This window comes from Aquarana catesbeiana, linkage group LG06, assembly GCF_042186555.1.
Source record: "Aquarana catesbeiana isolate 2022-GZ linkage group LG06, ASM4218655v1, whole genome shotgun sequence".
NCBI lineage: Eukaryota > Metazoa > Chordata > Amphibia > Anura > Ranidae > Aquarana > Aquarana catesbeiana.
This window is the reverse complement of record NC_133329.1, coordinates 86,611,152-86,733,047: the sequence shown is the minus strand read 5'-3', so window position 1 is coordinate 86,733,047 and position 121,896 is coordinate 86,611,152. Positions and strand designations below refer to the sequence as shown.

The 121,896-nt window shown below is 45.1% G+C and overlaps 1 protein-coding gene across 3 annotated transcripts; it reads right to left on the bottom strand.

The window, feature by feature from the left end:
* Positions 1-1,182: 1,182 nt before the first annotated feature.
* PRPSAP2 (phosphoribosyl pyrophosphate synthetase associated protein 2) lies at positions 1,183-115,235 on the bottom strand. 3 transcript variants are annotated; one of them, XM_073636390.1, is made up of 12 exons: positions 104,641-104,776; positions 104,492-104,541; positions 68,576-68,709; positions 64,385-64,437; positions 56,263-56,329; positions 49,205-49,377; positions 45,276-45,391; positions 33,700-33,755; positions 29,335-29,483; positions 4,095-4,165; positions 3,661-3,807; positions 1,183-1,584 (listed from the first exon to the last, which is right to left on the bottom strand). In XM_073636390.1, the coding sequence occupies exons 3-12, from the start codon at positions 68,656-68,658 to the stop codon at positions 1,426-1,428; spliced, it is 1,074 nt and encodes a 357-aa protein (XP_073492491.1). In that variant the 5' UTR covers positions 68,659-68,709; positions 104,492-104,541; positions 104,641-104,776; the 3' UTR covers positions 1,183-1,425. The 3 variants fall into 3 exon arrangements, with proteins under 3 accessions (XP_073492491.1, XP_073492490.1, XP_073492492.1); XM_073636389.1 differs by lacking the exons at positions 104,492-104,541; positions 104,641-104,776 and adding an exon at positions 115,102-115,235; XM_073636391.1 differs by lacking the exon at positions 104,492-104,541 and having other exon boundaries at positions 104,641-104,778.
* Between the last annotated feature and the right edge of the window lie 6,661 nt (positions 115,236-121,896).

Below are 121,896 nucleotides of genomic sequence, written 5' to 3'. Positions count from 1 at the left end.
GAGGTGGTGGCATCCTGCTCTGCACCTTGTCCAATCATAGAAGGCTTTGCATTCATTCAGAAAACACAAAAGCATTCTCTGAATGGTGCCCGTGCCAAGTGGCTGACCTCTTGTGTTCAGTAGGGCAGAAGGTTAGCTGCTCGGCGTGGGATCCTGGAAGCAAGTGGAGATCACTAAAGCAGCGGTGTCTACTACAGAGATTTCCAGCTTCCAGGGGCATTGGCCGGGTATGGTATATACTAGGGCTGGGGAAAAAAAATCGATTTAAATCTTGAATCGAGTTGAGAGGTCAAATCGATTCAAAATTTAAGCAAATCGATTTTTTTTTTCACTGCGCTGGTCCTGAGGAGCTGCGGGCAGGAGTTTTTAGGTGAGGCCGCGGCTTCGGCCTAGTCGGCAAGGCCGGACGCCGCGGACTAGGCCGAAGCCTCGACTAAAAACTCCTGCATGCAGCTCCTCAGGACTGGCGCGGTGTCCAAAAAAAAAAAAAAATACTTGATTCGAATCGTGAATCGCGTTTTTTTTTTAAGAAAATCGCTGATTTTTTTTTTTAGAAATTCGCCCAGCCCTAGTATATACATAGTTATATTGGTCAAAGCTGGACCAACATGTCAGTGTATAAAATACCCATGCCTGGAATTGTTCTTCAACTCCCATCCTGTCTGTCTGTGTTCATTTCACTTCCTTTCCCAGGTGGCAGCATAATAGGAAGTTAGGGGATATCTCCCAAATATGGACACAGAAAGCAATAAAGCCTACAGAGGTGCTAACCCCTGATCCCTCCATCTAGTGATTATAAAAGGTTTTGGTAGGCTTTTACCTTATTAGCAGCTACTTTTCTTGGTTATCCAGGAGACACTGACAGCTACACAGAGAAGGAAACCTGCACTGAGATGGCTTCTACTGTGCAATGGCACAGCTTTACCCATCCATCAGTGCTTAGGTCTCTGGTCCTCCATCATGACAGGAGTCATTGTAGACACTGTGATGCTCCCTATAGTTCAAGCAGAGATTTTTAACTGAATGGACATAGGCAGGCCGTACAAGGCAGTATCACAAATCCATCCTAACACAAGTCTACTCTGTGCTACACATCCGAACCAGCTCTCCCAACTAGTAACGCTGCTTCTGACACCTCTGATGCATAGAACAAATGTACTTTGAGTGTGACATTTTGTTCACAAAAAAAAAAAAAAAAAGGAGTAGCAAAAAATAAGACAAGCCAAAAAAACAAACAAAATAAAAAATCTCGATTGACTGGTGAATCTACAGGTAGACAGGTCAGCCTGAAAAACGCGGCTTGGTTGAAATATTAAGGTAAGCTCTTGTAACGGCACAGGTACACTGTACACTTCCAGTTTTGGCCCTTGGTATATTCCTAAAAAATAGATCTATATTTATATAGACAAAGAGGAGGGGAGAGGGTTAATCATCCACTCCTATATTTCTGAAAAGGTACGACATGGATTCTCCGTTGTGGATCCGTCGGATGGCTTCAGCGAGGATCATGCTGATGTCCACCGTCTTGATCTTGGGGCACTGCAGTTTCTGGACCTCGTGGGGGATCGTGTTGCTGACGATGACCTGGGAGAAGAGAAGAAGAAGTCACACCATGATGAAGAGAAGGGCTAAAGAAGCCTGTAAGCCCCAGAAACCAATAGATCTTACCAATGGCTGAACCATGAATTCTGATTGGTTGCCTTGAGTTATGAATGAAAATGTAACACTGACTTTTTATAGATTACCGACTTTGTATTATTCTTTCAGTATACCTACAAGTCATATCTGAAGTGATTTTATGTTTTTATTTTTCTTCTTCTCTTTGAATAGAATATTTTGACGTGTATATAGAATTTTTAATATTATGTAAATGTTATATATGGACACGTCTTTGTCCTTAGTTGACTGTTAAGCTGAATTCTAATAAATAAAAATTTAATTATAAACGAAAAAAATAAAAATAAAGTAGTTTTCACATTTTAAACACCCACTATCATTGTCTCATTCATAAATTTCAAATACAGACAGGTAGGACTCCCATCTAAAGGACACTTGTATGTCACACATCATTCCATAACCTTGCTAATAACGGATCTGAGAGAGTGTTTTATTTTATCTATTTATTACAAGTATTTATATAGTGCTGGTTTATACACTCACCGGCCACTTTATTAGGTACACCTGTTCAATTGCTTGGTAACACATATTGCTAATCAGCCAATCACATGGCAGCAACTCAATGCATTCTGGCATCTAGATGAGGTGAAGAAGACTTGCTGAAGTTCAAACCGAGAATCAGAATGGAGAAGAAAGGGGATTTAGGTGACTTTGAATGTGGCTTGGTTGTTGGTGCCAGACGGGCTGGTCTGAGTATTTAAAGTGGTTGTATAGGTTCGTTTTTTTTTTTTTTTTCAAAATAACAAACATGTCATACTTACCTCCACTGTGCAGTTTGTTTTGGAGGATTGGAAAGAGGTTGCCTCGTCTGAGGAGTCTCGATTTCAGCTGCGACATTCAGATGGTGGGGTCAGAATTTGGCGTAAACATGAAATCATGGATCCATCCTGCCTTGTATCACAGGTTCAGGCTGGTGGTGGTGTAATGGTGTGGGGGGATATTTTCTTGGCACACTTTGGGCCCCTTAGTACCAACTGAGCATCGTTTAAACCACCTGAGTATTGTTGCTGACCATGTCCATCCCTTTATGACCACAGTGTACCCATCTTCTGATGGCTCCTTCCAGCAGGATAATGCTCCATGTCACAAAGCTCCAATCATCTCACCACTGGTTTCTTGAACATGACAATGAGGTCCCTGTACTACAATGACCTCCAGTCACCAGATCTCATCCAATAGAGAACCTTTGGGATGTGGTGGAATGGGAGATTCGCATCATGGATGTGCAGCCAACAAATCTGCAGCAACTTTGTGATGCCATCACGTCACTATGGACCAAAATCTCTGAGGAATGTTTCCAACATCTTGTTGAATCTATGCCAGGAAGAATGAAGGCAGTTCTGAAGGGGGTCCAACCTGGTACTAGCAAGGTGTACCTAATAAAGTGGCCGGTGATCGTATATCTATCTAGTAAGAGCACTGCCCAAAGACCTGCATGGAGAGACAGGAGTATCTTTAAAAAGGAAAGAGGCAAGCACAAGTGGGAAAGGGGGGTTGATTTACTTAAACTGGAGAGTGCAAAATCTGGTGCACTGTGCGTAGAAACCAATCAGCTTCCAGGATTTTTTTTGTCAATGCCTAATTGAACAAGCTGAAGCTGATTGGCTGCCATGCACAGATCCACCAGATTTTGCACTCTCCAGTTTTAGTAAATCAACTCCACAGTGTACAAAGCCATTTAGATTTTTTTTTTCTTCTCTCTCTCTATATGTAGATCTATATATAGATCTCTCTCTCTATATATATGTAGATCTATATATAGATCTCTCTCTCTCTCTCTATATATATATATATATCTAACTAGATAGATTATATATATATATATATATATATATATATATATATATATATATATTTATTTATTTATTTATATATATATTTATAGTATGTTTTTGTTACAAGGCCTTATATCTGTAGAAATAATATATGTTTGATCAATTTTTTAGGATGTGATGTTGGAAAAGTGTAGAAATATGTCCTCACCTCGTCTATAGCAGATTCTTCTATTAACCGTGGAGCATCGGAGGACAGGAGACCATGTGTGGCCATGACAAAGATTTTGTAGGCCCCTCGTTCTTTAAGTGTTTCGGCAGCAGCGACAAAACTGTCTACATCATCTATGATGTCATCCTGCGGGAACAACAAGAAACACGCGTCACAAAAAGAAAAACCCCAGCCAAGAGATGGGACATTTTGTTGTGAAAAAAGTCACCAATGTGAGGTGGATCATAGTTGGTAGGAGGAGCCAGCAGAGTGCTGTACATAGCTTCCTGAAAACATCACAGGCCCCGGGGGCCTCAGTACTCCTCTCAAGAGCCCTCAGCACCGACGCAAACAGTGAGTTGGCTTTTGGAAGGAGTTATGCAATGGCAATTTTCTGCACACCCTCCCCATGGTAATTTACCTTCTGTACTCACCACAATAATAGCTATCCTTCCACCGACATCACCGACAACTGTTATAGGGGGCTTTTCTTTAGGGAACATCACTAAGAAAAAAAAAAAAAAACACAAACTGTTAAATTTAACTCCGATCCCCGAGATCATCTAACTATAGACTGCTGGGGTCCATGAGCCCCACAACACTTACCAACGGGCCACATATGGCACACAGGCCACAGGTTGGGCCACAGTGTACAGGTGTGACCCCATCGGAGAGATTCCCTCACTTCCCCTTCCAAAAATCTCTAGCTCTGATCTAGCCTACCTTTTTGTTGTAGGCGTTACCTTTAAATTTTCTCTCCTGTTGAATTCTCAGGAATCTTGTATATATATAAAATTAATAACCCAACAGGTTGACTTGGGCTCCCTCCTGCCAATCCCACCTGGGAACTAAACCCCTGAGATCTCCCTACCAGTGAGACGCATACAAACATTTGGTGGTTTAATCCTACCAAAAAAAAAAAAACCACGAAATCCAACGCTTTTATTCTTACAAGCGGATTGGTCCTTATGGCATATCTTTTATTCTTCTCTTCGCTTTTTCTCTAGCCCTCCAAGTCTTGCTCGGGTCGGCAAGATGGCGGGTCGGGAAAGCCCAGATCACGGGTTCCCGACCCGCCATCTCCGAGCATTAGTGCGAAGAACGGAGCCGCCGCTAGAGGAAGCAGAGCTGATGCTTCCTGTATAGCACCGGCTTCTTCACAGGCGGAGTGATTTCAAATGTACTCCGCCTGTGACAGGAAGCATCGGCTCTGCTCTCTACTGCAGCTGTATGCTTCTGTCACAATTATAATCGGGGATGGCGGGTCGGGACACAGGAACCCGCGATCTGGGACAGCAGCCACCAGTATCAGTACCAGCCACCAGTATAAGTACCAGCCACCAGTGTCAGTACCAACCAGCAGTACCAGTACCAACCAGCAGTACCAGTCAGCAGTACCAGTACCCGCCAGCAATACCAGTACCCGCCAGCAGTACCAGTACCCGCCAGTAGTACCCGTACCCACCATCCGTACCAATCATCAGTACCAGCCAGCAGTATAAACCAGTAGTACCAGTACCAGCCAGCAGTACCTGTACCCGCCAGCAGTACTAGCCAGCAGTACCAGTCAGCAGTACCAGTAAACAGTACCTGCCAGCAGTACCAGTAAACAGTACCCACCAGCAGTACCCATGGGCAGTACCAGCCAGCTGCAGGAATCCTGAGGAAGAAGTGAAGATTGAGGTCAGTTGAGGATCAGGTAAACCGCTGTGCATCAGTGTGAAAGCAGCTTTAGACCCCTTTCACATGATCGGTCCGATCGGGTCCGCCTGTCTGTTTTTCAAACGGACTCACCATTTACACATTTACACCCGCCTATCTGCAATCCAATCTCCTTAAAAAGAAAACAAAAAAACAGATGGGGATCTGTCCCCTTCTGTCTGGGCGGATCGGAGGGCCCTTAGGGTAGAGCGGGTTGCACCCGTGTCTGCTCTACATATGCAGAGTGGACACAGACCTGCCACCTTTACGCTCATTGTGGCCCGTGACCGGTTACCAAGTCGATAAAGTGGCCCTCGCTCCTCAGAAGGTTGGGCACCCCTGCTCTAGATCATACAAAATTCACTCTGGGATGTTTCCGAAATGATTATGAACAGACATAAAATGTGTTAATGGTTCAAGTGTACAAATGTCAAGAACAGACAGCCCAATGTTCCAGACCTTCCCGTTAAATGAGTGATATTATTCCAGGGCTGCACCCTGCTGTGTAAATATTAGGCTTTGGTCTGCGGAGCATTTACGGATGTGAGAGGTGTCATGGCAGGCTGCAGAATGTTACCGAGCATTACACATATCTCAGGAAAGAGACAATATGCTGTCAGTGGAGACACGCCAACATAGATGATATATTATACAGAACATGAAGAGCTCCGGCATGCAGTGCTGGCAGGACAGACTGCGGAATGCTTAAAGAGCACCCATCTTTATATCACCAACCCTGCATGTCTATTGTTGGGGCTCCTAAGTGTTTGGAGGACACACACATCTGTGCTGATAAACATTCAAATACACTATATTACCAAAAGTATTGGGACGCCTGCCTTTACACACATATGAACTTTAATGGCATCCCAGTCTTAGTCTGTAGGGTTTAAGAATGAGTTGGCCCACCCTTTGCAGCTATAACAGCTTCAACTCTTCTGGGAAGGCTGTCCACAAGGTTTAGGAGTGTGTTGTCTATGGGAATGTTTGACCATTCTTCCGGAAGCGCATTTGTGAGGTCAGGCACTGATGTTGGACGAGAAGGGCTGGCTCGCAGTCTATGCTCTAATTCATCCCAAAGGTGTTCTATCGGGTTGAGGTCAGGACTCTGTACAGGCCAGTCAAGTTCCTCCACCCCAAACTCGCTCATCCATGTCTTTATGGACCTTGCTTTGTGCACTGGTGGGCAGTCATGTTGGAACAGGAAGGCTGTCTAATGTCTTGTCTTGTTATGCTGACACCTTAAGAGTTCCCTTCACTGGAACTAAGGGGTCAAGCCCAACCCCTGAAAAACAACCCTACACCATAATCCATTACTATAATATAAGATTAATCATGTTAATTTAATTTAAAAGGGAAGTGCGGGATTTAAACAAAACAAACATATGGGCTGTTCTCTGAACGCCATAAAATCGCGTTCAAAGTGCCATTTTTCTGACCACAAAAAATGCCAAACGCCGATAAACGCTCATAAACGCGTGTTAAATATCGTTCTATTTTTCAATGCATTGTGGGAGTTTGGAATGCATTGTGGGATTTTTGGAGTGTGCTCTGTTTATTTTTATTAAAAACGCCCATAAACGCTAAAAAAAACGCTCAAACGCTAGTACAAAACGCTGTTAAAATCGTGTTTTTCAACCAGCGTTTTCTGCCAGCAATCTGGCGTCCAGAAAAAGCTTTTTTGAGCTCCAGTGCGCATGGAGCCTTATATTCACCTAGGTGGATGCAGTATCGGTCCGGGGTTGTATCTGTCCCCCGCCACCCTCTAGACTGAGAACTGATCGCTCAGTTCTCTGTCTTCACTGAGCAGAGAGCCGCTGACAGTCAGCGGCTCTCTGCTCTGCCCCTCCAGCACTCACTGGAGCGCTGGGCTGTGGAGGCGGCAAGAGCAGCTTGTTCAGGCTCTCAGGCTGCTGATCCAGGCACCTGGGTGGATCCTGACAGTAAAGTTGGGATCTCTATAGAGCTCGGACTGGATGAGTGATATCAGCCAACAGTGGACTTTAGCCTGCTGCCAGCTGAATACGGGTCACAGGGATGCAGAAAGAAGTGCATTCCTGTGACACACAGGAGAAGTAGGGCCAAAAGAGTTTTCTTCTTTAATAAAGTCTTCAACCTGTTTAAATCTGCAGAATATATATATATATATATATATATATATATATATATATATATATATATATATATATAATGCCTGGTGATCCTGCTATCAAGTTCCTTGTTCAGACACTTACTGCTATAAGGTTGGCCATACTCTGTTCCTGTCTCCCAAAATATGCTCCTATATTGTCCCCCTGGATTTTGACATCTTCCAGTTGTGCTCATACATTGTCACCCTGGCTTCCAGTAAGGACTACAAGTGGCTGTTTCAAAACACTTTATGTAGACATGGTCCACTGCTACAATCAGAAAACCCATCCTGAGATATGTCATGTAACCATAGCTAGAGTGCATGAAGACAGGAAGTCTCTACAAAGAGGTTTCAGGAGATCAGGAACACTGCGATTGTAATGAAGATGAAAGAAAGGTAACAAAAAAAAAAAAAAAAAGAGGCTACACTAGCCTTGTGCATTAACATAAAACAATATAGGAGGGAACTAATTGGGACCTTAAAGGCGCTTGAAGAAGACAATAATAAACTTCATTCATAAAAGTTCACAATTTATTGGATTGCATTATTCAAAACATTCCATATTCATATGGTCCTGTTGTCCTTACTTCCGCAGCAGTACAAAGGTAAACTCTCGCAACATGTTTTGCCCTGTGGGGGCTTCTTCAGGGGAAAAAACTAACTGCTAGTATTCTGAAAACCCCTGGTTTAACATTTGTCAGTAGAGAGAATACAGAAAAAGTCTCAGAGTAGTGTCAGGTGTCCGGTTTCAGCGTGACCAAAAGGAGGCACAAGAGGACCAAAAGTGTGTAATACTGAGTAGAACCACAACGGGGCACCTAGTCAGCAAAAGTTGGCAGCCAGCTTTAAATGAGCCTGGACATGGTCTGCATACAGGCTGCCCACAAGGCTTCCAATTCCAAAAATTCCAATATACTCATAAGAGTAAATGAATACAGGCACATCAATAGAACCAGTGAACACAATCCAAGACCAATTGCTCCAGTGATGCCCACCGGCAGGAGGCACAGCTTACGCATTTCAAGGGCAAAGCCCACTTAATCAGAGCTACAGTATGGCATTTATGGTAATGCACAAGGCTGGTCAAGTTTCTCCACCCCAAAGGCGCTCATTCATGTCTTTATGGACCTTGCTTTGTGCACTGGTCCAAACCATTTGGCGGAGGAGGGGATTATGACATGAGGTTGTTTTTCAGGGGTTGGGCTTGGCCCCTTAGTTTCAGTTAAAAGAACTCTTAAGGCGTCAGCATACCAAGACATTTTGGACAATTTCATGCTCCCAGCTTTGTGGGAACAGTCTGGGGATGGCCCCTTCCTGTTCAAACATTACTGCGCACGATAGCACAAAGCAAGGTTCATAAAGACATGGATGAGCACGTTTGGGATGGAGGAACTTGACTGGCCTGCACAGAATACTGACCTCAACCTGATAGAACACCTTTTTTCAATGAATTAGAGCGGAGACTGCGAGCCAGGCCGTCTTGTCAGTGCTTGACCTCACAAATGCGCTTCTGGAAGAATGGTCAAACATTATCATAGACACACTCCTAAACCTTGTGGACTGCCTTCCCAGAAGAGTTGAAGCTTTTATAGCTGCAAAGGGTGGGCCAACTCAATATTGAACCCTACAGACTAAGACTGGGATGCCATTAAAGTTTGACAATATAGTGTATATGAACACCCCTCCAAATTATGGAGTTCAGGTAATTCCAGTGAGGAGTACTGTTAATGTTACAGCATACAAAGACATTTTGGACAATTGTGCTCTTCCAACCTTATGCTAACCCTTTTCTGTTCCAGCAGGACTGTACTCCTGTGTACAAAGCCAGCTCCATAAAGACATGGTTTGAGGAGTTTGGTGTGGAGGAACTTTGTGCCCTGACCTCAGCCCTACTGAATACCTCTGTGATGAACCAAAAATCTGAATACGAGCCAAGTCTTCTCATCCAACATCAGTACCTGACCTCACAAATGCGCTTTTTGAACGATTGGTCACAAATTTCCCACAGACGCACTGCAAAATTTCATGGAAAAACCTTCCCAGAGGAGTGGGGGGCTGTTAAAGCCAACTCCATATTAATGACCACGTTTGGATCTCAGAACACTTTTTTTTTTAAATACTTTTTATTGAGTTTTCGTGGGTTACATAATACAGCCTCTGGGCATACCCCGGCTGAGATAATAAACATTATAACAATCCTATAGAATTAAAACTTTTCTATATAAACCACTATAAATTAAACTGCTAGTGTCGTCAAAATAGAGAGGTAAGGGGAAGGAGAATGGAACCTGTCCTTCAGGTGACTCCTACAGGAATAGATGCTGAGGTTGAGGATAACTCAACTAGGAGAACCTTCAGATAAAAGCAAAATTAGGTCTTCACCGCTACAAGACTGTTAGCTGAAGTAAACATTCGAGGGGATCCAGAACCTATTGCGTTGCGTTTGCGCTGTCCGATTCTAACCAAACGTGCCGGATTTTGTCAAACTTAGCCGGGCAGCATCTGGTGAGATATGCTGCTCTGTATAGTTGGATCTCGGAAAACTTTTGGCCATACAGTGTACTTTGTGTTTTCTTGGAATGCAGACCAAAGACTGCATCGTTCCATGTAGAAAATCCCAGAACTCTGGATAAAACAAAATCGGGCATAGAGAATTGCGATACAGTAATATGGGCGGGGGGTGAGTGGGGGGCACGTCTATGAAATTACTTTCAGGGGGCCAATATGGCTATCTCAGGTACCTTTGGCTGTGCGATGGAAGAGCTTGTCAGGAAAAACAGATGACGTGTTCGGGCAATCTGTGAAAGCGTTCGATGATTACCATTTGCTATGCTCAATTCAGTTACAGCATAACCCCCATTGTGTTGAGTAATAAAATAATGATAGTTAGGACAACATATGCCCTGCAGCTTAGTGGATGCCGCGTCCCGCCGGCACAAGTCAGCTATAAAGCAAATGAACATATAAAACAATTATGCGCTTCAAAAACGGTCCTTCAAGTGCTTCGGTATTCAGACTTGGGTCTCCATTACACCTAATTGCATTTTCACTCCGGTAAGCGTTCTCCCCTGAGAAAATTGCAGCGACCGCAAAGCAATCGCTGCACGAGAGTTAAGTCACAATGTAATCCATCTCTACAAAAGGTATGTCCGCCCCGACAAACCCCCCTCCCAAACATGAGGCCTCGCCATTTAATATAAGCAGAGAAGAAGAAGGAAAGCCAAGTAACATGCAGACATTAATCCTCATTTGGAGCCAAATCTTTCCAATCTGTTATGAGTATTATAGGCTTAATCAGTCAGATTTGTGCCAACAAGTGCCATTCTGGTTAGGTTACTGCTTCTGGCTGGCTAATGCAATGATTACCATATTTATCGGCATATAACACGCACATTCATTTTAAGAGGGAGATTTCAGGAAAAAAAAACTTAAATTTTAAATAAGGAACTTTGAAGCAAAATAAGGGTCAGTGCCATCTGCAGCCTCACCATTGCCATAAAGGCAGCCTCACCATTAATGCAGCCTCATCAGTCCACATCAATGCAACCTCACCATTGCCATCAATGCAGCAGCCTCACCATTGCCATCAATGCAGCAGCCTCACCATTGCCATCAGTGCAGCAGCCTCACCATTGCCATCAGTGCAGCAGCCTCACCATTGCCATCAATGCAGCAGCCTCACCATTACCATCAGTGCAGCAGCCTCACCACTGCCATCAGTGCAGCAGCCTCACCACTGCCATCAGTGCAGCAGCCTCACCACTGCCATCAATGCAGCAGCCTCATCATTGCCATCAGTGCAGCAGCCTCACCATTGCCATCAGTGCAGCCTGATCAATGCCCATCTGCAGCCTAGAGGGGACAGGGATCTGACGGCGCTCATCCCGCTCCCTTTCCTGTCCCCTCCGAGGTAGCTAAAATTTAAGACGCTATTTGCACCCGATTTTCACGGTTAATGAGTGAGCGTTATACGCCAATAAATACAGCCAATTTTATTGCCACAGACAAACGATCCGTTGGGCTCCGGGATACCACTGCATTGGGAGACCAGATCAGAAAACCATGTCAAGGGCTCCATATGTGGTCTAGTTTTCCCAAATCAGCCAAAAAGCTTCAATTCTACATTGCTTAGTAAATATGTGTTACAAGGAAAAAATGTGAGGAATAGTGACAATGCCATGTGTGGTTTGGAGAATTCCCTAGAAACCAGGCTGATCAGAAGGAAATCCTAATCTTTTTACAAGTTTTACATATTAAGGAATATACTAAAGAATACAGCCAAAGCTCGTTTGGCATGACTTCTCCTATGGATCACAGGAGTGCAGTTCGTTCTGCATTCCTGTGACTGGTTTTCAGCTGACAGCTGGCTGAACCTGGCTGTCAGCTGATGTCACACAGCCGGTCCAGCCTGCGGACAGATCACGACAATATGGTCAGGATACACCCAGGAGCCTGGACTGGCACCTGCGTCAGCCTCTTAGCAAAACACTGAGAGCCTGAGCCAGCCACTCCCGCCTCCTCTACAGCCCAACGCTCCAGTGAGCGAGGGGAGGGACAGAGCAGAGAGCCGGAGATTGACCGTCATCAGTTCTCTCCTCACAGAGCACTGAGAACCAGGGTGGATTTGATTTAAATCAAATCGATTTAAATGACGATTTAAATCACTAGTTATAAGGCTTGATTTAAATCAACTCGATTTAAATCATCATTTTTAAAGAGCAACTGTCATCTCTGTCCCGCAGCAGCTCCTCCTCTGACCCGCTGCTGACTCACCGACAGTCCCATTCACTTTAATGCTGGTGATGCGGCAGTGACAAAACAAGGTGAGGGACGTGGCAGCAGCAGGTGAGTGGATGCCCACTAACAGGCGCTGCCATGATGGATCTGGAATTACAGGTGCTCTTTAAATGTAAAGACTTGTTCTTGCTGGTAGTTAGAATCTTTATTATTTGCAAACAAAATGAAGGATTCCTATTTTAGAATAATAAGCTGTGAGGTTAGCAGCGATATCAGAACCGATCAATGCAGTGCATGTTATCTCAGCTTGCAGAGCTTGGATTCATTGAATGAGTTTACCAAAAATGTACATTTTGCAGAATATACAGCCTCATGCTACATAACTAAGCTCCATTTCATGCTGAATAAACTAAATTATTAATGTATCTTAAATAGAAAAACTATCTTTAGATAGATTTTTACTCCAAAAGCATTTTATTAAAATAAATGTCATAAAAAAAAAAAAAAAAAAAATCAGATTTAAATAATAATAAAAAAAAAAAAAAAAAAAAAAAAAAAAAAAAAAAAAGCTGATTTTTTAATATTAAAAAAAAAAAAAGAAAGAAAATCATCGATTTTTATCCACCCTGCTGAGAACTGAGAGATCAGCGGTGTTCAATCGCTCGGTTCTCAGTCTTAAAGCCAGCGGGGGTCCAGATGCTGTATCTACCTAGATAAAGTATGCCTTCCATAAAATAAAAAAAAAAAATCCTAAACTTCTCTTTTAATGATCACCCGAAAGCCCCATTTTTTTTTTTTTTTTAATGTTCTCTTAGATTTTTTTTTTTAAGCTGTCCTACTTGGTTTACTTCTGATCTTTGTATCATTTGCCTTGTATGGGCCTGTGGTTGTTACAGTATGCTTTCTGTCCTCAATAAAATTAAAGATGTAAAGTCTCTAGGTTTTTCACCTTAATGCATTCTATGCATTAGGGTGAAAAACCTTCTGTGCTGCAGCCCCCCAGAGCCCCCTTTTTTTCTTACCTAAACCCGATCGTTCCAACATCGAAGATGAGCTCAGCAGCTCCAGCCGCTGTATTGGGTCTTCATTGGATAGATTGATAGCAGCAGGAGCCATTGGCTCCCGTTGCTGTCAATCAAATCCAGTGATACGGGAGCCGAGGCTGAGTCCTGCTGTCTGTGTCAAAGGACGCAGCAGCAGAACTCAGAAGCGCGCGCGCTCGCACGAGTGCCCCCATGGGGCACCCAAAGAAGAGGAGGAGCGTCGCCAGGACCCCCCCCCAAAAAAAAGAGGATTGAGGCTGCTCTGTGCAAAACCCTTGCATAGAGCAGGTAAGTATGACATGTTTGTTATTTAAAAAAACAAAACATTAAGGTGAAAGAACTTCTGTCACTGACCAACCACCTTGTCTTACTCACCTGAGCCCCGTAATTTCGACGCCGGAGACGCGCTCACCCTCTCTGCCCGCTGTCTCGGCTCTTGATTGGATAGATTGATAGCAGCGCAGCCATTGGCTACCGCTGCTGTCAATCGAATCCAATGATGCGGGCACCGGGGGGCGTGGCCAAGTCCGGCATTCTGTGTCTATGGACGCGAATGCTGGACTCGGGAGCGCGCCCGCACGGGAACCCCAAAGGAGAGCGCTTCTCCTAGGTGGTTTACCGGTGCGGGGAGGAGTCGTGAGCGCCAGTGGGGGACCCCGGAAGACGAGGATGGGGGCCACTCTGTGCAAAACTAACTGCACAGTGGAGGTAGGTATGATATATATTTCTTTTTTTTTTTAAATAACAGAGGGTTTAGTAACCCTTTAAGTTTACCATTTAAAAAGCTGTCCCCTGCAGTACCACTACCTTGCCACAAGATGTCCTAAGATTTCTAGCCTAAATGACATCCAGAGTACTGTCCGTGATAATTTTTTTATTTGCACTAACATACAACTTTTCAGGATAAGCTTCGGGGGTATGTCCCTTTCTTCAAGGTCCCAAGCGCACAAATACGGCTATAATCAGCTCAACTCATAAGAGGAAAGACTGTTGTGCTCCCCACCCTCATCCCATCCCCAGGCATGACACCCTGTCCTCACAATCTATTGGTGCAGCGAGCGCCCCTGTTTCCATCAAGAAGAAAAGGACCCTGCACATTATGTCATGTCAGAAAAAGAGAAGAATAAAAATGGCATAACATACTACCACCTAAGGCCCCAAGGAGGGAGAGGAGAATATAGCGCCAAGTTGGGCCCTAAAGCAGTATTAATCCAAAAAGCAAACGTTTATTTAATTAGAGCTTACCAATTCTTAGATGTGATGGCTGCGTTTGTTTCTTTTTTTTTTTAGGCTTTCTTTCTTCTATTTTCATCTGGGGATCTAGCCAGTAAGCCCGTTTTTCAAAAGAACAAGCTCTATTGCAGATGTATAAACTTACAGGGATGATATAAACCATTTACCACTGGCCCCCTGCTTACAATAATAGTCAGCTTTTATTTAGGCAAAAACTTTATCCAAAAAGAGCAAAAAAGTGTTTGCTGTAAATGATTATAAAGTATTAGCTGGGGTTTGGATTTAAATTGTTAATATATCTAAATCTGCTAATATATTTAAACACTCCCTTCCCCCCATGCTGACATGTCTGCTGTCTAAGTGTGCCTTCTGTGCTCCTTTATCCAGAGTGGGGGCAACTCTAATACAGGAGGTGTGTCACTGGCCAGATCACTAGCTGAGGATATGGGGGGGGGGGGCTCCCTTCTCTGCAAGGGTAAATGCTCATTAACTTTAGCAGAAGAGAAATAAGATGTAACACTTTATTTCTCGCTCCTACAGGGTTCCCAAAGCCTCTTCACGAAGTCGCTCCAGTCTGGCAGTCGCACACTGACATCATTAAGTACAATGCATGTCCAACTGTCCTCTACTGTACATAAGGATGGCAAGGCACTGCCCACAGTTTTCAGAGAGCAGAACAGGCGGGTGCTGAAACTATCTGGAGCGAGGAATAAGATATTACATCTTATCCTTCACCCCTTGACGTAAAGCGGTGGTTCCACCCACAAAATTAACTTTATATTGATTAACTGGAAAAAACATCAGAAAAAAACATTCAAACATTTTTTTTTTTTTTTTTACATACTTGTTCAGGGCTGTTGCTATGTGTCTTGTAATCTGCCCCCTTCCTCTCCACGGCGCCTGACGTCACTTCCCTCGGCGCCTGTGTTCTCTAGTGCTCCTGGGAGATGTGCGTTAATCATTTCCCAGGAGTCACTGGGCAGCGCAGAGGGCTAGAATCCCAGTATTTGATGGGCTTAATATCATTGCCATCACAACGGGGCTGGCACTTCCGCCACCGCCGCCCGTTGTGATGGCAACCTGAGAAGTTTCCTGCGCTGCTAAATGAGTGGGCGGTGCATGCTGGTTATTCAGCAGCACAGAAACCTGGAAGTTTATGCTTGTGGGCTTCGTATGCCCATAAGCAAGATGGAACCGCGCAAGACAGGTAAATAAGTTTAAAAAAAATAATAACAAATATAGCGGCGCTATTAGTAAGAATAGTATTGCAGCAGTGCATTAAGATCATCTTAACAGATGCCTTTAGAATTTTTTTTAATATGTCGGTGGAACTCCGCTTTGATTAAACTTTAAAGCCCAACTCCAATTTAAAAAAATATTTGCGCTCGCAGTGGGTGCAACCCCCCCTCCCCCACCCCCCATGCAAGAGTTAAATGAGTGTTAGGGGTGCATGAATAAGGTGTAAGTACTTCTCTTATTCCTGCGACTGGCTCTGATCACATATCAGCCCCATTGGCGTACAATACAGTATAAACGTCTCTGTTTTGCATGTGATGATGCGGAGGGACCATGCACAGACTGGAACTTCAAGCACTGAAGCTGAGGTGTCGGGCTTTAACCCTTGCAGGGGCCAACTGCAGAGGGTAGTTTTTGTGTAATTGTCGGAGTTCAGCTTTAATGGTATAAACTTTGGCTTCTATGATTAGTTTGCAGTTATTTATGTACAAAAGGCATTTACATATCTCAATCCATCACAGATTCCCCAAGTAAGAGGATTATTGCACATTTGAGGACAGTGGGTGGGGAGCCAAGAGTTCTGGATATAAGTTGGTCCCAGGGACATATAGGAATTATCTGCATGGCTCCACCCACTATTCTAAAAACAAAGAGCTGGAAAACTTTGTGCATTTCATCAGCCCATCCAATCACACATTTGAAATTGAGCAACGCACAGCGATTAGGAAAATCCTGATAGGTCAGTAAGTTTCTGGATAAAACCCATTTTTTATGGTGTATGCTGGGAGCGTGGGCTGCGTTCCGTGCGCGGCTGTCAGAAGGAAGAAAGGACTCAGTCAGAAGGAGGAAAAAAGTAAGCAACCTCCAGAAATATAACTAATGTTTCTTTAATAAAACCACAACGTCGGTTCCCAGTCTTACAAACTGACCCCAAGTGACGGGGTTAATCCACTGGAGACAGATGCCAGCAGCGTGAGTAAACCGCGTAGGTCGCTGCCAGCGAGACGATCCAGCTACATCTCTGCCAGGAAATATACCAAGCTGAAAGCTTTCCAGAGGGCAAAACGAAGGCGAGTCAGCACTGGATGGGTCCACAGACACCGAAGGAGATTTACAAAGACTACCACTGAGTGAAAACGAGTGTTGATCCACAGGAAATCTAGACTGGAGTTCTTTATAATTTGCAGCCCCAGAACCTGTATAGAAACGCAACACGGACCTTTTTGCATTTAAAGTGGTTCTAAAGCTTTATTTTTTTAATAAAATAACAAACATGTTATACTTACCTGCTCTGTGCACTGCTTTTGCACAGAGCAGCCTCGAGGAATGGGCAGCTTTACCATCTGAGAAGACAAAGAGCCTCATCCACAAATACCACAAAAGACTGTCATTGATGTTAAAGGGGGCAATACATGGTATTAAGAACTGGGTTATGTAAACTTTAGATCAGGGTCGTTTCTGTTGCCATTATGATTTAAAGAGAGTAAACACAGTTGACTGATAATAAATGATTTCAGCCAAACACTAACCATGAGTGAAAGAAAAGTTTTTGTGTTATCGTTCATATTCCCTGAAAAATGGCCAAGAAATCATAAATTCTGCCAGGGTATGTAAACTTATGAGCACAACTGTATATAGTAAAAGTGTATTTTTCCATTACTTCTAAAAAAGAAAAAAAAAAAAAAATTCACTTTCTTGTAGCATCACAACCGTTCCCACAACCATCCAGCTGACAGTTCAGCGTGAGAATCTCTCCGCCGCAGAAACAGCTTTCCCTTCTACAGATAACACTGAATTCTGCCAACTGTTTGTTTTCTTTAATTATTATCCCCAAAGGAGGTGTCAGTGCCAGACTTTGGCGGATTACAGTGTGAAACACCAGATTATAGCAGGTCAGGGCGCCGGTACTCGTAGATAAGGAGAGCCCTGTAGCTTGCGCTCACCACCTACCCCGCTTCCTGATTGGAGGGGCAGTTGGGCACACAATGCAAAGGTGTCCACACAAAGACTGGACCGATGAGAAAGGAAATCAGCACATCGGAACAGCAAACAAGTACTACATCATGGCAGAACGAAGCCAAACATCGACTTCTAGCAAAATGTGACTCTGTAGAACTTGGGTGAGCGCTGAAAGCAAGAAGCTTCTAGCGGAGCTTAAAATAAATCCCATCAAACAAATGTGATGCCATGAAAGATATTTTTTTGTTGACATTAAAGTATAGCTATCCCTAAGAGCAAAAATTACACTTCATAGGCGACGCTTTAAAAGCTTTTACAGCTCATCACTTTAGGCTTCATGCACACGAGACGCCGGTGCAAACTCTGCTGAACACATGTTTTTAAAAGCTGAAACCGGCGTTTAAAAAAGCCCGTTTTGCCACATTTGCATGCCGCGTTTGCGTCTAGAATCGTCTGCAGAGCAGAGAATGACATTTTGCGACCCAACTTTGGGGCCCAATATCTCAGGGTCTCTTGGAGCTAGGAACCCAAAATTTGGCATGCAAACAGAGTCGAACTAGCACTACAACATACTGTATATACTTGAGTATAAGTCGAGTTTTTCAGCACATTTTTTTGTGCTGAAAGTACCCCCCTCGACTTATACTCGAGTCAAGCACTTTTCTGCAGCAAAAAATTTCATTTTCCGAACCGATTTTGGGGCCCCGTATTTCAGGGCCACTTGGTGCTAGGAACCCCAAGTTTGGTGTGCAAACCCAGGGGAACTGGTACCACAACATATCCAAAGCTGGGGTTCCTAGCACCAAGTGGCCCCAAGATACGGGGCCCAAAAATCAGTTCGGAAAATGTCATTCTCTGCTGCAGAAAAGTGCTTGACATTTTCTGAACCGACTTTGGGGCCCCGTATCTCAGGGCCACTTGGTGTTAGGAGCCCCAAATTTGGTGTGCAAACACAGTGGTCCTGGTACCATAACATATTCAAAGCTGGGGTTCCTAGTACCAAGTGGCCCCAAAATCGGTTCGGAAAATGTCATTCTCTGCTGCAGAAAACTGCTTGACATTTTCTGAACCGATTTTTGGGGCCCTGTATCTCGGGGCCACTTGGTGCTAGAAATCCCAGCTTTAGATATTTTATGGTGATAGTTCCACTGGGTATGCACACCAAATTTGGGGTTCCTAGCACTAAGTGGCCCCGAGATACATGGCCCCAAAGTCGGTCAACTGTGTCCATCTGCAGCAATGTCATTTCAGGACACTTTGGGTTCAGAGACCCCAAATTTTGGCTGCAGCTAGGGGGCATCTAGGAACACTTAACTACCGAGTTTGAAGTTCAGGGGACCTATGGCTGCAAATGGGCACAGTGAGGCATGCAAATGGGCACAGTGAGGCATGCAAATGGGCATTGTTGACCCTCTTTTCCACTTACAGTAGCTGTGCATTTCTCACCCTCGTCTTATACTCGGGTCAATAAGTTTTTCCCATTTTTTTGTGGTAAATTAGGGCCTCGACTTATACTCGGAACGACTTATACTCGAGTATATACGGTATATAACATATTTGGGGTTCTTAGCACCAAGTGGCCCTGAGATACGGGGCCCCAAATTTGGGTCGCAAAATGTTATTCTCTGCTGCAGAAAAGTGCTTGACATTTTGCGACCCAAATTTGGGGCCCCATATCTCGGGGTCACTTGGTGCTAGGAGCCCCACATTTGGATATGTTGTAGGGCTAGTTCCACTGTATTTGCATACTAAATTTGGGGTTCCTAGCACTAAGTGGCCCCGAGATATTTCTGTGTTTTCTGGTCCAAAAAATAGGGTTCCTTTAAAAACGCTTATAAACGCAAACGCAGCTAAACGCGGTACCGGCGTTTAGCTTCTGAAACGTGGAAAACTTTTGCGTCTGAACCCATTTTTTTGCTTCTGGAAAAACGAGGTTAAACACAACTGCCTAAAAACGCCAAAAAACGAGACTGTGTACATGGACACATAGGATAACATTGAATGAGTTCAGGGGCGCTTGCGTTTATGTTTTGCATGTGTCGTGTGTGAGACAACGTGGGTTACAGCAACCTTTTTTTTTCTTCAAAAAAATTAAATTTTTTCAAAATACATTTTATTGTAATTGTATTTTATTTTTTAAAATTACTATTACAAGGGCTTAATAAAACCCTATGTCAGGGGGTCTCCAAACTCTCTAAACAAAGGACCAGTTTATTGTCCTTCAGACATTCAGGGGGGCCGAACTGTGGCTAGTGTGAGTAGAAAATGCCCCAGTGATGGCATTAGGGAAAAGAATAGTGACCTGTCATTGGTGTGTCAGTGGCAAGAATTATGCCCCACTGTCGGTCTGAGGAATACTGCCTTGTATCAGCGGGAGGAATATTGCCCCAAGGGCCAGATAAAGGCATGCAAAGGGCCGCAGTTTGGGGATCACTGCTCTATGCCAGTGATGGCGAACCTTGGCACCCCAGATATCTTGGAACTACATTTTCCATGATGCTCAATTACATTGCAAAGTGCATGAGCATCATGGGAAACGTAGTTCCAAAACATCTGGGGTGCCAAGGTTCACCATCACTGCTCTATGTGATGGCATCGGACAGGTGAAGGGTACTCTTTTTTTGGAACCATTAGAGGTCTAATAGATCCGAATGTCTCCCCAGCCCTCAACAGCATCTAACCGAGCACAGATCTGCTTGGTTAGATGTGTCTCCTACTGGCCAGGAAATGGTGACTCTGAAACCAGAAGTGATGAAATTATCATCACTTGCGGTTTCATTGTTTACATGTGAAAGCGAGGCATGGATATACCTCGCTGTCATGTGTCTCTCCCTCCAGAAGCCGTGGTTGTGGTCCTGGGCTACCGGTAAGTGCAGTAGAGCTCGGTAACCACAGGGGGGCCTGGCTAGTGGAGGAACCCGCTGTGTGAAGGTCACCAGCGGCTAGGGAGCCACCGCATCACTTTCTCTTTCAAGCCCATATCATGCTGTACAAATGAATCAAAAGCTGATGGCTCAGCTTGTAAATAACATTTCTCTCTTTGGACTGGCTGAGAGGGCAAGTCCATGAAATCGCTATATTTAACAAGTTGTTACTGGCCTGCTTTCCTGTCAATAGGAGAAAAGCCAGTATAGATAACCTTATAACCCATGGGTGATTCCACCTGGCATCCGGCCATTTTAATAATACCGCTGAGGCCTCATGCACACGTTTTTTCAGCTGCTCTTAGGGGCGTCAGGCATATTTTTTTTTTTTTGCCTCTAAATGCCCCTGCATGTTATGTCCATGTACAGTGCCATGAAAAAGTATTCATACCCCTTGAAATTTTCCACATTTTGTCATGTTACAACCAAAAACGTAAATGTATTTCATTGAGATTTTATGTGATAGACCAATGCAAAGTGGCCCATAATTGTGAAGTGGAAGGAAAATGATTAATGGTTTTAAAAATTGTTTATAAATAAATATGTGAAAAGTATGGCGTGCATTTGTATTCAGCCCCCCTGAGTCAATACTTTGTAGAACAGGGGTCTCAAACTGGTGGCCCTCCAGCTTTTGCAAAACTACAAGTTCTTATTGCGCCTCTGCCTGTGGGTGTCATGCTTGTAACTGTCAGCCTTGTAATGCCTCATGGAACTTGTAGTTTCGCAACAGCTGGAGGGCCAGTTTGAAACCTCTGTTGTAGAACCACCTTTCACTGCAATTACAGCTGCAAGTCTTTTTGGGGATGTCTCTACCAGCTTTGCACATCTAGAGAGTGACATTTTTGCCCATTCTTATTTGCAAAATAACTAAAGCTCTGTCAGATTGGATGGAGAACGTCTGTGAACAGCAATTTCCAAGTCTTGCCACAGATTCTCAGTTGGATTTAGGTCTGGACTTTGACTGGGCCATTCTAACACATTCTTATTCTTTGATCTAAACCATTCCATTGTAGATCTGGCTGTATGTGTAGGGTCATTGTCCTGCTGGAAGGTGAACCTTTGCCCCAGTCTTAAATCTTTTGCAGACTCTAACAGGTTTTCTTCTAAGATTGTCCTGTATTCAGCTCCATCCATCTTCCCATCAACTTTGACCAGCTTCCCTGTCCCTGCTGAAAAAAAGCATCCCCACAACACAATGCTGCTACCACCATGTTTCCCAGTGGGGATGGTGTGTTCAGGGTGATGTGCAGTGTTAGTTTTCCCCCACACATAGCGTTTTGCTTTTAGACCAAAAAGTTAAATTTTGGTCTCATCTGACCAGAGCACCTTCTTCCACATGTTTGCTGTGTCCCCCACATGGCTTCTCACAAACAGGAAAACGGGACTTCTTATGACTTTCTTTCAACAATGGATTTCTTCTTGCCACTCTTCTATAAAGGCCAGATTTGTGGAGGACACAACTAATAGTTGTCCTGTGGACAGATTCTCCCTACTCAGCTGTGGATCTCTGCAGCTCCTCCAGAGTTACCATGGGCGGCTGCTTCCCTGATTAATGCTCTCCTTGCCCGGCCTGTCAGTTTAGGTGGACGGCCATGTCTTAGGTTTGCAGTTGTGTCATACTCTTTCCATTTTTTGATGATGGATTGAACAGAGCTCCGTGAGATGTTCAAAGCTTGGGATTTTTTTTTTTTATAACCTAACCCTGCTTTAAACTTCTCCACAACTTAATCCTTGACCTGTCTGGTGTGTTCCTTGAAAGAAGGGGATATTTGCGCTAACCAATCAATATATACAAAAATATATATGTGCACAAGTGATATAACTAAATAGAGCGTGATTAAATGCTGCACCTCTATAGGTCAAATACCAAAACCTAAAACCAATATTAAGAAAAAAAAAAGATACGCAAAGAAACCGCTACAAATAATGATAAATGTTGCTGTGAACAGATTCTCTAAAACATGATAATATGAAAGATTGAGTGGTGTATCAAAAACAAATAGTCCATGTGATATAAAAAATAAATGAATAAAACCAAAGGTGAATTTATCAAAAACAGAATATCCCAAAATGGTCCTTCAAAATTTAGGAGATGTAAAAGTCCTTCACTTAATCTCGAAAAGCAGGGCACAAATTCATTTAGAATCATCTGGAATATGAAGCATAAAATGCAAATACAAACTGCTTACCAGATCCGTTGGATCTCAAATGATAGAGATCAGAAGCGCTTGTGCATTAGCCTTCCAGGAGGTGAACTCACGAAGGTATTTATTTGCTGGAACATACTGCACCATGAAGCCCTCTTGTACTCCTCCCTAGTTTTGTCCTTGCTGATTCCTGGATAAACAGGTGGATTCCTCTCTGCTTTCAATCACTGGGAGTTCACCTGCCGGCAGGCTAATGCACAAGCGCTTCTGATCTCTATCATTTGAGATCCAACGGATCTGGTAAACAGTTTGTATTTGCATTTTATGCTTCGTATTCCAGATGATTCGAATGAATATGTGCCCTGCTTTTCGAGATTAAGTGAAGGACTTTTACATCTCCTAAATTTTGAAGGACCATTTTGGGATATTCTGTTTTTGATAAATTCACCTTTGGTTTTATTCATTTATTTTTATATCACATGGACTATTTGTTTTTGGTGTGTTCCTTGGCCTTCATGATGCTGATTTTTCACTAAGGTTCTCTAACAAACCTCCGAGGGCTTCCCAGAACAGCTGTATTTATACTGAGATTAAATTACATACAGGTGGACTCGATTTACTAATTAGGTGACTTCTGAAGGCAATTGGTTCCGCTAGATTTTAGTTAGGGGGGTATCAGAGTAAAGGGGGTCAAATACAAATGCACCCTACACTTTTCAGATATTTGAAAACATTTTTGAAAATCATTTATCATTTTCCTTCCACTTCACAATTATGTGCCACGTTTTGGTCTATCATATAAAATACCAACAAAATACATTTACGTTTTTGGTTGTAACATGACAAAATGTGGAAAATGTCAAGGCACTGTAGGCGTTTAGTTTAACACTGCCAGTGCATCCAGGAGCAGTTCTGACAGAAAAAAAAAAGCTATACGCATGTAAATGCCTACGTGTGTTTAGTGCATTTATTTCAATGGCCAGAATAAATTATTATTCTGGCCAATTAAACGAATTATCGGTCAAGCACTTGACGCACCTAAATGTGTTACACGCGTTTACAAGCGTCAGGTGGTTTTTTTCTGCCAATAAGCTGCTACCAGGAGGAAAGGGGTCTAGGAAAGTCGGCAAAACGTGCTGTGTGCATGTGGCCTGACAGCAGTGCCATGTGAGTGTATGGTGACATATAAGCAACCCGTGTCACAGGACACATGGAAATTAAGACATGCTGGTAGGTTGATTGGCTTCTGTCTAAATTGGCCGTAGTATATGATTGTGAGTTTAGGGACCTTAGAGTGTAAGCTCCTTGAGGGTAGAGACCGATGTGAATGTACAATGTACATGTGAAGTCCTGCGTAAATTGACGGCGCTATACAAGTACCAATAATAATAATAATAATAATAATAATAATAACACATTTCATGTACACTCACCGGCTACTTTATTAGGTACACCTTGCTAGTACCGGGTTGGACCCCCTTTTGCCTTCAGAACTGCCTTCATTCTTGGTGGCATAGATTCAACAAGGTGTTGGAAACATTCCTCAGAGATTTATGTCCATAGTGACATGATAGCATCACACAGTTGCTGCAGATTTGTCGGCTGCACATCCATGATGCGAATCTTCCCTTCCACCACATCCCAAAGGTGCTCTATTGGATGAGATCTGGTGACTGTGGAGGCCATTGGAGTACAGGACCTCATTGTCCAGTGGTGAGATGATTGGAGCTTTGTGACATGGAGCATTATCCTGCTGGAAGGAGCCATCAGAAGATGGGGACACTGTAGTCATAAAGGGATGGACATGGTCAGCAACAATACTCAGGTAGGCCGTGGTGTTTAATCGATGGTCAATCGGTACTAAGGGGCCCAAAGTGTGCCAAGAAAATATCCTCCACTCCATTACACCACCACCAGCCTGAACCTGTGACAAGGCAGGATGGATTCATGCTTTCATGTTGTTTACACCAAATTCTGACCCCACCATCTAAATGTCGCAGATGAAATTGAGACTCATCAGACCAGGCAACGTTTTTTCCAATCTTCTATTGTTCAAATTCGGTGAGTCTGTGCGAATTGTAGCCTCAGTTTCCTGTTCTTAGCTAACAGGAGTGGTAACCGATCTGCTTCGAGGTTGGATGTGTTGTGTGTTCAGAGATGGTATTCTGCATACCTTGGGTGTAACGAGTGGTTATTTGAGTTACTGTCGCCTTTCTATCATCTGTAACCAGTCTGCCCATTCTCCTCTGACATCAACAAGACATTTTCCTCCACACAACTGGCGCTCACTGGATATTTTCTCTTTTTGGGACCATTCTCTGTAAAACCCTAGAGATGGTTGTGTGTGAAAATCCCAGTAGATCAGACGTTTTTGAAATACTCAGACCAGCCCGTCAACAACCATGCCACGTTTCCAAGTCACTTAAATCCCCTTTCTTCCCCAATCTGATGTTCGGTTGAAACTTCAGCAAGTTGTCTTCACCACGTCTAGATGCCTAAATGCATTGAGGTGCAGCCGTGTGATTGGCTGATTAGGAGTTTGTGTTACCAAGCAATTGAACAGGTGTACCTAATAAAGGGTCCAGTAAGTGTCTATCCAACATATATATAACTAGATTAGTTTACACATTGAATGAGATGATCAGATGAAGAGTGGGTTGTGTATGTCTGTGTATGGGTGACAAAAAAGCATTTCTGACCACCAAAGTAACTTTTATAATTGCGCCCAGAGAATTTTCTACTTGGAATTTCCCTGCCAGAAGGAGCGGCATTAGTTACATCAGTGTAACACAAACCTACCTGTATCTAGATACAAAGATCCAGCAACACGTCTGAGAAAGGGCAAGAATCTCACCGTTTTCTCAATGGGAACATGGCCAGCCTATGATCTGCATACTTATTATTATACTGGATTGGAGCTGGAGTGCCACACAAAGGACACAGTCTTCAAACTAATCGAATATACCTCTCTAGGGAGTCACATTCTACTCCATATATCAGGAATTATCAAGTATTTTGCATTTAGCAGCTGAACAGAAAGGGTGGAAAAGTTTAGTGCTGAGAAGAGGGAATTAAAGGGAACCTGCTAATTTGCCCTACTTGGGCGAACAACGGGTCTGCTTTAAAGTGTTTGTTAACCCAAAAAAAAAATCCTGTTCCCTTAAAGCGGAGTTCCACCAAAAAATGGAACTTCCGCTTTAAGGGAAGGTGACCCCCTGACATGCCACATTTAGCATGTCATTTTTTTTTTGGGGGGGGGGTGGAAACCCTCTTTTTAGAGGGTTCCAGCTCCTACTTCCTCCCGGGGCTCCGCAGCATCCCACGGCGCCGGAAGGGAGATCACCTCTCCCCCCTCGCTCTCAGCAATCATCTGAGACACGTCACAGGTCCCAGATGATTGCCCGGCCAGTCACAGCGCACAGCATGGGCCACAGCCGGGCGCCCACAGTGACAGTGCCAGTGCCAGTGCCGCAGAGAGGAGGGGGAGACGAGCGGGGCTTTGTTCCTCCGCATCGCTGGACCCTGGGACAGGTAAGTGCCCGATTATTAAAAGTCAGCAGCTGCAGTATTTGTAGCTGCTGACTTTTAATTTTTTTTTTTTAATTTAAAGCATGCTTATACAGCACAGTGCTTGTGCTGTGCCATTTGGCCCCTTGTAACACCTGAAATACCTGTCTGATCCTGCCAGTTTCTACCCCCCCTCCCCTCTCTGCGCTGACTCCGATATATCAGGGCTGCTGGGCTCTGACACCAGAGTCAACCGTACGTGCCTCCGTCATCCGCAGCCCGCTCTCCTGTGTCTCCCTCTGTCCTCTCCCCCCTCTGCCTTTCAGCTCCCCTCCTGCTCTAAAAAAACAGTAGATTTTTCTATAGTTCCCTCTAATATAGAACATTAGGCTCCGCAGTGCATCTCATTTATAAAAATATATGGTATAATAGCTTACTTAAGAGCGCTGTTTGGCACTCACGTGACTGCCGCCGGTCTCCTCCCCTCCTCTCGGCTGGCGTCAGCGGGGGGTTTCCCAGCACATCCCCCTGCAGCTATCGCATTGGGAGAGGAGACCAGCGAACGCCGCTTTTAAGTAAGCTATTACACCGCATATTTTTATAAATGACATGCGCTGTGGAGCTTAATGTTATATATCACAGGGAACTGTAGAAAATATTTTTTACCTTAACAAACACTTTAAGCAAAACAATGTAAGTTCAATTAATTTAAAGAACACCTGTCACAAAAACAAAAAAATCAAAAAAACAAAGGTTGCCATTACAGACCTTTAAAAATGCTAGCTCTGCCTGGTCTTTTGCTTTAAAGTGGTATTAAACCCAAAACCAGAAATGTTATATATTGCAGCTTACCAATCCTTAGATGTGGTGGCTGCATTCCTTTTCTTTTCTTTGGCTTTCCCGTCTGTTTTCACCTGGTGATCTGGCCATTAACACACCTCCTATATTAGTGAGACACAACTCTCAAGGAATGAGAACAGGGGGCACAGCAGACCGCTGCATCGTCAGTCTCAGTTTAATCACCCCTATAAAAGCTGATCATTTTAAGTACCCCTGCCAGTGTTAAAGTGGTTATAAAGCCACTTAATGTTCATACAATCCCCTATGTTAGAAAACGTTATGTGCCCCAGTGTATGTGTTTTATAAGGAATTTGCCGGTTTGTACCTAATGTCAGAGTGGCGCTCACGTGACTGCCCGCCGCTCTCCTCTCCTGATTTGACAACTACAGCAGGAGGGGCAGTGAATCCGTCAGTGAGGAGGAGAGCGATGGGCGGTCATGTGAGCGCCGCTCTGAAATAAGGTACAAAACTGCATATTTTTTTATAAGGCAAATACACTGGGGCACACAAAGTTATCTAACACTGAGGATTGTATGAACATAATAAAGTTTGTTATGCTGCAAGAGGGGAGGGGTGGGGAGCAGATCAGGAGAGACTAACTGACAGGCATGGGGAGAGAGGGAGCAAGGAGAGACAGCGGGAGGACAGGGGCACGCAAACTGACCACAGTATCAGGGCTCAGCAGCCATGATAAGCGTGGTCAGTTTACAGAGGGTCGGGCAGCACCAGGCATGATCAGCTAGGTATTTTAGATGATACAAAGGGCCAAATTACACAGCACAAGCACTGTGCTGTTATTTATGCTTTAAAGCAGGGGTCTACAACTGGCGGCCCTCCAGCTGTTGTGAAACTACAAGTCCCATCATGACTCTACCCGTGGGTGTCATGCTTGTAACTGTCAGCCTTGCAATGCCTCATGGGACTTGTAGTTTTGCAACAGCTGGAGGGCCGCCAGTTTGAGACCCCTGCTTTAAAGGAACAGTATCAATTTTTAAAAATTTTTTAGGGTTACAAACACTAAGGGTCAGTTCACAACAGATGCAGTTCCGTGCACTTTTTTTTCTGCACTAAAAATGCATGCACAGTGTTTTCCATGTATTCCAACGGTTCTATTTCACACCAACGCCGTCAGTTCCAGTCAGTTTCCGGTCAATTTATGCACCAGAAACTGACTGCACTGGTGTGAACTAGAGCCATTGGAATACATGTAAAACACTGTGCATGTATTTTTAGGGCCAGTTCACACCACAATTATGCACTTATACATTCCGGATCAGTTTTTGCTTACAGTTCCCACCACATGCAGTTCAAGCGCATTCTTGATACAATTTGCTATGCTCCAGTACAGTTCTGTGCAGAAAAAAATGCAACACGCTCTACTTTTTTTTCTGCACTGGAAACTGACGGCACTGGTGTGAACTAGAGCCATTGGAATACATGGAAAACACTGCATGCATTTCTAGTGCAGAAAAAAAAGCACCCAGAACTGCATCTGGTGTGAACTAGCACTGTTTTGTCACATCCATGTAAATGGATACATTATGCTGGAGAGCCTGTGTTTTTGAAAAATAACAGACTTGCTTGGCTGGATCACCAGATGAAAATAGAAGGAAGAAAGTCTAAAAAGGAAACTAATGCAGCCACCACATCTACGAATTTATAAGCTGCAATATAATAAAGGTTTGTTTTTGTGTTTAATACTGCTTTAAATAATATAAATCTTTGACCTGGAACAAAATGTGCAAATAACAGTTACTGATTTCTCTCCAACTTTCCAGATCTGCATACTAGGCAAAGGGTCACCATACAAGCCGGGCACTTTGCATATTCAGTAGGTCAGCAATGGCGGCCAAGTATTTCTCTCATAACAAACCTACTTTAAAATGGACAAACTGTCTAATTAGCTGCATCTTTGCTATCCTATCCTCAATGCCCCCTAAAAGAGCAAAGTCTTCAAACATTTGATACAGAAACCATTCCCCCTCCTCAGCAGACATCACATGATCAATGCCTAGGCATTTGGTCACATGAGTAAAATTAGGGGATGTTGGAGGAACTTTGTCAATTTTTGTAGCAAAGGCAAGTATTTATATTACTTTGCAGAAGCAGGACAGAGCGGAGGGTTCACATCTGAAGACTAATCGGTATACATGCTGCAGCTATGATTGCTCCTGTATGTTCACATCTGTATAGAAAACAGACAATGAGACTCTTACAGGGTATTTCCAACGACGGGTGAATGGCGGCAACGTTCTTGACGGCTGGCGGAGAATGTCGCCCGTCCACCTGATCAGATTCTGCGTCCTGAGCTTCTCCGTGAATGACCGCGATCCCTAGCCGTAACCGCTCGGCGAAAGACTGGGCTCTGCGGGATAGAAAAGGCCGATGACAGGCGCTTCTTACAGGAAACGTTACTGAAAACACACAAACTGTCCCCTCGCTAAGCAGTCCTGGAGACTTGTCCGATCTCTACGGACCAATCCAGTCTGCTGGATGTCCCCTGAGCCATAAAAACAGGCCCTATCCTGGGATTAGTAAAGGTAAAGAAGAATCCAGAACTTATCCAGTCCAATGTAGGATCTAGACGGCAATTTTCACAGGGGAAATCTAGTGTCAATAATATGTGTGCACAAAAGAGATCAGTTTAATAAAAGAAATAAAAAAAAGAAAAAAAAAACAGTCACATTGTAATAATCTAAATCTCTACTCTTAAATTATAATTTGTGCGGCCAACGGATCACTTTTTTTTTTACCATTCACTAATATGGATATTCTCTCCCTGTAAGAGCAGAAGTGTCAGACGAATATCAAAATACAAATAAAAAAAAAAAAAAAAAAAAATGCCTTACGCAAGCTCTTGTCAGTTTTAACCCGCCACCAACAGCCCATTTATCAGGCAGGATCGGGCAGTTCAGCCTCCATGGGGGCCTTAGACAGGCTGACATTTCTGCTCTGACAGGCATAAAATATAACAAACTAACAACACACACACACCTATCCCTGAAAAGTAAGCAATGCAGGGTGAAGAATCAGTTCTGACCAGCTCAGTCGATTATTTTAGAAAAGGCCTGGATTTTTTCCTAAATGCATAACGGGATACTAATATTATATGGGTAAAGTTGATCCAGGGAATATCTGATGGCCTGGTAGGGGGATCAGGAAGGGCTTTTTTTTTATCCCTCGCTAGAGCAAATTGGATCATGCTTTATTGGGGGTTTTTGTTCTTTTTTGCCTTCCTCTGGATCAACTCTGGGTATAGAATAGTGTATATGGAGGTTTTCTCTTTGTGTGTTTTTTTGTTGCAGGCTCCACTTCCTACTTAAAGTGGAAGCAAAGTCTATTTCAGCACTTGTACCCACAGGTAAGCCTATGGATGAAGGCCGAAACGCGTCAGAATTTTTGGATGATGTTATTGCTGTAATGCTCAAATATTTTCTATGGAGAAGCTGTCGAGTTGCCGGCCTGTACTTTCTATGGATCTTTTGTGAGCTTAATTAGCCAGAGCACCGACTACTCTACACACCAACTATACTATATAGTGGTAGAGCTTGGGTGAGTTTTTCTCTTGCTACTTTAAAATTATAATAAGGCTTACCTGTAGGCAGGGCTTTTTTTTTCCTCAGAAAATAGGTGAAGGAACTCAACCACAACACCCTAAAACTCCCCACCTCCCAGGGGTGTGCTATGTGCAGAGTTCTGGGGTGCGCTTGGTACACAGTACAGAGTTTAGGGGTGTGCTATGTGCAGAGTTCTGGGGTGCGCTTGGTACACAGTACAGAGTTTAGGGGTGTGCTACGTGCAGAGTTCTGGGATGCGCTTGGTACATAGTACAGAGTTTAGGGGTGTGCTACGTGCAGAGTTCTGGGGTGCGCTTGGTACATAGTACAGAGTTTAGGGGTGTGCTACGTGCAGAGTTCTGGGGTGCACTTGGTACATAGTACAGAGTTTAGGGATGTGCTGCCTGAACCAGAGGTGGTGGAACTGAGTTCCACCAAGTTCCAGCTGAAAAAAAGCCCTGCCTGTAGGTACCGTGAATATCTCCTAAACCTGCACTGTTTAGGAGATATTTACACAACATGCAGCCGGTGATGTCACTGGTGCATGTGTTCTGAGGGGACGGCATACCCGTGCCGTCCCTTCAGAGCCCCATGCCGGTGTCCGTGACTCGTGCATTGTGCGAGTTTGACGTCATTGCGACATGGCCAAACGCTGGCTGTCCGTGAACCCAGAAGGAAGACCAGGTGAAGATGGAAGCCCTCTCAGCGGTGACAGCGCGCTGGAGGAAGGCTTCGTTCTAACATTAGTATTTCATAATGTGCTAGCATGCATCGCAAACTAGCACATTATGAAATACTAACGTTAGAACGAAGACTTCCCGCGGTGCGCTGTCACCACGGAGAGGGCTTTATCTTCACGCCTTTACCTTGCAGGGTTAAAAAAAAAAATTGTGCTGTTTACTAGCGCTTTAATAAAGCTGCGCATTGCTATGTTTTTATTATCCTATCTCATGATCCTATTTAGTCTGTCTGATTTATAACTATGAACATCTGCAGTCTTTAAAGCGGCGTTCCACCCAAAAGTGGAACCTCCGCTTATTTGTCCCCCCCCCTCCAGTGCCCCATTTGGCACCTTTCAGGGGGAGGGGGGAATGGAGACCTGTTTTTGACAGGTCCCCGCCCCCACTTCCGGGAGACGGTGCCGTCCCTCGGAAGTTTGGTCCCTCCTCCTTCGCCGGGGAGATAAGAAAGTGCAGTGCACTTCGCACATGCGCAGTAAGCAACCGGCTGTGAAACCGAAAGGCTTCGCTGACGGTTTCCCTTAGTGGAAATGGCAGTGGCAGCACCCAACAACGGATCCGAAAATCGGCTGGGGTGCTGCCATCGCGGGCGCCCTGGACAGGTTAAGTGTTCATATATTAAAAGTCAGCAGCTGCAGTATTTTTAGCTGCTCACTTTTAATTTTTTTTTTTTTTTTCCCAGGCGGAACTCCTCTGTAATGACGTCAAGTTTCCACAGAGGACCTTTATCCAGAGACCATGTGATCTTTGGCTATCTTTCAGGTCTCACATGGGAGCACCTTTTTTTTTTTAAAAACTCATCGCAAAAAAAGATAATTTTTGTATAAGATAATGAGATTTGGTTATGCTGAAAAATGTCATCCTGAGTCATGTGATGTGTGAATTTTAAGGACAGGCTCACTTAAAGAGGATCTTTAAATCAGAAAATTAAGTTCTGCTAGATCACTTCAGGCTGGCCCCTTTTGCAGGTATCGCTATGTAAAACATTAAAAATAAGTGCCTATACTGTTTAAATGCAGTAATGTACTGTCTCACCCTGCTCTGCACATGCTCAGTGGCTCTCTCTCTTTTATTTTCCGGTGTCTTGTCAAATACAGTCCCCTATCATATAGTGTCCTCCCTGTACTGCGCAGGCGCAGTACGGAGGACAAACGAGACGCCGAAAGTCTCCGAAGTTTAACAGCTGATCATCAGCTGTACACGGCGCCTGCGCTTTTATTCTCACCCTATGTCCAGGATCATTCCCTACTATCCAAGTGGACATAGAGTGAGAATAAATAGTTGCCGAGCGCAGCGAGGCCGTGCCCGAAGCGTGGCGAGCGAAGCGAGCCCGCGAGGGGCCCTCTCACACAGCCATCGCTAAGAACTGCCGAAGCGCCGTGTACAGCTGATGGTCAGCTGATCAACTTTGGACATTTTCGGCATCTCCTTCTGCTCCGTGCTGCGCCTGCGCAGTACGGAGTGGACACTATCCGATAGGAGGACACTATATGGCAGAACACCAGCACTGTGCCTAAAATGTAGAGGCAGATCTGCTGACAGTATAAAGATTTACTGCTGCTCAGAGGCTCTGGGCTTCAGCAAAATGGCAGCCTCCAGGGAAAAGAAGCAGGAACAATGCTGGAGGCAATTTACAGCACATGCTAATTTTGGTAGCATAATTATTAAATGTATGTTCCTTGCTAAAGAACATTATTTTTTTATCAAAGCTCTTATGGATAAAAGTTCCACTTTAAAATAGATGGCCACAGTGAAAAACTACCACCTCCCTATGTTCAGCTGACAGAAGTGGTGCTAGCTCAGGGGGAAAGCAAAGCAGCCTAGCATAGGGACACACTGCCTGCAATACTAACACCACGTCCAGTGGTCGGGCAAAGGCAGCACCTTGTTTGAGGAGTCTTCAATAAGACAAGTAACAGACATTCTGATAGTTTCCCTTTGGAAACTCATAAAACTTGTCTAACTGTAGATATTAACAGGAGTCTTGAAAAACTAAATAATACAATTTTAAACATTTTTTTTAAAACAAGGATACCCAGCTTTATATTCCGCTATACGGCTACAATTTTCTAATCTCATCGGACATAACTATGAATGGAGTCTAAAGTCTGTAAGGTATCCTCGTGATTGTCAAAGTTGACCCTAGTTTAAAAAATAAGGGCAACAGGAACTGACACCCCCATGCATCTGGGGTACCGCTGTTCTAAGAAAGTGAACAAAAAAAAAAATCTCAATATCATAGGATTCATAGTCCTGAGAGATGACAATCATCTAATTTACTCACCGTTTTGCTGATGAAGGAGATTTGGCTACTATGACTGCATTTCTGTAGTCAGGAATCTGCAAAACACAACAATGTTGTGAATCCATGCTTTTCATAACACACAAATTGTATTATGCAAGTCTGCAGGGGGGGAGCTCTACTTTAAGGTAGGTACACAAATGCAGTTCCTCCCTTTTTTTCAATAATGAGAAGAAAAAAAAAAAAAAAAAAAGAAAATCTGAAAATCTGAACATCGCCCATTACCCCAAATATCGGCCAAAGGTGGCACCGTTACCCTTCTCTTCTCACCCGAGTGTTTCACTATTTTTATCTGAAGTGTGCAAGTGCAAAAAAAAAACCAAAACATTACTGTTCTGTATAAACCAGACACAAATATGTTCGTTTCGATTTACCTTTACTTCCTGTACCTGGATGGCGACAGGAAAGGACAGAAAATCTTCACAAAGTGAGAGAAACGACCCTCTTAGGCAGCCGTCACCTGAAAAGGTGTCCCGATTGGAAGATATTACCTCGCCTCCTGTCCTGGTGCCAACTGTAAATTTTGGTTTTCCCAAAATTTTTTCCTCTAAATTTTTTTAAGCTGCAATATACAGTGAACTAGTGGATTTAACATTATATGGTCACAAAGCTTTATGCCCGTGGCAAAGTTTACCCAACATGTAGCGATCAGCAGGCAACAAGCCCGCTGAATGCTACACATTCTAGCAAATGGGGAAGCGCTGCAAAAATGGGGTTAAAACAGACAGTGAGGAAATGTCGCATCCCTGTCAATAGCCTCTGAAGAGCAATCCGAATGCAGATTGGGCTTTAGAGGAAAAGGAGATTTAGACACATGTCTAACGCTACCCTTAAAGTGTAACTCCACTTTTGTTGGGAAAAAAAACACTCTCCTGTGGGTGGTTTCTTGTTGAAATTGGATGCTGGATATAAACTGCCTATGTGTGCCTATTTGCTGGTAAGACTTCTAAACGTGACTTCTATTTTAGTGGATTTATGAGAAAATCAGTGAGTCAATCACACAAGCAGGAAATGACATCATGGGTGGGGTGGGGGGGGGGGGGTGGGCGTGCTCCATACACCATCTGTGTACAGAACACCTCCGATTTGCCATAATGCATTGAATTTTACAGAAAATTACAGAAGCTGCAGTAATTTGTAATAACATTGAATTACTATAAAAGGTTTGTGCAGCGATTTGTATATACCATATCATTCTTTTTTTTATTTGTAATATTTTTTTTTTTCAACAAAAGTGGAGTTCTTTTTAAAGGCTTCTCACAGACATAAGAAAATTGTCAGATTAGAGCTGGGCGATTTTCTCCAAAAAAATCTGCGATTTTTAAAAAAAATCTATTCATGATTTGAATCAAGTTATTTTATTTTTTTTTTTTTTGATGGACACCGCGTTGGTCCTGAGGAGCTTTTTTCACCAGGACCAGCGGGCAGGAGTTTTTAGGCGAGGCCGCGGCTTCGGTCTAGTCCGCGGCATCCGGCCTCACGGACTAGGCCGAAGCTGCGGCCTCAACTAAAAACTCCTGCCCGCTGGTCCTGGTGAAAAAAAAAAATCGATTTGCTGAAAATTTGAATCGATTTGACCTCTCAACTCAATTCAAAGATTCAAATTGATTTTTTTCCCCAGCCCTATGTCAGACCCAGCCTATTATCCCCGGGGGATCCTTTCCGCTGATTCCGGCTGAGCAGGCAGATGACAGGTCTGTATCCGCTCCGCATCAGCGTGCTGTCCTCTATGAGCTGTCGAATGGACCACCTATCCGTTTCCATCTGTCATACGATCCAATCTTTTTTTTTTTTTTTTTTTTTTTAGCAGGCAGGATCAGATCAGATGTCGGCGGGTGTCAGCAGATCCACTGACATCCGTTGCTCCGTAGAGAGCAATGGATTGGCCGATCGGATCCGCCTGAAAAACTGACCGGTCTGTCTATGTGAATGTGACCTTAGGCCTCATTGCACACTGACATTTAGCCAATGAGGCTCTGGGTGTTTATGTGCGGCTGTACAGACGCACCCAACCAGTCTTGCTGCCAGCAGCCTGCATAAGTCTATGAGAGGCTGACAGTTGCTGTGGCTGGATGGTGCACCGACTGGTAACACAAAATGTAGTCTGCTTGGATGCATACTGCTCCAAATGTAATTCCCACTCAGTGCACCATTCAGTTGCAGCAGCTGTCAGCTTCTCATAGAGTTTTACAGGATACTGGCAGCAGGGCTGGATGGTGCGCCTGTACCTTCCACCCGCAGATAAATGACACTGTCCCATGCATCTGGGCTATATGGCCAGAGTATTTGAGGCCCTACTGTGAAATGCCAGTTGGTAAAGGGAATCTTGCCCAACTAAGAAAGAACCAAGCATCCGGAATACGTTTTCCTGCTGAATCATAAACATGGATGCTTGACTGAAATGAGCACATCTCAGCAGTAGTGCATTTAGGTTTTGTGCTGCCCTAGGCCTGACTAAACTAGTGCACCCTCTAATTTAAATAAGACCTACCCCTTCCTGTCAAGACCACACCCCTTGCTGTTTAAGACCCGCCCTGAAATGTTCGAGTGGGGACACTAGTTCTGAGGGCCGGGGGGGGGGGGGGGGGGGCAATGGATTGCCTTAATTTGCATAGATCTCCTCTCACTTCCTGTTTGGCTATGGGGCATGAAGTGAAGGGAAATCTCTGCAATGGGACAAGGATGGTAAAAAATAAACTAACAGGGGCTATAACCCTCCCTTATTCTATCCAAAATGAAAAAAAAAAAGTGTTGCCTATAGTTCTACTTTAAGCACAAATTTCTGATAATTTTATGGAGAGGACTAAGAAGATATAACCATGCCAATGGTGCATCAGAAAACATATAGTACAGTGAGGAAGGTTTGTGGTCCAGAGTGCTGGACTAATTTGTCTCTCAGCCCAGTTCGCCCCATAAGACTGGTGCTACGCTAACAGTGTATCGCAAGCCGGCGGGGACCCTTTCCGTGCTGCCCCCCCCTGCAAAGTGCTGCCCTAGGCCAGGATACAGCGTTGCATCTCAGCCAACTTGATCTTTTCAACCCTGTAAGATTCTAGCAACCCACAGACAATCCTAACAAGCAACTGCTTGCTCAGTTCTATATGCAATATGAAGACACACACACACACAAAGCTCTCCGCCCTGTAAAATCCGAGGTCGTGCCTCGCCGGCATTATCCATGTAAAACTGAGGTTTTCATTCATTGCTCACAAAAATAAAACAGAGAAGCCGGGATGTAGCCAATATGCACCTACACGTTCTACAGAACACCGGATCCTTCACAGCCAGGTTTTCCGCCTAATGAAATGCACGCTCATTGTTCAGCCAGAAACGCGATCCGCCTCTATTGTGCCAAGCAGAACATTTAAGATGCCTGGCTTCCTATATCTGCTCTGTAATTATGCAGCTCAGAGATCATGTGACGGGAGGAAGCGTGGCAAGAAACAGAAGCCTGCAAGTTACAGGCCCTGATAAAGGATAAAATAGCCATATGACCTGCCAGAAATCACAAGGGCTGCTGTACATCTATAGAAACTCATTGACTCCAAGAAATACATACTTAACCCACGAGTGGTTAAAGGAACAGTCCAGTCAACAAAGAGATCTTATATTTTAAGTGACTCAGGGACCACAGAGTCTAGCTATGTGGCTCTGATCCTGGCCTGGCATTTATCTCCTGCTTGTAGCTGCCCTGCTAGCCAAATCCCTATAGTGGCTAGTATGCTACTATTTTTCTTTATAGTCCTAAACTGGAGTCCTTGAAGAATGCAAGGCCGAGTTCACTGGTTCCAGTACTGCTCTATCTGTGAGCGCACTGTAGCACTGTCCACAGAAGAGAGGATGGTGAATCATGTGACAAGAGGCAGCAAATCACACCTAAAACATGGTCGGTAAAATCACCAGTCCAATTCCTATGCCACTCAAAGGCTTCAAGGGTGAAAGCATCCCGCAGAAGATTGTGTCCCAAACCCCTCCCAGAACGATTAATGGCATCACTCTCCTTTAAAGTGGTTGTAAAGTCAGAAGGTTTTTCTATCTTAATGCATTCCGTGCATTGGACTAAAAAATCTTCTGTGTGCGCAGCCCCCCCCCCCCCAATACTTACCTGAGCCCTTCTTGATCCAACGATTTTGCAGGAGTGTCTCGGCTGCCCGGGACTCTCCCTCCTCATTGGCTGGCAGAGCTCCTGTTGCTGTCAATCAAAGTCAGAGAGCCGATGAGGAGAGAGAGGGGGCGTGGGCCAAACCGTTGCTCCGTGTCTGAATGGACACACAGAGCAGTGGCTCGGGTGCCCCCATAGCAAGCCACTTGCTGTGGGGGCACTCAGCAAGGGGGGAGGGGCCAGAAGAAAAGGAGGATCTGGGCTGTTCTGTGCAAAACCACTCCACAGAGCAGGTAAGCATAACATGTTTGTTATTTTTAAAGGAAAAAAGAAACTGAGACTTTAGTATCACTTTAATTTAAAGCCTGGTATGTTTAATTATTTTTCATCCTCTATCAGAGGGTAGTTACAACAGAGTGCTAGAACATGTTACACCCTAAATATGGGTGTAACATGTTCTAAAGGTGAACTTCATCCTTTAACCCCCATATGACCGCCTAAGACATGTACAATGGCAAAAGGGCAGGCTTTAACAGTCACATGGTGCACATTTGTGTCGCTGGGTGGTCGATGTTTCAAATAAAGACAGCTCTTGGTACCCACTAATAATCAGTAGCCGACGGGACCGGCTCACCAATCATGTGACCAATTTAATGGCCAATCACAATGGTCATGTGATCGACCAGTCTCTCCAGTCCTCCACCCCCTGTGTTCAGAACCTTGTAAAGGGACGCCATGGAGGATAGGAAAGGGTTAAATAACATTTAACAGAATTGTATACATTCAATAAAACGTATACTGCCATTAGCAAAAAAAACACATCTACGTTAGTAAATGGAATATTTCAAACAAATGATGTAGCTTCAATGCTGATATCCCCAGTAGGAACAGCATTGCTAATACATGATTTTATGAATATTATTTATTGCTTCAGCATAGGTTTTAGCATAGGCTTAGCGTTCTAGAGCGCATACCTTTTTGTAAAAAGTTATAAACTAGAGATGGTTGTTTTAGATACTCACAATCAATAAACCAACACGTTTCAGGGGCTCAAAGTTCCCCTTCATCAGGGCTAAGAATCAAAATAACATAAAAACAATATTGTTTTATGTTGTTGTTTATGTTGTTTTATGTTATTTTGATTCTTAGCTCTGATGAAGGAGAACTTTGAGCCATTGAAATGTATTGGCTTATTGATTGCATGTTGTACGAAATAAAATTCCGAACCAAGTTCTGTGGTGCTCTCATCCTTCTAATGTTCTCCAGACTACTCCAGGGACCTTTTGGGATGCCCCGGCTGACAGAGAGTCGCCTCTAAAAGTTAGATTTTGACTCCCGATTTCTGTCTACCAAGCACTCCACTAAACACACTCCATTTAAGTCTATGAGAATGTAAAACCCACTTTAAGAAGGTCAAAGGAATGTCAAGAGGAGGTCAACTGCAGGTCAAATGCACCTGTCAATTAATTCTGAAGGATCTCAGAAGGGTCCCAAGCTGATGCTACTGACACAAGACCAAAGTCTGTCAACACAAGCCACTACAGGAAAACTGTGCCACTGTTGACAGTACACTAGGAATTGGCTTTCAAAGACAGCAGCTGCTTTCAATCAGCTTTGAAAAATGTCACAGTCGAAATTGGCGTTCAAATCTAGCCACGTCAGTCTGATTTCAACACCAATTTCAATTGGCTTAGCACTGAAAACTGAAACACGGGGAAAAATCGGAGTGGCAAATAACTGATGGAACGCAACAAAACTGTCCAAGTATGTGGCCAGCCTAAGACAGGTAAGAAGCCAGGACATGATTCAGCTGGCTGGGGAAGAACAAAACACACCAACTAAAATATCCAAAATAAACCGATCCAGGAAGCAACCAGTGTCTGCTTTTAATGCCAAATTGAATTACTTTTTTTCCCCATGTATAAAGGTGAAGTATAATACTTTTTTTATACATTTTTTCTAATTGTATTATGGTTGGGCGGATACAAAAATATTTTAATATATTTTTTCTATATTATGCAGTCTCCTATTCAGCCACAAGATGGAATTCTAGTTCCCTATTGACATCATTAGTAAAAGAAAGAAGGCATGCTGTTCACGGGTTTCAAATAAGCCATCACAGCAGTGTGACTCCTCCCTAATTAGGTAGGACAAGGTTTCAATCAGACATAGTGAGCCTCAAAGCAAGCTGTTCTTTAGTGCCGGCTCATGGTGCTATTAGAAATCCTTTGTTGTGTATTAAATATTTATCTGAAAAAACACAGTCATTTGTAGATCATAAAAAAGGGAGATAACAAATGAGACCAGACATCCTGACGCGTAAGCAATTCAAACTCATTGGTTCAACTCCTCACAGCCGAAATGCAAACAATAGCGAACGCACGGAAGTCCCTGTCCTTAGCTGTGGCGAAACAGAGTAAACCGCACACTGATACACGCAAAAATGGAAGCTATACACAACAATCAGGTTTCTAAATTCGATAAAATCTAGCAACCCTGGATCAAACATCACTTGTCACCAAACTTTTGAAGAGACGGCCCTTATGTGCTGTGGTAGCTGTTTGTTATAATAATTGCATCTGATGTCGCGCTGATGGTCAGCTCACCCTGGGTGACTCTCCCTATTCTTCCCTTCTCCCTCCTTTTACTTTCTTTTTTACTCTACTCCTCAAGACCCTTTCCCTTTGGCTCGGGTATGGCTTATTCTACCCTATGTTAGCAGAATCCCTGCCACCGATGGGCAATCTCGCTACGGCCGTGCCCTCATACTCAAGGTAGTCCAAAATGCTATCATCATTTTCTAGCCCTCATTTAACTCCCCACTACAGCACGCCATAACCCTCCTTCGAAGTCTAAAATCCAGAAATTCAAATGAGGCAATGTGTTTTCCACCGCTCAGGAAGATCCAAGCCAAGGTGTATGCGTCCTTCACCTCCAGGGAGAAGAGAGCCCCAGGTGCTGGCAATTGCTAATACAGGTGTAGATGAACGAAGAGATCTGGACAGCCGCACACTGGAATGAATTATGTTCATCTTTATTCGTAAAACAGGATCATGGGGTACACAGGGCCCACTGTGGGGTGGTACAGAACAGCTGACGCGTTTCACACTTACATTAAATGCTTACTCATGAGCTATGAGTAAGCACTAAATGTAAGTGTGAAACACGTTAGCTGGTGTTCTGTACCACCCCACAGTGGTGCCCTGTGTACCCCATGATCCTGTTTTACGAATAAAGATGAACATAATTTATTCCGGTGTGCGGCTGTCCAGATCTCTTTGTTCATCTACACCTCCTTCGAAGTCTCCCGCTCCAATCTTTGATATAATCTACAATTATTAAATGATATACTGTCTATCCACAAGTAATATGTAGTTTAGACTTTTGAGATCCTATAGATAGCACCCTCAAACTATACATTGGCCTATTCTAATTGTTTGGCTCTTACATTGTGATTTTGCATAACACTGACTGCTTATACAGAACTATACAAACTACAGTTTTGAATTCATACACTTATTGCAATCTGCTTTATTCATGTGGAACTACCTTGTAATTGTTCTTATTGTAAGCTTTATACTCTGTTCGTTCAATAACCTAAAGCGGAAGTAAACCCATCCATAAAACAGTTTCATTTCCGGCACGTGACGGAAATGTAACACTCCCATTGGTTGTGCTCTCAACCAAATTGTCAAACCATCCAATGGCTGGTGTCATAACTGATCACATATGCAGCATCATGGCAGCTGTAGATTAAACAGAGGCCAAGATGGCAGCTTCCTTGGGTGAAAACGATAGTGGGGTTTACTCATAGCTCCCAACTGTCCCTGATTTCGAGGGACTGTCCCTGATTTGGAGCAATGTCCCTCTGTCCCTCATTCCTCCTCATTTGTCCCTCATTTTGGTCTGATCTACATAGTTGTATATAAAATGCACGATCTATCAAAAAGTGTTTCCCAGTGCTAAACCTTCCATCTGATTTCTAAATTGCTGCATTTGTAAATTCCAAAAGCCAACATAAAGGAATAGTAGTGGTAAAAAAAAGGACTTGTGGGTTTAACCAATCTTGTTTTTTTGCAAAATTCTCCTTTATGGGGGTATGGCAAGGGGCGTGTCCTATGCCTGCATACTTTTGTTGATAGGTGTCCCTCATTCCCATCTCAAAAAGTTGGGAGGTATGGGTTTACTTACACTTTATTAAAACATACACAACAATTAAAAAAAAAAATGATAAAATATGAAAAGAAACTATAATAGCACTAACACAAAACCAATGTTTCCCTTTAAAGGCATGGAAGCCTAAATTTTACTCATCAGTCCCGTTCTGTAACCAATACTTCGACCTTAATGTCTCCCTATTGGCAGTCAAAATAAAGTAATACAAAACAACCCAAGGACACAGTCACAAGTGAAGCGCAGTATGCCTCTCCCATGCTCCTTAAAATACTTCATTTCCAGGCCATGTAAACACAGATAAGACTTTGTACAACCTCCTCACTATCGGCTGCTATAAACAGTATAGGAGTGAAGGTCACAATACAGGCAGATGCTGAGCTAAGGAGGCACCAACAACCACAGTGCTATAACGAACATAATACCTGCAAGACAAAGGCATAATGAGCTAGTATGCATAGCATACTAGCTCATTATGAAATGCTTACCTTAGAATGAAGCCCTGCAGCGGCCCCCGCAGACTGCTGACACGGCCGACATCTTTCTGGGTTCGTGGGCTACAGCGCTGTGATTGGCCAGAGCCGCAAAAACGTCACTCCCGTGCATACTCGCCGGAGCCACCGGTCACGGCACGGGCGGCCGTTTCTTCAAAGCGCATGCGCCGGTGACGTAATTGGCTCACTATACAGTAAATATCTCCTAAACGATGCAAGTTTAGGAGACATTTACAGTACCTATAGGTAAGCCTTATTATAGGCTTGCCTATAGGTACAAAAACACCAGGGGAGTTTACTTCCTCTTTAAAGCTTTCCCAATCGAGTACTAGTCTGAATATTCCCCTTGATTACCAGGCCATTTTTCAGCGCTGTGATAGTTTGACCGCCAATTATGCGGTTATGGAACGCTGTACCCAGATGACTTTTATTTACTTTTTTGAGAGACAGACAGAACTTTCTTTTTGTAGTGGTGGGGGGTTAAATGTGCAGGATTAAGGAGGCGAAGGGGTTGATATACTGGTCACTACAGGATGGAGATGAGATGTACAGGAGGAGGCAAAAGGGTTAAAAACAACCCCAACCAAATCAATTAGAACCCCCCCCACCTTGAATCTCCGGCTTCCTTCCTCCATTAAAAGGGACCCCTTTATTTACAAATAAGCCTCCCTCCACTTACGCCATTATGGAGAGGGTTCTCAAAGGTAAACATATACAGTGTTTACATTTGTGACTGCTGTGACTGGCTATCACATGGCACAGACCCACTCTAACTGGCTCTGTGCTTTTTTTGCAATCAAAAGCAATGTGCACATGGAGGGTGCACACTCAAGTAGTAAACTGAGCGTCGTTTTTAAATGGCGCTCCAGAAATACATGTCTATCACGGCATTTTAAAGCGTGCAGCGTTAGTAAAGTTGTAAAGTAAACCTGTTATTGTCCATGCAGGAAAAAGCAACGGGTTCAACTTAATGCTGAACCCGCCAGCTTCACATTCTTATCGTTCCCCCTACACTCTTTGCAGTCACCAGGAGAGAGGAAAATGTCCTCTATAACTGTGAGCTTAAACAGGACAAATAACTGTCTCCCACATGACATCCCTGGGCCAATGGCCAACCACAAATACTGTCCTACCATTGAAAGGGCATGCTTTTATACCCAGGAATATCTGGCATTCTTTTCCCTACTGGCAGCTAAACAGAGTGGTGTAGGAGAAAATGAAAGATAATGTAGTTGCTTTAAAAAGGTACAGAATATGCAGGTATCTCTTGTTACTTGCTTTTAAAGCTGAATTTCAGGAATTCAGCTACGTTGTAAAAACTATATGGCATACCATGAGTTAAGTCCAACGAGGTGCTTGCCACCTGGTGGACTTATTTTTAATAATCACATCGGATAGGTTTATCGTGCTCCAGGAAGATAACTTCCGGAGCTCTGAGGCTGTTCACTATGGTCTCAGTTCCTTTAAGAGAGAAGAGTTGCTGGAACTGCTATGCCCGCCCCTCCCCTCCTTCTGCCCATTCGCAGAAGCCTTTGTATTATCTGAACTCATTCACAATATACAAAGGCTTCTGTGAATGGGCAGCAGAGGAGAGCAGCGGAAATGTAACACTCCCATTGGTTGTGCTCTCAACCAAACTTTCAAACCATCCAATGGCTGGTGTCATAACTGATCACATGTGCAGCATCATGGCAGTTGTAGATTAAACAGAGGCAAAGATGGCAGCTTCCTTGGCTGAAAACGATAGGGGGGTTTACTTACACTTTAACTCATAGGGGTTTACTAAAACTGGTGCAGCTGTAGTTAGTAACCAGCTTCTTACTTCAGCTTTTTCAATTAGTGCCGGTCCACACCAGCGCAATGCGGAAACCAGCACTATTCCAGTTCCCGCATCGCATAGAACTCGCAGGCAGTTCACGCTGCCCTATGCAAACCACTGCGGGTGTCAATAGAAAGGTAATGACACCTCAAGCTCGGTTCGCATATCGCAGTGCTAACTCGGACAGGAATCAGATTGCATGGGTGTGAACAACCATGCGATCCGATTCTTGTGCGGACAAAAAAAAAAAAAAAGTCCTGCACGATTTTGATCCGAATGCTATGCGAATTCAGCCATACAATCTGTATGGCTAAATCTGCATCGCACAGACATCGCATGTGATTTGCACTGCAGTGCGGTGCGAATCACATACGATGTCTGACATGACTACAGTGTGAACCGGCACTTAAGCTTTGACTATAAAACCTGGAAGCTGTTTGATTACTATGCGCAGCTGCACAAGATTCTTTTGACGCCAGTTTTAGTAAAGCTCCCCCATAGCGTGTCTTCTCTTTTTGCAAAGTTGCTGAATTCCTGGAATTTAGCTTTAGTGCAAGTTCACTTTAAATATTGTTGCCGCTGACTACTGTTTCAACTTAAAACACTGCCAACTAAAAATGATCAAATTATTATTTTTTTTTTCAAAAGCAAGACAAAGTTAAAGCCTACTAGCTAGCTGATTTTGATTGTCATTTGTGCCCCCATTGAAAAGATTTTCCCTCATTTTCTGTTGTATCTTCTAAAACAGGAAGTGAAAGTAAATCTAAAATGTGAACACAAACAGCAAAAAAAAAAAAAGCATAGGTTTGAACCATTAACCACTTTATTATAATATATATATATATATATATATATATATATATAAATATATATATATATATTTTCTGCACTGGCATTTTACAAGTTTTGAGTATCTGAAAGAAAAAAAAAAAAAAAAAAAAAAACAACACTTGTAGACATTGAGGAGTACCTCTTCCTGGATGTACTGTAAGAGGAAGGGAGATGCTCGGAGATTGTCCACAGGAATGTTGAAAAACCCCTGAATTTCCTTTTGATGCAGGTCCATAGTAATGAAATGCGTTAAACCTATTGGAGGAGAGGAGGAGGTAACAGTGAGACAAAGCAGGCAAACACTAAAGATCAGACACACATCCTCTATTCTGTCTCCTGCAAGCCGGACTTCTGCCTGCTGACTGTTTGCTTAGACAAGATCTTAAGTTACACAAATACCAAGATTCAAGTTTATACAGAGAATAGACTGGCTGAATAAACATGCATGACTGCATTTCTTTATAGTCAGACTGTGATGGAAGATAGGGAATCCAACCACAATCCATGAAGTGTGCGTGACGGCATGTCATTTAAAAAACAAAAGAAAGCCACAAGGGAGGAGAATGTGCAATTGTGTCCTAGAAAGCTTATGACATGGGCCGCTTTCCATCCAATACATAACAATAATGTCCAGCTTCATAACTTGACTGTACAGGAAAATACTCTTCGATCTTCTAGGTATCCAGTGTGCTCCCAACTTCCTGTTCAGGCTGACAACACTTTGCTGCAACGAAATCCAAACTAGCGTTGTCACCCCTGCCTGCTGAACTACAGAACTTCGCCTATCCCCGCCTCTCTCTGTCCCTCTTAAAGCGGAGTTCCACCCAAAAGTGGAACCTCGGCTTATCTGGTTCCTACGGTGCCACATTTGGCACCTTTCAGGGGGAAGGGGGTACCTCTTTTTGACAGGTACCCTTCCCCACTTCCAGTAGACAGCATCGCGGCACTGTCCCTCAGAAGTTTGGCCCCCCTCCTCCTTCCCCGGCCTCTGGGCCAATTACAAAGCGCAGCACGCTTCGCGCATGCGCAGTAGGGAAGCGCAGGTTTTCCTCATGACGAATGGCGGCGGCAGCACCCGACCCGACACCCGATCCAAAAATCGGCTGGGGTGCCGACATCGCGGGCTCCCCGGACAGGTAAGTGTCTTTATATTAAATGTTTGCAGCCACAGTATTTGTAGCTGGTGACTTACATTTTTTTTCCCATGTGTAACACCGCTTTAACTCATATTCACTGATTTCTGTCCAAGCAAACAAATTCTGCTCCCAACAGCCTGATAAAGCAGTAAATCTGACATTCACCAAAAATTCACTGCAGGTGAATCTTCCTGGTGCTTGAGTTTTAAATAGCAGCGATTGGTTTACCAGCAATAAACGTCTGGTAAAAATCAGAGAGTGTAGGCTCTTGGGAGGTGTAGTTCTGGGGGCGTGTCTATGTCAAAGGGGCCTGACCTTTCACTGCTGCCTCTGCGAGAAATTTTAATAGCCTGGGGTTGATGTTACAGGGAGCAGAAGATCTAGAGGGGCAGAGGAAGATTTTGAAATACATTTTTGGTCACGTCAGCATATACACTTTAACCAATGACCTCCGGGAGATTTACCCCCTTCATGACCAAGCCATTTTTTGCGCAAGCCAATGCAACAGCGACAAACAGCATTCATTTTACTATCCATTAGCAACACTTTAAAAGGCTTTACAGGTTACCACTTTAGATTTACACAGAATGTCTGGCACTAGAACTACAGGCCACGATCTGATGTTGGCGGTGATATCTCACGTGTGTAGGGCGATCGCTCTTTGACCATACCAATGCATACATGCGCTTTACGTGCGAGCCGGGGGAGCTTTGAACATTTTTATTTTATTATTTTTACACTGTCGCTTTCACTTTTTGTTTTAAATCACTTTTATTGTTATGACAGAGAATTTAAAGTGATTGTAAATGTTTTTTTTTTTTTTAAACAACAAACATGTTATAGTTAAAAGGTTTTGCACAGAGTGGCCCTGATCCTCCTCTTCTGGGGTTCCCCAGCGGAGCTCCTCCTCCTCTTCGAGTGCCCCCACGGGGAGCCGCATTCCATGGGGGCACCCGTGCAGGCGCGTTCCCGTGTCCTGCTGCTGCGTCCATTGACGCAGACAGCAGGACTCAGCCCCGACCCCCTGGTCACTGGATTTGATTGACAACGGCGGGAGCCAATGGCTCCTGCTGCTATTAATCTATGAATGAGGACCCAAGACAGCGACTGGTGGAGCTGGGCTCGAGCTTGTCGCTGGAACGATCGGGTCCAGGTAAAAAAAAAGGCGGGGTCTGGGGGGAAGCTGCAGCACAGAAGGTTTTTCACCTTAATGCATTAAGGTGAAAAACCATGAAACTTTACAATCCCATTAAATGCCACCTGTGATAACAATAGGGAGTGACAGGTACTCTTTATGGCGAGATCTGGGGTCTATTAGACCCCAGATGTCTCCTCTGCCCTTAAAATCATTTGATCACACCAAGATCGGTGTGATCAAATGCTTTCTCTATTTAAAAAGAGCGCCGTTTACATCCAAGGAAACTAGAAGGGATGTATTGCTCATCTCTTCCGGTTTCCTATACCATAGAGGTGACCAGAGCCGTTCTGGTCTCTGATTACCTCTATGGTCACCCGACACTTGCTCGGGTCTACCGGTGAGATGGGAGAGCCCGAGAAAGACAAGGAAGGTGGGGCTGTCCCCTCCCGCTGCTTGTAAAAGCAATACAGCGGTTAATTAGCAGCTAGGATTGTTTTTACAAGAAAGACGACCATCGCCTCCAAAAAACAATATTGGATGACGCCTGCAGCAATCAAAGTCCAGTGACGTACCCGTACATCGCTGGGGCTGAAGTGGGTAATCTGTTGCTGGAGGAGCCGTTACCAGAGACTTCCCCTTGTCCACAAGCTTCAAAGTGAAAGAGGGAACAGGAATGCAACCATGGGGGTTGCATGTGCAGTAGAAAGGCTGGGTGCATTGCTAGATAGGAAATGCAGTTTTAGCAGAGCAGTGCATGTGACTGCAACAGACGTGCACCGCTCGCAGCTGCCGATCAGAAGCTGGGGGGGCCAAAGAGGCTCTGGCTGGGGCGTGCAGAGCAATATTTGACAGCAAACAGTACAGGGAAGAATTTTTTTCTTTTTTTTTGTTAAATAAACAAACATGTCATACTTACCTGCAGAACCGCCGCAGAGAGCAGCCCCAACCCTGCTCTTCTTGGGTCTCCAGCTGGCGATCTTTGCTTCCGCTTGCTATGGGGGCACTCATGTGAGCTCGCTCCTGAGCCTCCTTTGTGTGTCCATAGACACACAAAGTGCAGCTTGGCCCTGCCCCCTTGCTTACTCCTCACCGACTGCGATTGCCAGTAGTTGTGTCTGTCTTTGAGGCTAGTCGAGAGAGCCACTGCTCTCGTGCACAGTGCTGGATCGAGATCAGGCTCAGGTAATTAACCCCGTCTGTACTATGCTGGAAGATCCCATTATCAGTTGCAAACCAAATATGAACCATGTATGTTCTAACAAAAGGCTTACAGATCTAGAAGCTAGACTCCTCTATTTTTCTTGAAAGGAAACTCAGTGTGGCCTCTTTGTCAGTGGTGAAAGAATGAGTTAAAGCTCTAGAAGCTAGATATTTTTATTGTATTTACACTGAGATGTACCTCTTTGTCAGTGGGAACAGACTGAGTTTCTGGTCATTTCAAATTGTTCAGAGTAGCTTACAGCCTGAGGCCTGCTCCAAACAAGCAAACGCACAGAAAGGAAGGAATATTTTCTTTTGAATTATTTGTAGGTCTGCTGTACAAATGGGAACACATAACAAAAGATATAGCGGGGGGGTCTCAAATTTGACTGCAAGAGTGGAAATACACTTTAAATGCAGTCATCAAGTGCACACAACCAGTCGTGAGAATGTAATTCATTGGCAATAGCTGGTGACTCAAGATTTAAAAATGACTTGTGGAGAGGCATAAGCATTGCCGACAAAGTAAAAAGGTAAAAAGACTTCCGAGCATGGCATTCCTGAGCATGTATATACATGGGTGCTGTGCTTTACCAGCTTTACACATCATGGAGGCCAACAACTTCGAGACAATGGAGCCCCTCTTCCTCATCTTGCACTGCTTGCTGTAGGGGAAGTAAGGGATGACACCGCTGATCGTCTTGGCGCATGACGTCCGGCAGGCATACACCATGATTAATAGCTCCATGATTGTGGTGTTCACATCTCTGAAATGAAAAAAAGAGGATATATACATGACATTTTGCTTAATGTCACCCACCTATGTCAGCTTAGTTATTAAAAAATAAAATAAAAATAAAAAATAAGGTCTCTGCACGCTCCAGCTCTGCCCTCCGCGTCCTTTCCACATTTCCAGTGCTACACCTCTTCCGGCTAGCGTGACACCAAACGTCTTAAAGCAGAGTTCCACCCAAAAATGGAACTTCCGCTCATTGTACTCCCCCCCACCTCCGATGCCACATTTGGCACCTTTAGAGGGGGGGGGGGGGGGGGGGGTTGGGGGGGGGTAAGGGTCGGGGGATAGGCACCTGTCTTTCACAGGTATCCCGTTTCCATTTCCGGGAGCCTCAGCCGCGGGTATTTTCATCATCGCTGGGGCTCCTTCCCCGGTCGCCAGGCCTGCGCAGTAGGGTTCCCGGCGTGAAGCAGTAAGGCTACACTGCCGGATTCCCTTACCCGCAATGGAGGCGGCAGCACCCGACAGCTGATGGAAACATCAGCTGTGGTGCCGACATTGCTGGACTCCAGGACAGGTAAGTGTTTGATTATTAAAAGTCAGCAGCTGCAGGATGTGTAGCCGCTGGCTGTTAATTTTTGCAGCGTTGGGCGGACCTCCGCGTTAAATAGTATCCAGTTATATCAGAATAAAAAAAAAAACACTACCGTAGGATCACACACACACAATGATTCCCTACTAGATCACTTCAAGCTGGCTCAGGAAATTTTTCTTTAAAGTGGAACTTTAGTGAAAACTATAAAATTGCAGAACAGGCAGGCATTTTAATGCAGAAGAGACATGCTTTGTCTCTTCTGCATTAAAGTTACTTACCTGCCTGTTCGCCCTTGTACAGTGAGCCACGCAAGAGCAGCCGTCTGTACAAATTCAGCAACGCTGAATCTGACTGAACTCGCACGCATGCGCGGGAGTGACATCATCCCCGTCTGGCCAATGACAGCGGCCGGTGATCAAGACCCGGAAGCCAGCCATCTGAATATGTCAGCAGTCGGGCAGGGAGCCCAAGAACGTTGCATCCCTGGAGCCGAAGTGAGCATAGCTCTGCTTTAATTATCATTTTCTCTTAGTCCCCCTGCAAAGTGGGACAAATAACAACGGATTCTGCCAGTGAACTCCCCATTCTGTGATGGGGTGAAAATGATGCTGCACTGCTCTTGATTTCAGAGCAGAGTTGCCACTCATGTAGGTTGTGCCTGCTTGCACTACAGTGGAACTATAGATTGCAGGGGGCGTGGCTTTCAGCATCGTAACTGCTGATTCACTGTCCTGTAGCTTGTCAATCAGAACCTGACCACACCTAGTCCTGCCCACTGCTTTGGGAATTGACAGCACGGCCCCTGTTGCCGCAACCCTCCCACTGTGAGCTGCAGTGTCTGGGAGGGGGGGAGTGTGAGATGCAAAGGAAGGAGGATTTGGCTCAGTCGGGGAAGGTAAAGGAAGATTATGGTTTAAAATATATAGCTTCTGCATCACAGGAACTGGATTTGGTACTTGTTTAGAGCCTTTATATCCACTCTAATTAGTATCACAATGTGACAATGGAAGTCCGCAGGTAAAAATGTCATGCCTTTGGGCATTGCAATCTGAATTTTAGGCAAAGATTTTTTTTTTTTTTTTATCATCTTACTCCCAAACAGCGCTTTTGAAGCCGCTGCAATTCGCTCCAACAAATCCCTATATAAGGATGTATCTGTGAGTCATTACAGATTATTACACAATGCTCCTTATGGCATGAGCTCACATGCTATTCTTCACTGTCATCACAGCCAACATTACTGGGGAGACATTAACTCTAGCTGTAATAATGCAGCTTCTAAAGTGCAATTCCAAATGGGAGTTTTTATGCAGCTCCCAGAATACAAGCTTTATGAATCAACAGCTAATACTGACCAGAAAACACTGCAACTATGCCCCCCCGAACAAAGTGTTACGCTCGCATGTCCATGCTCCTGCTCAATGCCTGAGGTTCAGCCCTCTAGAAAGATGGGGGGGGGTTAAAAGATAACTATAGAAAGGGACAATTATCCTTTCAGTCCACCTAAAGGTTTCCATCTGACAGTCTAAACATGTCTCAGATCCAGTTACTATGAAATGCAAGAACCTGATAAGTTGTACCTCCCTTGATCAAGCTAAATCTTCCTTTGTGTCCGATCCTCCCAGACAACGCAGCCACAAGTTGGAGGGTTTAGGCACAGTCATTTCTGCCAATCCAGTGGGCAGGACTAGGTGTGGCGACCGGCTGATATGACATGCTACAGACAACGAATCAGCAGTGATAATGCTGATAGCCAACATCTTCTCATCCCTCTGCAGTGAAGCCTACAATAAATAGATGGGGGGGGGACAATACTGCTTTGGATTCAGGAGCAGTGCAGCAGTGTTGTCCCCAATTACAGTGATTAGGTGGACGTCTATCGCAGTATCTACAGGTATTTGCGGGGCTTATAACAGTGGCATGCCTTCCAATACTTTGAGATGGGAACAAGAGACACCGATTAGCAAAAATATGTAGGCATAGGACACACCCCCTGCCACGCTCCCTTACATGTAGCTCCCTTACCTTACAAAAAAAAAAAAAAAAGGATTAGTGAAACTCACAAGATCCTTTTTTTTCCCACTACTATTCTTTTATATTGGCTTTTAAAATTTATAAATGCAGCAATATAGAAACTGGATGAAAGGTTTAGCACCAGGAAACATTTTCTGAAAGATAAATAGTGCATTTTATATACAGCTACATAGATCAGACCAAAATGAGGGACAAACGAGGAGGAAAGAGGGACTTTGTTAAAAATCAGGGACAGTCCCTCGAAATCAGGGACAGTTGGGAGCTATGGCAATGGGGCAGCGACTGTAAACCCTCAAATGTTTTTCTCTTAAATTAATAAACATGTCATACTTACCTGCTCTGTACAGCTCTGATCCTCCTTTTTTTCAAGGTCCCTGCCAAGTACCCCACTAGCAACCCTATCGCAATGGGGGGCACTCATGCGTGCTTGCTCCCGAGCCCCGCCCGCTCCTCACTGGCTGTGATTGACAGCAACAGGATCAATGGCTCCAGCTACCGTGTCTGAGACAATGAGGAGGGAGAGAGCCAAGAGAGCTTCTGCTCTTATGCACATTTTTGGATCAAGATTGGGCTCAGGAAAGTATAAGGGGGGACTGCATGTAGAAGGTTTTGTACCTTCATGCATAGAATGCAAGAAGGTAAAACACTTTCTGCCTATAGAACCACTTAAAGGCAAATGCAGAGGATCCTAAGAATAAGTTCTGTAGCACATTATTTTTTAATGGGATCATAATTACATAGTTACATTATAGGTGAGGTCGAAAAGAACCCATCAAGTCCAACCTATGGTATTATACTTCAACTTCACTCAAGAGTGTATATTGCAATGTAGCCCTTCACACAGCTTCTAGCTGAAGTCTTTTGTCCCGCAGTCCAAAAAACGTACCACACAAAGAGGGTGGTGATTACAGCAATGAGGTCTTTCAAAATAATAAGAACCATCTAAGCTGGAAATAAAACCAACCAGCTCTATTAAGGTTCATCTAACCTTCCAATTAAAGAGGTCTTGAAACTAAATGGGCTGAAGACCACAGGGGGGAGATTTATCATTTTGGCACACACCCAAAAAAGTGGTTCGGTTTCAGATGAACAGACTCTTTTAAAAATATTCAGCAAACCTACACGCGCATTCATAGAAATCCTCAGGGTGCAATCTGAACAATGCTGAACAAATGAGGGAATTTTAGATGAATGCACATTTGATGAACACACGATATCAAAAAAGGATTCGCACTGGTTCAAGCACCTCTACCAAGCATCAAAAATAGAATGCTGAACACAAGTTTTATTGTTCTCTGCTAGCGCAGTAGGACCCTTATGTGTCTCAGTGGAATGTGAATGATGTGGGTTCGTTTTGGCGCTCTATGTAACCCACTGTAACACAAAAACCAGAATCACAAACTGCAGATCAGTCCCCATCAAAGAAAAGAGCTAAACTCGTTTTGCATCATTTGGGATTAAAAGGCTAATGCACCCCGCTAGTGTTACTGGTTCCTCTAAGCAAGAAACTTTACAATAGACTAAAAGAAATTGGCTTAGGGAAACTGTATACCGTGAGATATGTCATAGATACTGAAAAATAGATTTTGGGTTTACATACACTTTAAGCAGAACTTTAACCAAAAGGGGAAGAAGTTCTGCTTGTTTGATTCTACCACCCCAACTCCCATTACCATTTGGCAATCCATTTTTTTTTTGGGTGAAAACCAGATATCCGCTCCCACTTCCGCCTGGATCACTGTTAAGCACCCGCAGCCTTCTGGGACAAATCACAGGTCCCAGAAGATTGCAGGACCAGTCACAAAGCGCAGCACGGATCGCACATGCACAGTGTGAAGCCGGCTGTAAAGCCACAAGGCTTTAAAGATGGTTTCCCTTAGAAAAGTGGGTGGAACTCCGCTTTAACTATCTCCACATCATCCGCTTCAGACGTGACTACACAAAGAAAACTAAGGTTCGTTTTAGAAAAAAAAATAAGCCCCGGGGGCTTTCACACTGGAGCGGTGCGCTAGCAGGATGGTAAAAAAAAGTCCTGCTAGCAGCATCTTTGGAGCGGTGTATACTGCTGGGCCAAGAGCGCCGGCGAGGGGACCTGGGAAAAGGAGGGTGCATGCTGCTCTGTGCAAAACCATTACACAGAGCAGGTAATTATGACATGTTTGTTATTAAGTTAAAAAAAAAAAAAAAAAGAAGAAGAAGAAAGCCTTTAATATCACTTGAAGCTCCACCTATGTCATTTAATTGTCAAACACCAGAGCCTCAGCTGAAGTTCTGGCATTCAAAAACACACTAAAGTTTATTTTAGGGCTCACAATATATTACCCAATTTTTTTTGCTAAAGCATAAAAAGAAGAGGTTGCACCGAGTAAACAGATACCCAACATGTCAAGCTTTAAACATGCCTGAAAAACAATGAATCGCAGTACCCTATATTTTCAATAGGTGACACTTTAAAAGCCCCTACAGGTCATCACTTTAGAGTTAACTGTGAATATCGGTCCTAGAATGACTGCTCTTACTCCGATGTTCACCGTGATATGTAACACATGTAGCGCAAGCGATATTTTCGTAGGTACTGTAGGTGCTCCTGATGGGTATGTTTACGTTCGGGTTGGGACGGGGTTCTTAGTACTTGGGTGTAACTTTAGTTTTCGATGTGTCACTCTCCCTTCGTTGAAGCTAATGGAACACATATTGCGCTGTATCAGCTTCTTCCCTGACCACAACAGCCAGCCAAAGTAACACCAGAAACTGGAATTGACGGTGTACACATTGCTTCTAGGTTACAGCTAGGGGAATTCAGCAAACAGATATTCACTGGTCTGCCTCCCCTTCACCATGTGACACCAACACGAGTCCTAGGCCCACAGGTGGGACAGCGGAGCATGGGAAGCATGGTGGGGGAAGGGTTTACAGAAAGTGATTGGGCGGCTGTGCAGGCAAGCTGCAATATATTACATTTTTGCTCTTAAAGTGTTGCTAAACCCAGAAGCCTGCATTCACTAAATCTGGTCTCCCTCAGTACACAGAACACGGAAATGCAATAGTTTTAGTAACTATAAACTGCTAAATACCTTTTCTCATCAGCAGTATATAGCAGTCTTGTGACTTCTATCAGTGTCTGGTTAAAGCTTGTAGGAGGAGTTTTCATTCCCCTATGACTGTCCAATGAGGCTGCAGGCCCCCTGACCCTCTGTCTGGACAGTGCTGATCACATGTACTCTCCAAAGAAAAAAAAAAAACTCTATAGCAATACATACCAAACTGAGCATGTGCAGCTTGTCCTCTAGACTTTGTTCTATTAGGAGATGGATTGGGGACAGTGGAAGAAGGGAAGTAACAGAGAATACCAGATCAAACAGCCTTTTTACACAATGCAGAGGATTAACCCCTTAGGTTCCACAGCGAGTATAACAAGAATGCTTTACTGCACATACAGACTGATTCTACTGTTGTGAGTTTAATAACATTTTAAGCTAAGATACTTTAAAGTTGAACTTCACCCAAAAGGGGAAACTCTGTGGTCTCCAGACCCCCCCCCCCCCTCTTCAGTTTAAAAAAAAAAGGGGGGGGGGTAGGTACCTGGTTCTTACAGGTACCCACTCCCACTTCCGTTTGGTTCGATCCGTTGATCAGAGCGGAAGTTCGGATATTCCCCCCCCCCCCCCCCCCCACAGCCTTTTGAGACACATCACAGGTCCCAGAAAGCTGCGGGACCATTCACAAAGCGCAGCACAGCTTGTGCATGCACAGTGGGAAGTCGGCTGTGAAGCCACCAGCTTTTCACAGATGGCTTCTCAAAGTATCAAAGTAAATATGCTGGTGTCTGGACCTGAAACAGGCTAAAGAGCCGGCTCGGGTGAGGACAGCGCTGAATCCCTGGAAAGGTAAATGTCCTTATATTAAAAAGTCAGCAGTTACAGTATTTGTAGCTGCTGACTTTTCATTTTTTGTTTTCAGGGTGAAGAACCGCTTCAAAGCGACCATATTTTTTTTTTCCGGTAGCCCGTGCCTTAAAACACTGTCACTTTATTGCTCCCCCCACAGCTGCAGGTAACTGACTTTTCCATTGAAATGTTCCTAAATAGTCTTCCTGGGAGTCAGGCAACAATTCTCTCTGTTGGGCCCACTTTCAATGAGAGCTGAAGCAATATAAAGCAATATATACACAGCAAGACATAGAACTACATGTAATAAAAATAAGGTGTTAGTAGGTATCACTGACACCTAGCAGGCAGCTTTCTTCCGTCATCCACCAGGGGGAAGTCGGATAAAACGATTACTCACTTGGAAACTGTCTGTATGATGAATACATCCTTCCCTCGCACCGACTCCTGAATCTGCACGCGGGTTTCTGCGGTTTCAAAAGAGAACATATTTCACAATGATGAACTTCTACATTAGAACACAAGTTACTCTTTTATCCAGATGTTAGAAGAACTTTGTAATGTAAAGAATCTAGGATTTTTTTTTATATTTAAAAGCTTTAATTTTAAAGTATATTTTTAGTCAAAACATTTAGCTTGGTATAAAATATGAAAGCTGCTCAGTTCTTCTTACACTGCCAAGAGTTTGACACTGCTTGTCAAACTCGCCATTTGAAGTCAACAAGACTGTCAAACACGACAATGGCGGTTGCAGTGCGATAGTTCAAAATAAACTCCCCATTGGAAAAGGAAAAAAAAAAAAAAAAAAACAAAAAACTGGCATTCAGAATGGAGCTGTACTGCCTCCTGAAAGCCTGTAACAGTCCCAACACCTCCCCTGAAAATCCAATCCACACATGTCCTGTTCCCTATGTGAATGAGATAAAAGAAAAAAAAAAAGGCCCCTCTAAGTGCAGAATTAAAACTTTTAATATCCCCAAACAAGATTAAAAACACTTACAGAATCAAGGATAAGAAGAGGCATAACATGGATGTATGAAGCAGGTGATCCGGCATCAGGAGGTCCCAGTGTATCACAGCTTTCAACGATATGCAGCAGCAGAAGGTCCCAGGATAACCAGCAGGTGGACAACCCAGGCTCTGGGAACACCATCATCGGGTCATTGGCTTGAAGAAGGAACCAATCAGTAGTTCCGAAACGCGTCCCATTTTGATGACATATTTCCTGTTTGCGGTCCATGCTGGTTGTTGTCCCCTCCCTCTGACGTCATTTCCGGGATTCATGCTCCATGCTGACTCAGACGACGCGATTGCTTCACCAGTGTTCCCAGAGCCTGGGATGTCCACCTGCTGGTTATCCTGCGACCTTCTGCTGCTGCATATCGTTATCCCTGGAAAGCTGTGATACACTGGGACCTCCTGATGCCAGATCACCTGCTTCATACATCCATGTTATGCCTCTTCTTATCCTTGATTCTGTAAGTGTTTTTAATCTTGTTTGGGGATATTAAAAGTTTTAATTCTGCACTTAGAGGCGCCTTTTTTTCTTTTATCTGTTTTCTATTAGAGATAGCTTCCCTCTAAATGCAGCCCTAAGTGTTTGAAGACCACTTCATCCATCCAACAAAGACACTAACTGCCGGGTCCTGACATTCTGAGCGCCCCTTGACATACGTTTTATCTGGACCCATGTGAATGAGCCCTTGGAAGGATTCCCCTCACATTGGAGAGATTTCCACTCATTTCATGCTGTGTCTCAGGAACAAGAAGACAAGGTAAAACTTTTTACATGAGACTCAGTAAACGTAAAGAACCTAAATAGAGTATAGGGAACAGATATGCCACTCTACATAAATAAAATATATTATTTTTTATTTATCTAAGCCCCAGACGACATCAGATGTGACAAAACGCATAGGGCGGAGACGTGACGGAGACACTCTCTTATGCTCTTGACGTCTTTGCGCACATTAATACCAGGAAGCAGTCTGAGTGACTCCCGGGACCAGTATATATTTGATAAACACCTGTCTTTCTTTTAACAACGATGAAGATGTGTATAACATCCCAGTTGGTGACCTTTTGAAATACATGCCCGGTTGACAATTTGCTGTGTGTAAAAGAGTCCACTTGCTCTGGTAGGCTTGTATATTGGAGACACGGTGGTGGATCACAAGGTGTCTTTCACTTTGGGAGAATTACTGATTTCAGAACATCTGAAGACTCTTGTAGAGAGAACTTTACTTGAGACCGTCAGTTTTAGTTAACACAATTTTATTTTATCTCTTTATTTTACAGCTGCACTTGTGTCGATATCAACATTTTATTTAGGATTGCTAGGGAAAAGCCAGGGTGGATAAAAATCAATGATTTTTTTAAATCAAATTTATTTTAATAAAATGCTTTTAGAGTAAAAATCTATCTAAAGATAGTTTTCTCTTTAGGATACATTCATAATTTAGCTTATTCAGCATGAAATGGAGCTTAGTTATGTAGCATGAGGCTCTATATTCTGCAATATTTACATTTTTGGTAAACTCATTCAATGAATCCAAGCTCTGCAAGCCAAGATAACATGTACTGCATTGATGCATTCACACAATTTCACAGTAACCATGAGATAACGTTCAGGAATATTCCTTTATCCCATTGTTTTGCAAATCTATGTACACTACAAACTGTATGATTGAATCGGTTCTGATATTGCTGTTTTACTAACCTGACAGATTATTATTCCAAATAGGAAACCTTCATTTTGTTTACAAATATTAAAAATTCTAACTACCAGCAAGAATAAGTCCTACATTTAAAGAGCACCTGTCATTTCAGATCCATCATGGCAGCGCCTGTTAGCGGGGATCCACTCACCTGCTACTGCCACGTCCCTCACCTTGTGGTGTCACTGCCGCATCACCAGCTGTCCCATTAAAGTGAATGGGACTGTCTGTGAGTCAACAGCGGGTCAGAGGAGGAGGAGCTGCGGGACAGAGATGACAGTTGCTCTTTAAGTATTATCATTTAAATCAAGCCTTTTTACTAGTGATTTAAATCAAATCCACCATGGAAAAAGCCAACACAGCTTATAAAAGTTCCCCTTCTTCAGGGCGGAAAAGGATCTGAAGTCTGGAAACTGGAGCAGGCAATAATAACAAACACTTGGGTAATCTTTCTTCCAGCAGATTGATCGCTCCTGTACGAGGCTCAAGGTACAGGACAGCCTGGGCACAGAATGCAAAAGAAAAACAATACGGGTGGCAGGGATTTTAAGGGTACCAAATTAGACAACGATTTTTAAAATGGTTTATGGTTGCAAAGAATAAGAATAAAATCCATTGGCATGGGCCCAAAAGTCACATATCCCACATACAGAATAGAATCAAACCTCAATTAAATCTATATTATATATATATATATATATATATATATATATATATATATATATATATATATATATATATATATATATATATAAATATATAAATATAACATAGTGCAGATAAATGTTTGGCAAACATCCCCAAAACAAAAAGAGACAGATAAATATTTCTTATACGGATATAGTCATGCCTAACTTCCCAACGCGTTTCAAGACTTGGTCTTCTTTAGGGGCAATTCGATGGACAAGATGATGAAATGCGCTATAAACATCTTATCTTAAAAACATTTCCAATGCATGCGTAATCCAGTCTGGGGCAGGGAGACAAGGAGGGGGTGGAGGAAGAAAAGCCAACAGAGAAAATGCAGAGATCCAATAAGGTGCCTTCAATCAGGCATCATAGGCAGGGGCGGCTGGAGGAAATTTTTTTTTGGGGGGGCGGCAAACAGCATACCACCCCACCAACCACCCGCTGACGGACGGTCGGTTGCACGTACCCCATCACCAGCGACTTCCTCCTGCTCGGCGGCGGCCTCCCATTCTCCGGTGCTCCATTACTGGCGGCTTCCCGTTCTCCACGGCAGCAGCGGCTTCCCCCTGCTCGGCGGCCTCCCGTTCTCCATGTCGGCGGCTTCCGTCTCCTGCCTCCTCGGCGGACAAAAAAATGGGAGTCTTCTTTTTTCGGCCAATCGAAAAACGGGTCTCACACCTGCTCCAGATTGGCCGGATTGAGGATCAGTGTTTCAACAGGCGAAAATACATTCGCTGTTGTAACACACCTGGTTGGGCTCCAGATCGCATGCTCTGCGACTCGAGCCCACCCTATTTTGAAGCCTATTAGAGCCTCTGGCTCTAAATCAGGTGCTTCAAATAAATCTCCTGCTGCTGTAATTCATGTGTCCGGTGACCCGAAAGGGGCCAGACGCATGAATAGGGGGCTATGCATGAATCTATTTATTATGCATATAGGGGGGTGGCATGAGAGAGAGGGCGGCGCCCGGGTGCCCCTAATGGACGGGCCACAACTGATAATAAAGGTTCGTCCAGCAGTACGGCCGACCGCCGACAACCAGCACTAGAAAGCAGCAATTCATGCACACAGGAATCACACCGCTATTTTTAGGAGGAATTCAGGACACAAAATGTAAATCAGGTAAATATTACACACATCTAACATTTCTCAAGGTTTCCTATAAAAACAGAAAATCTTGACTTTCTGAGTCCAGGTTCACTTTAAATGATGGAGAGGAATAAGTGAGTGGGCAGAAGGTGTTTGCTATGTGCGTGTTAAGTAAAGACGGATCATTTTCCTCATGCTATGTTCCTGGAACGTGCACAGATCGAGAAAATGAAAAACAGCTTGTGAAAAAAGCAGCAGAGATAGCGGGCTGCCAGAAAGATTAGCTGGGATGAGGACTTCTGATGTAGAGTCATGCAGCCACCACAGCCACGGCTAAACAGGACAGACAATCGGGTCCATCAGGACTGCAGGGTCAGACTGTACAGTCCCCGATCAAGGTCACGAGACCGGCGATACCCAATGACTCGAGGACGAGCCCCATCACTTGGGTACGGAAATAACGAGGGTGGATGGGAGCGTCATTGAGGAATTATATTCATTTACTAATGAAGGAGACCATCGGCCTCGTTATAAAGATTAAAAATATCCAGCAGACAGCTGTTCCTGGGGTTATGCCAACGTGACAGAGCGATTACTGTTAGATATTGATTGCTTTACGCCTTTTTACGTGCGCAGTTGCCCAATATGCTAATGGAGTTAATGCATTTCCCTGACGCTTATGGAAAGGAAGGGCACGTAAAAGACCTTGAGCGCTGGTATTATTAAAGGTTCTGGCAAATGTATTTAAGGAGAACAAATTACGTCTTATTCTAGAATCTGAATATCCTCATTAAAGCGGAGTTCCGCCAAATTTTTATTTCTTTTTAAAGTCAGCAGCTACAAATACTGTAAACTTTTAAAATATGAACACTTACCTGTCCAGGACGCCTGCAATGTCGGCACCCGAAGCCGATCTGTCCCTCGGCTCTCGGGTGGAGGCGCCGCCATCTTCGGTAAGGGAACCAGGAAGTGAAGCCTTGCGGTTTCACAGCCTGGTTCCCTACTGCGCATGCGCGAGTCGCGCTGCGCATCCTCACTGGTACCTGCTGTCCTCTGGGACCTGTGTGTCTCCCAGAAGACAGCGGGGGCGCCGGAGGAGGCGCCGGATATGGCATAGATATCCGCGGATACTGCGGCTATCTATGCCCGGTGGTGGGAGCAAATACCTGGATTATACAGGTATCTGCTCTCCCCTCCCCCCTGAAAGGTGCCAAATGTGACACCAGGGGGATGGCGAAAAGCGGAAGTTCCATTTTTGGGTTGAACTCTGCTTTAAATTCTGATAATTGTGCAGGAAAAGTTGTTTTTCAGCTATAGAAAGAACCTGTGCTTTGCCCAAAGCGGGCAAAGAAAAAAGTTCATGTTAATGCCAGAACATAATCACCTTCCTTTTGCTCCATTTAGCCGCCAGGAGCAAGAAAAGACCCTGTGCAAGCTCCTAGTCTCTTTAGTTGAAGCTTATATAGAATTTAGGACTCTCCCCATGTCACAGTGCAGTACCAATCACAAAGCACCAATGCTGTCACATGAGAGAAAGGGGGTGGGGGGGCAACATGCTCTTCCATACTCTGAAGTACCAGATGTTTTCTTCATTCCTGCTAATGAATGAAGCAGCAAGGGAGTGATGGAAAGGAGCATTAAAGCGGAGTTCCACTGTTTTGTAAGTTTATTAAAAGTCAGCAGCTACAAACGTGTAGCTGCTGACTTTTAATAAACAGACACTCACCTGTCCCAAGGTCCAGCGATGCAGCCACCCGAAGCCTCGCTCCTCTCCCTGGCGCGGTCATTACTACTGTGGGCACCCAGCTGTGATGGCTTTAGACTTTAGACTTCACAGTCGGGCACGCACTGTGCTCTCCTAGTTGCCAGACAATCTTCTGGGACCTGTGACGTGTCCCAGAAGATTGCAGAGAGGGAGGGGCCGCCTAGGGGGAGCGGAGAAGGCGCCTAGCGACGGAAGGAGGAAGTGGCACAAGAAGTACCTGTCAAAACCAGGTACCCCCCCAAAAAAAAAATGCATGCTAAATGTGGCATGTAAGGAGGGCGAGGAGTGCTTAAAGCGGAAGTTCCACTTTTGGGTGGAACTCCGCTTTAAAGTGAACTTGTTGATTTGTCCAAAAAGGATAAAAAAGGTCAGGTTTGCTTTGACTACTGTAATATTTACAGCATTGTTTTAATTGTCTCTTAGGGAAGACAGCCCCAAACCATGGGTCTTTGTAAAGGGATATACCGTAGTAGCTGTTTGAGTTTTAAACGGCGGCAGTCAGTTTTATCAATTGATTCTAACTCTAAATAAATAGAGCTTACTACATTTATAGGCACCTCTCTACCAGGGAACTGAAGTTAGTGTCCAGCTCCACAAAACATAAGTTTCCTATTTACAAGGTTGTCACCAGACAGTGTCTCTCTCTCTCTCTCAGCAGAGATCCTTTGTGAAAGCAGCTGCTTCCTCAATAAAGGATAACCACAGACGTTGAATAGTAGGGCCTATCCAAGCCAGCTTTAAAAAAAAAAAAAAAAAAAAAAAAAACCCCAGCAGGAGAAAAAAAAAAAAAATCACAGTTGAACAGGTTTTCCCAGGGCTTCTCTCATACTACGTTTGACTCTTCAGCTTGAGAGTTGAGGTCTATCTGAAGTATGACATTCCCTGTCTGCCATGTCAACTGCCCCAGTACACACACAATCTTGTAGTTTCCAAGTCTGCATTTACAAAGACGAAGGAGAAGGACGAAGGAGGAGGACGAAGGAGGAGGACGAAGGAGGAGGACGAAGGAGGAGGACGAAGGAGGAGGACGAAGGAGGAGGACGACGACGAGGAGGGAGGAGAAGGAGGAGAACCCGTTCCTTTAAAAGCACGATATACAGCACAGTGCTTGTGTGGAGTCATTTGTCCCTCTCTATGCTGTAAAATACCTAGTTCATCCTGCCTGTTCCTGTGTCCTCTGTGTGTGCTGACCACGTTAAGTAATCATGGTTGCTGATCCATGATACTGTGGTCAGTTTACGTGCCTCCCTCAGCCCACAACTTCTCCCTCTCCCCCTCCATTCCTGCCTGTCAGCTATTGAGTCAGTGTCGATCTGCTCCCCGCATCTCCGGCTGCTATTCTGTGTAAATTAACTGTGCCTAGAATACCCGCTGTTATACAAAGCTTTGTTGCAGTGTCTTTGTTTTATAAAAATGATGCAGCTCAATACCTTATCTCAGAGTGCCGCTAATCGGCCACGTGACCGCCCGCCAGTCTCCTCCTCTTTGGTGTCAAAGGGGAATCTCAGCCCCTCCCACTGCAGTCCTCTGATTGGGGAAGAAGAGTGGCAGGATGTCATGTGACCGCACAGCGGCACTGTGAAAAAAAAGGTATTGTGCTGCATAATTTTTTTTTTTAAACAAAAAAGACAGTGTGCAACATAGCTTCATATAACAGTAATTAGGCACAGTGATTTTACAACCACTTTAAAGCCAAACTACAGCCCAAACTTTTTTTTTTTTTAACAGCTTTTGGATAGCGGTTAAATCCTCTGTCCAGTTTTTATTGTTGTGTAGCCAATAAAAGAGATTTCTCTGCATTTCCTATTCTGTATGACACCCCTACAATAGACAGGAAGTGAAGAGAAATTTCATTACTGGGGACAAAAACCACAATTAAAAAAAGTTATGGCTAGAATTTTTATATTTTAGAAAAAGTACAGCACAATTTGGCACTTTTATGTTCTCTGAAAACAAAATGCTATGGAGGTAGCATTGCCCTTCAAGCAGTGAAAAACATCAGCATGGAAGAACCAAGACTCATTTCATTATCCTTTTTTCACATCTGAATACCTGTCTGTTTTGCACATATTATAAAATGCCCTCTCTAGTGCAGCTTAGAGCACGATTAGAGGTCACCTTTAAGATACAAGGTTGCTCTCTCTCTCATACTTGATATCCATTTTTAACACAGTCTTTTAAAGGCCAACTAAGAGATACACAGAAGAGACTGCAAACTGTAGAGCGAGATGCAGGAAAGGAATTGGCTGGAAACGACTCACCTCTGTTTGGCTCCTGGTACACCAGGACCTTGCCAAGTTCAACACCCAAACGCCTATAAAAAAAGAGGAAAAATAATGTTAACTCCTTAATGTTTCCAGACAGAAGACCAGTATCTCACCGAACCCTGTACAAATGCACCGGAATACAGGTCTACTCTTGTGTCATGTACTACTTTTTTTTGTACGCCCTAGGTGTATCCACCAGTATGGGGACTGTACATGTGAACTTAAGGTAAATCTAAAAGTGCCAGCGAAGACAAACAGTGTTGAGACCCGGCTGTTACATACAGTGGTGGCTTCAGAGAAGGGAGGCGAAAACCTCAAGACCAAGCTGCTGGCAACTGTTATTTGATAGTGATAATCTAACAAAGCTGTTGTCTTAAAGCCAATCTCCGAGCATTATTTTGCCATCCTACCCACCCCTGCAAATTAAGGGAATTCCTTGGGGACCCCCCCAGGTCACCAGAACTTGTGTTCCCATTGGAAGATTTCCACTCTATTATGCCCTGTACACACGGTCGGACTTTCTTCGGACATTCCGACAACAAAACCCTAGGATTTTTTCTGACGGATGTTGGCTCAAACTTGTCTTGCATACACACGGTCACATAAAGTTGTCGGAAAATCCGATCGTTCTAAACGCGGTGGCGTAAAACACGTACGTCGGGACTATAAACGGGGCAGTAGCCAATAGCTTTCATCTCTTTATTTATTCTGAGCATGCGTGGCACTTTGTGCGTCGGATTTGTGTACACACGATCGGAATTTCCGACAAAGGATTTTGTTGTCGGAAAATTTTATAGCCTGCTCTCAAACTTTGTGTGTCGGAAAATCCGATGGAAAATGTGTGATGGAGCCTACACACGGTCGGAATTTCCGACAACAAGGTCCTATCACACATTTTCTGTCGGAAAATCCGATCGGGTGTACGGGGCATTACTCTTCTGGGGACAATCCAAAATTTTGGATTTTCTTTTACTTTCAAGGATAATAGAGAAGGTGAATCTCCTTAACGGGGACACAGACAGCAATAAAAACTGACAAGTGTTCTGATCCATCTCCACTCTATGCAAAAATAAAAACTTTAGCCTTTAGCTGTACTTTAAAAAGGGAAGTATGGCTTTTTTTTTTTTTTTTTTAAGAATCATACTTACCTAGGAGAATGCAGCATCAGTGCAATGCTGCGTCTTTCCCCCCGCAGGCTCTAACAATGAGCACCGAGCAAACAAACACCGCCAATCGCTCGGTTCTCAGAGCTCTCTGAGCAGAGAGCTGGTGACCGTCAGTCAACGCTCTCTGCTCTGCGCCCGCCTTGCTCACTGGAGCCCTGGGCTGTGGAGGAGGTGGAAGCAGCCGGCTCAGTCTCTCAGCGGCTCGCTAAGAGGCTGACCTGGGTGTCGGTTCAGGCATGTGGGCAGATCCCAACTATGGTTGCATTCTTGCCCGAGCCCCTTTGTCCGAGCTCGCTGTCTGCTGAAAATGGGTCAAAGGAGTGCAAAACGAACTGCACTCCTGTGATCCACAGGAGAAGTACATCCAAATGAACTTTGGCTGTACTTCTCCTTTGAGAAGAGTCCGTTTCTGGATAGTCAATGGAAAGTGGCCACATCACCCAAGCAGTGACCTGGGCACCCAAAGAAGGACCCTCACGCTCTGCGGTGAACAGAGAGGACCAAGCACATCCTGTGACCAAGAATTTAGGCATGTATCTGGAGATTTTAGGATTTGCTGTCTTTAAATTACTGCAGACTAGCAAGAGGTGATGGGGGTATTGTTTAGGGAAAGAAAGAGAGGATACCCTGGTTAGAATTAACATGACTCTTACTTGTGAATGGCCAGTGAATGGGCAGCTGAAAATTGATGGAAGTCATCACTCTGTTCTCTCTGCCTATCAGCTGCCAATGCATTTAAACTTTACCAGTTCACAGTGCTGTCCCGTCCTTCCGTTGCAGCTAATTGCAAGAGAAAAACATTACACCTAGGAGTACTTTGTAGCATAGCTACAGGAATGAATAATATGGATAATAATCCTGAAAATAATTATGCTGGTCGTTTAACAAAACACCACCAGTCTGGAAGGGGTTAACCAATGCCACACTCTGAACCAGAGTCAGGAAAGGAAAAGTAAATCAGAGACACAGTAGGGCAAAAAGTGAAAACATAATACCAATCCTACTTCGGGTTACATCCCAGCTTTTAAGAAAACAATGAGCAATTATTTCTCTATTTGTCTCGTGACTAACTGCAAAATATTCATTGTACTCTTAATAGGCAGTTCTGCTAGCACACTAAGCAACTGTAAAAGGTGTAATTCAGCCTTCTACAATCAAACATTTGGGTGTAAATGTGTCTAGGGAGCCCCACAAAATTGAATGAATAAAACTAAGTAAATAAATAGCAATGGCTATGCAAAATTCCTTTATTCATCCCAACCCTTTAACCACTTGACCTTGGGAAGATTTTACCCCCTTCATGACCAGGGCATTTTTTGTTAGTCGGCACCGCGCTACTTGCCAATTGGGCGGTCATGCAACACTACGCAAATTAAATTTATATATATATATATATTTTTAAACACAAATAGAGCTTTCTTTTAGTAGTATTTGAAAACCACAGTTTTTTTTATTTTTTGCTATATAAAAACGCAAAACTATACAAAATTTTGAAAAACAACACAATAATTTTTTATTTCGGCTATAAAACATATACAATAAAAAATTTTTTAAAAAATCTAATTTCTTCATAAATTTAGGCCAAAATGTACTCTGCTACATGTCTTTGATATACAAAAAATCCAATAAGTGTATATGATTTGTTTTGTGTGAAAGTTATAGCATCTGCTGTACTACTGTACTGTACTTCTGTACTACGGTGCCTTGCTGTACTACTAAAGGCAAGCTGAGGGCAAAGACTACTCACCTATATTGCCTGTGGTCTCCCTTCAGGTGATCTCATTCCTAATATTCGCTTACTATGTCTTGCTCTGCACATGTCAGAGATGCCCCTCTAATGACTGGTGGGTAAATATTCAAGAAGCAGCAGGAGAGGTGGATGAAGCAAAGATCCAAAGAATGAAGCAGAAGCAGGGAGATCCTGGAACTGCAGTTCCCCAGGTACAGCTTCCTCTTCATGAAAGGAGAACAGTGAGCAGCACAGTAGTGACATCTCCAAATCTTAGGTGAGTCTAGCAGTCAGGGACACTGCAAATATAAAGCTATAATAACACAGAGCATGAGTGAGATTCCCTTGCATGGAAGGCCATCATGTTCTGAAAGGGAAATCTCACGGATAAAGTCTGTGAGCTATTAAAACGTATGGAGTCAGTCATTCTTGCTTCACCTAAAGAGCCACAGTAACTGAGAGCAAATCTTCCCCTTAAGCTGCCCATACATGGAATGAAATTCAGCCTGTTCAGCAGGGACCGGCCGAGTTTCGATCCATATGTGGACACTGTGGCTGAACAGAAGTCAAGCTACCGCTTGACTTCTGTTCAACCGCCCTGTCGGATCTTCACCACTAGATCAGCACTGCAGGCTATACACTGCAGCACCAATCTGTGTATTCTGACAGCAGGGAAGATTCCCACGTCCACCTCGATATGTGGATGGGGAATTCAGGTCAGTTTCTTTCGCTCAGCCGGCTGGGTGAATAAAAAAAAAAAAAACACTGACGCATCTGTGGGCAGCTTTAGACAGTTGTCATCAGAACAAAGATTCCTACTGAAGGATTTTCTCCAAGCCTCCCGTTTAGGTGACAACTAACACTTTGGATTTTCTATCACTTTCTTTCTCAGGGACAATGGTCATCAGCACTAATGGGGGGGGGGGGGGGGGTAGAGCTCCCCAACGGTGACACAGACAGCTTTAACCTTTTAATATAAATTAGTTTAACGAAAAGAGCAAGCTTAGTTAGAGATGTTATTAAAATCTCTGGATCTTCTGCAAATGTGACCCTGAATACTGCATTACGTATGGAAAGAATAAGAAATACGATGAATCACTGCTGCATTAGTCAGTGCCAGGTAATCATGTCTATAGTATATAGTGGAAAGTTATTAACACTTTGCCCCAACAATTTACAAGTCTAGAATTATTAGAATGGCATCCAGGCTGCAAGGAGAACGCAGACGCTCCAAGGTCAGACATGTAGAGACAAAGCAGCCTATGACAGAGGAGAGACGGTCATACTTACTCTCCAATCTTCTTGGCCAGCTCGATGCAGGAAGCATTGGAATTGGCAGAGAAGAGCACTAGACCACCCTTGGTAACGTTCATCTTCGGAGAGTCTGGCTGAGTCACATGCAAACAGCAGGGCCGACTGTCCTCCTAAGCAAAACAAGAAGCAGAAGAACATCATTATGAGGTTTACAGTCCAACTCCAGCTAAAACGTCGTTTTTTTGGATTTAGATAGACTTGTGAAGAAAAAATACTTGTCAAGTTCTCATTGCTGTTTGAGGGGTTGCTGGGAAGATTTCACCTCACTTCCTGTCCCTGGATGTCTGGGGGGGGGGGGGGGGGCACAGAGCAACTGAGGAAAGGGTGGAAGAGAGAGAGTCAGAGGGGGCCGAGAGTAATAGGGAGAGGCTGAGAACAGAGGGAGAGGGAGGGGTGGTCTGAGAGCAAGAAAGAGGGGCTGAGAGCGGGGGGGGGGGGACCTAGGAACAGAGAGGGAGAGAGAGATACCTAGAACCAGAGAAAGAGAGAGATAGAGAGAGAGAGGGGGGCCGAGAACCAGAGAGGGAGAGAGAGAGTGGAGCAGAGAATGATAGGGGAGGCAGAGAGAGAGGGGGGCCGAGAACCAGGGAGAGAGAGGGGGGCCGAGAACCAGGGAGAGAGAGGGGGGGCCCGAGAACCAGGGAAAGAGAGAGAGGGGGGGGGCCCGAGAGAGAGGGGGGCGTGAACCAGAGAGAAGGGGGCCGAGAACCAGAGAGAGAGGGGGGGGCCGAGAACCAGGGAGAGAGAGGGGGGCCGAGAACGAGGGAGAGAGAGGGTGGCCGAGAACCAGGGAGAGAGAGGGGGGCCGAGAACCAGGGAGAGAGAGGGGGGCCGAGAACCAGGGAGAGAGAGGGGGGCCGAGAACCAGGGAGAGAGAGGGGGGCCGAGAACCAGGGAGAGGGGGGCCCAAAACCAGGGAGAGAGAGAGAGGGGGGGCCCGAGAGAGAGGGGGGCGTTAACCAGAGAGAGAGAGGGGGGCGAGAACCAGAGAGAGAGAGGGGGGCGAGAACCAGAGAGAGAGAGGGGGGCGAGAACCAGAGAGAGAGAGGGGGGCGAGAACCAGAGAGAGAGAGGGGGGCGAGAACCAGAGAGAGAGAGGGGGGCGAGAACCAGAGAGAGAGGGGGGGCAAGAACGAGAGAGAGAGAGAGAGAGAGGGGGCCGAGAGAGAGAGGGGGGCGTGAACCAGCGAGAGTGGGGGGTGAGAACCAGAGAGGGGGGGCACGAGAACCAGAGAGGGGGGGGACGAGAACCAGAGAGGGGGGGGACGAGAACCAGAGAGGGGGGGGACGAGAACCAGAGAGGGGGGGGACGAGAACCAGAGAGGGGGGGGACGAGAACCATAGAGGGGGGGGGACGAGAACCAGAGGGGGGGGGACGAGAACCAGAGAGGGGGGGACGAGAACCAGAGAGGGGGGGACGAGAACCAGAGAGGGGGGGGACGAGAACCAGAGAGGGGGGGGACGAGAACCAGAGAAAGGGGGGGGCGAGAACCAGAGAAAGGGGGGGGCGAGAACCAGAGAAAGTGGGAGCGAGAACCAGAGAAAGTGGGAGCGAGAACCAGAGAAAGGGGGGGGGCGAGAACCAGAGAAAGGGGGGGGCGAGAACCAGAGAGTGAGAGGGGCAAGAACCAGAGAGTGAGAGGGGCAAGAACCAGAGAGTGAGAGGGGCAAGAACCAGAGAGTGAGAGGGGCAAGAACCAGAGAGTGGGGCGAGAACCAGAGAGTGAGAGCGGGGCGAGAACTAGGGAGAGAGAGGGGGGCAAGGAGAGAGAGAGCTAGAGAGAGAGGGGGGCATGAACCAGAGAGAGGGGGGGCAAGAACGAGAGAGAGAGAGAGAAAGAGGGGGGGTGAGAACCAGAGAAAGAGGGGGGGTGAGAACAAGAGAAAGAGGGGGGGTGAGAACAAGAGAAAGAGGGGGGGTGAGAACAAGAGAAAGAGGGGGGGCGAGAACCAGAGAGAGAGAGGGGGGCGAGAACCAGAGAGAGAGAGGGGGGCGAGAACCAGAGAGAGAGAGGGGGGCGAGAACCAGAGAGAGAGGGGGGCGAGAACCAGAGAGAGGGTGGGCCGAGAACCAGAGAGAGAGGGAGAGGGGGGGCTGAGAACCAGAGGGGGGCTGAGAACCAGAGAGAGAGAGAGAGAGAGAGAGAGAGAGAGAGAGAGAGAGGGGGGGGCAGAGAACAAGAGAGAGAGAGGGGGCCAAGAGAGAGGGGGGGGCGAGAGCGAGATAAAGAGGAGGAAACGAGAGAGAGAGAGAGAGAGCAAGCACCTGAGAGCTATAAAAAGCTGCTGCTGAGAGCCACAGAGAGAGTGCAGCCAAGAGCAAGAGTAAGATGGAAAAGAAAAAGAAAAATAAAGCACAAAGGGAGAGGAAGAGAGACTTGGTTTAGAGGACTTCTTTTTAGGACCCCAGTTGCCCCAAATTTGAGGTTGCTTTAGCTTGACATGCTGCTTTCCTAAACACGTCTATCACTGTTGTTTTAACAACACAAAATGATGAATTGCTTGCCAAAGTAAACAGATCAGTATGACAACAAACACTGTGCAAGCCAAATATTCACCCCAAAAAAGAACTTGTTCTAAAGATAGAATCAATTCACAACCTTTCCAGGTAAAAACGCGGCACTGCTGGCTACCCAACCAGCTGTGACTGTCCGCACTCCAACCAACACAAACCTGTCCTTCCCGGTGTAAAGTACTAGTTGTTTCTAACAGTGACAGGAAATCACAGCATTTCTCAGTATATACAATCACAAGAAAAGCAGTGTACACCCAAAACAAAGAATGATGCAGAATCAATCATTTAGTATCTGCCAATTACTGTTTGGCAAAAATCAAAGACTAATGGCCAGGACTACAGAGGCAAATTTAATCTCTTACTACAGTTAAGCTGTAAGCTAAGTGCTAAATACACAATTAAAATACATGTGATCAGCTTTACCTTACAAAGGATTTATAGTTCCGTTCATCAGAGATTTACTCCCTCTGCTAGACAGTACAACCAGGTCCCTGACTGTCCCCTGACTGCACCTTTCTCACTGCAGTTGAAGTAGTACAACTTGGTCAAGTAGCTGCCACTGCCTGTGATTGGACAGTAGAAGAACAGCAACACAATCTAGAGGTCATCCTCCTGTAAGCAAACTCTCTCAGTGCTGTGCAATGCTTTGGGGCCCCGTTGGCTCACATCTTTTTACACTTTCATGGGCCGTACACACGATCAGAAAATCATAGGAAAAAAAAATACCGCTTTCAAAGCAAACGTACGATAATCTGATTGTTAGTACAGAGCTTTCGAGATACGATCACAACAGTTCATTCCGATATTATCCGATGGGACACGCATGAACATTTTTCTTCTACAATACCGGAACATACCGTTCTCATTTAACCCCTTCAGATCCGCACTATAGGCAAATGACGGCTACAGCGCGGATCTGCTTTGCCAGGAGGCCGTCAATAGATGTCCTCCCCTTTGTACGCCCGCCATGCCCCCCTGAAGGGCGTGCGCGCTGTGATCACCCGAGTCAATGAGACTCGGGTGATCATAGATCGGAGTAAGAGGCTGATCCCGGCCCCTTACCACGTGATCAGCTGTCAGCCAATGACAGCTGATCATGTGATGTAAACAGAAGATCGGTAATCGTTTTTTTTTTATTCATTCTCACACTGACAGCACGAGGAGAAAAAAAAAAAGCCGATCACCGGCTTCTGTTGAAGGGACATCGGTCCCGAAGAGGAAGAGGCAAAGCCGCCTCATATGTGACCACCAGTACCGCCTGCCAGTGTCACGAATCAGTGCCCACAGTACATAAGTGCCAATCAGTGCCACCCATCAATGCCCACCAGTGGTGCCAATCAGTGCCACCTAGCAGTGCCGATCAGTGCCCATCAATGCCAGCTATCAGTGCCACCTATCAATGTCCTTCAGTGCTGCTCATCAGTGCCACCCACCAGTGCCACCAATGTCACCTCATCAGTGCCCACCAGTGCAACCTATTAGTGCCCATTAGTGTCGCCTTATCAGTGCCCATCAATGCAGCCTATCGGTGCCCATCAGTGTAGCCTCATCAGTGTACATCAATGAAGGAGAAAAATGACCCGTTTGCAAAATGTATTAAGAAAGTATAAAACGGTTTTGTATTTTTTTTTTTTTTTTTTAAATCTGTCTTTTTAAATTTGTTTAACAAAAAATAAAAACCGCAGAGGTGATCAAATACCACCAAAAGAAAGCTCTATTTGTGGGAAAAAAATGATAAAAATCTCATTTGGGTACAGTGTTGTATGACCGCGCAATTGTCATACAATGAGTGACAGCGCAAAAGCTGAAAATTGGTCTGAGCAGGAGGGGGGTTTAGGTGCCCAGTAAGCAAGTGGTTAATCAGTACAGTTGTTGTTCGAGAATACAAATACACTACAACACATTACATCACTTCCAAATTTGTATTGTGTCCTACGAGAATTTTTGTCACTTTAGTAAACTCTTTATTTTTGCTCTGCAGTAAAGGGGGGGGGGGGCGGATATAAAGATAGATATAAAAAGGGGGGGGGGGAATATAAAGATAGATTTGGGTACTACTAAAAGCTGACCTCATTTCCTGGCTGAAGGATGTTCAGCATCATCCACATAGGTGTGCGCAGCCTATTGCATTAGGCGGCATTCACACTTGAGCGTTTCAAAGTTGCGCGTTTTTACTACGATTTGGTCGCGATTTTGTTCAGGTCACCAATGTAAAATGCAGAAAAACGCCAGTAATCTGCCCCAAAGAAGCTTGTGTTCTTTTTTGAGCTTAGTGCATTTTTCAGGCGTTTTGCTTCAGGTGACAAAACTCTCAGATGTGAACAGGTGACCATTGAAATGAATGGGATTTTGCTTGTCGGGCGTTTTTCGGGCATTTTTGGAGATGAAAACGATGAGGTGCGAATGCAGCCTTAGGCTGTGCACCCCAAAGCTCAAAAACACACACGTCTCTCTCTGCAGCCTCTGCTGCACTGGACAGTGAATGAATGGGAAATGCTATGTGCTGGGTGGCTTCCTGTTTTTTTAAATGACATATTGATTAGCTCCTTCCCCCACTTTCTTTCCTGAAACATCTCCCTGGGGGAGAGGAGAGGAAAAAAGGAGAGCCAGCAGCACTGCTGTGGGGGGGGGCGGTCTGCAACACAGGGGGAAGTCTGGGCAGTAGGGGGGAATCAGCACAGCACATAGTGATTAGGGTGTGCCCAGGCACATCTGGCACGCCTAATGATCATCCAACATATTCCTCCCAAGCCTGACTGTCCCTGGCCTGCCCCTTTCATTCAGTTCTTCCAATCATGGAAGTTGAGCTCCACATGTGGGTGTGATCTTAAGGTGGTCTGTATGCAAAAGTATCCTCCAGACCAGGGATCTCCAAACTACGGCCCTCTAGCTGTTGCGTAATACACGTCCCATGAGGCTTTGTAAATCTCTGACATTCACAGACATGACCAGGCATGATGGGAATTGTAGTTCCTGAACAACTGGAGGCTCATAGTTTGTAGACCACTACTGCAGGCTGACACCCACTCATCAAGGCATTTTGACATTTGCATAACTCCTCCCAAGAGCCAGCCCACTGCTTGCATCAGGACTGAGGGCTCTTGAGAGGAGTACTGAGGCCGGGGGCTGTGATGTTTTCAGGAAGTTATGTACAGCACCTTGCTGGCCTCTCCCACCAGCCATGATTGGGCCTGGATTGCATAGTGGAGCACAGAGACCCGGTGTCAGGGTGGATTTGATTTAAATCAAGTCAATTTAAAACACGATTTTTAAAAGAGCAGTGGCCATCTCTGTCCCGCAGCGTCTCCTCCTCTGACCCGCTGTTGACTCTCCTACACTTTAATGGGACGGCTGGTGATGCGGCAGTGAAAAGAAAAAAAAAAAAAAACCCTGCAAGGCAAAATGAGCTAGTATGCACCGCATACTTACCTTATATCAAAGCTCCCGTATTGCAGCCCGGTCCACGCCGAGGGAGCTGACATCTTGCCCTCTGCGTTTCTTCTGGTTCCGCGGCTCCGGCGCTGTGAGTGGCTGGAGCCGCGATGACGTCACTCCTGCGGATGTGCGCGGGAGTCTTCTTCCCGCCAAGGTGCGCGAGACGCCAGCTGGGCATTCAGAGCGCATCCACCGCTGACGTCAGCGGCTGCATGCAAAGGGAATATCTCCTAAACCGTACAGATTTAGGAGATATTCATTTTACCTACAGATAAGTCTTATTATAGGTTTACCTGTAGGTAAAAATGATAAATTAGGGCAGGGATATGCAATTAGCGGTCCCATCATGCCTCTGCCTCTGGGTGTCATGCTTGTGGCTGTCAGAGTCTTGCTATGCCTCATGGGACTTGTAGTTCTGCAACAGCTGGAGGTCCGCTAATTGCATATCCCTGAATTAGGGTATACAACCACTTTAAAGGGGTTGTAAAGGTTCATTTTTTAAAAAATAACAAACATATCATATCATACTTTCCTCCACTGTGCAGCTCGTTTTGCACAGTGCGGCCCCGATCCTCCTGTTCTGGGGTCCCACGGCGGCTCTCTCGGCTCCTCCCCGCAAAAGCTAACCCCCTCGGGAAGCTCTCCCCCGAGGGGGGTTACCTCCCGTCTCATACACTCTGCGTCCATAAACACAGAGTGTATGTCTAAGTCCCGCCCCTCCCGCGTCATTTGGATTTGATTGACAGCAGCGCGAGCCAATGGCAGCGCTGCTATCAATCTATCCAATGAAGATAGAGGGCTCAGGTAAGTAAATACAGGATCTAAAATAAGCTTTGTAATGAAAATGAAAAAGTTTAATTTAAAAAAAAGGTCATTAGCACATTGATGAGAGGGGAAGGCAAAAACATAAGCTGATTAAACTTCAAAGGGTTTTCTAAAGGAATCCATAGTAGGATTAAATGAAGATCTGATAAATCTGCCTTCAGTTCTCCTCTGGGTAGCAGCGCATTGATTTTAATGTGCCGCACATGAACTGACCACCAGCGTGCGCTTCCATCTCTCAGTACTAAGAGATTAAAAATAGCCTGCGTAGATCTAACCGTATAATATTGCTGTGACTTCACCAGGATATAAAAAAAAAAGAAATGACTTCCCAGAAGTGTGAGATCTTCTCTTCTCTCTCCCACAGTCATCTCAGGATCACAGAAATGACAGATCCCCGCTGCAGAAAAATCCCCCGTCTCTTTTGTGAGTCAGCAAACCTTCAGAGGATTGTAGCAAGACAAGCCGCTAACACAATGTTATAGAATACGGGTTCACAGGACTCCGGCAACTAATTCAGCCAGCTGCCATAGGATTTTATATTCTATACTTTACTTATTCAAAGGGGAAACCCCCATTTATCACTCTAAACACTACTTACATTAATACTAAAAGTATTATTAAAACCCAAAGACAAAACGTTATTATATCGCAGCTGACCAATTCTTACATGTCATGGCTGCATTTAGGCCCCTTTCACACTGGGGCGTTAGGGGGCGTCGGCGGTAAAACAGCGCTATTTTTAGCGATGTTTTACCGCGGTATTCGGCTGCCAGCGGGGTTATAGCCGCGGTATTGCCGCGGTATAGCCGCGCTGCCCCATTGATTTCAATGGGCAGGAGCGGTTTAGGAGCAGTGAATACACCGCTCCTTCACCGCTCCAAAGATGCGGCTGACAGGAGATTTTTTTCTTCTCCTGCCAGCGCACCGCTTCAGTGTGAAAGCCCTCAGGCTTTCACACTGAACAAACAGCGGAGGCTGTTTCGGGTCGGTTTGCAGGCACTATTTTTAGCGCAATAACGCCTGCAAACCGCCCCAGTGTGAAAGGGGCCTTAGTTTTCCTTTTTAGGCTTTCTTTCTTCTATTTTCATCTGATGATCCAGCCAGCAAATCTGTTGTTTTTCAACAGAACCAGCTCCTTCGCAGTTACAGGGAGAAGGCAAACCAGTTACCACTGACAGGGGGTCCTTAAAATGATCAGCTTTTTTTTTTTTTTTTTTTACTTGTATCAATCCTTGTAATATGTATGTTAATGTAATAATAGAAATATCGCACTTCAATCATTTTTTTTGCGATTCGGCACTGCGTCGCTTTAACTGACAATTGCGCAGTCGTGCGACGTGACTCCCAAACAAAATTAACGTCCTTTTTTCCCCACAAATAGAGCTTTCTTTTGGTGGTATTTGATCACCCCTGTGGTTTTTATTTTTTGCGCTATAAACAGAAAAACATTGACAATTTTGAAAAAAAAAAGCATTTTTAATTTTTTGCTAAAATAAATATCCCCAAAAAATATATAAAAAAACATTTTTTTTTCCTCCGTTTAGACCGATACGTATTCTTCTACATATTTTTGGTAAAAAAAAAATTTTTTAAAAATCGCAATAAGTGTTTATCGATTGGTTTACGCAAAAGTTTTAGTGTCTACAAAATAGGGGATAGTTTTATGGCATTTTTATTATAATTTTTTTTTTTACTGGTAATGGCAGCGATCTGCGATTTTTATCATGACTGCGACATTGTGGCGGACACATCTGACACTTTTGGCGCTATTTTGGGACTATTTACATTTATACGGCGATCAGTGCGATTAAAAATAAATTGATTACTGTGTAAATGTGACTGGCAGTGAAGGGGTTAACCAGGAGGTGGTGCTGTAGGGGTTAAGTGTGTCCTAGGGAGTGATTCTAACTGTGGGGGGGAGGGGCTACTTGTGACAAGACACTGATTACCGCTCCCGATTACAGGGAGCAGTGATCAGTGTCATTAGGCAGAACGGGGAAATGCTTCTTTACACCAGCATTTCCCTGTTCTTCCTCTCCGTGAGACGATCGCCGGTTTCCCCACGGGCATAGAGTCCACGGGACCCACGATCACACTCACGGAGCTCGCGGCAGTAAATGTTCGTGCGGCAGTCGGTAAGCGGGTAAAGAGGAACTGCAGTCCGCTCACATAATTTGTAATAAAAACATCTTTCTGAATCTTCCCTCCAACCACTTTGCATATTATTCTATATATACTGTGATTCTGTACTTGCCAAATATGCTGCAGAAATCTCCCCCCCACCGAGTCTGACTGCAGTCATGTTAACTGTGGGCAGCTCAAGCTGCTGCCTGTTCACTTTCTGGATTTACACAGACACACACCTCCAGCTCTGCAGCTCTCTATGGCCCTCTTATGACTCATCCCCCCTCCCTTCCTGGCAAACTCTCACGAGAGAGAGAGCTGTGCATGATGTCATAAGCCTGGGCTAATGACCAGACAAGAAACAGGAAGTGGGCTGTATAAGGGATTTACTGGCAGAAAAAAATGTTTTACTATCCAAAGATAAAACAATAAGGGCAGAAGATTGAATAGATGGTAAGATGAAAAAATGACTTAAGGTCCTCTTTAATTCGCTGGAGTTTTGTGTGATCTAAATCTGCTAATGCATCTAACACTCCCCTCCCCCTAGACTGAGAATGCTGCTGTCCAAAGATGCCCCCTGTGCTCCTTCATCCAGAGTGGGGCTGTTCTGTCGAGAAGTGCCCCCCATCGAATAGTGCCCCCGCATGCGCAGGACGGAGCTGAACTTCAGCTGATTAGCCGATCTGCTGGAGTGATGTGCCCAGTGTGCAAGCGCACATCATAGGAGGCATCTCTCGATGGGAGATACCATTTCACGGCCACAATTAAAACCTATACAAACAGCGGGGGGGGAGACTGTAGTTCTCACATTGTGCCTCACTGTTGCGGGGCGGCTTTACAGTGTGCTGATGGTCCGGTTCAGTCTGTGTTGCAGGGCGGGTCAGCTGTGTTGAACGGCCGGTTCTGCCTGTGTAAAAAGGTCTGGTTGCAACACAGACAAAACCAGCCCTTCATCACAACCACTAGCCGTCCTCCAGGAGCAGAGATGCACAGATCTAAGAACTACGGTCTCCCCTCTGTTTGTATGGGTATAAATTGTGCCTGTGAAATGGTAACCCATGAGAGATTCCTCCTACGGTGTGCGCATGCGCCCTGGTTACGTCAGCCCAGCTGATCGGCAAATCAGCTGTTGTGCTGTTCCGTATGGTGCATGCACAGTACATACAGGACTATTCGATGGGGGGGGGCACTTCTCGACAGAACAGGGGCATGAATACAGGAGGTGTGTTACTGGCCAGATCACCAGGTGAAAACAAACAATGGGGGGGAAGCAAAAAAAAAAGAAAAATAATGCAGCCACCACATCTGATTGGTAAGCTGCAACATATTACATTGTGGGTTCAAAGCCACTTTAACCACTATATATATATATATATAGCGCAGCCATTTGCTAAAATCATTTAAGTTCATTTTTTCCCCTCATTAATGTACACACAGCACCCCATATTGACAGAAAAACACAGAATTGTTGAAATTTTTGCAGATTTATTAAAAAAGAAAAACTGAAATATCACATGGTCCTAAGTATTCAGACCCTTTGCTCAGTATTTAGTAGAAGCACCCTTTTGATCTAATACAGCCATGAGTCTTTTTGGGACAAGTTTTTCACACCTGGATTTGGGGATCCTCTGCCATTCCTCCTTGCAGATCCTCTCCAGTTCTATCAGGTTGGATGGTAAACGTTGGTGGACAGCCATTTTTAGGTCTCTCCAGAGATGCTCAATTGGGTTTAAGTCAGGGCTCTGGCTGGGCCATTTAAGAACAGTCACGGAGTTGTTGTGAAGCCACTCCTTCCTTATTTTAGTTGTGTGCTTAGGGTCATTGTCTTGTTGGAAGGTAAACCTTCAGCCCAGTCTGAGGTCCTGAGCACTCTGGAGAAGGTTTTCATCCAGGATATCCCTGTACTTGGCCACATTCATCTTTCCCTCGATTGCAACCAGCCGTCCTGTCCCTGCAGCTGAAAAACACCCCCACAGCATGATGCTGCCACCACCATGCTTCACTGTTGGGACTGTATTGGACAGGTGATGAGCAGTGCCTGGTTTTCTCCACAAATACCGCTTAGAATTAAGGCCAAAAAGTTCTATCTTGGTCTAATCAGACCAGAGAATCTTATTTCTCACCATCTTGGAGTCCTTCAGATGGTTGACTTTCTACAACTTTCTCCCATCTCCCGACTGCATCTCTGAAGCTCAGTCACAGTGATCTTTGGGTTCTTCTTTACCTCTCTCACCAAGGCTCTTCTCCCCCGATAGCTCAGTTTGGCCGGACGGCCAGCTCTAGGAAGGGTTCTGGTCGTCCCAAACATCTTCCATTTAAGGATTATGGAGGCCACTGTGCTCTTAGGCACCTTAAGTGCAGCAGAATTTTTTTTTGTAACCTTGGCCAGATCTGTGCATTGAACACAATTCTGTCTCTGAGCTCTTCAGGCAGTTCCTTTGACCTCATGATTCTCATTTGCTCTGACATGCACTGTGAGCTATAAGGTCTTACATAAACAGGTGTGTGGCTTTCCTAAACAAGTCCAATCAGTATATTCAAACACAGCTGGACTCAAATGAAGGTGTAGAACCATCTCAAGGATGATCAGAAGAAATGGACAGCACCTGAGTTAAATATATGAGTGTCACAGCAAAGGGTCTGAATACTTAGGACCATGTGATATTTCAGTTTTTCTTTTTTAATAAATCTGCAAAAATGTCAACAATTCTGTGTTTTTCTGTCAATATGGGGTGCTGTGTGTACATTAATGAGGGAAAAAGTGAACTTAAATGGCAAATGGCTGCAATATAACAAAGAGTGAAAAATTTAAGGGGGTCTGAATACTTTCCGTCCCCACTGTGTGTGTGTGTGTGTGTGTGTGTGTATATATATATATATATATATATATATATATATATATATATATATACACATATATATACACACACACACACACACACACACGTGAACCTGCACTTTCGGGTATCGGGCGCGAGTGCGCACCACCGGTGGCTTGCTCCCGCTGTGATTTTACGTAGCGGGAGCTGTTCAGCGGGTCCCGCAGACCCGATGTCCACCAGGACCCACTGATCGTTCGGTACACTGACAGAATGCCAGTCTGTAAACAAGGCAGATTGCCATTCTGTCAGTACAGAAGGCATGGATCCTGTGGTTCTGTAAAGCAGGATCAAGGATCCATGCCTTCCACTAGTAAAAGCACCTCCCCTCACTACACTGAAACACCAGCTAGGCACACAGTTAACCCTTTGATCGCCCCTGATGTTAACCCCTTCCCAGCCAGTGTCATTAGTACAGTGACGGTGTATAGATTTAGCACTGATCACTGTAATAATGTCACTGGTCCCCAAAAAAAGTGTCAAAAGTGTCCGATTTGTCAGCCGCAATATCGAAGTTCCGCTATAAGTCGCTGATAGCCGCAGTTACTAGTAAAATAAATAAATAAAAATATCCCATAGTTTGTAGACGCTATAACTTTTGCGCAAAGCAATCAATATACGCTTATTGGGATTTTTTTTTACCAAAAATCTGTAGCAGAATACACATTGCCCTAAATTGATGAAGAAATTCGTTTTTTTTTTTTAATTTATTGGATATGTTTTATAGCAGAAAGTAAAAAAAAAAAAAATTTTTCTCCCCAAAGTTGTTGGCCGTTTTTTTAAATATAGCACAAAAAATACGCAGGAGGTGATCAAATACTACCAAAAGAAAGCTCTATTTGTGGGGGAAAAAAAAAGGACATACATTTTATTTGGGTACAGCGTGCAATTGTCAAAGTAACGCAGTTCCGTATCGCAAAAAAAATGGCCTCGTCAGGAAGGGAGGTAAATCTTCTGGAGGTCAAGTGGTTAAAAAGAGGAACTCTAACTTGAATTGTTTTTATTTAGTGTTCTAGCAAGCCAAGCAACAAAATGTCAGCCAGGGCAGCATTTTTTTGGACAGGAATCCACGAAACGCGTAGAGTTTTAGAAGGTCAAGAATCTTTTTGGTCACCATACGCTATGCAATCATGAATTTTCATCTAATAACATAATGTACGCAAATATTGGGAACATTTATTAATTCATACGGTTTATAACTTATGGATCAGCTCCTCATCTGTTTTATAGTTGGAATTTTATAATGTTCAATTATTGTAAGTATGAAATTTGTTTTTACGCAATAAATTTGCAATCATGTCTACCATTGTGATTTGCCTCATGTAAAGTCCCATGACCATTGTATGTTTTACTTTATGGCCAGCTTTAGCTTTCAGTGGAAACAGAGCGAGGCTTCACAAAGTCCTCCTGGCTAGATCTACACCCTCTTGTTACATGACTTCCAAAATATGTTGCAGTTATCTTTTACTAAGGGAAGTGGAAAAAGAAGGATTTTTTTTGTATTGCTCTTTTTTGGCAATCAGTATTCATTTCAAAATGATTATGCAGGCAAGGACTGCTAATTTTAAAGAGGACCTGAATTGTGGTAGCTGTGTCCCAAAAAAGCAGTCAATGAAGAAACATTGATCCAAAGAATGGATGGAGCAGAAGCAGGGAGATCCTTAAACTGCATGTCCTCAGGTACATCTTCCTCTTCAGCAAGGAGAGACAGTGAGCACCACATAAGTGACATCTTCAAATCTAGTGAGACTAGCAGTCAGGAGGCAGCAGTGCCTTAGATCAGGGTCTCCAAACTTTCTAAAACAAAGGGCCAGTTTACTGTGACCAGCAGGAGCAGAAGATGTCCTGGTGTCAGTGAAAATAAACAGTGTCCCAGTGTTGGTGATAGTGGGAGGAATTGTGCCCCATCGTTGGCGTCAGTGGGAGGAATTGTGCCCCATCGTTGGCGTCAGTGGGAGGAATTGTGCCCCATCGTTGGCGTCAGTGGGAGGAATTGTGCCCCATCGTTGGCGTCAGTGGGAGGAATTGTGCCCCATCGTTGGCGTCAGTGGGAGGAATAGTGACCCATCGTTGGCGTCAGTGGGAGGAATAGTGACCCATCGTTGGCGTCAGTGGGAGGAATTGTGCCCCATCGCTGGCGTCAGTGGGAGGAATTGTGCCCCATCGCTGGCGTCAGTGGGAGGAATTGTGCCCCATCGCTGGCGTCAGTGGGAGGAATAGTGACCCATCGTTGGCGTCAGTGGGAGGAATAGTGACCCATCGTTGGCGTCAGTGGGAGGAATAGTGACCCATCGTTGGCGTCAGTGGGAGGAATAGTGACCCATCGTTGGCGTCAGTGGGAGGAATAGTGACCCATCGTTGGCGTCAGTGGGAGGAATAGTGACCCATCATTGGTATCAGTAGGAGGAATAGTGCCCCATCATTGGCGTTAGTGGGAGGAATTGTGCCCCATCGTTGGTGTCAGTGGGAGGAATAGCGCCCCAACGTTGGTATCAGTGGGAAAAATAGTGCCCCATCATTGGTATCAATGGGAAAAATAGCACCCCATCATTGGCGTCAGTGGGAGGAATAGTGTCTCATCATTGGCGTCAGTGGCAGAAATAGGGCCCCGTTGTCGGTGGCAGGAACTATGCCCCCCTGTGCCAATTGATTGGGGGGGGTAATTACTCCAAGGGCCAGATGAAAGCAAGAAAAGGGCCCCATTTGGCCCCCGGGCTGCAGTTAGAAGACTACAGCCTAAAGGCCCGTACACACGATCATAATATCGTATGACAAATACAGATTTCGAATCGATCATACGATAATCTGATCATTAGTACACAGTTTTCGAGAGCCGATCACCACAATTCATGCAAAATTATTCGATGGGACAAGCATGAAAATTTTTGATGATACAATTTACGTTTAATCAGTACAGTATTCATCCGAAAATACAATACAAATACGATACATTACATCACTTCTGAAATTTTGAACGGGAATTTTCGTCAACTTTGGTAACATTTAGTAATATGAAGACTAGCATGCAAAATAAAATAAAAAAATGGACGATCGTTTGTCCGATATTCTCATCGTGTTACCAGGATTTAGGTGATCTCATACTGCAGTTGTACAGCTATGAGGCTGTAAACACAGGAGTACTTAGGTACAGGAAGATCGCTACTATCATTTCAGGAGGCTTTAAGGACAAAATTTAGGCTGGCCATACACTATACAATTTTCTTCTTCAATTTTCTTTAGATTTACCTTCAACTTTGTAGTGCAAGGGCCTGCCTGACTGCACACACATTGAAAGTGTTTAGGTTTGACCTCATATTATATGGTTTTGGTAAATCTAAAAGAAAATTGTATAATGTATGGCCAGCCTTAAACCTTTCAGGATACTGCTTGGGCACAAATAACATTTCCAGAGGCTCTTTATAACAGAAATGTTTGACTTTTTGAGCTCAGGTCCACTTTTCCACGCTCTGACTTTCCTGATTTGCATATTGAAGTGTCAATATAAAATAGACAGGCAACGGACATGATGAAATGGTAGTCATTGACGACAGCCCACCCCATCTTATGGAAGATTTCCAGCGTCTGACTCATACACCGATCCTGCAGGCTGACGAGAACGCTCTCTCTTTGCGCAGTTCACAGAAGCCAGTCCCCCATCTTATCAGAATCCACGAAAGTGAGAACGCCAGCTGCTATTAAATAAATATTACAAACGTCAAGCTGCTCAGATGAAGAAATTAGCAGGAAAGGTGCAAATTATTCCACAAGCTGGTTCTGCTGTAACACGTGTGAAATGCAAATAGACGGACATGCAAAGCAAGCCCTGAACAGGGAGAGCGAGCTCAAGTTGCTGCGAGATCGCTTTTCCATACCTGGGGATTGACAGACCATTTTTTTATTTTTTTTTTTTAATTGTTCATTAGTACAAAGATTAGTTATCGATTGAAAAGCAATGTGGTTGTCGATCAACTGAGCCATTAAACCTGAAAAAAGTAACATAATGCAGCTTACCAGTCCTTAGATACGGTTGTTGCATTATCCATCCCCCCTTTTACCTGGTGATCCTGCCAACAACACAGGGTGGCAACGCTCAATGCACCATATCTATGGAGGACCAGCGTTGTCACCCCCAAGGTTGCGCTCCTGATTTGCACCACAAACAGCCCCTCTACTCCTCTCCATTACCTAGAGGGCATTGCTTTGTAGTTCACAGAAAGTAGTGGAGAAACACTGCCTGAGATTGGAGTTCAGCAGACAGGAAGTGACACGGACGCTGGAATTCTGGAATGATCAACAGGATTTTTTGTACTTGCAGACAATCTACATAGCCTGAAAAACTCCACTTTTGTTTTAAAAAATAATATTCCCCTCTGGGTAATATTGACTTTGTTGCAAATTCCTACCTTTTGTTATTCTGAAGAAATCCCTGTGTGTTTGTCTGTCTCCATGTGGTAAGTGAATCTAATGGGAGTGGTTTCACAATTATCAATCAGCTGTGCACCTGCAGGGCTTTAATGAGGAAAGTGGCAGGGTCTGCATCCCTTCAGATGCGATTTCCTATTGGGAGTATCTCACCAAAAATGAAAATTTTTGTTGCAGAGGATGCCCGAAATCTGACTTGTATCTTAGTGATAGTTCACACCAGACACAGTTCCATTCAGTTCCGTGCGCTTTTTTTCTGCACAAAATGCATGCACTGTGTTTTCCATGTATTCCAATGGCTCTAGTTCACACCATGCAGTCAGTTTCCGGTCAGTTTCTGCACCGTAAACTGACTGCTAGTGTGAACTAGAGCCATTGGAATACATGGAAAACACAGTGCGAGCATTTTTAGTGCAGAAGAAAAACACACGGAACTGAACGGAACGGCGTCTGGTGTGAACTATCACTTAGTGCAGACTTCTGGGAAAATCAGTAATCCAATCACACAACCAGGAAATTACATATCGTGGGGGGGGTAACATTTTATGTACAGAACACCTCGAGGTAGCCATATTGCATTTGTAGAAAATTAAAGCGGCTGTGTATTGAAAAGGAAAAGGTAATTTTAATAACATTCAATTACAATATGACTTGTGTTGAAATTACATATAAATTTTACAAAAGTAGGTGAGGTCGAAAAAAGATACAAGTCCATCAAGTCCAACCTATGTGAGTGATTATATGTCAGTATTACATTGTATATCCCTGTATGTTGTGGTCATTCGGGTGCTTATCTAATAGTTTCTTGAAACTATCGATGCCCCCCGCTGAGACCACCGCCTGTGGAAGGGAATTCCACATCCTTGCCGCTCTTACAGTAAAGAACCCTCTATGTAGTTTAAGGTTAAACCTCTTTTCTTCTAATTTTAATGAGTGGCCACGAGTCTTGTTAAACTCCCTTCCGTGAAAAGGTTTTTATCCCTATTGTGGGGTCACCAGTATGGTATTTGTAAATTGTATATGCTATATTATTTGTTACAAAATAAAAAGGCTCAAAGAATAAAACAAAGCTTTGTGACACTTCCAACAAGCAGGATGGCAGGGGGTGACGTCATCCAAAGGCGTAGCTCCCCCCCCCCCCTCTGACGAAATCCCGTTGGACGAAACGCGTGCAGGAGGAGGAGTTACGCCTTTGGATGACGTCACCTGCTGCCCCCCTGCTTGTTGGAAGTGTCACAAAGCTTCGTTTTATTCTTTGAGACTCTTTATATTGTATTACATGTGAGTGTGATATCTACATTCTAATAAAGTCTACGTTTATATGGCAGAGAGCACTTTTCTCATCCACATGTGCATTTACTGGAGTATTCGATCATCGCTGGTTCCCAATTTTACCCTGGGGGGGGGGGGGGGGGGCATGCGCAGTTCACCTTCTCTTAGGCTGTTGAGGTGAGTGAGCAAGATACTCATTGGTGGAGGGATTTTCCCATATGCTCTGTTATTGGATCCTTTTCCCACATAGATGTGTTTGTTGCACTCTGGGCTTTGCGCTCCTATCTATAAACATTTGGACTTATTTATTCATCATTTGGACTGGATTTTAATGTGTATTGCACTGCACTTTTTTTATTTGTATGAACCTCCATGCAGTCCTAATAGGCCCCAAAGCCACCGGTGTAAAAAAGTGAAAGCAAAAAAAGAAGACCCCTCTGTGAGCAAAGGATTATGGGACACCGAACGCCCCAATCTGCCCCACCTGCATCTGTTTATACAGACAGGAATGTTGACAGATGTAAACAGAACAGGCACGTTCTCAATACATTTCATTTAATTGCCGCCAGTTGGGTTATTTTCTATGCTGGAGGCAAGTGTTGACATTAAACAGATTATCTGGAATGGTGACACCCGCCCTCCTGTACTCTGCATTCTGATCATGTGACCGATGGCTGTCAGCTCACACCGGCAACCACCGAGTGCTTTGTGTGAAAGTTACTAGGGTCATATTTTCCAGTTATAACGATGCAGCATATGGAGCTTTAATAGCGGTTAGAAGCTCAGTTCTCAGAACGGAAGTCAGCGTGGAACACCCTTTCCTCTCCTCCTCACTAGCAGATGGACAGGTTATATATGAATGTGATCTGCTTAGTGTTTGCCTTCCCTCCTCCTCAACCTGCTCACCTTTCCATTTTATCCTAACACTTTATTTTAGACCCAGTGATGTCATCAGCAAGTCTCTGTGCTTCTCTATGTAAAACAAGCAGATCATGGTTGGTAGGTGGGGCGGGCAGAGTGCTGTACATATAGTGTGGCCTCACCTGGGCAGTCCGGGTTTTGAATCATGTGTCTGGGTTTCAGACCACCCTAAACCCGGACACATTATTCAGACTGGAATGTGGCTCCCCAACATAGGAGTTTTCACACGGGGTGTGCCTCAGAAAAGGGACGTGTGGGTGGGAAGTTTAAAGCCCAGCAGCTGGCAGATAACTTTGTGGTTGAAGGGTGCTGATCCCTGAGCCTCCATATCCTTGGGTGAGTGAGTTCACCATTCACTGTTACTGACCCTCCTCCCTCCGAGCGAGCGAGTACACTAAGGTAAGGGGAGCTCAGATGTAAAGAGTGCTCTACTGACTTTGATGTAAGGGGGGATGCTGGGAATTCTGATGTAAGTGGGGGTTTTGGTGAGCAGAAACCCCCTTACACCAGAGTCCACAGCACCCCCCTTAAAAAAAAAAAAAAAAAAAAAAAAAAAATGCCATGCACTGTTAAGTGTTTGGGTTTGGCTTGGAAAAAAAAAAAAAAAAAAAAAAAAAAAAAAAAAGGTGGCAACCCTATGTACATAGCTTTCTGAAAACATCACAGCACCCTGTCCCAGTACTCCTCCTCCAGAACCCTCAGACCTGGTGCAAGCAGTGGGCTGGCTTTTGGGAGAAGTTATGCAAATATCAAAAATTTCTTGATTAGGGTTGTCCTGATACCAAGCATTTGCCCGAGTACTTGTACTCGGGCAAATGCTCTGACGCTTACTCCGATATCTGGGCAGTAAGGGGTGATCGGTGCGGCGCTGGGGAGGAGTTACAATCACTGATCTCCCTGTATACATTTCAATAAAGCAGCTGACAGACGCTTCTCCTCCTCTCCCTCCCGTGGCTTTCAGCTGCTTTACTGAAATTTAAACAGGGAGATCGGTGATTGTAACTCCCCAGCACCGCACCAATCACTGCTGACTGTCCCCCATATCCTCCTCCAGTCCCCCTCCCAGCTCCTCAGTCCCCCTCTGTACTCGATCTGTCAGGATTGAGAGCGGAGGAAGGAGCCGGTAAATATTAAATTTACCGGCTCCTTCCTTTTCCAAATGCACAGAGTCAGTGATCGCTGACTGTCCATTCATAATTGTCACTGAGCATCGTAAACTGTTTACGATTCTTCAGTTTATGAATGGAGAGGAGCCGCTGTCTCCTGTCCATTCATCGAGGCTGCAGAGAAAGGGACTGGGGAATCTCTGTCCTCAGTCCCTTTCCTTGTCTCAAAAGCGAGATGTCAGGGGTCTGTTAAGAACCCTGATATCTCACCAAAGTCAATCCCCCCCCAACAGGGCTAATAAAAAAAAAAAGGAATTATAATACATACAGAAAAGGTTAAATTGTAAAAATAATAATAATAATAATAAAAAAAAAAACAAAAAACACAACTCACGCCGTCCACTCCCCCCTCCCCCCCCCAAAAAAGAAAGCATTGTAAAAAAAAAAAAAATTAAAATAAAAAAACTACTGACACAGTCCACGCATCATCAGTGCTGCATATTAGTGCCACTGTCACATGACATTAAAAAAAAGTATCTGTAATCGGTATCGGAAAGTACTTGAAAAAAAAAAGTATCGGTACTTGTACTCAGTCTTAAGAAAGTGGTATCAGGACAACCCTAGTCTTGATGGGTTGATGTCAGTCTGGAGGATGGGTGTTTCGAATCAGACTGTATTTGCATTCCTATGTAACACCTATGTGTGATGCCAAGTCTCCATGATGGAAAGAACTGATGTCCAATGAATGAAAGGGGCCGGCTAGGGACAGTCAGACTGGGGAGGAAAGAGCTGGTGTGGCGATGGCTAGGCAGGAAGTTGAGGGAGGGCAAGATAGCCCCTACTTGGCTCTATGCCCTTGGAGGATCGGAGCGACCTCCGACGCCCCTTCTAGTTCTCGGGCAGATAGACAGAACTTTTTTTTCTCTTGAAAGACAAAAAGTGTCTTTTTTTTTTTTTTGCTTTTAAGGGTAAAAAATTTGGGCTTACTTCACATTTTTATTTATTGTTTATTTTTTGTATTTTTTAATTCATTCGTGTATTTTTTCCCCCAAAAAAAATGCATTTGAAAGACCGCTGCGCAAATACAGTGTGACATAAAATATTGAAACAACCGCTTTTTTATTCTCTAGGGTCTTTGCTAAAAAAATACATAATGTTTGGGGGTTCTAAGTAATTTTATAGCAAAAAAATACAGATTTTTTCTTGTAAACAACAAATGTCAGAAAAAGACCTGGTCTTTAAGTGGTTAAAGCATACCTGTACTAAGACAAACTTCATGAATCCAGGGTAAAGTAGACCTGTCATTTAAACCACACCTGTACTAAAATAAATATATGCAACACCCAAGCAAAAGTATAACTTTATGACCACCCACCATGACCGACCCCCCTAATATTGGATAGGTCCCCTTTTGCTGCCACAACAACCTTGACCCCTCCAGGCGGGCATGGACTCCACTAGACCTCTGAAGGTAAGCTGTGGTATCCGGCTCCAAGCCATCAGTAGCAGATCCTTAAGTCCTGTAAGTTGCAAGGTGGGGCATCCATGGATTGGACTTGTTTTTCCACCACATCTTACAGATGGCTCTATTGCATTGAGATCTGGAGAATTTGTAGTCAACACCCTGAACTCATTGTGTTCCTCAAACCATTCTCGGTTTCATCAGACCAGGCCACCTTCTTCCATTGCTCTGTGATCCAGTTCTGATGTTCACATGCCCATTGTAGGCACTTTTGGCTGTAGACAGGAGTCAGCATGGGCACCCTGACCGCTCTGAGGCTACACAGCCCCATACACAACAAACTGCTATGCTCTGTGTGTTCTAACATCAGAACCAGCATGAACTTTTTCAGCCGTCTGAGCTGCAGTAGCTCTTCTTTTGGAGCAGACTACACAGGCCAGCCTTCACCTCCCACATGCATTACAATGAGCCTTGGCCGCCCATAACCTTGTTGCTGGTTTTCCTTCCTTGGACCACTTCTGATAAATCCTGACCACTGCAGACTGGGAACATCCCACAGGGGCTGCAATTTTGGGGTTGCTCTGTCCCCATGCATCAAGCCATTACAATTTGGCTATATCAAGAAGAGAAGAAAAGACTGATCGCACACTTGAATCCAAAAGACGCTGTAGAAATTTCTTTATTGTCATGAGCCACACAAAATTGCAATGATGATCAGTTGACGCGTTTCACACGAAAAGAACCGTGCTTGTGTTCTTTTCGCATGAAACGCGTCAACTGATCATCATTACAATTTTGTCTGGCTCATGACAATAAAGAAATTTCTACAGCATTGGATTTTGGATTCAAGTGTGCGATCAATCTTTTCTTCTATTCTTGATATTGCCTACGGTTTTGAGCCGGGATTAGCACCTTGGACCGGGTGTGTCCATTTTTTGCCTGAAGCGGTGTGAGCACCCTTGTTCTGTTTCCCGATTACAATTTGGCTCTTGTCAAAGTCGCTCAAATCCTTACGTTTGCCTATTTTTTTCTGCTTTCAACTAAAGGGCCAACATGTTCAATTGCTGCCTAATATATCCCACCCACTTTCAGGTGCCATTGTCACTACATAATCAGTGTTATTCACTTCACCAGTGGTCACAATGTTATGTGTGGCTATGTGCTAGTACGCCGTTCCTCCATAGTGACCCAAAGCCTAAATTAATGAAAAAAAAAAAGATATATATCAGTGTCTGGCTAGCCAGTGCATTGTGGGTATTTCACATCATTAGATAAGACAGCTAAGCTGTAAAAAATGAATGTCACATTGAATTTTACTCTATTAAACACAGTAATCTAGTAGAGAAGGACGTGTCTAGGGATGTTACTTAAATACTATACAGTGAGATCCCAGGACATGTCCCTCTTTACAAAGTTTTGGAAAATCTGCAGAAGAACAGAAGGTTTGGGCCATTGGCCAGCAAGCGTCTAAACACACATACATCTTATCACTGCCAGGGAACAGACTGCAAACGTCTTGGCAGAGTCGGAGTCTTGTAAGTGACTCCACAGGAAAGCTGACACGATGGTGAATCTGATGCTCGGGGACGGCTTGTTACAAGGAGATTGTAGGAGATTGCCAGCGGGCGGAAGATGCCATTTATTTCTGGTGTCCTTCTCGAAGAGGCTCAGAGGAAAATGAAAGGAGAAGTTCAGCTAAAACTAATACTACTTTACATCTCCAGCAGAGCGAGATGGATGGCACCTGAGATCCCAGCTCCTCCCACCTCCCTTAATCAGTGCTATGATGGGGAGGAGGTGGAGCTGGGAACCTATGCTAAAAACTTTGATTATACAATAGTAACAAGGAATGCAATCGGGAAGTTCTATGGTAAGAGATGCAGAGTTAATTTAATTTGACGGGGAGACCTTTCTGCTATGATCAATTAGAAGTAACAGCAGCCAATGGGTAACTAACCTCACCAGTACAAAACACAAATAACAGGTCTGCATGCTTTTCCTTGCAGGTTCACGTTAGTTGAACATACACACCTTCTCTTTGCTCACTTACTGCTGGAAGCAAGGAGAAAGACAGCATGAAGTATGAGGGCTCCTGTGGCTCACTTCTCTCCCTCGCATGCTTGTACACCTGCTGTATCACATAGGGCGGGGAAGCAGTTCTCAGCCTTGTGTAAGCTCTGACTAGGAGCTTGCACAGGGCTCTCTTCTTCCTCTCACTGGCTGAGCTTGCACAGCATTCTCTCTTCCGCTAGCTGAATTTGGAGCTTACACAGGGCTTTCTCATCTAGCTCCAGGTGGGTGAACACGGAGCTTACACAGGGCTTTCCATTTCCCAGTAGCTAACCTTGGAGCTTACACAAGGAGTTCTCTTTTTCACCCAGTGGGTGAACCTGGAGCTTACACAAAGCATTCGCTCCTCTCTCCCAGTGGATGAACCTGGAGCTTACACAAGGCTTTTGCTCCTCTCTTCCAGTGGGTGAACCTGGAGCTTACTCAAGGTGATTCTCTCTCTCCCGCTAGCTGAATTTGGAGCCAACAAAGAGCTTTCTTGTCTCGCTCCCAGTGGAGAGCTTACACAGGGCTTTCTATTTCCCAGTAGCTGAACTTGGAGCTTACACAAGGAGTTCTCTTCTCCCTGCGGGTGAACCTAGAGTATACACAAAGCATTTTATTCTCTCTCCCAGTGAGTGAACCTAGAGCTTACATAAGGTGTTTTCTTTATCCCAGTGAGTGAACCTGGAGCTTACGCAAGGCACTCTTTTCTCTCTTGGTAGCTGAACTTGAAGCTCACACAAGGAGTTCTCTTTTACTTCCAGTGGGTGAACCTGGAGCTTACACACAGCGTTCGCTCCTCTCTCCCAGTGGGTGAACCTGGAGCTTACACAAGAGGTTGTCTTCTCTCTCCCAGTGGGTGAACCTGGAGCTTACACAAGAGGTTGTCTTCTCTCTCCCAGTGGGTGAACCTGGAGCTTACACAAGAGGTTGTCTTCTCTCTCCCAGTGGGTGAGCCTAGAGCTTACACAAGGCGCTTCTCTCTCTCCCGCTAGCTGAATTTGGAGCCAACAAAGAGTTTTGTCTCCAGTGGAGAGCTTACACAGGGCTTTCTATTTCCCAGTAGCTGAACTTGGAGCTTACATAAGGCGTTTTCTTCTTTATACCAGTGAGAGAACCTGGAGCTTACGCAAGGCACACTTTTCTCTCTTTGTAGCTGAACTTGGAGCTTACACAAGGAGTTCTCTTTTACTCCCAGCGGGTGAACCCAGAGCTTACACACGGCGTTCGCTCCTCTCTCCCAGTGGGTGAACCTGGAGCTTACACAAGAGGTTGTCTTCTCTCTCCCAGTTGGTGAACCTAGGGCTTACACAAGGCGCTTTTCTCGCTCCCGCTAGCTGAATTTGGAGCCAACAAAGAGCTTACTCACCTTACTTCCAGTGGAGAGCTTACACAGGGCTTGCTCTTCCCTCTCCCTGAACTTGGAGTATACACAAGTCTCTCTCTTGGTGGATGAAGATGAAGTGTACGCAGAGTTTACCCTTATCTACTGGTGGCTGAACTTGGAGCTTACACAGGGCATTCTCTTTATTCGTAGGTGAACATGGAGCTTACACAGAGCTTTTTCTCCTCTCTCCTGGTAAGTGAACACAGAGTTTAAACAGAGATCTCTCTTCTCTCTCCTGGCTGGTGAACAGAGCGGCGGGTGAGTGAAGTGATGGTAGGTGCTGATGCCGGGGCTGGCTTTAACCACTTCCCGCCCAAGGTACGTCCAGGGACATCCTTGACTTTGAGCGGGTATATCTGAATGATGCCTGCAGCTACAGACATCATTCAAATATTGGCTTTTTCAGCCGGCGATTCCCTACACCATAAGAATGATCAAAGCGGCTGTTCCGCCGCTTGAACGTTCTTACGGGTGGCGGGAGGGTTTGCTCCTCTCTCCCAGTGGGTGAACCTAGAGCTTACACAAGAGGTTGTCTTCTCTCTCCCAGTTGGTGAACCTAGAGCTTACACAAGGCGCTTTTCTCTCTCCCGCTAGCTGAATTTGGAGCCAACAAAGAGCTTATTCATCTCACTCCGAGTGGAGAGCTTACACAGGGCTTTCTCTTCCCTCTCCCTGAACTTGGAGTATACACAAGTCTCTCTCTTGGTGTACGCAGAGTTTACCTTTATCTACTGGTGGCTGAACTTGGAGCTTACACAGGGCATTCTCTTTATTCGTAGGTGAACTTGGAGCTTACACAGAGCTTTTTCTCCTCTCTCCTGGTAAGTGAACACAGAGCTTAAACAGAGGTCTCTTTTATCCCTCCTGGCTGGTGAACAGAGCGGCGGGTGAGTGAAGTGATGGTAGGTGCTGATGCTGGGGCTGGCTTTAAGGTGAACCCTGCATAAAGCCCTATTTAAATACATGAATTCTATTAATGTGGTTATCTATATCAGTCCATATAATTAAACAAAGAAGTTTTAGAAATAATCAAATTAAAGCCAAACTCCAAGCTAATTTTTTTTTTCCTTCCTACAAAATTGCCTGAAGATTGCTACGTGTATGGCCAACATAAAGCAATCACCCTCGCATCCTGTGCACCTGTACAAGGTGGGAACTGGTAATAAAAGGGTGAAGCTGATGTGCCGTGATAAGCTCCCTGTCAGGTTAATATATTACCACTCACCTTGATCCCAGGATCACGGCCACATTTTCCATGGTGGGGGGAGACTTACTCCAGAAAGGATAAAGTCCACATTTTAAAACATGTCTTCAAGGCATTACCTCCATTCACATCTACAGTGTTTTTAAAGTGGAACTTTAGAAAAAAAAAAAAAAACTCAAATTGTGAACAGGCAGGATTTTTAATGCATACTGTCTCTTCTGCATTAAACTTTCTGGGACACTTTAGCTGAAGAGAAGGAGGAGCACAGATCTGCCTTAGGCCTCGTGCACATAGTTTGCACAGCTCTCCGAAAATGCCATTCCTCCTGGCAGCAGCGACATTGACGTTTGTAAATTAGTTTAGACGCGTCATGTGCTTGGGCATTAAATTCATTGGTCAGAAAAATAATATATTCTGGCCACTAATGAATTAACGATCAGGCGCTTAACGTACCTAACATTAAAGCGCGTTTACACGCGACAAGCTTTTTTTTTTCAGCTAAAAAATGCTGTTAGACGCACTGGCAGTGGGGTTTTTTTTCTCCTTGTAAACACCTAGATGTGGATGGGTACGTAGGAAAACATAGGGTGCTTAAAAGGCAGAAAAAAAAAAGTTAGATGCCTTTAAAAACAGCATTTTTAAACGCTCAGTGTGCATGAGGCCTCAAAGTTTCTACACTCCTATATGTGTTAATAGCTAATGAATAGCTAGTGAACTTGTACTGTTCATAATCGTGCCATTTTCTCTACTTACCTTGCTCAGCAATCTTCACTGCACAGTCCTGCCCAGTGCTGTATTGCCCACATTGGCCTGCCTTCAAAGAACGCACGCCACAGCACTATTTATTCCTGTAGAGGAAGACTTTTCCTCAATTCTTGTGAAAGCTCTAAAAGTTTCTTGCCCACCCAAACCTAAAGATCAGTTTTGGGTAGCCCCCATCCTTTAAATACATCTATGCCAATATTATCAGCACAAACATGCAAAAAGGCCACACCTGTCATAAACAGTGGTCTCCAAACTCTGGCCCCCCACCAAAGATGGGGGGCACAATTCCTCCCAATGACACCAAAGATGGGGGGCCCAATTCCTCCCAATGACACCAAAGATGGTGGGGGCCCAGTTCTTCCCAATGACACCAAAGATGGTGGGGGCCAATTCCTCCCAATGACACCAAAGATGGTGGGGGCCAATTCCTCCCAATGACACCAAAGATGGGGGGCACAATTCCTCCCAATGACACCAAAGATGGGGGGCACAATTCCTCCCAATGACACCAAAGATGGGGGGCACAATTCCTCCCAATGACACCAAAGATGGTGGGGGCCAATTCCTCCCAATGACACCAAAGATGGTGGGGGCCAATTCCTCCCAATGACACCAAAGATGAGGGGCACAATTCCTCCCAATGACACCAAAGATGGGGGGCACAATTCCTCCCAATGACACCAAAGATGGGGGGCACAATTCCTCCCAATGACACCAAAGATGGGGGGCACAATTCCTCCCAATGACACCAAAGATGGGGGGCACAATTCCTCCCAATGACACCAAAGATGGGGGGCACAATTCCTCCCAATGACACCAAAGATGGGGGGCACAATTCCTCCCAATGACACCAAAGATGGGGGGGCACAATTCCTCCCAATGACTCCAAAGATGGGGGGGCACAATTCCTCCCAATGACTCCAAAGATGGGGGGCACAATTCCTCCCAATGACACCAAAGATGGGGGGCACAATTCCTCCCAATGACACCAAAGATGGGGGGCACAATTCCTCCCAATGACACCAAAGATGGGGGGCACAATTTCTCTCAATGACATCAAAGATGGGGGGCACAATTCCTCCCAATGACACCAAAGATGGGGGGCACAATTTATCTCAATGACACCAAAGGTGGGGGGCACAATTCCTCCCAATGACACCAAAGATGGGGGGCACAATTCCTCCCAATGACACCAAAGATGGTGGGGGCCAATTCCTCCCAATGACACCAAAGATGGTGGGGGCCAATTCCTCCCAATGACACCAAAGATGAGGGGCACAATTCCTCCCAATGACACCAAAGATGGGGGGCACAATTCCTCCCAATGACACCAAAGATGGGGGGCACAATTCCTCCCAATGACACCAAAGATGGGGGGCACAATTCCTCCCAATGACACCAAAGATGGGGGGCACAATTCCTCCCAATGACACCAAAGATGGGGGGGCACAATTCCTCCCAATGACTCCAAAGATGGGGGGGCACAATTCCTCCCAATGACTCCAAAGATGGGGGGCACAATTCCTCCCAATGACACCAAAGATGGGGGGCACAATTTCTCTCAATGACATCAAAGATGGGGGGCACAATTCCTCCCAATGACACCAAAGATGGGGGGCACAATTTATCTCAATGACATCAAAGATGGGGGGCACAATGTCTCAATTACATCAAAGATGGGGAGCACAATGTCTTTCAATGACAAAGATGGGGGGCACAATTCCTACCAATGACATCAAAGATGGGGGACACAATTCCTCCTAATGACATCAAAGATGGGGGGGCACAATTCCTCCCAATGACATCAAAAATGGGGGACACAATTTCTCCCAATGACACCAAAGATGGGGCACAATGACATCAACAGTGGGGCACAATTCCTCCACTGCACAAAAAATGGGGCATTGATGTTGGAACCTTTTCTACTCCTAACGGCCACGGGCCGGCCCCCCTTATGTCTGAAGGACAGTAAACTGGCTCTTTGTTTAGAAAGTTTGGAGAACCCTGGTCTTGAAGATCAATTTGCAGGTAAAAAGTGGAACTATTTAAACCAAACCACTAATGCCATCCAGCAAACAGTCAATATACCTTACTCTGAGTTCTAATTTATCGACATGTCCACAGAGGACCACACATGTGTAGTTGGAAGCCTACTTCCTGGAACCTCTACTATATAACTTGAACACTATCTGCTTAAAGTGGACCTTCACCCCAACTCGAATGCTGTGCTGCCTTGCCTACCCCCCCCCCCCGCCTCTCTTACCTACAGACATTATTTTGTTTTTTCCCAAAAGTTCTTTATTTGTGCAGCTAAACAGCACTTCCATGTTTCTCGACAAGACGAGAATTTCTACCTGCCCCCTGCGAATGTGCAGATGTGCCACAAGGCTCGGGGGGCACCAGAGAGCCCCGTGGCACATCTGGACATGCGTTGCTTTTCCCAGCTATCTGTGCACATGCGTGGAAAATCACGCTGACACGCTCTGCCAAGGCTGGGCACAGCCCATGGGCACATCTGTGCAATGCGCCATAATGGCAGTGCTGGAGGGGGTGCACAGCTGCAGTTAGTTTAGCACCGACACACACAATATATTTCTGTATGTGAGAGACAGCGAGCAGCCTATGGTGGGTGTGTTTGGGAACACCTCTGCTACATTACAAAGGGGTACCTGGTTCACCAGCTACACACAGCGGTGTGGATGAGTGCACTACAGCAATACCTGGATGGACAGCAGAAGCACGGTGCCTCTAGGCTCCCTGTGTACATCTCCAGAATTCATTTTCTACACAGACGTCACTGTTTTTCTGATTGCATGAAAAAAAAAAAAAAATTCCAGTGTGAATCAAGGTGTTCCTTTTAATAACATGCAGTCATTTCTATTTCAGGCCGCGCATTACGTCCGTTTTACTGCCTTGTAGTCAGCCATATCCTGTCCTCATTGGCTACTTTGGGTGGGGTGATCTCGGCTGTACATAAGGAATAAGGTTCCCCCATAAATCACAGGCTTTTAAGCGTTCCCGGAGAGGGAAACGCATCCAGCATGGCTTTTCAAGCAACTGGGGAGGGGCAGAAAGGACCTAAACACTGACATATGTACGATGATCTCGCTGCCAGAAGACAGCTGAAGATACAGATGGTGCCCCATCACACACTGAACAATCCCGAAAGAGGCTTCACATTCCAATTGCAGTAATGGTATCATAGCTTGATTAACATCAGATATATTTCTTCATGTTCAATGCAAGCATGCTGAGTATTGCGTCAGTTCCACAGAACAAAGTGCACTCCTGTGATCCATAGGAGAAGTAGGGCTAAAAGAGCTTTGGCCTCCTTTAAGGCCTCTTTCACATGAGTGGGCGGGGGGGGGGGGTAAAAAAAAAAAGCGACTGAGCAGCAGTTTTATCACCCCCCCCAGATGCCCACCTAAAAGGCTAAACAACATCCAGAGGAGGACGTTCACATGCTGCAGCCCCGATACTTTGCGTTGCAGCAAACTTAAAGCGGAGTTCCACCCAAAAATGGAACTTCTGCTTTAAGAGAGGTGACCCTCTGACATGCCACATTTGGCATGTTATTTTTTTTTAGGGGGGGGAGCGGATACCCACTTTTTAAAGGGTTCCAGCTCCCACGTCCTACCGGCGCACCGCGAGGGAGATTACCTCCCCCCTTCCCTCTCGGCAATCATCTGGGACACATCACAGGTCCCAGATGATTGCCTGGCCAGTCACGGCGCACGGCGCGGCTTGCGCATGCCCGGCCTTGAAGCCACAGACGGGTGCCCACACAGTTACAATGCCGGCGCCACAGAGAGGAGGGGGAGATGAGCGGGGCTTCGTTCCCCCACATCGCTGGACCCTGGGACAGGTAAGTGTCCGATTATTAAAAATCAGTAGCTGCAGTATTTGTAGCTGCTGACTTTTAATTTTTTTTCTTTTTCTTTCTTTAAAGAAGTACAGCCAAAGCTTGTTTGGCTGTACTACTTCTGTAGATCACAGGAGTTCAGTGCATTCTGCACCCCTGTGACCAGTTTTCAGCAGACAGAGGGCTGAAGTCTGCTGTTGGCTGACTTAACAGACACAGGGCTGGGAAAAGATCGTGACCATATGTAGACATATGGACAGTCCCCAGCTCTCTGCTCACAGAGCACTGAGCAATCAGTGGTGTTTGATCGCTCAGTTCTCAGTGTTAGAGTTGGTGGGAGACAGATGCAGCATTGGACTGATCCTGCATCCACCCAGGTATGATTAAAAAAAAAAAAAAAAAAATAATAATAATAACCCCTCAACTTCTCTTGTAACACAAATGTCGAGTTGACAGGGGGCAACACTTTTCAAACTTCACCATTCAAGTCAATAGGGCAGTGCCACAACTGCGAGCCAAAAAAATAAAATAAAAACAGGCATTGAGTAGGAAGCAGGTTCACCTCCTGAATGCTTGACAATGGCTGCTTAGCAGGACTCTGAAAAGCGATCCACCGCAGATTGCTTTTCAGAGCTTTGGTAAATGTGAACCTATCTTTAAAACCCAACATCAGGTATATCCAAAATTCACCCTTGTGCCCCCTTGCCACTTCCTGCACTGCAACAGTTACATGATAGTGATGCCTGGGGGGGGGTTTCAGGAACAGTACAGTCTCTATCACTTACCTGTATCCCACCTCCAGTGCTCTCCTCCTCCTTTCACAACTCTGGTTAGTAGTGGTTGGAGACTCAGCATCATCATGTACAGCAAAGGGACATTAACCCTGTACTGTATGTCAAGAAGCATGGAGTATGACTGCTGCCTGTTACTGCTTAAAAATGCAGCTGCAGACCGGACACAGCGCTGGGGGGACCCTGCTGGAGCAAGAGAAAGGATTCTTTTCTCTCTCTAACCCTAGATGTGACAATTAACCCTTGTCATGTCTGGTGTGGATTTTTGATATTCTTGGAGTTGGGCTGTATACACACTGCAGGATAAAGGTCCCTTTCACACGAGGCGGACTCCGTTTCTTCGGAGCCCGCCTTGGTCCGCCAGCTCAGCGGGAGATCTGTCCGTTGATCTCCGCTGAACCGGCGGATGACAGGTCCCTCTCTGCTCACTGAGCAGGGAGGGGCTTGTCAGGCGCCGCTGCCGCCTATGGAGAGATCGGATGAAAACGGACAGCATGTCCGTTTTCATCCGATCTCACCCGATCCGCCAGCAACGGACCTGGACGTAGAGCCATCCGTCTGCTTTTAGCGGACCGGATGGGGTCGGATGTCAGCGGACATGTCTCCGCTGACATCCAACGCTCCATAGACTAACATGGAGCGCCCGTTCAGGTCCGCCGTCAAAACTGACAGGCGGACCTGAACGGTCTGATCGTGTGAAAGGGGCCTAAGGAGGAAGTAAACTTCCTTTGTAGACATTTACCTATAGGTAGTGTAAATATCTCCTAAACGTGTACCATTTAGGAGATATTTACATTACAGGCAGACAGTGACATCACTGGCGCATGCGCTCTGAAGGAAGGGCCCCGGGTGCTGTTCCTTACCCAGTCCTGTGCTGTGAACGGCGGCTCACTCGCCCATGCGCGAGAGTGACTTCATTGCGGGTCCGGCCAATCACGGCGCCTGAGCCCGCGAACGTCTGCGATGCATACTAGCTCATTATGCCTTTGTCTTGCAGGGTTTTTTTTTTTTTAGATTTTTTTTCTGAGGTTTACAACCTCTTTAAAAGCAATATTATATATCTATCTATGTATTTATGACATAGTTGGTGGAGAAGCAGCACTGACACCTTTGCAGGTAAGAGGTGTGACAGTAAGGCTTTACGTACACTACAGCTCGTTAATTTGAGTTTAGGAGATTTAGGTGTATTTTTTTTGCCAAAGCTCCTAAACACAACTTCATAAAAGTCTATGGGGTTGATTTCCTAAAGCGAAAAATCCACTATGCACTACAAGTGCATGTGGAAGTGCACTTGCTTTAGATCTGAGGGGAGGATCTGAAATGAGGGGAAGCTCTGCTGATTTCTATCATCCAATCATGTGCAAGCAAAAATGCAGTTTTTTATTTTCCTTGCATGTCCCCCTCAGATCTACAGCGACTGCACTTTCAGTGCACAGTGGATTTGCCTTAAGTAAATAACCCCCCCCCTCCCCATGTGTCCATGCATACATAAGCTTTTAGGAGAGTTTAGGAGCTGTTGCGGTTAGGGGAGCTTCAACCTCCCTCTCCTGAATACAGAAGAATTGCGTTCAGGATAGGAACGTTTTGACTGCCTGCAAAATCGCTGCGTTTTGCGTTTTTCAGTGGCCAGCGGTCAAAGCAGGCTATGTGTACACGAGGCCTAAAGAAGGCCCACTTTCACACACACAGTTGCTGTTACTACACACTGTTACTTTGCAATGAGCGACAAAATATTCGAGCCGTCAGGGGGATCCCAAATAGAAGTATTTGTAACCTGGCTGGTTATAGAGTCTGGAAGGCCGGATAAAGATGACAGACAGAAGCAACGATGGAAAATATGGAAATGGTCGGAGCAGACGGCTCCATGTAAACAAATCAGTACGACATTATTTGCATGTCAGGAAGCCGGACTGATCTTATCACACAGTGCAAAGTTCTACAGAATAATTCTTTACTTCCTGCTCTCCTGTCATGACCCCACATTTCCTGAACAGATGATGACTCTGTGCTTTTTAAAGATTTTTAGTTTCATTTGTTGCTGCACTTTGATTGCACAATCTTCTTTAGATTTTTCTACAACTACGTGCCATGTGAGTGTTCTCCACATATTGAAATTGAATGGATTGTTTATAACCTTTCTGGTAGTCGGAGCCGACCCTATAAAGCCCTGATGCCTACGGCCCTTTGGCACTTTTTGTGCCACCCCCTGGCAGACACCAGTTTGTGTTTTCTTACTGGTTTGTTATAGTAGCAATTTATAGCAGTCTTATATAATATGTCTGCGGTCCCTGACCATCTCCTGTATACCGTCTGCGGTCCCTGACCATCTCCTGTATACCGTCTGCGGTCCCTGACCATCTCCTGTATACCGTCTGCGGTCCCTGACCATCTCCTGTATACCGTCTGCGGTCCCTGACCATCTCCTGTATACCGTCTGCGGTCCCTGACCATCTCCTGTATACCGTCTGCGGTCCCTGACCATCTCCTGTATACCGTCTGCGGTCCCTGACCATCTCCTGTATACCGTCTGCGGTCCCTGACCATCTCCTGTATACCGTCTGCGGTCCCTGACCATCTCCTGTATACCGTCTGCGGTCCCTGACCATCTCCTGTATACCGTCTGCGGTCCCTGACCATCTCCTGTATACCGTCTGCGGTCCCTGACCATCTCCTGTATACCGTCTGCGGTCTCTGACCATCTCCTGTATACCGTCTGCGGTCTCTGACCATCTCCTGTATACCGTTTGCGGTCTCTGACCCTCTCCTGTATACCGTCTGCGGTCTCTGACCATCTCCTGTATACCGTCTGCAGTCTCTACCTTCTCCTGTATACCGTCTGCAGTCTCTGACATTCTCCTGTATTTTGTCAGCAGTCTCTGACCATCTCCTGTATCCTGTCTGCAGTCTCTGACCATCTCCTGTATCCTGTCTGCAGTCTCTGACCATCTCCTGTATCCTGTCTGCAGTCTCTGACCATCTCCTGTATCCTGTCTGCAGTCTCTGACCATCTCCTGTATCCTGTCTGAAGTCTCTGACCATCTCCTGTATCCTGTCTGCAGTCTCTGACCATCTCCTGTATCCTGTCTGCAGTCTCTGACCATCTCCTGTATCCTGTCTGCAGTCTCTGACCATCTCCTGTATCCTGTCTGCAGTCTCTGACCATCTCCTGTATCCTGTCTGCAGTCTCTGACCATTTCCTGTATCCTGTCTGCAGTCTCTGACCATTTCCTGTATCCTGTCTGCAGTCTCTGACCATTTCCTGTCTGCAGTCTCTGACCATCTCCTGTATCCTGTCTGCAGTCTCTAAACATTTCCTGTATCCTGTCACAAGTCTCTGACCATCTCCTGTATCCTGTATGCAGTCTCTGACCATTTCCTGTATCCTGTCTGCAGTCTCTGACCATTTCCTGTATCCTGTCTGCAGCTGACCAGTTCCTGTATCCTGTCTGCAGCTGACCAGTTCCTGTATCCTGTCTGCAGTCTCTGACCATTTCCTGTATCCTGTCTGCAGTCTCTGACCATTTCCTGTATCCTGTCTGCAGTCTCTGACCATTTCCTGTATCCTGTCTGCAGTCTCTGACCATTTCCTGTATCCTGTCTGCAGTCTCTGTCCATTTCCTGTATCCTGTCTGCAGTCTCTGACCATTTCCTGTACCTGTCTGCAGTCTCTGCCCATTTCCTGTATCCTGTCTGCAGTCTCTGGCCATTTCCTGTATCCTGTCTGCAGTCTCTGACCATCTCCTGTATCCTGTCTGCAGTCTTTGACCATCACCTGTATCCTGTCTTCAGTATGTGACCATCTCTTCTACCCTGTCTGCAGTGTCTGACCATCTCTTGTATCCTGTCTGCAGTCTCTGACCATCTATTGTATCCTGTCTGTAAGCTATGACTATATCCTGTTATGTGTCTGCTGTCTCTGATAATGAATATTCATAGAATTTTACATGCAGCCCTTTGGTGATGTCGAGGGCCACCCTTGAGGCCCCCCATATTATGAAAGTTAACCACCGCTGCTATGGAAGTATACTAATGCTGAAAACATTTCCTGGGCTTCCTGGTCATGTGATCACCGATCAGGGACTCAGCCTCCAAGCTCTAGATCATAAACAGTGACTGCTCCCAGTGCTGGGGGCACCCAAAATGAGCTCGCTCACAACAGAGAACACCACCGACTGTTATAGTCTACCACCGTGGTGTGACATATATGTATTTGGATAGCAGGGGAAGGTTTCTTTTGCCCTTGTGCTACACGAATGTTGGCAAATCTAAAGTAGACTGTTATGTGTATGGTCAGCTAAGAAGACACAGGAAACCTTTAGATGATTATTACCTTAAGAAGGTTTATTCAGAAATATCAGTTTTCGGTTGGAGTCCATTAAAGGAGAAGTCCACCCCAACACTAAAATCGCTACATCTACAAACATCCACGATATAAGCCTAACCTATCTACCTATCTAGCCCTGTAAAGAAGAAATTGCTAATATATACACACACATATATATATATATATATATATATATATATATATACACACACACATACACACACACACACCTTTTTTTAAGCCAGTCCGGTCCCCAGCGGAGGAAGCTCTGCAGAGGACACGGCCGACAACGGCTGTGAAATTAATGGGAAGTGACGCCATCCATAGAGTTGCTATGGGGCTTCCGTTGTCGGCTGTGTCCTCTGCACCCACCTCCACAGCGAAGCCGCAGCTGACAGCTCAGCGTGGGATCCGGTCAAAACGGCAAAAATAAAAAGGTTAGTGTTAAGGTTGAATTATCCTTTAAGGCTCAACACACAATTCCACCAAACAATCTGTGTGCAACTTTAGATCTACCAAAATAATATAAAATATGGGAGGACCTACCTAATCCATCCAATCAAGCAAGCCCATGCACCGCTCAGTTGTCGGTAGATCTAAAGAAGATTGTACAGACTGTAACAAGTGGGGTGAGCTATAAAGATCTTACCACAAACAGCAAGATTAAGATGGCAAATCAGTGAAAGATTATATACTTATATAACGAACGATCCTGAGTTCCATACTCCAAGCTCCTGCATGACTGTTGGGAACGCTGAATTACACGGGTGTCCGCTCAGAACTGAAAATATCCCGGGTCCTTATTAGTAGAAGCTTAAAAGAAAAATCACGTTATAGAAACACGTGAAGATGTGAGTAATTGGCTGCAGGAAACGACAAACACCGCACTAGCAGGAAGGAAGTGTAACCAAGCAAATGAGACTCATCGATCGGTCGCTTACACGTCTCACTGAATTGAAGGATTAAGATCAGCACCTTTTAGAAAAAAAAAAACTCCAAGCAAACAGTTACACATACTCTTGAAATACATCCATTGGAAGTATTCTCCCTGCCAAAATGTATGCAGATCTGTTCAGTCGGTGTTGTGATCCAGGTACCCCTACTACGATGGTAACACCACGACTCGCACATGAAGTCTTCCTTGCAGGGTGGATTTGAATTAAGTTGCTAGTAAAAGCTTAATTTAAATCATCATTTTTAAAGAGCAACTGTCATTTCTGTCCCCCAGCCGCTCCTCCTCTGACCCGCTGTTGGCTCACCAACAGTCCCATTCACTTTAATGGGACGGCTGGTGATGCGGCAGGGACACAACAAGGTGAGTGGATGCCCGCTAACAGGCGCTGCCATGATGGATCTGAAATGACAGGTGCTCTTTAAATGTAAGGACTCATTCTTGCTGGTAGTTAGAATCTTTAATATTTGCAGACAAAATGAAGGTTTCCCATTTCGAATAATAAGTTGTCAGGCTAGTAAAACAGCGATATAAGAACTGATTCAATCATACAGTTTGTAGTGTACATAGATTTGCAAAACATTGGGATAAAGGAATCTTCCTGAACTTTGTTTTATCTCATTGTTACTGAAAAATTGTGTGAGGGCCAATTCACACCACATGCAGTCCAGTGCGTTTTTTTTTTTCCTGCATCAAAAACGCAAAGAAAGTAGATTATATGGTTTTCAATGGCATAGTTCAGACCAGCACCTACAAATACTGCAGCTGCTGACTTTTAAAATAAGGACACTTACCTGTCCAGGGCACCCGAAGCCGATCTGTCCTTCAGCTGTTGGGTGCTGCCGCCGCCATCCTCGGTGAGGGCATTACCTTAAGACAGCGGGGGGGGGGCGCAGAAGGCGCCGGAAGTGGGGCAGATAGCCGCGGGTGGCTCGGGTATCTATGCCCAGAAGTGGGAGCAAAATACCTGTATTAGACAGGTATCTGCTCCCCTCTCCCCCCTGAAAGGTGCCAAATGTGACACCGGAGGGGGGGAGGAACTGGAAAAGCGGAAGTTCCATTTTTGGGTGGAACTCCGCTTTAAATGCCGAGTCTTGTGCAAGGCGAAATGGAGACAGGAATCGTGGTCACGTGATTTCAGGGATGCTGGTTTAGTTGTTTGGTCATGTGATGTCTGTTGACAGCCAAGTTATCATCACCTTAATCAGGTCATGTGACCAAAGGTTCACGTTTATTGGTCACATCACCATCAAGCGAGGGGCCCGAAGTTAGATTGTCAGTCAGACCGAGATCTTGTTTTCCCTGGAAGTGAAGCTGTCTGCTGCCTGCTGGCCACCTTCCCCGAGACACTTTGATATGGTGGCCAGGTTTTGGCTGCATGTCCGGTTGCCTTGTACTATCTATGGAGGACTTTTATTGTTTTACTATCTATCCCGGAAAGACAGAACAACTTCCTGCTAACCTTCCATTGCTATGAGGCACTCTGGACCTGTTTCTTATTTCAGACACTTTGATGAATGAGGTCTCCAGCATCTGATATCATTATTCCTGGCAGTGAGCCCGTTTATCTCAAGTCATCCCGGCTTTGTGATTTCCAGATAACAGGCGCACTAAATTAATACTCCTCAGATTTCCTTAGCAGGCAATCAATTCTTTCTTAAAGTGGTCCTCCGCTTCCAAAGAGATCTCCACTTCCAATAAAATCATTAAAGGGTAACTCCACTTTAATAATAAAAAAAAAAAAAGCAAATAAAAAAAAAATAATATAGCGTATACAATTGTGACACAAGTCATGTTGCAATTGAATGTTATTAACAATGACCTTTTTTTTTCAATCTGCAGAGCTGTAATTTTCTGAAAATGCAATATGGCAACCTGGAGGTGTTCTGTATACAGAATGCCCCCCCCCCTTACCAGAGCATTCCCTGCTTGTGTGATTGGCTCACTGATTTTCCCAGAAGTCTGCACTAAGATACAAGTCAGATTTTTGGCGTTTCTTCAATCTTTCGCTATCACCCCTCGGCGAACTTAAAGTGATACTAAAGGATAATTTTTTATTATTTTTAAAATAACAAACATAACATACTTACCTCTACTGTGCAGCTCGTTTTGCACAGAGTGGTCCCGAACATCCATTTCTGGGGTCCCTCGGCAGCTCCTCCCCGCATTAGATAACCCCCTAGGACAGCGATGGAGAACCTTGGCACCCCAGATGTTTTAAAACTACATTTCCCATGATGCTCATGCACCCTGCAGTGTAGTTGAGCATCATGGGAAATGTAGTTCCAAAACATCTGGGGGGCCAAGGTTTGCCATCACTGCCCTAGGAGAAGCGCTCTCCTGAGGGGGTTACCTTGCGGGCGCGCTCCCGAGTCCAGCATTCGGCGTCCATAGAGGTCGAATGCAGGACTCGGCCCTGCCCCCCCGCGTCATTGGATTTGATTGACAGCAGCGGGAGCCAATGGCTGCGCTGCTATCAATCTATCCAATCAAGAGCCGGGAATCCGTGGAAAGAGGGACGGCGGGGACATGCCAACGGAAATTCGGGGCTCAGGTAAGTAAAACAGGGGGGGGGGCGCTTGGGGGCCGGTGACGGCTGCATTAAGGTGAAAAAACACGAGCCTTTAAAACCCCTTTAAAAAGTCGTCCTTGATCCACCCCTAGCCTGTGATTGGGCAGTGAAAGAAGAAGCAGCACAGTGCCCTACTGTACATGGAATGCAATTGGCTGATACCAGTTCAAATTCAGGCACTAACACTAATCTACTTCCTCTGAGCCCAGCTTGTCCTGGACGCACCCCTAACCTGTGATGGGACAGTGAAAGGAGGAGCAGCACAGTGATTATACATGTGAACATATGGGAGAATCTAAGAATCTATCCATTTGCCTGTATGAAAATACCTTCCATGGAGACCACTACCCTAATGACCGCTTGAGGACTTGGCTTACTTGTCAAAGTTAACGGAATTCCCCTATTACACAAATGTCCCCGGAACAGGTGTCCCTATTGAAAGATTTACCCTCACCTAAGATTTCAATTTTTCACCTCTTTCTTTCGTGATTACAATGGTCACCAGTACAAATGGGAGAAGTGAATCTTGCAATGCGGGTAAAGATGACAAGATCTATCCCTACCCCAATCTAAAAACTAAAAAAAAAAAAAAAGAAGTTTTGCCTAGAGGTATACTTCAGGGGAGGTTCTTTATTGTCAGCCAATCAGGCAGCATGGCACTGCATATTTGGTTTTTAGACACTGGGGGCTGGAATGGGAGAAGTATTTTACAGCAGGGGAAGTACAAGGAAGCAGGGTGGATATGAATCAATCATTAAAATATATATATATATATATATTTTTTTTTTTTTTTTTTTAAATCGATTTTTTTTATTTTTATCAAATTTAATTTAATAGATTGCTTTTGGAGTAAAAATCTAAAAGATCGTTTTCTATTCAGGATACATTAATAATTTAGTTTATTTGGCATGAAACGGAGCTTAGTTATGTAGCATGAGGCTGTATATTCTGCAATATTTACATTTTTGGTAAACTCATTCAATGAATCCAAGCTCTGCAAGCTGAGATAACATGCACTGCATTGATGCATTCACACAACGTCACCATGAGATAAAATAAAGTTCAGGAAGATTCCTTTATCTCATTATTTTGCAAATCTATGTACACTACAAACTGTATGATTGATTAGATTCTGATAGCGCTGTTTTACTAACCTGACAGCTTATTATTCTAAATAGGAAACCTGATTTTTACAGCGTTCCAGTACAGTCCAGTGCAGGAAAAATGCAGCATGTTCTACTTTTTTTTTCCTGGAACTGGAACGCACTGGCGCGAACTATGCCATTGAAAACTATATAACCTACTTTCTTTGCGTTTTTGATGCAGAAAAAAAAAAACGCACTGGACTGCATGTGGTGTGAACTGGCCCTCACACAATTTCACAGTAACCATTAGATAAAACATAGTTCAGGAATATTCTTTTATCCCATTGTTTTGCAAATCTATGTACACAACAAACTGTATTATTGAATCAGTTCTGATATCGCTGTTTTACTAACCTGACAGCTTATTATTCTAAATAGGAGACCTTCATTTTGTCTGCAAATATTAAAGATTCTAACTACCAGCAAGAACAAGTCCTTACATTTAAAGGGCACCTGTCATTTCAGATCCATCATGGCAGCGCCTGTTAGCGGGCATCCACTCACCTGCTGCCGCCACGTCCCTCACCTTGTTGTGTCACTGCCGCATCACCAGCTGTCCCATTAAAGTAAATGGGACTGTCGGTGAGCCAAGAGCGGGTCAGAGGAGGAGCCAACAGCGGGTCAGAAGAGGAGCCAACAGCGGGTCAGAAGAGGAGCCAACAGCGGGTCAGAAGAGGAGCCAACAGCGGGTCAGAAGAGGAGCCAACAGCGGGTCAGAAGAGGAGCCAACAGCGGGTCAGAAGAGGAGCCAACAGCGGGTCAGAAGAGGAGCCAACAGCGGGTCAGAAGAGGAGCCAACAGCGGGTCAGAAGAGGAGCCAACAGCGGGTCAGAAGAGGAGCCAACAGCGGGTCAGAAGAGGAGCCAACAGCGGGTCAGAAGAGGAGCCAACAGCGGGTCAGAAGAGGAGCCAACAGCGGGTCAGAAGAGGAGCCAACAGCGGGTCAGAAGAGGAGCCAACAGCGGGTCAGAAGAGGAGCCAACAGCGGGTCAGAAGAGGAGCCAACAGCGGGTCAGAAGAGGAGCCAACAGCGGGTCAGAAGAGGAGCCAACAGCGGGTCAGAAGAGGAGCCAACAGCGGGTCAGAAGAGGAGCCAACAGCGGGTCAGAAGAGGAGCCAACAGCGGGTCAGAAGAGGAGCCAACAGCGGGTCAGAAGAGGAGCCAACAGCGGGTCAGAAGAGGAGCCAACAGCGGGTCAGAAGAGGAGCCAACAGCGGGTCAGAGGAGGAGCCAACAGCGGGTCAGAGGAGGAGCCAACAGCGGGTCAGAGGAGGAGCCAACAGCGGGTCAGAGATAACAGTTGCTCTTTAAAAATGATGATTTAAATTGATTCTTTTTACTAGTGATTTAAATCAAATCCACCCTGATTCAGGTTAGAGAAAACAGAATTCTGTGCATTCAGGGGCAGATAAGATCTTCTTGGGCCCCATTCACACTTGCGATTAGAGCTATAGCAAAAATACCAGCAGCAAGAAAAAAAATGAGACAAACTGCTGCTATATCAGAGAGCAGTGTCTTTCCTGTCGGAGCCCAGGGAGTGTAGCGATAGCTGTACTCCCGCAGCTCTGTAAGACTGTCAAACGTAAATAAAATAAATAAGTCCACAAGGTGGTATGCACCTCAATGGACCTAAAGTGCTTGTAAAGTCTCGTTTTTTTTTCCCCTATAAAAATAACAAACATGTTATACTTACCTGCTCTGTTGCAGTGGATTTGCACAGAGCAGCCCAGATCCTCCTCTTCTCGGGTCCCTCTTCTGTGCTCCTGGCCCCTCCCTCCTTTTTAGTGCCCCCCACAGCAAGCAGCTTGCTATGGGGGCACCTGAACTGAGTCACAGCTCCATGTGTCCATCAAACATGGAGCCCCGACCCGGCACCACCCCCTCTCTTCCCTGATTGGCTAGCTGACTTTGACTGACAGCAGCAGGAGCCAATGGCCCCGCTGCTGTGTCTCAGCCAATCAAGGAGGGCTGAGACACTCGTGGACATCGCTGGACAGAGAGAGACCTCAGGTAAGAGTTAAGAGGGGCTGCTACACACAGAAGACTTTATCTTAATGCATAGAATTTTTTTTTTTTTTTTAAACAAGGCTTTATTATCGCTTTAAGTTGATGCATTCCCTGTAAAATGATCATAGCATTTCTCTCTGCCCCTAAACACTTACCTGACACCGATCAGGATCCAGCGCTGTCCCCCACTGGCAGCCCTGCTCTCCTCTCTCCCTGCATTCCCTGAGGGAAGCAAGAGTCGCTGTCAAACCCTGTGAAGAAGGATCAGGGGACGTGCGTGTCTATGGATGCACACAGCCCAGCTCGGGAGTGTCCCCATAGTACATGGTTTGCTATGGGGGCACCTGAAGAAGAGGAGTGGACCGCCCCGGGGGGTAGCTCTGTGCAATACCACTGCACAGAGCAGGTATGCATAAATCTCTTTTTAATTTTAATTAAAAATATATATAACTTTAAAGCAAAGAGGAACTGATCTGGGAAGTATCTTTGTTTCTACTTCGCAGAATAATTTCTGTGTTGAAATAAACCAAACACAGGAGAATCATAAACAAAGTCTAAGGCAGGGATATGCAATTAGCGGACCTCCAGCTGCTGCAGAACTACAAGTCCCATGAGGCATAGCAAGACTCTGACAGCCACAAGCATGACACCCAGAGGCAGAGGCATGATGGGACTTGTAGTTTTGCAACAGCTGGAAGTCCGCTAACTGCATATCCCTGGTCTAAGGATTCCAGACGATTGAACACATGTGAAAAAAAAAAAAAAAAAAACGCCTCTGCCATCGTCTAACGTCCACCAGCCACCGTCCACTTTTTTTTAAAGTACAAAGAAAACAACCGCAGTCACCTTACAACAAAAGCACTTTCAGAGCGAACGGAGCAGAAGGTTATAATAGCAGACGTAGTAGAATGCAATATACTGGCAGATAAGAGCTCGGTGTGTGGCCGCCCGCTCTCTCTGTGCCCGTTCATGTACAATAATCTTATCTAGATTGCACATTAATGACCCGCACTTCACTCCAGCCAACTGCCCTCCCTGTACACCAGCTGCTGCCAAGAGCCATACGAGTGACATTTAGAGCCGCTGATTCCATATCTGGACGGGAGGGAGAGCCAGCAGTGACACCGTCATTTCAGACACATCATAGAGGGGCACTAGAAATACCGATCACATCAAATCACAACCCTCCGTAGGGGCAGACAGATACCAATGCCTCGTGTGCAGGACCGTCACACTGGACTGTAGGTGAAGTAGAATAGCAGCTGCCACTGAAGACCTTATTCTGAAAATGCTACTTGCTTGGCTGTCAATGTGACCCTGTAGTCCAGTGGTTGTCAACTTTTGTATTGTGGGGGTAAGGAACCACTGATAATTTTCACTGTCTGTACTGACCTCCAATGTAAGGAACATTCTTCTCACTGATCACCAACGTAAGAGACATTCTTCTCACTGATCACCAATGTAAGGAGCATTCTTCCCACTGATCACCAATGTAAGGAACATTCTTCCCACTGATCACCAATGTAAGGAACATTCTTCCCACTGACCACCAATGTAAGGAACATTCTTCCCACTGACCACCAATGTAAGGAGCATTCTTCTCACTGATCACCAATGTAAGGAACATTCTTCCCACTGACCACCAATGTAAGGAGCATTCTTCCCACTGACCACCAATGTAAGGAGCATTCTTCTCACTGATCACCAATGTAAGGAACATTCTTCCCACTGACCACCAATGTAAGGGACACTCTTCCCACTGATCACCAATGTAAGGAACATTCTTCTCACTGATCACCAATGTAAGGGACACTCTTCCCACTGATCACCAATGTAAGGAACATTCTTCTCACTGATCACCAATGTAAGGAACATTCTTCTCACTGATCACCAATGTAAGGAACATTCTTCCCACTGATCACCAATGTAAGGAGCATTCTTCTCACTGATCACCAATGTAAGGAGCATTCTTCTCACTGATCACCAATGTAAGGAGCATTCTTCCCACTGACCACCAATGTATGGAACATTCTTCCCACTGACCACCAATGTAAAGGGCATTCTTCCCACTGACCACCAATGTAAAGGGCATTCTTCCCACTGACCACCAATGTAAGGGGCATTCTTCCCACTGACCACCAATGTAAAGGGCATTCTTCCCACTGTTCCCTACTGTAGGGGGGCCCTACAATGATAATGTGATGTTCTTTCCACTGACCACCAGTACAAAGAAGCCCCTCCCTCACTGGCCACCAATGAGGTGCAGCGAATGTACCACGAGCTGTGGATCGGACTAATAATTTAGGGGTCCCTCTGTGGTAAAATGATTGAGAAAGGCTGCTGTAGGTTACATCCTATCTACAATCTAAGGCAAAGCTAAGATAATGCGTGTTAACCAGTCCTTAGATGTGATAGCTGGATTGGTTTTCAACATCTACAGCGTCTGGTATTGCCATTTGGTCCCCCAACCCAAGTACTATCCGAGTACAACCCTGCTTAGCTTCTTTTTTTTTATTTATTCTGCCTGGTGATCCCGCCAGTAACACACTTCCTGTCCTCAGATGGACCAGCGCTGTACCCCTAGGCGGCTCTAATGATTTGGGCTACAAAAACCTCCCCTTGTCATCATCCTTATAAACAGAGGGGAGGTGTTCTGTAGCTCACAGAGATTTCTGACAGGATCAGCGGGTATCAAACTGACATAACAAAGTGTTTTCAGTGTGTATTTAACAGATCAAGAGGGAGCAAATAAAAGAAGAATTGATTATTGGGGTTTCTATACACAGAGGAGAACATTGTGTTCAGGTATCACTATGGGGGGTAATCACTGTATAGAGATGGGAATTCTAGTAATATACGAACTCCATTAGTTTTTACATTTGTAAGTTTTCACTGTTATTTCTCTTCACTCATTTACTTGCAGGCCAAGCTGTCCAGAGAAACGTGAGCTCTACCGGGTTCAGAACACGCTACATGTCACCGCTGAGGGTGGAGATAGTCGTCAGCTTTGACATGAGTACTATAGAGGGTCACAGCGACCAATCAGAAAAGAGATACCGACATACATGGTATAAGAAGGCGTCCCCACAATGACAGCGCACCACATACCCCCCCGACATGGGGCACTGCACAACAATAATATGCCACAGCTGTGCCCATCACATAAGGCCTGTGCCAGGATGGTCCTTTTTCATGCATATCCCACACCATGACTGTGCCCATCACACATCACCCTCCACAGCTGCACCCATCACATCTCAAGGTTTCGATTAAGAAAAGTTCCATGTCATGATCGTGCCCATCAAATGCCATGGCTGTGCCCATCACACAAGGCACAACAGTTCTCATCAAGTACATCCCATGTCATTGCTGTGCCCATCTCATATCCAATGTCACACATTAAAGCTGTGCCCATCACACAAGGCCTGTGCCAGGATGGTTCTTTTCATGCATATCCCAGGCCACGACTGTGCCCTTCACACACACATCACCCGCCACAGCTGTGCCCATCACATGTCTCAAGGTTTCAATTAAGAAAGTTCCATGTCATGAACATGCCCATCAAATGCCATGGCTGTGCCCATCACACAAGACACAAAAGTTCTCATCAAGGTCATCCCAAGTCATCGCTGTGCCCATCTCATATCTGTCATACACTAAAGCTGTGCCCATCACACGCCACAACTGTGCCCATCATGTCTTGATTAAGAAAGTTCCATGTCATGACTGTGCCCATCAAATGCCATGGCTGTGCCCATCACACAATGCACAACAGGTCTCATCAAGTACACCTCAAGTAATTGCTGTGCCCATCTCATATCCAACGTCACACACTAAAACTATGCCCATCACACACACCACGACCATTCCAATCACACGCCGCGACCATCACATGCCATTATTGTGCCCAGCACACACCACGACTGCGCCAATCAGTAGCCAAGACTGTGACAATCACACGCCACGACTGCTTCAATCACAAGCCGCAACCATCACGTGACCGTGCCCATCACACACGCCACGATGTGCGCCAATCAGTAGCCATGACCGTGCCCATTGCACGCCATTATTGTGCCAATCACTAGCCACAAAGGTGCCCATCAAATTCCATTATTGTGCCCATCACACACCAAGACTGTGCATGCATTACACGCCATTATTGTGCCAATCACTATCCACAGCGGTGCCCATCACATGCCACTATTGTGCCCATCACACACCACGTCTGTACACAGCACGTCTCATACCACCACATATCACAATGGTTCTGACCAATCATATCTCATGACAGTCCCCGGTACAATGCCCTCTATCACACCTGTACACGGGTCACATGATCCCCACCAGGACATGCCCGGGCACAGTCACCTGACCCTCTGCCCCCCCCCCCGTGCCATGACACCCGGCTCCCCGGCACCTGACATCATATCCCGCCCCCCCAATGTACGAGTCCCGGGGACCTCGGTGTATGACACTAACCTCCAGCTCAGCTCCTCCCCGGTGCCGGTCCCGGCTCCGCTCCTCTCTCTCCCGCTATCACACACTGAAAATGGCGGCTCTGCCACAGCCTGGGGGAGTGCCGATCTCATGGATGCCACTCAGACGGCTCCCCCTCCCCCCCCGCCCCTCCGCCACTGACGTCACCGCTGCCAAGGACTGTCAATGGCAGGGAAGCCGAGTGACGAGGAGTGCCGAGCGCATCGATGCACCATCAGCACCAGCGGGGAGGGATGGGAGAGAACAAAGGGGGAGCGCCTGGTTCATACACACTTAGTGAGGGGGGGGGGGGGGACAATGGCCGCTGTGTCATTATTTACTGGAAGCAGTCTGTGTGTTCTCACTATACCCTGCACTGTCACCTGGGGGCACTGAGAAAAGCCTGCTCAATCTGGTTGCAGTGATTATGAAAGTTTCAAAGATGAGTAAACTTTATTATTCTGAGAGAAACATAACAACTGACATTCCTATCACATGACTCCCTCACCTTACAGGATTGTTCACCACGACACACGGAGCCGGACACCGACAACAACGCATGTCCCACGCCGTGACCACACCCATATCACATGTCCCACGCCGTGACCACACCCATATCACATGTCCCACGCCGTGACCACACCCATATCACATGTCCCACGCCGTGACCACACCCATATCACATGTCCCACGCCGTGACCACACCCATATCACATGTCCCATGCCGTGACCACACCCATATCACATGGCCCACGCCGTGACCACACCCATATCACAAATCCCACACCGTGACCACACCTGTATCACATGTCCCATGCAATGACCACACCCATATCACATGTCCCATGCTGTGACCACACCCATATCACATGTCCCACGCCTTCACCACACCCATATCACATGTCCCATGCAATGACCACACCTGTATCACATGTCCCACGCAATGACCACACCCGTATCACATGTTCCACGCCGTGACCACATCCATATCACATGTCCACCACCGTGACCACATCCGTATCACATGTCCCACGCCATGACCACATTCATATCACATGTCCACCACCATGACCACATCCATATCACATGTCCCACGCCGTGAGCACACCCATATCACATGTCCCACACCGTGACCACATCCGTATCACAAGTCCCACGCCGTGACCACACCCATATCACATGTCCCACGCCATGACCACACCGTATCACATGTCCCACGCCATGACCACACCCATATCACAAATCCCACGCAGTGACTACACCCGTATCACATGTTCCACGCCGTGACCACACCCGTATCACATGTCCCACACCATGACCACACCCATATCACATGTCCCACACCGTGACCACATCCGTATCACATGTCCCACGCTGTGACCACACCCATATCACAAGTCTCACGCAATGACCACACCCATATCACAAGTCCTATGCTGTGATCACACCCATATCACATGTCCCACGCCTTGACCACACCCATATCACATGTCCCACGCCTTGACCACGCCCATTTTGCATGTCCCACGCCATGACCACACCCATATCACAAGTCCCACGCAGTGACCACACCCATATCACAAATCCTACACCGTGACCACACCCATATCATAAGTCCCATGCAATGACCACACCCATATCACATGTCCTATGCAATGACCACACCCATATCACATGTCCTACACTGTGACCACACCCATATCACATGTCCCACGCTGTGACCACACCCATATAACATTTCCCACGCCGTGACCACATCCGTATCACATGTCCCACGCCATGACCACATTCATATCACATGTCCACCACCATGACCACATCCATATCACATGTCCCACGCCGTGAGCACACCCATATCACATGTCCCACACCGTGACCACATCCGTATCACAAGTCCCACGCCGTGACCACACCCATATCACATGTCCCACGCCATGACCACACCCGTATCACATGTCCCACGCCATGACCACACCCATATCACAAATCCCACGCAGTGACTACACCCGTATCACATGTTCCACGCCGTGACCACACCCGTATCACATGTCCCACACCATGACCACACCCATATCACATGTCCCACACCGTGACCACATCCGTATCACATGTCCCACGCTGTGACCACACCCATATCACAAGTCTCACGCAATGACCACACCCATATCACAAGTCCTATGCTGTGATCACACCCATATCACATGTCCCACGCCTTGACCACACCCATATCACATGTCCCACGCCTTGACCACGCCCATTTTGCATGTCCCACGCCATGACCACACCCATATCACAAGTCCCACGCAGTGACCACACCCATATCACAAATCCTACACCGTGACCACACCCATATCATAAGTCCCATGCAATGACCACACCCATATCACATGTCCTATGCAATGACCACACCCATATCACATGTCCTACACTGTGACCACACCCATATCACATGTCCCACGCTGTGACCACACCCATATAACATTTCCCACGCCGTGACCACACCCATATCACATGTCCCACACCCGTAACACATGTCCCACGCCGTGACAACACCCATATCACAAGCCCCACGCCATGACCACACCCATATCACAAGTCCCACGCAATGACCACACCCATATCACATGTCCCACGCCGTGACCACATCCATATCACATGTCCCACGCCGTGACCACACCCATATCACATGTCCCACGCCATGACCACACCCATATCACAAATCCCACGCAATGACCACACCCTTATCACATGTCCCACGCAGTGACCACACCCATATCACAAGTCCCACGCAGTGACCACACCCATATCACATGTCCCACGCCGTGACCACATCCATATCACATGTCCCACGCTGTGACCACACTCGTATCACATGTCCCACGCCATGACCACACCCATATCACAAATCCCACGCAGTGACCACACCCGTATCACATGTTGCACGCCGTGACCACACCCATATCACAAGTCCCATGCAGTGACCACACCCATATCACAAGTCCTACACCGTGACCACACCCATATCATAAGTCCCACGCAATGACCACACCCATATCACTTCCTATGCAATGACCACACCCATATCACATGTCCCACGCTGTGACCACACCCATATAACATTTCCCACGCCGTGACCACACCCATATCACATGTCCCACACCCGTAACACATGTCCCACGCCATGATAACACCCATATCACAAGCCCCACGCCATGACCACACCCATATCACAAGTCCCATGCAATGACCACACCCATATCACATGTCCCATGCCGTGACCACACCCATATCACAAGTCCCGCACAATCACCACACCCATATCACATGTCCCACGCAATGACCACACCTGTATCACATGTCCCACGCCGTGACCACACCCATATCACATGTCCCATGCTGTGACAACACCCATATCACATGTTCCACAGCGTGGCCACACCCTTATCACATGTCCCACAACGTGACCACGCCCATATCACATGTCCCATGGCGTGACCACACCCCTATCACAAGTCCCACGCTATGACCACACCCATATCACAAGTCCTATGCAGTGACCACACCCATATCACAAGTCCCACGCAATGACCATGCCCACATCACACGTCCCATGCAATGACCACACCCGTATCACATGCCCCACGCCGTGACCACACCCATATCACATGTCCCACGCCGTGACCACACCCATATCACATATCCCACACCGTGACCACACCCATATCACAAGTCCCACACAATGACCACTCCCATATCACATGTCCCACACAATGACCACACCCGATTCACATGTCCCACATGGGGACCACACCCATACCACATGTCCCACGTCGTGACCACACCCATATCACATGTCCCACCTCGTGGCCACACGCATATCACGTGTCCCACACCACCACTACACCTATATCACATGTCCCACGCCACAACCACATCCATATCATATGTCCCACGCCACGACCACACCCATATCACATGTCCCAAGCCATGACTACACCCATATCACATGTCCCACGCCATGACCACACCCATATCACATGTACCACGCCACGACCACACCCCTATCACATGTCCCACGCCATAACCACACCCATACCACATGTTCTACACCACACCCGTATCACATGTCCTATGCCAGGACCACACCCCTATGACATGTCCCGTGCCACGACCACACCCCTATCACATGTCCCATACCGCACCCATATCACGTGCCCCACACCATGACCACACCCATATCACATGTCCCATGCCATGACTACACCCATATCACATGTCCCACGCCATGACCACACCCATATCACATGTACAACGCCACGACCACACCCCTATCACATGTCTCATACCGCACCCATATCACGTGCCCCACACCATGACCACACCTGTATCACATGTCCCATGCCACAACCACATCCTTATCACATGTCCATTAGAATGCATTAACACGCAAACATGCTTAAACACATCCAGCGTTAATGCGCATTTGGCGTTTTATCCACCCAAATGCTCCTCTTCTGAATGCACAAGTGATTTTTTTTCCTGCCTCTAAACGCCTGTGTGTGCATGGACACATAGGATAACATGGAGGGGCGTATAGAGGCAGAAAAAAATAAATAAAACATTAAACGCCCTTAAAAAGTGGCATTGTTGACACCCAGTGTGCTTGAGGCCTAAAAGGCAAAATAAAAAATCCAGCCTTTCCCGCTATATTTACTTTCCTTGTCAAAAGAAGTTTATTGAGTATACAATGTTATAAAGATACATAAAGTAAGTTTACAAGGATCTATAAAGTAAGCTCATTGTTTTACAGTAGGGTTTATATAGGTAAATATCATGAAATTTCAAATATTAAACATTGGGTTCACGTAAACCTAAATTAAAGATATATATCATTTCCTTAGTTACTTTTGTAGGTATTTAAATGATTTATACCTACTATACATATTGTTTACAAGTAGAGTGTATATAGGTCAAATAAATTCTGATAATGAGCTTTAATCGTAAGGTGGAGAAAAGGAAAGAGAAAGAAGAAAAAGGGTTGAAAGGTAGAGGTATGGTCCACAAGGTTGTCCCGCTCGTCAGTTTATTATTCTTTTTAGTTCTCTTTGAAGCCTTAGAATGGGTGTCTCTGTAAGTCATTTAATCTGTTACCATGGCAACAGGACAGAGTCATTGAAGTTTGACAGGAACTGTTGTTTTATCCAAGGATGCCAAAGTTTTTCAAATTTTGGAATTTGATTTTGATCGATGGCTACCATCTTAGCATGGGACATTGTATTATTCATTCTGTGAATTGTTTCTGCTAGTACCAATGTAGGAGATTTCCATGCCTTGGCCACTGTTTGTTTTGCAGCCGTTATTAGTTGGATCATAAGTTTGAATTGAGAGAGTGTTAACCATTCCGGTTTTAGATTAAGTAAAGTTAAATATGGATCTGGTTGTATTATTTTTTTAAATATTTTAGATGCAATCACGAAGACTTCCTTCCAGAAGGTTTGGATTACTGGGCACGTCCACCATATGTGTAAATATGTGCCTATTTCTGGGCATCCTCGAAAGCAAAGAGCTGAGGTATTAGGTGAATATTTTGCCACTCTAGCGGGTACAAGGTACCAGCGAGTTAGGACTTTATAATTTGTCTCCAGTGCTAAGATGTTGGGTGAAGATGACTTAGATGTGAGCCATATGTTAGACCAGTCCGTGTCTTCTAAAGTTCGTCCCAGGTCTTCCTCCCACCTCTGAACGTAAGAGGGTCTATTAAGATTTGGTACTCCATATAATTGATTATAAAGCGATGAAATTGTACCTTTAGCAAATGGATCTTTAGTACAGATTGATTCAAAAATGGATAATTGGGATAATGGTGTATCGCCCTTTAGGAATGGTGTATAGAAATTTTTGATTTGGAGATATCTAAATATCTCAGAGTTTGGTAGATCATATTTTTCTCTAAGCGATGGGAATGAAAGGAATGATTTAGATGCTATGAAGTCATTTAGTGTCTGAATGCCTGATGTTGTCCAAGCTTTAAAAGAATTTGGGTAGATCCATGCCGGATAAAAGGCCGGATTTCTGATAAAAGAAAGGAGAGGATTGTGTGGAGATTGTAACTGATATTTGGTTTTTAGTTTATCCCAGAGAGATAAGAAGTGTTTAGTTATGGGATTATGAATTTTAAAGCGGTCTTTAGGATCAAGCCATAATAAATTTGATATTAATAGAGGGTCATTTTCTGAAGCTTCTATAAATACCCATAATGGGATTTCCTGTTTTGCATGGTATTTGGACAGACTGGCCAAATGTGCTGCTCTGTAGTAGTTAGTAAAATTAGGGTATCCCAGGCCTCCTTTATTTTTGGGAAGATGTAGTGTGTGTATAGGTATACGTGGTTTAGAAGAGCCCCATATAAACGAAGTTGCTCTTTTTTGTACTATTCTCAAAAAATAGGAAGGAATTGGAATAGGGAGGACTCTGAATAGATAAAGCAATTTGGGTAGAATAGTCATTTTGATTGCATTAAACTTCCCTATCCAGGATAAAGGAAGTTGCGACCATTGTTATATTAGATTTGTGATCTGTCTTAATACAGGAGGATAATTGGTTGAGAATAAGTCAGAATGAGATGCTGTTAAATGAATTCCAAGATATGGGATTGATTTTTCTGCCCATGTGAATGGGAGTGCAGCCCTAGCCGGGATCAATTCCATGTTTGTGAGTGAAATATTAAGCACTAGGCATTTCTTAGGATTAATCATAAGGCCGGATAGGGCTGCAAATCCATCAAGAGCTGGTATTAAG

What these genes read in the sequence shown, in the direction of transcription:
- PRPSAP2 (XM_073636389.1), bottom strand. Translation starts at nt 68,658, where the DNA reads ATGAACGTTACCAAGGGTGGTCTAGTGCTCTTCTCTGCCAATTCCAAT. An exon ending in ATCATACAGACAGTTTCCAA is followed by an intron (nt 49,378 to 56,262) that starts GTGAGTAATCGT and finishes TTTTCATTTCAG; the next exon opens with AGATGTGAACACCACAATCA. An exon ending in TACAGTACATCCAGGAAGAG is followed by an intron (nt 33,756 to 45,275) that starts GTACTCCTCAAT and finishes TGTGTTTTGCAG; the next exon opens with ATTCCTGACTACAGAAATGC.